At 47.2% G+C, this 144,179-nt stretch overlaps 3 protein-coding genes across 9 annotated transcripts in view; 1 reads left to right on the forward strand and 2 right to left on the reverse strand.

Annotated features, from left to right (window-relative positions):
• The first annotated feature begins 9,553 nt into the window (after positions 1-9,553).
• LOC123757712 (protein giant-lens) lies at positions 9,554-76,570 on the forward strand. Its single transcript, XM_069327271.1, has 4 exons — positions 9,554-9,924; positions 68,325-68,498; positions 69,290-69,496; positions 69,821-76,570. The coding sequence occupies exons 1-4, from the start codon at positions 9,712-9,714 to the stop codon at positions 70,019-70,021; spliced, it is 795 nt and encodes a 264-aa protein (XP_069183372.1). The 5' UTR covers positions 9,554-9,711; the 3' UTR covers positions 70,022-76,570.
• A 10,933-nt stretch (positions 76,571-87,503) lies between these two features.
• LOC138366409 (zinc finger protein 99-like) lies at positions 87,504-88,778 on the reverse strand. Its single transcript, XM_069327453.1, has one exon. The coding sequence runs from the start codon at positions 88,776-88,778 to the stop codon at positions 87,504-87,506; it is 1,275 nt and encodes a 424-aa protein (XP_069183554.1).
• Positions 88,779-94,873: 6,095 nt separating this feature from the next.
• shn (schnurri) overlaps positions 94,874-144,179 on the reverse strand; it is a 169,768-nt gene continuing 120,462 nt past the window's right edge. For 2 of the 7 annotated variants that reach the window (XM_045741106.2, XM_045741105.2), the window contains 5 exons: positions 139,722-139,911; positions 134,835-135,083; positions 128,703-128,883; positions 126,681-126,820; positions 94,874-111,402 (listed from right to left, as the gene is read on the reverse strand). In XM_045741106.2, the coding sequence (XP_045597062.2) occupies positions 111,265-111,402; positions 126,681-126,820; positions 128,703-128,883; positions 134,835-135,083; positions 139,722-139,911 (898 nt within the window). In that variant the 3' untranslated portion in view covers positions 94,874-111,264. Of the gene's footprint in view, positions 111,403-116,330; positions 116,441-125,192; positions 125,388-126,680; positions 126,821-128,702; positions 128,884-134,834; positions 135,084-139,721; positions 139,912-141,154; positions 141,304-144,179 lie in introns of those variants that run through there. The other 5 variants (XR_011229121.1, XM_069327272.1, XR_011229122.1 and 2 more) reach the window with 5 other exon arrangements.

Below are 144,179 nucleotides of genomic sequence, written 5' to 3' on the forward strand. Positions count from 1 at the left end.
AAGGTGTGAACCAAGCCAGGGAGGTGTGGACCAAGCCAGAGAGGTGTGAACCAAGCCAGGGAGGTGTGGACCAGGCCAGGAATGTGTGGACCAAGCCAGGGAGGTGTGGACCAAGCCAGGAAGGTGTGGACCAGGTTAGGAAGGTGTGGACCAAGCCAGGGAGGTGTGGACCAAGCCAGGGAGGTGTGGACCAGGCTAGGAAGGTGTGGACCAGGCTAGGAAGGTGTGGACCAAGCCAGGGAGGTGTGGACCAGGCCAGGGAGGTGTGGACGAGGCCAGGAAGGTGTGGACCAGGCCAGGGAGGTGTGGACCAGGCCAGGGAGGTGTGGACCAATCCAGAGAGGTGTGGACCAAGTCAGGGAGGTGTGGACCAAGCCAGGGAGGTGTGGACCAAGCCATGCAGGTGTGGACCAAGCCAGGGAGGTGTGGACCAAGTCAGGGAGATGTGGACCAAGCCAGGGAGGTGTGGACCAAGCCAGGGTGGTGTGGACCAAGCCATGCAGGTGTGGACCAAGCCAGGGAGGTGTGGACCAAGCCAGGGAGGTGTGGACCAGACCAGGGAGATGTGGACCAAGCCAGGGAGGTGTGGACCAAGCTAAGGAGGTGTGGACCAAGCCAGGGAGGTGTGGACCAAGACATGCAGGTGTGGACCAAGCCAGGGAGGTGTGGACCAAGCCAGGGAGGTGAGGACCAGGCCAGAGAGGTGTGGACCAAGCCAGGGAGGTGAGGACCAGGCCAGAGAGGTGTGGACCAAGCCAGGGAGGTGTGGACCAAGCCAGGGAGATGTGGACCAAGCCAGGGAGGTGTGGACCAAGCCAGGGAGGTGTGGACCAAGCCAGGGAGGTGTGGACCAGGCTAGAGAGGTATATATCATTGTGGATATAAGTGCCAGCAGATATACCACGGGAGATATAACACTTCATCATATTAACCCCAGAGTCTAACGAGGCTGTTGAGAGGGTGACAGAGGCCCGGGTCCTCGTAGTTAACTATGGCCGCCACCACCTCGGCCGGGGAGAGGAAAGTTACACTTTTGATAACTCTGATATTGTTTGTAATTACTCTGATCCTTTGATAATTACTTGTGATTGGTCACGGAGCAAGCCAATCAGTCTGGCGGAAACTGTTTGGCATACTGTAGGCTACTGTAGGCTACTGTAGGCTACTGTTGTACTGTTGTACTGTTGTACTGAGACAACAGTAACTGGCTCTGAAACTCGTCCCACACCTGTTCATGAAGACGAGGAGGGATTAATTGATATTTAATGGAAAATTATTAATAACATCAAGAGATGGTCGGCCGAGCGGACAGCACATTGGACTTGTGATCCTGTGGTCCCGGGTTCGATCCCGGGCGCCGGCGAGCACTGTTACCTAGCAGTAAAATAGGTACCTGGGTGTTAGTCAGCTGTCACGGGCTGCTTCCTGGGGGTGGAGGCCTGGTCGAGGACCGGGCCGCGGGGACACTAAAGCCCCGAAATCATCTCAAGATAACGTGAAGATGGTGGAGGGCCTTAATATACTCGCTCCCTATTATGGCAACTAGGGGCGCCATTGATACGGAATTTGATTAGCAAGTTTATTAAATAATACAATCCCTCTGGACATGTTTCCTATTAGGCAATGGAACTGGCAACATTCGAGGTGTTTTGAAACACGGACAGACACTGTGTATGGTAACGATGTGATCCAGGATCACTGCTTGTTATATCTGCCTCGCTGAACAACCCACACACTCGGCGCCCAGGAACCCAATACACATTGCAGTCAGTCCTCCTAATGTGCCCCAACGTCAAGAAACTGTCGTACTAAAGTGCCCTTAGCCTAACCTACCAGAGGACCCAGAACAGAAAACGGGACAGTGTATCAATTTCGCGCCCAGTTACCATTTTCTAACACGACGATTTTTGGCGTTAGGTGGAGTGTAAGTCAAAATACGAGGCTGTATTAGGAGGGCGGGTTGCACTCTACCTCTATACTGCCAGCGGCACCCAGCCCTCAGCTGCCCCCAGAGGCCCCCCTGACCCTGACACAGGGGTCATAGGCCTAAATGGCGACCAGAGCCTGGCCACACACACCCTTGGGGCAGCCTCTCTCTAGGCCTCTACAATTTGAGGCATGGACTGATAGGCTGTTTTCTAACGAGGGGAGATAATCTTGGACGCTGGTTCGAAGAGTTCTGCCATAAGGCGTCTTGTTCGAGGCCTGGCTGAGCGAGGCGAGGCCATTACCGTGGCTGGTGTCCCGTGGGTAACGACCAAGGCTCAGCCAATTGCTTCCGACCCAGCAGTAGGGGGAACATGCTATCCCAGCGGAGCCTATTGTGCAGTCTCACTCTTACAGTCGTATTGGACCACACGCTCACTCAACACTTGGAGAGGGTTCGTAACCCCAAGCCTCCCCCAGCGAGCACCACAAGCCTCCCCCAGCAAGCACCCCAAGCCTCCCCCAGCGAGCACCCCAAGCCTCCCCCAGCGAGCACCCCAAGCCTCCCCCAGCGAGCACCCCAAGCCTTCCCCAGCGACCACCCCAAGCCACCCCCAGCGAGCACCCCAAGACTCCCCCAGCGAGCACCCCAAGCCTCCCCCAGCGAGCACCCCAAGCCTCCCCCAGCGAGCACCCCAAGCCACCCCCAGCGAGCACCCCAAGCCTCCCCCAGCGAGCACCACAAGCCACCCCCAGCGAGCACCCCAAGCCACCCCCAGCGAGCACCCCAAGCCTCCCCCAGCGAGCATCACAAGCCTCCCCCAGCAAACACCCCAAGCCTCCCCCAGCAAACACCCCAAGCCACCCCCAGCGAGCACCACAAGCCTCCCCCAGCGAGCACACCAAGCCTCCCCCAGCGAGCACCACAAACCATCCCCAGCGAGCACCCCAAGCCTCCCCCAGCGAGCACCCCAAGCCTCCCCCAGCGAGCACCCCAAGCCACCCCCAGCGTGCACCCCAAGCCTCCCCCAGCGAGCACCCAAGCCACCCCCAGCGAGCACCACAAGCCTCCCCCAGCGAGCACCCCAAGCCTCCCCCAGCGAGCATCACAAGCCACCCCCAGCGAGCACCAAGCCTCCCCCAGCGAGCACCCCAAGCCTCCCCTAGCGAGCACCCCAAGCCTCCCCCAGCGAGCACCCCAAGCCACCCCCAGCGTGCACCCCAAGCCACCCCCAGCGAGCACCCCAAGCCTCCCCCAGCGAGCACCACAAGCCTCCCCCAGCGAGCACCCCAAGCCTCCCCCAGCGAGCACCCCAAGCCTCCCCCAGCGAGCACCCCAAGCCTCCCCTAGCGAGCACCCCAAGCCACCCCAAGCCACCCCCAGCGAGCACCCCAAGCCTCCCCCAGCGAGCACCACAAGCCTCCCTCAGCGAGCACCCCAAGCCTCCCCCAGCGAGCACCACAAGCCTCCCCCAGCGAGCACCCCAAGCCTCCCCCAGCGAGCACCCCAAGCCACCCCCAGCGAGCACCCCTAGCCTCCCCCAGCGAGCACCCCAAGCCTCCCCCAGCGAGCACCACAAGCCTCCCCCAGCGAGCACCCCAACCCACCCCCAGCGAGCACCCCAAGCCTCCCCCAGCGAGCACACCAAGCCTCCCCCAGCGAGCACCCCAAGCCTCCCCCAGCGAGCACCACAAGCCTCCCCCAGCAAATACCCCAAGCCTCCCCCAGCAAACACCCCAAGCCACCCCCAGCGAGCACCACAAGCCTCCCCCAGCGAGCACCCCAAGCCTCCCCCAGCGAGCACCACAAGCCATCCCCAGCGAGCACCCCAAGCCTCCCCCAGCGAGCACCCCAAGCCTCCCCCAGCGAGCACCCCAAGCCACCCCCAGCGTGCACCCCAAGCCTCCCCCAGCGAGCACCCCAAGCCACCCCCAGCGTGCACCCCAAGCCTCCCCCAGCGAGCACCCCAAGCCACCCCCAGCGAGCACCACAAGCCTCCCCCAGCGAACACCCCAAGCCTCCCCCAGCGAGCACCCCAAGCCACCCCCAGCGAGCACCCCAAGCCTCCCCCAGCGAGCACCCCAAGCCACCCCCAGCGTGCACCCCAAGCCTCCCACAGCGAGCACCCCAAGCCACCCCCAGCGAGCACCCCAAGCCACCCCCAGCGTGCACCCCAAGCCACCCCCAGCGTGCACCCCAAGCCCCCCCAGCGAGCACCCCAAGCCACCCCCAGCGAGCACATCAAGCCTCCCCCCGCGAGCACCCCAAGCCACCCACAGCGAGCACCCTAAGCCACCCCCAGCGAGCACCCCAAGCCTTCCCCAGCGTGCACCACAAGCCACCCCCAGCGAGCACCCCAAGCCTCCCCCAGCAAACACCCCAAGCCTCCCCCAGCGAGCACCCCAAGACTCCCCCAGCGAGCACCCCAAGCCTCCCCCAGCAAACACCCCAAGCCTCCCCCAGCGAACACCTCAAGCCTCCCCCAGGGAGCACCACAAGCCTCCCCCAGCAAACACCCCAAGCCTCCCCCAGCGAGCACCCCAAGCCTCCCCCAGCGAGCACCCCAAGCCTCCCCCAGCGAGCACCACAAGCCTCCCCCAGCAAACACCCCAAGCCTCCCCCAGCGAGCACCCCAAACCACTCCCAGCAAACACCCCAAGCTTCCCCCAGCGAACACCTCAAGCCTCCCCAAGGGAGCACCACAAGCCTCCCCCAGCAAACACCCCAAGCCTCCCCCAGCGAGCACCCCAAGCCTCCCCCAGCGAACACCCCAAGCCTCCCCCAGCGAGCACCACAAGCCTCCCCCAGCGAGCACCCCAAGCCTCCCCCAGCGAGCACCCCAAGCCTCCCCCAGCGAACACCCCAAGCCTCCCCCAGCGAGCACCACAAGCCTCCCCCAGCGAGCATTCCAACCCTCCTCCAGCGAGCACCACAAGCCTCCCCCAGCGAGCACCCAAACCCTCCTCCAGCGAGCACCACAAGCCTCCCCCAGCGAGCACCCCAACCCTCCCCCAGCGAGCACCCCAACCCTTCCCCAGCGAGCACCCCAAGCCTCCCCCAGCGAGCACCCCAACCCTCCTCCAGCGAGCACCATAAGCCTGCCCCAGCGAGCACCCCAACCCTCCTCCAGCAATCGCCACAAACCTCCCCCAGCGAGCACCCCAACCCTCCCCCAACGAGCACCTCAACCCTCCCCCAGCGAGCACCCCAACCCTCCTCCAGCGAGCACCACAAGCCTCCCCCAGCGAGCACCCCAACCCTCCCCCAGCGAGGACCACAAGCCCCCCCCCCAGCGAGCACCCCAACCCTCCCCCAGCGAGCACCCCAACCCTCCCCCAGCGAGCACCCTAAGACTCCCCCAGCGAGCACCCCAAGTCACCCCCCAGCGAGCACCACAACCCTCCCCCAGCGAGCACCCCAACCCTCTCCCAGCGAGCACCCTAAGACTCCCCCAGCGAGCACCCAAGCCTCCCCCAGCGAGCACCCCAAGCCTCCCCAGCGAGCACCCCAACCCTCCCCCAGCGAGCACCACAAGCCTCCCCCAGCGAGCACCCAAGCCTCCCCCAGCGAGCACCCCAACCCTCCCCCAGCGAGCACCACAAGCGTCCCCCAGCGAGCACCCCAAGTCACCCCCCAGCGAGCACCACAACCCTCCCCCAGCGAGCACCCCAACCCTCCCCCAGCGAGCACCCTAAGACTCCCCCAGCGAGCACCCAAGCCTCCCCCAGCGAGCACCCCAAGCCTCCCCAGCGAGCACCCCAACCCTCCCCCAGCGAGCACCACAAGCCTCCCCCAGCGAGCACCCAAGCCTCCCCCAGCGAGCACCCCAAGCCTCCCCCAGCGAGCACCCCAACCCTCCCCCAGCGAGCACCACAAGCCTCCCCCAGCGAGCACCCCAAGCCACCCCCAGCGAGCACCACAAGCCACCCCCAGCGAGCACCACAAGCCACCCCCAGCGAGCACCACAAGCCACCCCCAGCGAGCACCACAAGCCACCCCCAGCGAGCACCCCAAGCCACCCCCAGCGAGCACCACAAGCCACCCCCAGCGAGCACCACAAGCCTCCCCCAGCGAGCACCCCAAGCCACCCCCAGCGAGCACCACAAGCCACCCCCAGCGAGCACCACAAGCCTCCCCCAGCGAGCACCACAAGCCACCCCCAGCGAGCACCACAAGCCACCCCCAGCGAGCACCCCAAGCCACCCCCAGCGAGCACCACAAGCCACCCCCAGCGAGCACCCCAAGCCACCCCCAGCGAGCACCACAAGCCTCCCCCAGCGAGCACCCCAAGCCACCCCCAGCGAGCACCACAAGCCTCCCCCAGCGAGCACCACAAGCCACCCCCAGCGAGCACCCCAAGCCACCCCCAGCGAGCACCACAAGCCTCCCCCAGCGAGCACCCCAAGCCACCCCCAGCGAGCACCACAAGCCTCCCCCAGCGAGCACCCCAAGCCACCCCCAGCGAGCACCACAAGCCTCCCCCAGCGAGCACCCCAAGCCACCCCCAGCGAGCACCACAAGCCTCCCCCAGCGAGCACCACAAGCCTCCCCCAGCGAGCACCCCAAGCTACCCCCAGCGAGCACCACAAGCCTCCCCCAGCGAGCACCACAAGCCACCCCCAGCGAGCACCCCAAGCCACCCCCAGCGAGCACCACAAGCCTCCCCCAGCGAGCACCCCAAGCCACCCCCAGCGAGCACCACAAGCTTCCCCCAGCGAGCACCCCAAGCCACCCCCAGCGAGCACCACAAGCCTCCCCCAGCGAGCACCCCAAGCCACCCCCAGCGAGCACCACAAGCCTCCCCCAGCGAGCACCACAAGCCTCCCCCAGCGAGCACCCCAAGCCACCCCCAGCGAGCACCACAAGCCACCCCCAGCGAGCACCACAAGCCTCCCCCAGCGAGCACCACAAGCCACCCCCAGCGAGCACCCCAAGCCACCCCCAGCGAGCACCACAAGCCACCCCCAGCGAGCACCACAAGCCACCCCCAGCGAGCACCCCAAGCCACCCCCAGCGAGCACCACAAGCCTCCCCCAGCGAGCACCACAAGCCACCCCCAGCGAGCACCACAAGCCACCCCCAGCGAGCACCACAAGCCTCCCCCAGCGAGCACCACAAGCCACCCCCAGCGAGCACCCCAGGGAGGGAGGTTCCCAGTGAAGAGGACCAATATATTTTGTCAATTAGACCCGGCCACAAGACCCCAGACATCTTACATGTAAAGCCCCATCACCACTTTGACTGTTACAGCAGGTGTGGGCCAAGCCAGGGAGGTGTGGGTCAAGCCAGGGAGGTGTGGGCCAAGCCAGGGAGGTGTGGGCCAAGCCAGGGAGGTGTGGGCCAAGCCAGGGAGGTGTGGGCCAAGCTAGGGAGGTGTGGGCCAAGCCAGGGAGGTGTGGGCCAAGCTAGGGAGGTGTGGGCCAAGCCAGGGAGGTGTGGGCCAAGCCAGGGAAGTGTGGGCCAAGCCAGGGAGGTGTGGACGAAGCCAGGGAAATGTGGGCCAAGCCAGGGAGGTGTGGGCCAAGCCACGGAGGTGTGGACCAAGCCAGGGAGGTGTGGACCAAGCCAGGGAAGTGTGGGCCAAGCCAGGGAGGTGTGGGTCAAGCCATGGAGGTGTGGGCCAAGCCAGGGAGGTGTGGGGTCAAGCCATGGAGGTGTGGGCCAAGCCAAGGAGGTGTGGGCCAAGCCAGGGAGGTGTGGGCCAAGCCAAAGAGGTGTGGGCCAAGCCAGAGAGGTGTGGGCCAAGCCAGAGAGGTGTAGGCCAAGCCAGGGAGGTGTGGGCCAAGCCAGTGAGGTGTGGGTCAAGCCAGGGAGGTGTGGGCCAAGCCAGGGAGGTGTGGGCAAAGCCAGGGAGGTGTGGGCCAAGCCATGGAGGTGTGGGCCAAGCCAGGGAGGTGTGAGCTAAGCCAGGGAGGTGTGGGCTAAGCCAGGGAAGTGTGGGCCAAGCCAGGGAGGTGTGGGTCAAGCCAGGGAGGTGTGGGCCAAGCCAAGGAGCGTTGACCAAGCCAAGGACGAGTGGACCAAGCCAAGGAGGGATTGACCAAGCCAAGGAGGGGTGGACCAAGCCAAGGAGGGGTGGACCAAGCCAAGGAGGGGTGGACCAAGCCAAGGAGGGGTGGACCAAGCCATGGAGGGGTGGACCAAACGAAGGAGGGGTGGACCAAGCCAAGGAGGGGTGGACCAAGCCAAGGCTGGGTGGACCAAGCCAAGGAGGGGTGGACCAAGCCAAGGAGGGGGTGGACCAAGCCAAGGAGGGGTGGACCAAGCCAAGGCTGGGTGGACCAAGCCAAGGAGGGGTGGACCAAGCCAAGGCTGGGTGGACCAAGCCAAGGAGGGGTGGACCAAGCCAAGGAGGGGGTGGACCAAGCCAAGGAGGGGTCGACCAAGGAGTGCCAGAGAGGCAAGACGCCAGAGTCTCCTGGTCCAACTACGGCACTTGAAGGTCAGAGCGGCACCAGGAGGCGCCTGGACAGGGGTTAGGAGGCGTGGGCGGCCTGTGTGGGCGTGTGGGCGGCCTGTGTGGGCGTGTGGGCGGGCCCTCGGGGCGTGTTGCTATAGATGCTCGCCCGTCATTGGCTGAATCAGGCTTTGTGCTGGAAGTCGCCGCCTCTGATTGGTCCATAGGGATGCAGAGGTCTGATTGGTTACATTTTCTGACAGGGGGGCAGAGAGGGGGGTTGAAGGGGTGGGGGGCAGTTAAAAGGGGTAGGGTAGGGGCGGGGGCAGTTGAAGGGGTTGGGGTGGGGGGAACAAGTCTTCAACATGCAGGGAGCTCGCCACAACAACCTGGAAAAACATTGACCGTGTTACATATACTACAACAGAAAATAGTGCAACACATATGGGCAGCGCCGTCACAGCCGAAAGGTCCCGGGTTCGACTCCTGCAGAAGGATTGAGATGTTTGGGCACACGTTCTCCCCCCCCCTCCCCCCACTTTGTCACCTCCCCCCCCCCCCTCGACCCTCCCCCCCCATTTCCTCGCGACTAGCAATTGTTTCGTCTGGCCAAAAACGTCAATAACTCAACTGTTTTCCTTAACCACAAACGTAAATAATGCGACTGTTTTGCCTCACCAGAACCGTGCGAACCCGAATCATCCCACCGACCTGTCGAGAGTGAACCTTATAGAGAAGGTCAGTGTCGCGGCGCTTCACTGTGTTCTAACACGTCGTATATGTTATGTAGGGGTCACGGGGGGGGGGGGAGAATTGCTACGTTATCTCGTCCGTGTAGATGGAGAGTTCTCTCTTATAGATAGATGGAATCGAATTCTATACATCATTAAGATACCCAATGGGTGAACGGGCAAGTGGGTATTTCTAGCAATGCGATTTTTTATGTTTGTGTCTTGTCCAAACCGTCGCATTTTGTTACGGAGTGGCAAATCGCGAGATGTGTGGGTTAGCGGCGTGTGTGTGTGTGTGTGTGAGGCGTCACGCCGCAGGTGAAGGTAAACAGTAGTGGTGAGTGGTGTGCGCATGCGCCGTCGCCAGGGTCCGCCTCACGTTCATTGAGAAACTCGAAGTGAAGGAAATAGGCTCCGCCCCCTTCCATTGAGACCCCGCGCAGCCGAGGGTATAAGAGGCAGCGACCCAGCCGCGAGAGCTTAGTAGTACCTGAGTAATCAGAGAGAGAGGTGCGAAGTGGGTTGCGTCTCGTCGCCAAGCTTTGCCAGACTTTTAACATTTCCTTCCACACTACCTCGAAGATATCCACAATACGAGACATTTCTACGAGTGACGGAGCAACAGACGCAGCTACTACCTCAGCCTCCCTCAAACGATGTCCAACCAGCGTACTTGGGACGTGTTACTGCGGTTGTGGACTGTGGCGCTCCTGGGAGCGGAGTACGCTCATTCATCCAGAGTACCTCCACCCAACCCCCTGGAACCTCTCCTGGCGCACGCCCGCGACCTCCTCGCGCACGCCCGCGACCTCCACCCACCCGCCCGCGACCTCCACCCACCCGCCTACCGGGTCTTCTACCAGACCGGGGTGAGTATTCTCCTGCAGCCTCTGTTGCATCACAGGTGTTTAGTGCAGGTGTTCTGGGTCACCTCCAGCCGCTGGTGTGTTTATGTCTCCTCTGTGTTTACTCTCTGTGTACACTCTGTGTTCACTGTGTTCACTCTCTGTGTACACTCTCTGTGTTCACTCTCTGTGTACACTCTCTGTAAACTCTGTGTACACTGTGTACACTCTCTGTGTACACGCTTAGAGCTACCCCTTATCCTAACCTACCAGAGGACGCAAAACAGAAAACGGGACAGCAAGTCAATTTCGCGACCTGCTTCCATTTTCTAGTACGACGATTTTTTGGCAGTATATACAGTATACGTCAAAACGCGCGTTAAGGTGGGGGTATACACGTCAAGGTCGAGGTATACACGTCAAGGTGGAGGTATACACGTCAAGGTGGAGGTATACACGTCAAGGTGGAGGTATACACGTCAAGGTGGGGGTATACACGTCAAGGTGGAGGGTATACACGTCAAGGTGGGGGTATACACGTCAAGGTGGAGGTATACACGTCAAGGTGGGGGTATACACGTCAAGGTGGAGGTATACACGTCAAGGTGGAGGTATACACGTCAAGGTGGAGGTATACACGTCAAGGTGGAGGTATACACGTCAAGGTGGAGGTATACACGTCAAGGTGGGGGTATACACGTCAAGATGGGGGTATACACGTCAAAGTGGAGGGTATACACGTCAAGGTGGAGGGTATACACGTCAAGGTGGAGGGTATACACGTCAAGGTGGGGGTATACACGTCAAGGTGGAGGTATACACGTCAAGGTGGAGGGTATACACGTCAAGGTGGGGGTATACACGTCAAGGTGGGGTATACACGTCAAAGTGGAGGGTATACACGTCAAGGTGGAGGGTATACACGTCAAGGTGGAGGGTATACACGTCAAGGTGGGGGTATACACGTCAAGGTGGAGGTATACACGTCAAGGTGGAGGTATACACGTCAAGGTGGGGGTATACACATCAAGGTGGGAGTATACACGTCAAGGTGGAGGTATACACGTCAAGGTGGGGGTATACACGTCAAGGTGGAGGTATACACGTCAAGGTGGGGGTATACATGTCAAGGTGGGGGTATACACGTCAAGGTGGAGGTATACACGTCAAGGTGGGGGTATACACGTCAAGGTGGAGGAATACACATCAAGGTGGGGTATACACGTCAAGGTGGGGGTATACACGTCAGGGTGGAGGTATACACATCAAGGTGGAGGTATACACGTCAAGGTGGAGGTAAACACATCAAGGTGGGGGTATACACGTCAAGGTGAAGGTATACTCGTCAAGGTGGAGGTATACACATCAAGGTGGAGGTATACACGTGAAGGTGAGGGTATACACATCAAGGTGGAGGTATACACGTCAAGGTGGAGGTATACACATCAAGGTGAAGATATACTCGTCAAGGTGGGGGTATACACGTCAAGGTGGGGGTATACACGTCAAGGTGGAGGTAAACACATCAAGGTGGGGGTATACACGTCAAGGTGAAGGTATACTCGTCAAGGTGGAGGTATACACATCAAGGTGGAGGTATACACATCAAGGTGGAGGTATACTCGTCAAGGTGAAGGTATACTCGTCAAGGTGGGGGTATACACGTCAAGGTGGGGGTATACACGTCAAGGTGAGGCATACACGTCAAGGTTGGGGTATACACGTCAAGGTGGAGGTATACACGTCAAGGTGGGGGTATACACATCAAGGTGGAGGTAAACACATCAAGGTGGGGTATACACATCAAGGTGGGGGTATACACGTCAAGGTGGAGGTATACACGTCAAGGTGGAGGTATACACGTCAAGGTGGGGTATACACGTCAAGGTGGGGGTATACACGTCAAGGTGGGGGTATACACGTCAAGGTGGGGGTATACACGTCAAGGTGGAGGTATACACATCAAGGGGGTATACACATCAAGGTGGAGGTATACACATCAAGGTGGGGGTATACACGTCAAGGTGGGGTATACACGTCAAGGTGGATGTATACACGTCAAGGTGGAGGTATACACGTCAAGGTGTGGGTATACACGTCAAGATGGAAGGTATACACGTCAAAGTGGGGGAATACACGTCAAGGTGGAGGTATGCACATCAAGGTGGAGGTATACACGTCAAAGTGGAGGTATGCACATCAAGGTGGGGGTATACACGTCAATGTGGAGGTATACACATCAAGGTGGGGGTATGCACGTCAAGGTGGAGGTATGCACATCAAGGTGGAGGGTATACACGTCAATGTGGAGGTATACACATCAAGGTGGAGGGTATACACATCAAGGTGGGGGTATACACGTCAAGGTGGAGGGTATACACGTCAAGGTGGAGGTATACACATCAAGGTGGAGGTATACACGTCAAGGTGGAGGTATACACATCAAGGGGGTATATATATCTAGGTTGAGGTATACACGTCAAGGTGGGGGTATACACGTCAAGGTGGAGGTATACACGTCAAGGTGGGGAATACACGTCAAGGTGGAGGTATACACGTCATGGTGGAGGTATATACGTCAAGGTGGGGGTATACACGTCAAGGTGGAGGTTTAGACTTGAAGGTCGGGGTATACACATCAAGGTGGAGGTATACACGTCAAGGTGGAGGTATACACGTCAAGGGGGGTATACACGTCAAGGTGGAGGTATACACCTCAAGGTGGAGGTATACACGTCATGGTGGGGGTATACACATCAAGGTGGAGGTATACACGTCAAGGTGGGGGTATACACGTCAAGGTGGAGGTATACAGGTCAAGGTGGGAGTGTACACATCAAGGTAGGAGTATACACATAAGAAGAGCATCGGAAAGAAATTATGAGAACGATATTGCGATCAAAGCTTAAAAGCAACCTAAGTTACTACACAGCCATATAAGAAGAAAAATGTCGGTGAACGACCAAGTGACAAGACTAAGGAAAACAGAGGGACAAGAGGTCTGGGACTTAACAGCACTTAACAGAAAGTTACAAGACTAAGGAAAACAGAGGGGGCATATACTGAAAGTGACAAGGAAATCTGCGAGGCACTAAATGCCAGTTTCCATGGAGTATTCACAACCGAGCCTGAGCAGCTCCCATTGTTAGAAGAGATTGCCCTAGATGAAAGACTATCAGATATAGAGGTGACAGCAGAGAAGGTAATGAAACAGTTGACAACACTGGATTCAACTAAAGCGGTTGGAGCAGACAAAGTATCACCATGGATACTAAAAGAAGCAGCGCAGGCCCTCAGCGTGCCTCTGGCAATGATCTTTAATGAGTCACTTATGTCGGGAGAATTGCCCAGTTGCTGGAAGAAGGCAAATGTCGTACCGATTTTCAAGAAAGGTGATAGGGAGGAGGCACTTAACTATAGACCTGTATCACTGACAAGCATGCCCTGTAAAATACTGGAAAGAATAGTTAGGCTACGAGTGGTTGCATACATGGAGAACATTAGGTTTGTAAACAAACATCAACTTGGGTTCTGGAAAGGGAAATCTTGCCTAACAAACCTTTCGGAATTCTATGATAAAATAACAAGGATAAGACAGGACAGAGAAGATTAGGCAGACTGTATATTTCTGGACTGCCAAAAAGCCTTTGATACAGTACCGCACATGAGACTGCTATTCAAACTAGAGAGGCAGGCGGGGGTGGGGGGAAAGGCCCTAGCATGGGTAAGGAACTACCTAACAGGAAGGAGCTAGAGAGTTACGGTAAGGGGCAAAAAAGTCAGACAGGCGAACAGTAACGAGTGGAGTACCTCAAGGATCGGTGCTGGGACCAATTCTATTTCTAATATAGGTTAACGACATGTTTACAGGCGTAAAGTCCTACATGTCGATGTTCGCGGATGACGCAAAGTTGATGAGAAGAGTTGTGACAGATGAGAATTGCAGGATCCTCCAAGAGGACTTGAACAGGTTGCAGAGATGGTCAGAGAAATGGCTACTGGAGTTCATCACGAGCAAATGTAAAGTTATGGAAATGGGACTAAGAGATAGGAGACCAAAGGGACAGTACACAATGAAGCGGAACTGCCTACCTGTGACGACGCGAGAAAGAGACCTGGGGGTGGACGTAACACCTAATCTAACTCCTGAGGCTATCTTGAGGCTATCTTGAGAGGATTTCGGGGCTTAGCATCCCTGCGGCCCGGTCCTCGACCAGGTTTCCTTTTTGTTACACACCCCACAAGGGATCGAACCTGGAACCTCAGGACTACGAATCCGAAGCGCTGTCCACCCAGCTGTCAGGCACATATAAATAGGATAACGACAGCAGCGTACTCTACACTGGCAAAAGTTAGAACATCATTCAGAAACTTAAGTGAGGAGGCTTTTAGGGCGCTTTACACTGCCTACGTAAGGCCAGTCTTAGAGTATGCCGCCTCATCATGGAGTCCCCATCTGAAGAAACACATAAAAAAACTGGAAAAGGTTCAAAAGTTTGCAACGAAACTCGTCCCAGAGTTACAAGGGATGGGGTATGAAGAGTGCCAGAAGGAACTGAGCCTTACGACACTAGAAAAAAGAAGGGAGAAGGGGATATTATAGAAACATATAAAATACTCAGGGGGATTGACAGAGTGGACATAGATGAAATGTTCACGCGTAATAATAACAGAACGAGGGGACATGGGTGGAAACTGGAAACTCAAATGAGTCACAGAGATGTTTGGAAGTTTTCTTTTAGCGTGAGAGTAGTGGAAAAATGGAATGCACTTAAGGAGCAGGTTGTGGAAGCAAATACTATTCATACTTTTAAAACTAGATATGATAGGGAAATAGGACCATAGTCATTGCTGTAAACAACCGATGGCTAGAAAGGAAGGATCCAAGAGTCAATGCTCGATCCTGCAGACACAAATAGGTGCACACACACACACACACACACACACACACACACACACACACACACACACACACACACACACACACACACACACACACACACACACACACACACACACACACACACATAACAAGGTGTCACCAGTGCCAAGTGGCTGGCACTCTTTCCCCTGGACCCTCCTCCCCCCTTGCCTCCCTCCCTCACTCCTTCCATACCTTCTTCCTTACCTCAATCTTCATCCCCTAATTACCCTTACCTCACTCTGCACTTACCCCTTTACACCTATCACCCCCACCCTCTTTACCACTACTCCCTCTTACCTTCCCCTGACAGTGGTGGTGGGTAATGGACAGTGGTGGTGGGTAATGGACAGTGGTGGTGGGTAATGGACAGTGGTGGTGGGTAATGGATAGTGGGGGTGGGTAATGGACAGTGGTGGTGGGTAATGGATAGTGGTGGTGGGTAATGGATAGTGGTGGTGGGTAATGGATAGTGGTGGTGGGTAATGGACAGTGGTGGTGGGTAATGGACAGTGGTGGTGGGTAATGGGCAGTGGTGGTGGGTAATGGACAGTGGTGGTGGGTAATGGATAGTGGGGGTGGGTAATGGACAGTGGTGGTGGGTAATGGATAGTGGTGGTGGGTAATGGATAGTGGTGGTGGGTAATGGATAGTGGTGGTGGGTAATGGACAGTGGTGGTGGGTAATGGATAGTGGTGGTGGGTAATGGACAGTGGTGGTGGGTAATGGATAGTGGTGGTGGGTAATGGACAGTGGTGGTGGGTAATGGACAGTGGTGGTGGGTAATGGACAGTGGTGGTGGTGGGTAATGGACAGTGGTGGTGGGTAATGGACAGTGGTGGGGTGGGTAATGGACAGTGGTGGTGGGTAATGGATAGTGGTGGTGGGTAATGGACAGTGGTGGTGGGTAATGGACAGTGGTGGTGGGTAATGGACAGTGGTGGTGGGTAATGGACAGTGGTGGTGGGTAATGGACAGTGGTGGTGGGTAATGGGCAGTGGTGGTGGGTAATGGACAGTGGTGGTGGGTAATGGACAGTGGTGGTGGGTAATGGACAGTGGTGGTGGGTAATGGGCAGTGGTGGTGGGTAATGGACAGTGGTGGTGGGTAATGGATAGTGGGGGTGGGTAATGGACAGTGGTGGTGGGTAATGGATAGTGGTGGTGGGTAATGGATAGTGGTGGTGGGTAATGGATAGTGGTGGTGGGTAATGGACAGTGGTGGTGGGTAATGGATAGTGGTGGTGGGTAATGGACAGTGGTGGTGGGTAATGGATAGTGGTGGTGGGTAATGGACAGTGGTGGTGGGTAATGGACAGTGGTGGTGGGTAATGGACAGTGGTGGTGGGTAATGGACAGTGGTGGTGGTGGGTAATGGACAGTGGTGGTGGGTAATGGACAGTGGTGGGGTGGGTAATGGACAGTGGTGGTGGGTAATGGATAGTGGTGGTGGGTAATGGACAGTGGTGGTGGGTAATGGACAGTGGTGGTGGGTAATGGACAGTGGTGGTGGGTAATGGACAGTGGTGGTGGGTAATGGACAGTGGTGGTGGGTAATGGACAGTGGGGGTGGGTAATGGACAGTGGGGGTGGTGGGTAATGGACAGTGGTGGTGGGTAATGGACAGTGGGGGTGGTGGGTAATGGACAGTGGGGGTGGGTAATAGACAGTGGGGGTGGTGGGTAATGGACAGTGGTGGTGGGTAATGGACAGTGGGGGTGGTGGGTAATGGACAGTGGTGGTGGGTAATAGACAGTGGTGGTGGGTAATGGACAGTGGTGGTGGGTAATAGACAGTGGTGGTGGGTAATGGACAGTGGGGGTGGGTAATGGACAGTGGTGGTGGGTAATGGACAGTGGTGGTGGGTAATGGACAGTGGTGGTGGGTAATGGACAGTGGTGGTGGGTAATGGACAGTGGTGGTGGGTAATGGACAGTGGTGGTGGGTAATGGACAGTGGGGGTGGGTAATAGACAGTGGTGGTGGGTAATGGACAGTGGTGGTGGGTAATAGACAGTGGTGGTGGGTAATGGACAGTGGGGGTGGGTAATGGACAGTGGTGGTGGGTAATGGACAGTGGTGGTGGGTAATGGACAGTGGTGGTGGGTAATGGACAGTGGTGGTGGGTAATGGACAGTGGGGGTGGGTAATGGACAGTGGTGGTGGGTAATGGACAGTGGGGGTGGGTAATGGACAGTGGGGGTGGGTAATGGACAGTGGTGGTGGGTAATGGACAGTGGTGGTGGGTAATGGACAGTGGTGGTGGGTAATGGACAGTGGTGGTGGGTAATGGACAGTGGTGGTGGGTAATGGACAGTGGGGGTGGGTAATGGACAGTGGTGGTGGGTAATAGACAGTGGTGGTGGGTAATGGACAGTGGGGGTGGGTAATGGACAGTGGTGGTGGGTAATGGACAGTGGTGGTGGGTAATGGACAGTGGTGGTGGGTAATGGACAGTGGTGGTGGGTAATGGACAGTGGTGGTGGGTAATGGACAGTGGGGGTGGGTAATGGACAGTGGTGGTGGCGGGTAATGGACAGTGGTGGTGGGTAATGGACAGTGGTGGTGGGTAATGGACAGTGGTGGTGGCGGGTAATGGACAGTGGTGGTGGGTAATGGACAGTGGTGGTGGGTAATGGACAGTGGTGGTGGTGGGTAATGGACAGTGGTGGTGGGTAATGGACAGTGGTGGTGGTGGGTAATGGACAGTGGTTGTGGGTAATGGACAGTGGTGGTGGTGGGTAATGGACAGTGGTGGTGGTGGGTAATGGACAGTGGTGGTGGGTAATGGACAGTGGTAGTGGTGGGTAATGGACAGTGGTGGTGGGTAATGGACAGTGGTGGTGGTGGGTAATGGACAGTGGTGGTGGGTAATGGACAGTGGTGGTGGGTAATGGACAGTGGTGGTGGGTAATGGACAGTGGTGGTGGGTAATGGACAGTGGGGGTGGGTAATAGACACTGTACAGGTGTTATAGACACTGTACAGGTGTTGTAGACACGGTACAGGTGTTGTAGACACTGTACAGGTATTGTAGACACAGTACAGGTGTTATAGACACAGTACAGCTTTGTAGACACAGTACAGGTGTTATAGACACAGTACAGGTGTTGTAGACACTGTACAGGTGTTGTAGACACAGTACAGGTGTTATAGACACAGTACAGCTTTGTAGACACAGTACAGGTGTTATAGACACAGTACAGGTGTTATAGACACAGTACAGGTGTTGTAGACACTGTACAGGTGTTGTAGACACTGTACAGGTGTTGTAGACACTGTACAGGTGTTATAGACACTGTACAGGTGTTATAGACACAGTACAGGTGTTGTAGACACTGTACAGGTGTTGTAGACACAGTACAGGTGTTATAGACACAGTACAGGTGTTGTAGACACTGTACAGGTGTTGTAGACACTGTACAGGTGTTATAGACACTGTACAGGTGTTGTAGACACAGTACAGGTGTTGTAGACACAGTACAGGTGTTGTAGACACAGTACAGGTGTTATAGACACAGTACAGGTGTTGTAGACACTGTAAGGTGTTATAGACACTGTACAGATGTTATAGACACAGTACAGGTGTTGTAGACACTGTACAGGTGTTGTAGACACAGTACAGGTGTTATAGACACTGTACAGGTGTTATAGACACTGTACAGGTGTTGTAGACACTGTACAGGTGTTGTAGACACTGTACAGGTGTTATAGACACTGTACAGGTGTTGTAGACACTGTACAGGTGTTGTAGACACAGTACAGGTGTTATAGACACTGTACAGGTGTTATAGACACTGTACAGGTGTTGTAGACACTGTACAGGTGTTGTAGACACAGTACATGTGTTATAGACACAGTACAGGTGTTATAGACACAGTACAGGTGTTATAGACACAGTACAGGTGTTATAGACACAGTACAGGTGTTGTAGACACTGTACAGGTGTTATAGACACTGTACAGGTGTTATAGACACTGTACAGGTGTTGTAGACACAGTTCAGGTGTTATAGACACTGTACAGGTGTTGTAGACACTGTACAGGTGTTGTAGACACTGTACAGGTGTTATAGACACTGTACAGGTGTTGTAGACACTGTACAGGTGTTATAGACACTGTACAGGCGTTATAGACACTGTACAGGTGTTATAGACACTGTACAGGTGTTGTAGACACAGTTCAGGTGTTATAGACACTGTACAGGTGTTGTAGACACTGTACAGGTGTTATAGACACTGTACAGGTGTTGTAGACACTGTACAGGTGTTATAAACACTGTACAGGTGTTATAGACACAGTACAGGTGTTGTAGACACTGTACAGGTGTTGTAGACACTGTACAGGTGTTGTAGACACTGTACAGGTGTTATAGACACTGTACAGGTGTTGTAGACACTGTACAGGTGTTATAGACACTGTACAGGTGTTATAGACACAGTACAGGTGTTATAGACACAGTACAGGTGTTATAGACACAGTACAGGTATTGTAGACACTGTACAGGTGTTGTAGACACTGTACAAGTGTTATAGACACTGTACAGGTGTTATAGACACTGTACAGGTGTTATAGACACTGTACAGGTGTTGTAGACACTGTACAGGTGTTATAAACACTGTACAGGTGTTGTAGACACTGTACAGGTGTTATAGACACTGTACAGGTGTTGTAGACACAGTTCAGGTGTTATAGACACTGTACAGGTGTTGTAGACACTGTACAGGTGTTATAGACACAGTACAGGTGTTGTAGACACAGTTCAGGTGTTATAGACACTGTACAGGTGTTGTAGACACTGTACAGGTGTTATAGACACTGTACAGGTGTTGTAGACACTGTACAGGTGTTGTAGACACTGTACAGGTGTTATAGACACTGTACAGGTGTTATAGACACTGTACAGGTGTTATAGACACTGTACAGGTGTTGTAGACACTGTACAGGTGTTGTAGACACTGTACAGGTGTTGTAGACACTGTACAGGTGTTATAGACACAGTACAGGTGTTGTAGACACTGTACAGGTGTTATAGACACTGTACAGGTGTTGTAGACACTGTACAGGTGTTGTAGACACTGTACAGGTGTTGTAGACACTGTACAGGTGTTATAGACACTGTACAGGTGTTGTAGACACTGTACAGGTGTTATAAACACTGTACAGGTGTTATAGACACAGTACAGGTGTTGTAGACACTGTACAGGTGTTATAGACACAGTACAGGTGTTATAGACACAGTACAGGTGTTATAGACACAGTACAGGTGTTATAGACACAGTACAGGTGTTGTAGACACTGTACAGGTGTTATAGACACTGTACAGGTGTTATAGACACAGTACAGGTGTTATAGACACAGTACAGGTGTTATAGACACAGTACAGGTGTTATAGACACAGTACAGGTGTTATAGACACAGTACAGGTGTTATAGACACAGTACAGGTGTTATAGACACAGTACAGGTGTTATAGACACAGTACAGGTGTTGTAGACACAGTGCAGGTGTTGTAGACACAGTGCAGGTGTTGTAGACACAGTTGTCTAGCCAGGAACGTAAATAAAGCGACGGTTTCTCTCACCAGAAAGGGGACGCACCCAAACAACCCACCTCACCCACTCAGGCGTGGAGAACGTCAGTATATGGGTGGTTGAAGCGTTGGTAAAACGTCGCATTCTGAACGCTGTGGAGTGCGTTACAAATGTGACGCATTAAGGGAGGATACGCTGGGCCAGGCCAGGAAGGAGGAGGGAATTGCCTCCCCTTTACCCCCCTTCCCCACCTTCCCCTTCACCCCCTCCCCTTAACCTCCCCCTTCCCTCTCCCCCCCCTCCTCCAGGGACACCTGGCGGTGGCTCTGGCAATTAACCCGTTGAAACCTTCCGTGTTGCAACGGGTAGGGGGGTAGATGTGGGGGGGTAGGGGGTAGATGTGGGGAGGGTAGGGGGTAGATGTGGGGAGGGTAGCGGGTAGATGTGGGGAGGGTAGGGGGTAGATGTGGGGAGGGTAGGGGGGTAGATGTGGGGAGGGTAGGTGGGTAGATGTGGGGAGGGTAGCGGGTAGATGTGGGGGTATTAAGGTTGGGGTAGATGTCGGGGGAGGCAGGAGTAGATTAGGAGTTTGGAGAAGGAACTAGGTGACTGGAGGGATGGAGAGGAATGGGGAGAGGAGATGGGGCTGGGTGGGGGGCAGATGGGACCTAAGGGGGGGAGGAGGTAATGGGGAACCCATCCCCCTACACAGCTGGGGGGGGGCCAGTTTGGTATCACCTTAATTCCCTTGTCATGAATATTGTAACTCTATCCTTATGTCCCACAGTGGGGGGCACTCCCCCCCTCCCACAGTGTGTGTGGGGGGACACTCCCCCCTCCCACAGTGTGTGTGGGGGGACACTCCCCCCTCCCACAGTGTGTGTGGGGGGACACTCCCCCCTCCCACAGTGTGTGTGGGGGGACACTCCCCCCTCCCACAGTGTGTGTGGGGGGACACTCCCCCCTCCCACAGTGTGTGTGGGGGGACACTCCCCCCTCCCACAATGTGTGTGGGGGGACACTCCCCCCTCCCACAGTGTGTGTGGGGGGACACTCCCCCCTCCCACAGTGTGTGTGGGGGGACACTCCCCCCTCCCACAGTGTGTGTGGGGGGACACTCCCCCCTCCCACAGTGTGTGTGGGGGGACACTCCCCCCTCCCACAGTGTGTGTGGGGGGACACTCCCCCCTCCCACAGTGTGTGTGGGGGGACACTCCCCCCTCCCACAGTGTGTGTGGGGGGACACTCCCCCCTCCCACAGTGTGTGTGGGGGGACACTCCCCCCTCCCACAATGTGTGTGGGGGGACACTCCCCCCTCCCACAGTGTGTGTGGGGGGACTTCCACCTCCCACAGTGTTGGGGAGACCGCGGCTGCTCGCAGGCTGACGCATGAATCACAGCCTGGTTGATCAGGTATCCTTTGGAGGTGTTTATCAAGTTCTCTCTTGAACACTGTGAGGGGTCGGCCAGTTATGTCCCTTATGTGTAGTGGAAGCGTGTTGAACAGTCTCGGGCCTCTGATGTTGATAGTTCTCTCTTGAACACTGTGAGGGGTCGGCCAGTTATGCCCCTTATGTGTAGTTTAAGCGTGTTGAACAGTCTCGGGCCTCTGATGTTGATAGTTCTCTCTTGAACACTGTGAGGGGTCGGCCAGTTATGCCCCTTATGTGTAGTTTAAGCGTGTTGAACAGTCTCGGGCCTCTGATGTTGATAGTTCTCTCTTGAACACTGTGAGGGGTCGGCCAGTTATGCCCCTTATGTGTAGTTTAAGCGTGTTGAACAGTCTCGGGCCTCTGATGTTGATAGTTCTCTCTTGAATACTGTGAGGGGTCGGCCAGTTATGTCCCTTATCTGTAGTGGAAGCGTGTTGAACAGTCTCGGGCCTCTGATGTTGATAGTTCTCTCATGAACACTGTGAGGGGTCGGCCAGTTATGTCCCTTATGTGTAGTGGAAGCGTGTTGAACAGTCTCGAGCCTCTGATGTTGATAGTTCTCTCTCAGAGTACCTGTTGCAGCTCTGCTTATCAACGGGGGTATTCTGCACATCCTGCCATGCCTCCTGGTCTCATGTGGTGTTATTTCTGTTTGGAGGTTTGGGACCAGCCCCTCTAATATTTTCCACGCATAGATTATTATGTATCTCTCCCGCCTATGCTGAAGAGGATACAGATTTAGGCTCTTTAGTCGGTCCCAATAGTTTAGATGTTTTACTGAGTAGATTCTAGCAGTAAAGGATCTCTGCACGCTCTCCAGGTCAGCAATTTCTCCAGCTTTGAAAGGGGCTGTCATTGTGCAGCAGTACTCCACTCTAGAGAGCACTAGCGTCTTGAAAAGTATCATCATCGGTGTAGCATCTCTAGTGTGAAAAGTTCTTGTTATCCAACCTGTCATTTTTCTTGCAGTTGTGACGGCTACTTTATTGTGTTCTTTAAAGGTAAGGTCTTCCGACATGAGTACACCCAGGTCCTTTTCGTTTTATGTTATGATTTGACTGCGGTTTATACGTGGTTTCCGTTTTTATATTTTAATTTTTTCCGTAGCGCATGAGCTGGAACTTATCTTCGTTAAACACCATATTATTTTCTGTAGCCCATAAAAAGACCTGATTTACATCTGACTGGAGGTTCGCCGTGTCCTCTATGTTGCCAACTCTCATGAAGATCCTAGTGTCATCTGCCAAGGATGATACAGTGCTATAGGTTGTGTTCTTGTCTATGTCCGATATGAGGATGAGAAAAAGTACTGGAGCAAGCACAGTACCCTGGGGGACTGTACTGGAGCAAGCACAGTACCCTGGGGGACTGAACTGGAGCAAGCACAGTACCCTGGGGGACTGAGCTCTTCACGGTTGATGGACTGGATTTTATTTTGTTGACTATTACACATTGGGTTCTATTAGTCAGGAAATTGTAGATCCATCTGCCTATTTTTCCCGTAATTTTGTGTGCAATAACACCATGGTCACATTTGTTGAAAGCTTTTGCGAAATCTGTGTAAATTACACCTGCGTTTTGTTTGTCTTCCATAGCATCTAATGCCATATCATAGTGGTCCAGCAACTGCGACAGGCAAGAGCGCCCTGTTCTGACACCATGTTGTCCGGGGTTATAGAGATGCTGTGATTCCATGTATTTTGTGATCTTACTTCTTAGTACTCTCTCTAAGATTTTTATGATGTGTGATGTTAGTGCTATCGGTCTACCATGCCCGTATTAACCCACACCATGCCCATATTAACCGACACCATACACATGGGCCAGATTCACGAAGCAGTTACGCAAGTACTTCCGAACGTGTACATCTTTTTTCAATCTTTGGCGGCTTTGTTTACAATTATTATACAGTTAATGAGCTCCGAAGCACCAGGAGGCTGTTTATAACAATAACAACAGTTGATTGGCAAGTTTTCTTGCTTGTAAACTGTTTAATAAATGTAACCAAAGCCGCCAAAGATTGAGAAAAGATGTACACATTCGTAAGTTCCTACGTAACTGCTTGGTGAATCTGGCCCCATATCATTACCCTCTACCACTATCCACCACCATCTGTTCCACTGACCACCACCTGACCACACCTCGCCACACGGTCACCAGAGGGAGTAATTGAGCAGTTAAGAGCAGGTGTCAGGATACATTGTGAAGGGGTTGACAGCATGTACATTACCCGCTTGACTGGACAGTAGAGCACCGCTTGACCGGACAGTAGAGCACCGCTTGACCGGACAGTAGAGCACCGCTTGACCGGACAGTAGAGCACCGCTTGACCGGACAGTAGAGCACCGCTTGACCGGACAGTAGAGCACCGCTTGACCGGACAGTAGAGCACCGCTTGACCGGACAGTAGAGCACCGCTTGACTGGACAGTAGAGCACCGCTTGACTGGACAGTAGAGGTGCACCAGACACAGTTGCACCAAGCCACAGGTGCACCAAGCCACAGGTGCACCAAGCCACTGATGCACCAAGCCACAGGTGCACCAAGCCACTGGTGCACCAAGCCACAGGTGCACCAAGCCACAGGTGCACCAAGCCACAGGTGCACCAAGCCACAGGTGCACCAAGCCACAGGTGATACCTGATCATCTGGCCTGCTGTCTTGAGAGTCGGATTTCAGGTGATATACGTTTTCAGACTTCATGGATCCCCCCCTCCTTCGCGGTTTGGGGGGGGGGGTTAGGGGTGGGGTTGGGGGTTGGGGGTGTGGGGGGTGGTTTCTGAGGGCGCCAGGTGCGGTTATGACCGCACACCTGTAGGTTACAGGTGACTGCAGGTGTCAGCGGCATAATATTGCTTCTGGAGACTGTGGTGGGTATCGTATGCCTTACACCGCCGTCAGGAGAGCAAGGCTTACCCTACACCACCGTCAGGAGAGGTCAGGAGGGTAGGGCTTACCCTACACCGCCGTCAGGAGAGGTCAGAAGGGCAGGGATTACCCTACACCACCGTCAGGAGAGGTCAGGAGGGCAGAGCTTACCCTACACCTCCGTCAGGAGAGGTCAGAAGGGCAGGGATTACCCTACACCGACGTCAGGAGAGGTCAGAAGGGCAGGGATTACCCTACACCACCGTCAGGAGAGGTCAGGAGACCAGGGCTTACCCTACACCGCCGTCAGGAGAGGTCAGGAGACTAGGGCTTACCCTACAGCCCAACCAACCAGGTTTTCAATGAATCAACGGATATCATTCAGGAAAATCTGGCTCAGTAGGATCTGACGACGGGGGAGGGGGGGGGGGGTCCTACAAAGTCTTAACCTTCACATGCCCACTTGGGGACTGTCAGCCCCAAAGATCTCAGTATATAGGCAAGACAACAACGTCTCACAGCAACGTCTCACAACAACGCAATCAAAGTTGTGTGTTTGTGTTGACGCTGACATTAAACTAAGTTGATCTATACTAAGTTTATTTAGCTGTAATGTATGACACATGCATTACAGCTAAATCCAATAGAAACTTTTCTGAAGTTAGCATGTTCAATAGACCTTCATCAGATTTTCCTATCGCTTCCGAATCTTCTTTCATCTTTCACTGCATTTTCAAAAATGCTTCATCAATTTCAAATCCAAAGATTTGAAATTTAGAATTTCGCAACATAAATGCTCTGAAAGACATAGCCAATTGTCTTATGGTGTGTTTGTTCATTTGTCAGAAAGTTCTCACCAAATTGAATGGGAGATGACTTCTTCAGTAACGATTTGTAAAATTATTTTCAATGGGAACATTATTGAATCTGCTTTAATACAGATTACTCAGTCATGTAATATGAACATTAGCAGTGGTTTGTATAATTTAGATCCATTTTTGATTGACCAGTTAAAAGGTGCTCTCTCTCTCTCTCTCTCTCTCTCTCTCTCTCTCTCTCTCTCTCTCTCTCTCTCTCTCTCTCTCTCTCTCTCTCTCTCTCTCTCTCTCTCTCTCTCTCTCTCTCTCTCTCCCCCTCTCTCCCTCTCTCTCTCTCTCTCTCTCTCTCTCTCTCTCTCTCTCTCTCTCTCTCTCTCTCTCTCTCTCTCTCTCTCTCTCTCTCTCTCTCTCTCTCTCTCTCTTTATATATATATATATATATATATATAATGTGTACTCACCTATATGTACTCACCTATATGTGCTTGCAGGATCGAGCATTGACTCTTGGATCCCGCCTTTCTAGCTATCGGTTGTTTACAGCAATGACTCCTGTCCCATTTCCCTATCATACCTAGTTTTAAAAGTATGAATAGTATTTGCTTCCACAACCTGTTCCCCAAGTGCATTCCATTTTTCTACTACTCTCACGCTAAAAGAAAACTTCCTAACATCTCTGTGACTCATCTGAGTTTCCAGTTTCCACCCATGTCCCCTCGTTCTGTTATTATTACGTGTGAACATTTCATCTATTTCCACTTTGTCAATTCCTTTGTGTGCGTGTGTGTGTGTGTGTGTGTGTGTGTGCGTGCGTGTGTGTGTGTGCGTGTGTGTGTGTGTGTGTGTGTGTGTGTGTGTGTGTGTGTGTGTGTGTGTGTGTGTGTGTGTGTGTGTGTGTGTGTGTGTGTGTGTGTGTAATATATCCGTGGAATTCTACCTGCCAACAAACTACTTCCGCACCTGTCTTACAGGAGCTAGGCACTTGCGTGAGTGCCAGAGGTCCCGAGTGCCAAGTACGCTCAACATGCCCTGCACCCACTGCAGGAAATACCTGCCCCCTCTGGCCATCTGCCAACACATGAAAAATTTAACTGTTTTGCCTAAGTTGAAACGGAAAAAAAGCAATCACGTGTAGGTGATGGTGGTGGTGGGTGTATTGTGTGGGTGGTGGGTGTATTGTGTGGGTGGTGGGTGGTGGGTGTATTGTGTGGGTGGTGGGTGTATTGTGTGGGTGGTGGGTGTATTGTGTGGGTGGTGGGTGTATTGTGTGGGTGGTGGGTGTATTGTGTTGGTGGTGGGTGTATTGTGTGGGTGGTGGGTGTATTGTGTGGGTCGTGGGTGTATTGTGTGGGTGGTGGGTGTATTGTGTGGGTGGTGGGTGTATTGTGTGGGTGGTGGGTGTATTGTGTGGGTGGTGGGTGTATTGTGTGGGTGGTGGGTGTATTGTGTGGGTGGTGGGTGTATTGTGTGGGTGGTGGGTGTATTGTGTTGGTGGTGGGTGTATTGTGTGGTTGGTGGGTGTATTGTGTGGGTGGTGGGTGTATTGTGTGGGTGGTGGGTGTATTGTGTGGGTGGTGGGTGTATTGTGTGGGTGGTGGGTGGTGGGTGTATTGTGTGGGTGGTGGGTGTATTGTGTGGGTGGTGGGTGTATTGTGTGGGTGGTGGGTGTATTGTGTGGGTGGTGGGTGTATTGTGTGGGTGGTGGGTGGTGGGTGTATTGTGTGGGTGGTGGGTGTATTGTGTGGGTGGTGGGTGTATTGTGTGGGTGGTGGGTGTATTGTGTGGGTGGGTGGTGGGTGTATTGTGTGGGTGGGTGGTGGGTGTATTGTGTGGGTGGGTGGTGGGTGTATTGTGTGGGTGGGTGGTGGGTGTATTGTGTTGGTGGTGGGTGTATTGTGTGGGTGGTGGGTGTATTGTGTGGGTGGTGGGTGTATTGTGTGGGTGGTGGGTGTATTGTGTGGGTGGTGGGTGTATTGTGTGGGTGGTGGGTGTATTGTGTGGGTGGTGGGTGTATTGTGTGGGTGGTGGGTGTATTGTGTGGTTGAAAGTGTAGACGGTGGTGGTGTGACGAATTTTCTGTAAGGAGTCATGAATTTTAACAAAGAGACAAAGAGAGAGAGAGACACACACACACACACACACACACACACACACACACACACACACACACACACACACGCACGCACGCACGCACACACACACGCACGCACGCACGCACGCACACACACACACACACACACACACACACACACACACACACACACATACACACACACAGTGTGTGTATGTGTAGATATGACAGGGAATTAGATGATACAGTTACAGTTACTCCTGAACAGGTGTGGCCTGACCATAGTGGCAGGTGTATCCTGGCCCTCAGCTCCAGTACACCTAAAACACCCAATACGGGTGTCATATCTCTGTCATATCATACGGTAGATATGTTAGTGTAGATATGACAGAGCCCGATAGGCTCATGAATCTGTACACCTGTTGATTGACGGTTGAGAGGCGGGACCAAAGAGCCAGAGCTCAACCCCCGCAAACACAACTAGGTGAGTACAACTAGGTGAGTACACACACACATTCCCACCACTTATCAACACAACACCTAAACACTACCACCACCCTGAGTTGTTACTTAGTGATTAGGCTAAGATAGCCAATTCGGGGAACTGGGAGAGAAACAACGGGAATTAGATGATACAGTTACTCCTGAACAGGTGTGGCCTGACCATAGTGGCAGGTGTATCCTGGCCCTCAGCTCCAGTACACCTAAAACACCCAATACTCACTACACAGGGATACAGGGATACGTGCAGTAGTGACATGGACTGACTCGAGGAGAAATACCAGTCTGCCGTGAGCTGTTCTCTTGTTTCAGTGGTGTTCTCGCGTTTCAGTGGTGTTCTCGCGTTTCAGTGGTGTTCTCGCGTTTCAGTGGTGTTCTCGCGTTTCAGTGGTGTTCTCGCGTTTCAGTGGTGTTCTCGCGTTTCAGTGGTGTTCTCGCGTTTCAGTGGTGTTCTCGCGTTTCAGTGGTGTTCTCGCGTTTCAGTGGTGTTCTCGCGTTTCAGTGGTGTTCTCGCGTTTCAGTGGTGTTCTCGCGTTTCAGTGGTGTTCTCGCGTTTCAATATTTTAATAAATATTTCATCTCTGTGTTTGCTAAAGAGGAAGTTAACAATATGCCTTCAGCCGAACAAGTCTATGTGGGTGGGGATGAGGACAGGTTGACTAGTTTAGCAGTTACCAGGGAGGATGTTATTAAACAAATAGTAAAACTCAAATCAAACAAATCCCCAGGGCCGGAGGAAGTGTTTGCCAGGTTGGATAATGTGAAGAGGATCTTTGCGAGCAACTGTCTACTCTCTATATAAATAAAAATGGAAATGTTCCTTTGTTCATAATCGCTAATCTCCGAAAGTTCTTCACCGATTGCCTGGAAATGTTCACACAACGTTCCATTCGCATCCGAGCGGGTTTTTATATACCTACTATATAGATGTCACGTCTGTGTCTGGAAAAAACATGATTTTTTGAAAAACTGTTTTTCATGTGAGGGAAATCTTCGGAACCTCTTTACCGATTGCTTTGAAAATTTGACACAACGTTGTATTCGAATAGGCGCGTCTTTTTATATGTCTGCTACATAGATGCCACACCTGTGACAGGTAAAAACATGCTTTTTTTTAAACAGTGCCATCTGTTGCACGTAAGAGCAACACACACTATACTAAATATGTTACGATTCCATTTTAATGTTTTCGATTGCATTGATAAATTAAATTTTCATAGATTACGATTTATTTTCATTTCGATTTAATTATTTTGTGTGATATTGCGTTGGAATTGAGCTGTGCTGTTTACCATACTGTTCATTTCGTAAGTATAAGTTTAGATGCCACACCTGTGACAGGTAAAAACATTTTTTTTTTAAGAAACGTCGCCATCTGCTGCGCGTAAAAGCAACTCACGCTATCCTAAATATGTTACGATTCCATTTCAATGTTTCCGATTGCATTGACAAATTTAATTTTCATAGATTTCGATTTGATAGTGCTGTTAATAGTGGTAAGGATTGTGATGTTATGTACCTTGACTTTAGCAAAGCTTTTGATACAGTGCCACATGAAAGACTGATTAAATAGATAGAGTCTCATGGTATTGGGGATGCTATATTAAGTTGGATTAGGGCATGGCTATACCAAAGGAAATAGAGTTAGTATAAATGGGGTTAAGTCAGAGTGGGAAAATGTTGTAAGTGGAGTGCCTCAAGGCTCTGTTCTGGGATCTCTGTTGTTTATAATATATATAAATGATTTAGATTCAGGTTTGAGTAGCAACATTTGCAAATTTGATGATACCAAAATCGGGAGGGAAATAAACATGGAAAAAGACTCACTGTCACTTCAAGTCGATCTAGATAGGGTTTTGAAATGGTCAAAAGATTGGTAGATGCAGTTTAATACTGACAGATGTAAAGTTCTGAGGTTAGGTAATGATGATAGAGTTACAAGATACGAGCTAGATGGTGATGAGATTGCGAAGTCGGACTACGAAAGGGATCTGGGAGTTATGATTAGTAAGAATTTAAAGCCCAAAGATCAATGCATGAATGTTCCTAATAAGGCTAACAGGACACTGGGATTTATTAATCGAAGCATTACTAATAAGACACCTGGTGGTATTCGTCAGCAATATCTTGCTCTGGTTAGGCCCCATTTAGATTATGCAGTTCAGTTTTGGTCGACATACTATAGCATGGATATAAATTCACTGCAACGTGTCCAGCGTAGGATGACAAAGTTAATTCCTCAAATTAGAAACCTGTGATATGAAGAAAGATTGATAAAGCTTAAATTACAGTCTCTAGAAGGCGAAGAACTAGGGGTGACGTGATAGAGGTTTACAAGTGGATGAATGGACATAACAAAGGGGATATTAATAGGGTATTAAAAGTATCAAAACAAGACAGAACACTAAACATTGGATATATATTGGATAAGTTTAGATTTAGGAAAGACTTGGGTAAATACTGGTTCAGTAACAGGGTTGCTGATTTGTGGAACCAATTGCCGCGTAACATTGTGGAAGTGGGGTCCCTCGATTGTTTCAAGCGCGGGTTGGACATGTATATGAGTGGGATTGGGTGGTTATAAATACGAGCTGCCTCGTATGGGCCAATAGGCCTTCTGCAGTTGCCTTTGTTCTTATGTTCTTATGTTGATTGTGTGGGAGGTGGGTGGTGAGAAGTTGTGTGTGTGGGCAGTGGGTGGTGGTGTGGGCAGTGTTGGTGGGCAGTGTAGGCAGTGGGTGGTGGTGTGGGCAGTGGGTGGAGGTGTTGGTGGGCAGTGTGGGCAGTGGGTGGTGGTATGCGCAGTGTGGGCAGTGTAGGTAGTGGGTGGTGGTGTGGGCAGTGTGGGCAGTAGGTGGTGGTGTGGGCAGTGTGGGCAGTGGGTGGTGGTGTGGGCAGTGTGGGCAGTAGGTGGTGGTCTGGGCAGTGTGGGCAGTGGGTGGTGGTGTTGGTGGGCAGTGTGGACAGTGGGTGGTGGTGTGGGCAGTGGGTGGTGGTGTGGGCAGTGGGTGGTGGTGTGGGCAGTGGGTGGTGGTGTGGGCAGTGTGGGTGGTGGTGTGGACAGTGGGTGGTGGTGTGGGCAGTGGGTGGTGGTGTAGGCAGTGGGTGGTGGTGTGGGCAGTGTGGGCAGTGGGATGTGGTGTGGGCAGTGGGTGGTGGTGCGGGCAGTGTGGGCAGTGGGTGGTGGTGTGGGCAGTGTGGGCAGTGGGTGGTGGTGTGGGCAGTGGGTGGTGGTGTGGGCAGTGTGGGCAGTGGGTGGTGGTGTGGGCAGTGGGTGGTGGTGTGGGCAGTGTGGGCAGTGGGTGGTGGTGTGGGCAGTGTGGGCAGTGGGTGGTGGTGTTGGTGGGCAGTGTGGGCAGTGGGTGGTGGTGTTGGTGGGCAGTGTGAGCAGTGGGTGGTGGTGTGGGCAGTGTGGCCAGTGGGTGGTGGTGTTTGCAGTGTGAGCAGTGGGTGGTGGTGTGGGCAGTGTGAGCAGTGGGAGGTGGTGTGGGCAGTGTGGGCAGTGGGTGGTGGTGTGGGCAGTGTGAGCAGTGGGTGGTGGTGTGGGCAGTGTAGGCAGTAGGTGTTGGTGTGGGCAGTGTGGGCAGTGGGTGGTGGTGTGGGCAGTGTGGGCAGTGGGTGGTGGTGTGGGCAGTGTGAGCAGTGGGTGGTGGTGTGGGCAGTGTAGGCAGTGGGTGGTGGTGTGGGCAGTGTGGGCAGTGGGTGGTGGTGTGGGCAGTGTGGGCAGTGGGTGGTGGTGTGGGCAGTGTGGGGAGTGGGTGGTGGTGTGGGCAGTGTGGGCAGTGGGTGGTGGTGTGGGCAGTGTGGGCAGTGGGTGGTGGTGTGGGCAGTGTGGGGAGTGGGTGGTGGTGTGGGCAGTGTGGGCAGTGGGTGGTGGTGTGGGCAGTGTGGGCAGTGGTTGGTGGTGTGGGCAGTGTGGGCAGTGGGTGGTGGTGTGGGCAGTGTGGGCAGTGGGTGGTAGTGTGGGCAGGGGGTGGTGGTGTGGGCAGTGTGGGCAGTGGGTGGTGGTGTGGGCAATGTGAGCAGTGGGTGGTGGTGTGGGCAGTGGGTGATGGTGTGGGCAGTGTGGGCAGTGGGTGGTGGTGTGGGCAGTGTGGGCAGTGGGTGGTGGTGTGGGCAGTGTGGGCAGTGGGTGGTGATGATGGTGGGCAGTGTGGGCAGTGTGGGCAGTGGGTGGTGGTGTGGGCAGTGTGGGCAATGGGTGGTGGTGTGGGCAGTGTAGGCAGTGGGTGGTGGTGTGGGCAGTTTGGGCAGTGGGTTGTGGTGTGGGCAGTGTGGGCAGTGGGTGGTGGTGTGGGCAGTGTGGGCAGTGGGTGGTGGTGTGTGCAGTGTGGGCAGTGGGTGGTGGTGTGGGCAGTGTGGGCAGTGGGTGGTGGTGTGGGCAGTGTGGGCAGTGGGTGGTGGTGTGGGGAGTGTGGGCAGTGGGTGGTGGTGTGGGCAGTGTGGGAAGTGGGTGGTGGTGTGGGCAGTGTGAGCAGTGGGTGGTGGTGTGGGCAGTGTGAGCAGTGGGTGGTGGTGTGGGCAGTGTGGGCAGTGGGTGGTGGTGTGGGCAGTGTGGGATGTGGGTGGTGGTGCGGGCAGTGTGGGCAGTGGGTGGTGGTGTGGGCAGTGTGGGCAGTGGGTGGTGGTGTGGGCAGTGTAGGCAGTGGGTGGTGGTGTGGGCAGTGAGTGGTAGTGTGGGCAGTGTGGGCAGTGGGTGGTGGTGTGGGCAGTGTGGGCAGTGGGTGGTGGTGTAGGCAGTGTGGGCAGTGGGTGGTGGTGTGGGCAGTTTGGGCAGTGGGTGGTGGTGTGGGCAGTGTGGGCAGTGGGTGGTGGTGTGGGCAGTGTGGGCAGTGGGTGGTGGTGTAGGCAGTGTGGGCAGTGGGTGGTGGTGTGGGCAGTGTGGGCAGTGGGTGGTGGTGTGGGCAGTGTGGGCAGTGGGTGGTGGTGTGGGCAGTGTGGGCAGTGGGTGGTGGTGTGGGCAGTGTGGGCAGTGTGGGCAGTGGGTGGTGGTGTGGGCAGTGTGGGCAGTGGGTGGTGGTGTGGGCAGTGTGGGCAGTGGGTGGTGGTGTGGGCAGTGTGGGCAGTGGGTGGTGGTGTGGGCAGTGTGGGCAGTGTGGGCAGTGGGTGGTGGTGTGGGCAGTGTGGGCAGTGGGTGGTGGTGTGGGCAGTGTGGGAAGTGGGTGGTGGTGTGGGCAGTGTGGGCAGTGGGTGGTGGTGTGGGCAGTGTGGGCAGTGTGGGCAGTGGGTGGTGGTGTGGGCAGTGTGGGCAGTGTGGGCAGTGGGTGGTGGTGTGGGCAGTGTGGGCAGTGTGGGCAGTGGGTGGTGGTGTGGGCAGTGTGGGCAGTGGGTGGTGGTGTGGGCAGTGTGGGCAGTGTGGGAAGTGGGTGGTGGTGTGGGCAGTGTGGGCAGTGTGGGCAGTGGGTGGTGGTGTGGGCAGTGTGGGCAGTGTGGGCAGTGGGTGGTGGTGTGGGCAGTGTGGGCAGTGTGGGTGGTGGTGTGGCAGTGTGGGCAGTGGTGGTGGTGTGGGCAGTGTGGGCAGTGGTGGTGGTGTGGGCAGTGTGGGCAGTGTGGGCAGTGGGTGGTGGTGTGGCAGTGTGGGCAGTGTGGGCAGTGGGTGGTGGTGTGGCAGTGTGGGTGGTGGTGTGGGCAGTGTAGGCAGTGGGTGGTGGTGTGGGCATAGTGTGGGCAGTGGGTGGTGGTGTGGGCAGTGTTGGCAGTTGGTGGTGGGTGTGGGCAGTGTGGGCAGTGGGTGGTGGTGTGGCAGTGTGGGCAGTGTGGGCAGTGTGGGGCAGTGGGTGGTGGTGTGGGCAGTGTGGGCAGTGTGGGCAGTGTGGGCAGTGTGGGGCAGTGTGGGCAATGGGTGGTGGTGTGGGCAGTGTGGGCAGTGTGGGCAGTGTGGGCAGTGGGGTGGTGGTGTGGGCAGTGTGGGCAGTGTGGGCAGTGTGGGCAGTGGGTGGTGGTGTGGGCAGTGTGGGCAGTGTGGGCAGTGTGGGCAGTGGTTGGTGGTGTGGGCAGTGTGGGCAGTGTGGGCAGTGTGGGCAGTGTGGGCAGTGGGTGGTGGTGTGGGCAGTGTGGGCAGTGTGGGCAGTGTGGGCAGTGTGGGCAGTGTGGGCAGTGGGTGGTGGTGTGGGCAGTGTGGGCAGTGTGGGCAGTGTGGGCAGTGTGGGGAGTGGGTGGTGGTGTGGGCAGTGTGGGCAGTGTGGGCAGTGTGGGCAGTGTGGGTGGTGGTGTGGGCAGTGTGGGCAGTGTGGGCAGTGTGGGCAGTGGGTGGTGGTGTGGGAGCTGGATAAACGACTTTCTCAAGGACAACAAGGCCATTACCGCCTCCACTTTCAAAATAAATCGAGCACCACTATGTCTTGTTGTTGTTGTTGTTGTTGTTGTTGTTGTTGTTGTTGTTGTTGCTGTCTCACCACCACAACACTGTCACACTGTCACACCACCACCACACTGTCACACCACCACCACAACTCTGTCACACTGTCAAACCACCACCACACTGTCACACTGTCACACCACCACCACACTGTCACACCACCACCACAACTCTGTCACACTGTCAAACCACCACCACACTGTCACACTGTCACACCACCTCCACACTGTCACACCACTACCACACTGTCACACTCTCACACCACCACCACACTGTCACACTGTCACACCACCACCACACTGTCACACTGTCACACCACCACCACACTGTCACACTGTCACACCACTACCACACTGTCACACTGTCACACCACCACCACACTGTCACACCACCACCACACTGTCACACCACCACCACACTGTCACACCACCACCACAACACTGTCACACTGTCACACCACCACCACACTGTCACACCACCACCACCACACTGTCACACTGTCACACCACCACCACACTGTCACACCACCACCACACTGTCACACCACCACCACACTGTCACACTGTCACACCACTACCACACTGTCACACTGTCACACCACTACCACACTGTCACACCACCACCACACTGTCACACTGTCACACCACTACCACACTGTCACACTGTCACACCACTACCACACTGTCACACTGTCACACCACCACCACACTGTCACACCACCACCACACTGTCACACCACCACCACACTGTCACACTGTCATACCACCACCACACTGTCACACTGTCACACCACCACCACACTGTCACACCACCGTCACACTGTCACACCACACCACACTGTCTCACCACCACCACACTGTCACACCACACCACACTGTCTCACCACCACCACACTGTCACACCACCACCACAACACTGTCACACTGTCAAACCACCACCACACTGTCACACCACCACAACACTGTCACACTGTCAAACCACCACCACACTGTCACACCACCACCACAACTCTGTCACACTGTCAAACCACCACCACACTGTCACACTGTCACACCACCACCACACTGTCACACTGTCACACTGTCACACCACTACCACACTGTCACACTGTCACACTGTCACACCACCACCACACTGTCACACTGTTACACTGTCACACCACCACCACACTGTCACACTGTCACACCACTACCACACTGTCACACTGTCACACCACTACCACACTGTCACACTACCACCACACTGTCACACCACCACCACACTGTCACACCACCACCACACTGTCACACTGTCATACCACCACCACACTGTCACACTGTCACACCACCACCACACTGTCACACCACCGTCACACTGTCACACCACACCACACTGTCTCACCACCACCACACTGTCACACTGTCACACCACACCACACTGTCTCACCACCACCACACTGTCACACCACCACCACAACACTGTCACACTGTCAAACCACCACCACACTGTCACACTGTCACACCACCTCCACACTGTCACACCACCACCACACTGTCACACTGTCACACCACCACCACACTGTCTCACCACCACCACACTGTCTCACCACCACCACACTGTCACACTGTCACACTGTCATACCACTACCACACTGTCACACTGTCACACCACTACCACACTGTCACACCACTACCACACTGTCACACCACCACCACACTGTCACACTGTCACACCACCACCACACTGTCACACCACCACCACACTGTCACACTGTCATACCACCACCACACTGTCACACCACCACCACACTGTCACACCACCACCACACTGTCATACCACCACCACACTGTCACACTGTCATACCACAACCACACTGTCACACCACCACCACACTGTCATACCACCACCACACTGTCACACTGTCATACCACCACCACACTGTCATACCACAACCGCACTGTCACACCACTACCACACTGTCACACCACCACCACACTGTCACACCAATACCACACTGTCACACCACTACCACACTGTCACACCACCACCACACTGTCACACCACTACCACACTGTCATACCACCACCACACTGTCACACCACTACCACACTGTCACACTGTCATACCACAACCACACTGTCACACCACCACCACAGTCACACTGTCACATCACCACCACACTGTCACACCACCACCACACTGTCATACCACTACCACACTGTCACACCACCACCACACTGTCACACCACCACCACACTGTCATACCACCACCACACTGTCACACCACCACAACACTGTCATACCACCACCACACTGTCACACCACCACCACACTGTCATACCACCACCACACTGCCATACCACCACCACACTGTCACACCACCACCACACTGTCATACCACTACCACACTGTCACACCACCACCACACTGTCACACCACCACCACACTGCCATAACACTACCACGCTGTCATACCACTACCACACTGTCATACCACTACCACACTGTCATACCACCACCACACTGTCACACCACCACCACACTGTCATACCACCACCACACTGTCATACCACCACCACACTGTCACACCACCACTACACTGTCATACCACCACCACACTGTCATACCACTACCACACTGTCATACCACCACCACACTGTCATACCACCACCACACTGTCATACCACCACTACACTGTCATACCACCACCACACTGTCACACCACCACCACACTGTCATACCACCACCACACTGTCATACCACCACCTCACTGTCACACCACCACTACACTGTCATACCACCACCACACTGTCATACCACCACCACACTGTCACACTGTAATACCACCACAACACTGTCATACCACCACCACACTGTCATACCACTGCCACACTGTCACACTGTCACACGACTACCACACTGTCATACCACCACAACACTGTCATCCGACCACCACACTGTCATACCACTACCACACTGTCACACTGTCATACAACTACCACACTGTCACACTGTCATACCACCACCACACTGTCACACTGTCATACCACCACCACACTGTCACACTGTCATACCACCACCACACTGTCACATTGTCATACCACTACCACACTGTCATACCACTACCACACTGTCACACTGTCATCCCACCACCACACTGTCACACTGTCATACCACTACCACACTGTCATACCACTACCACACTGTCACACTGTCACACTGTCACACCACTACCACACTGTCACACTGTCATACCACTACCACACTGTCATACCACCACCACACTGTCACACTGTCACACCACTACCACACTGTCACACTCTCACACTGTCATACCACTACCACACTGTCACACTGTCATACCACTACCACACTGTCACACCACTACCACACTGTCACACTCTCACACTGTCATACCACTACCACACTGTCACACTGTCATACCACTACCACACTGTCACACTGTCATACCACTACCACACTGTCACACTGTCATACCACTACCACACTGTCACACTGTCATACCACTACCACACTGTCACACTGTCATACCACTACCACACTGTCACACTGTCATACCACTACCACACTACCACACTGTCACACCACCATCACACTGTCACACCACCACCACACTGTCACACCACCACTACACTGTCACACTGTCATACCACCACCACACTGTCACACCACCACCACACTGTCACACTGTCACACCACCACCACACTGTCACACTTTCATACCACCACCACACTGTCACACCACTACCACACTGTCACACTGTCATACCACCACCACACTGTCACACTGTCACACTGTCATACCACCACCACACTGTCACACTGTCATACCACCACCACACTGTCACACTGTCATACCACAACCACACTGTCACACCACTACCACACTGTCACACCACTACCACACTGTCACACCACTGTCACACTGTCATACCACCACCACACTGTCACACCACCACCACACTGTCACACCACCACCACACTGTCACACTGTCATACCACCACCACACTGTCACACCACCACCACACTGTCACACCACCACCACACTGTCACACTGTCATATCACCACCACACTGTCACACCACCCACACTGTCACACTGTCACACCACCACACTGCCACACTGTCACACCACCACCACACTGTCATATCACCACCACACTGTCACACTGTCACACTGTCACACCACCACACTGTCACACTGTCACACCACCACCACACTGTCACACTGTCATATCACCACCACACTGTCACACCACCACCACACTGTCACACTGTCACACCACCACCACACTGTCACACTGTCACACTGTCACACCACCACACCACCACACTGTCACTCCACCACCACACTGTCACACTGTCATATCACCACCACACTGTCACACTGTCACACCACCACCACACTGTCACACTGTCACACCACCACACTGTCACTCCACCACCACACTGTCACACTGTCATATCACCACCACACTGTCACACTGTCACTCCACCACCACACTGTCACACTGTCACACCACCACCACACTGTCACATTGTCACACCACCACCACACTGTCACACTGTCACTCCACCACCACACTGTCACACTGTCATATCACCACCACACTGTCACACTGTCACTCCACCACCACACTGTCACACCACCACCACACTGTCACATTGTCACACCACCACCACACTGTCACACTGTCATACCACCACCACACTGTCACACTGTCACTCCACCACCACACTGTCACACTGTCATATCACCACCACACTGTCACACTGTCACTCCACCACCACACTGTCACACTGTCACACCACCACCACACTGTCACATTGTCACACCACCACCACACTGTCACACTGTCACTCCACCACCACACTGTCACACTGTCATATCACCACCACACTGTCACACTGTCACTCCACCACCACACTGTCACACCACCACCACACTGTCACATTGTCACACCACCACCACACTGTCACACTGTCATACCACCACCACACTGTCACACTGTCACACCACCACCACACTGTCATACCACTACCACACTGTCACACCACCACATCACTGTCACACCACCACCACACTGTCATACCACCACCACACTGTCACACCACCACAACACTGTCACACCACCACCACACTGTCATACCACTACCACACTGTCACACCACCACATCACTGTCACACCACCACCACACTGTCATACCACCACCACACTGTCACACCACCACAACACTGTCACACCACCACCACACTGTCACACCACCACTACACTGTCATACCACCACCACACTGTCACACCACCACCACACTGTCATACCACCACCACACTGTCACACCACCACTACACTGTCATACCACCACCACACTGTCATACCACCACCACACTGTCATACCACCACCACACTGTCACACTGTCATACCACTGCCACACTGTCACACTGACATACCACCACAACACTGTCACACTGTCACACCACCACCACACTGTCACACCACCACCACACTGTCATACCACTACCACACTGTCATACCACCACTGCCATACCACTACCACACTGTCATACCACTGCCACACTGTCATACCACTACCACACTGACATACCACCACCACACTGTCATACCACTACCACACTGCCATACATGCCGATGTTTGAAGACGATGTATATTTAATGAGGAGGATTGAGACAGATGAAGCTTGCAAGATTCTCCAGGATGACTTGAACAAGTTGCAGAACTGATCCGAGTAATGGATGCTAGAGTTCAACACTGACAAGTGCAAGGTGATGGAAATGGGACCAGGAGAGAGAAAGGCCAGTACAGGAGGAAGGGAAACTACCTTCCTATAACGCCTAGAAACACCTCTAGAGTACATGACACCCAAACCTTGCTCCAGAGGGTCATGTCTGGCCCGAAACGCTTTGCGTAATTAGTGGGTTCATTAGTATGTGTAACTACCGACCCTACACTTGTACATTACTCACATGTTCCTTGTACACACACAGTGTTCTGAATAAACATTGAATTGAATATAAATAGAATAACGTCAGCCCCATGCGCTGGTAAAAGTTAGAACATCTTTCACAAACATGAATAAGGACACAGGGGTACAGGGTACAGGGTGCAGGGTGCAGGGTACACGATACAGGGGTACAGGGTACACGGTACAGGGTACAGGGTACACGATACAGGGGTACAGGGTACACGGTACAGGGTACAGGGTACACGATACAGGGGTACAGGGTACAGGGTGCAGGGTACACGGTACAGGGGTACACGGAACAGGGGTACACGGTACAGGGTACACGGTACACGGTACAGGGTATAAGGAGGCTTTTAGATCACTGTATACCTGTGTGAGGCCAGTCTTAGAGTACGCCGCACCATCCTGGACCCCCATCTAAAAAAAACACACAAGGAAGCTTGAAAAGGTGCAGAAGTTTGCAACGAGACTCGTCCCAGAGCTGCGAGGGATGAGGTACGAAGAGAGACTGAAGGAACTAAACCTGACGACACTGGAAATAAGGAGACAGAGGAGAGAGACATGATACAGACGTATAAAATACGTAATCAATGCACAAAATATTTACCACTGGAACCAGAGGACACGGATGGAAGCGTGAGTCCCAGGTATGCCACAGAGATGTTGTGGAATCTTCTAGCTCTGGCGGCTAGAAGAGCTGGGTCCAAGAGCTAAAGCTCGATCCTGCAGGTACAACTAGGTGAGTACACACACACACACACACACAATATGTGTGTGTGTGAATGTGTGAATCTGTACACCAGTTGATTGACAGATGAGAGGCGGGACCACAGAGCCAGAGCTCAACCCCCGCAAACACAACGTAAGTACACTCTCTCAGAGCGTTATACGACAAAGAGTAGCGGGAAGACGGGACACCGCGAGCGTGGCTCTCATCCTGTAACTACACCAAGGTAATTACACCCGCAGGCCCAGCATCAACACCAAGCCATTCACTCCCGTGTTCATTCATTCCGTGAGAGGGAGGTGCACCCCTCCAGGCGGGGGGGGGGGAGGAGGGGAAGGAGAGGGGAGGAGGGGGGAAGGGGTGGGGGAGGAGGGGGGAAGGGGTGGGGGAGGAGGGGAAGGAGAGGGGAGGAGGGGGGAAGGGGATGGGGGGGGGTGAGAGCAGAGGCGTAGTAGAGGCAGTCATGCGTGTTTTTCTTAAGATACTTTCTTCATCCCTAAGCAGATTCCTAAGCAGGCTTCCAGTACTCTTGTCCGCAGACCTTCCAACAGTCCCACCAAACAGTCCAACAGTCCCACCAAACAGTCCAACAGTCCCGCCGAACAGTCCAACAGTCCCACCAAACAGTCCAACAGTCCACCAAACAGACCAACAGTCCCACCAAACAGATCAACAGTCCACCAAACAGTCCAACAGTCCACCAAACAGTCCAACAGTCCCACCAAACAGTCCAACAGTCCCACCAAACAGTTCAACAGTCCCACCAAACAGATCAACAGTCCACCAAACAGTCCAACAGTCCACCAAACAGTCCAACAGTCCCACCAAACAGTCCAACAGTCCCACCAAACAGTTCAACAGTCCCACCAAACAGATCAACAGTCCACCAAACAGTCCAACAGTCCACCAAACAGTCCAACAGTCCCACCAAACAGTCCAACAGTCCCGCCAAACAGTTCAACAGTCCCACCAAACAGTCCAACAGTCCCACCAAACAGTCCAACAGTCCCACCAAACAGATCAACAGTTCCACCAAACAGTCCAACAGTCCCACCAAACAGTTCAACAGTCCCACCAAACAGTCCAACAGTCCCACCAAACAGTCCAACATTCCACCAGACCAACAGTCCACCAAACAGTCCAACAGTCCAATAAACAGACCAACAGTCCCACCAAACAGTCCAACAGTCCCACCAAACAGATCAACAGTCCCACCAAACAGTCCAACAGTCCCACCAAATAGTCCAACAGTCCACCAAACAGTCCAACAGTCCACCAAACAGTCCAACAGTCCACCAAACAGTCCACCAAACAGTCCAACAGTCCACCAAACAGTGCAACAGTCCACCGAACAGTCCAACAGTCCCACCAAACAGTCCAACAGTCCACCAAACAGATCAACAGTCCCACTAAACAGTCCAACAGTCCACCAAACAGTCCAACAGTCCTACAGTCCACCAAACAGACCAACAGTCCCACAAAACAGACCAACAGTCCACCAAACAGTCCAACAGTCCACCAAACAGTCCAACAGTCCAACAGTCCACCAAACAGACCAACAGTCCCACCAAACAGTCCAACAGTCCACCAAACAGTCCAACAGTCCACCAAACAGTCCAACAGTCCACCAAAGAGTCCAACAGTCCACCAAACAGTCCAACAGTCCACCAAACAGACCAACAGTCCCACCAAACAGTCCAACAGTCCACCAAACAGTCCAACAGTCCACCAAACAGTCCAACAGTCCACCAAAGAGTCCAACAGTCCACCAAACAGTCCAACAGTCCACCAAACAGACCAACAGTCCCACCAAACAGTCCAACAGTCCACCAAACAGACCAACAGTCCCACAAAACAGACCAACAGTCCAACAAACAGTCCACCAAACAGACCAACAGTCCCAGCAAACAGAACAACAGTCCCACCAAACAGTCCTACAGTCCACCAAACGGACCAACAGTCCACCAAACAGTCCAACAGTCCACCAAACAGTCCAACAGTCCACTAAACAGTCCAACAGTCCACAAAACAGTCCAACAGTCCAGCAAACAGTCCAACAGTCCAGCAAACAGTCCTCCAAACAGTCCTCCAAACAGTCCACCAAACAGTTCAACAGTTCACCAAACAGTCCAACAGTCCACCAAACAGTCCACCAAACAGTCCAACAGTCCACCAAACAGTTCAACAGTCCACCAAACAGTCCAACAGTCCACCAAACAGTCCAACAGTCCACCAAACAGTCCTCCAAACAGTCCAACAGTCCACCAAACAGTCCAACAGTCCACCAAACAGTCCTCCAAACAGTCCAACAGTCCACCAAACAGTCCAACAGTCCACCAAACAGTCCTCCAAACAGTCCAACAGTCCACCAAACAGTCCAACAGTCCACCAAACAGTCCAACAGTCCACCAAACAGACCATCAGTCCACCAAACAGTCCAACAGTCCACCAAACAGTCCAACAGACCAACAGTCCACCAAACAGTCCAACAGTCCACCAAACAGTGCAACAGTCCACCAAAAAGTCCAACAGTCCACCAAACAGTCCAACAGTCCACCAAACAGTTCTTCAAACAGTCCAACAGTCCACCAAACAGACCAACAGTCAACCAAACAGTCCACCAAACAGTCCTCCAAACTGTCCAACAGTCCACCAAACAGACCAACAGTCCACCAAACAGTCCAACAGTCCACCAAACAGTCCAACAGTCCACCAAACAGTTCAACAGTCCACCAAACAGTCCAACAGTTCACCAAACAGTCCAACATTCCGCTAAACAGTCCAACAGTCCACTAAACAGACCAACAGTTCACCAAACAGTCCAACAGTCCACCAAACAGTCCAACAGTCCACCAAACAGTCCAACAGTCCACCAAACAGTCCAACAGTCCCACCAAACCGTCCAACAGTCCCACCAAACAGTCTAACACTCCACCAAACAGTCCAACAGTCCACCAAAGAGTCCAACAGTCCACCAACAGTCCAACATTCCACCAAACAGTCTAACAGTCCCACCAAACAGTCCAATAGTCCACCAAACAGTCCAACAGTCCACCAAACAGTCCAACAGTCCCACCAAACAGTTTAACAGTCCCACCAAACAGACCAACAGTCCACCAAACAGTCCAACAGTCCACCAAACAGTCCAACAGTCCACCAAACAGTCCAACAGTCTACTAAACAGTCCACCAAATAGTCCAACAGTCCACCAAACAGTCCAACAGTCCACCAAACAGTCAAACAGTCCACCAAACAGTCGAACAGTCCACCAAACAGTCCACCAAACAGTCCAACAGTCCACCAAACAGACCAACAGTCCCACCAAACAGACCAAGAGTCCCATCAAACAGTCCAACAGTCCACCAAACAGTCCAACAGTCCCACCAAACAGTCCAATAGTCCACCAAACAGTCCAACAGTCCACCAAACAGTCCAACAGTCCCACCAAACAGTTTAACAGTCCCACCAAACAGACCAACAGTCCACCAAACAGTCCAACAGTCCACCAAACAATCCAACAGTCCACCAAACAGTCCAACAGTCTACTAAACAGTCCACCAAATAGTCCAACAGTCCACCAAACAGTCCAACAGTCCACCAAACAGTCAAACAGTCCACCAAACAGTCGAACAGTCCACCAAACAGTCCAACAGTCCACCAAACAGACCAACAGTCCCAAACAGACCAAGAGTCCCATCAAACAGTCCAACAGTCCACCAAACAGACCAACAGTCCACCAAACAGTCCAACAGTCCACCAAACAGTCCAACAGTCCACCAAACAGTCCAACAGTCCGCTAAACAGTCCAACAGTCCACCAAACAGTTTATTAGTCCCAAACAGTCCAACAGTCCACCAAACAGTCCAACAATCCACCAAACAGACCAACAGTCCACCAAACAGTCCAACAGTCCCACCAAACAGTCCAACAGTCCACCAAACAGTCCAACAGTCCACCAAACAGTCAAACAGTCCGCTAAACAGTCCAACAGTCCACCAAACAGTCTAACAGTCCCACCAATCAGTCCAACAGTCCACCAAACAGACCAACAGTCCACCAAACTGTCTAACAGTTCACCAAACACTCCAACAGTCCCACCAAACAGTCCAACAGTCCACCAAACAGACCAACAGTCCAACAGTCCACCAAACAGTCCAACAGTCCCACCAAACAGACCAACAGTCACACCAAACAGACCAACAGTCCACCAAACAGTCCAGCAGTCCACCAAACAGTCCAACAGTCCACCAAACAGACCAACAGTCCACCAAACAGACCAACAGTCCACCAAACAGTCCAACAGTCCACCAAACAGTCCAACAGTCCACCAAACAGTCCAACAGTCCACCAAACAGTCCAACAGTCCACCAAACAGACCAACAGTCCACCAAACAGTCCAACAGTCCACCAAACAGACCAACAGTCCACCAAACAGACCAACAGTCCACCAAACAGTCCAACAGTCCACCAAACAGTCCAACAGTCCACCAAACAGACCAACAGTCCATCAAACAGTCCAACAGTCCACCAAACAGTCCAACAGTCCACCAAACAGACCAACAGTCCACCAAACAGACCAACAACAGACAACAGAGAATACAACCACTCGAGAGCGCTTGTATAACCAAAACAACAGTTTATTATATAATAATACAAGCTGTATTTGACTCTGCGCTTCGGGGCGATAAGGACGCAAGTGCCGTCAGCAAAACCTTCCCTTGCGCCCTTCTTCCTCTCATATATTTTATTCCATTCATTTGGCGGGAAGAGGAAGGACTTTGAGCCTTGTGTGGCGGGGTGGTAAGGGCGGGCGGCAGCCTGGCGGGCGGTTACGTCCCTCTCGCTCTCTCACACGGGTCCTTCAAGGTAAAGGAAGGTAAGATGACATTGTTGGCATACCTGGGCCCGCACGCCCGCCCGCACGCACGCCCGCACCTCCACCCCGTACGGGGGGGGGGGGGGGGAGAAAGTCCACTCTGTTCCCACTCTTTATGCCTGCACTCTCTCCCTCTCCCTCTCTCTCTCTCTCTCTCTCTCCCTCTTTCAACTTCTCTCACTCTCTCCCTTGTTCTTGCCCTCGTTACTCCCGCTTCCCCTTTCTTTCCCTTCTCTCCGTCCCTCCCCCCCTCCCTCATTCCGTTACCCCCCATCTCCCCCCCCCCTCTCCCCTCGACCCTCCCCCCCCCTCCCCTCGACCCTCCCCCCCTCCCCCCTCCCACCGTGGGAAAAAACGCAGTTGAGACGGAGTCTCCCCCCCCCTCCGCCCCCCACCCATTCATTCATTCATGGAGCGTGACCCCGCCCCCCCCCCTCCGCCCCCGCCCCCCCTCTGGTTTGACCTTCACCTTCAACTTCCAGCTTGGCCCCCCCCCACCCCACCCCACCCCCCCCCGGGAGTGTGGGGGGGTGGGGGAGGAATAGGGCTCCCTAGGAGACGTTGGGTGGGGGGGGGAGAGATGGAGGAGGGGGGGGGTAGGAGAAGCGGATGTTGGGGACGGAGGTGGGGGGACGGAGAGGGGGGGGGAGAATGGGTCGGGGGGAAAGGTGTAGTGGGGGAGTGAAGGGATGTGCCGGTGGTGGGGGACAATGGACGGGCTGAACTAGTTGTGGGGGGGAGGGGGGGAGGGAAGGGGGGGGGACATTCACAACATTCTGACAGGGTCAAGAAGCTGGGATATGAGGACAAGGAGCTGGGATATGAGGACAAGGAGCTGGGATATGAGGACAAGGAGCTGGGATATGAGGACAAGGAGCTGGGATATGAGAAAAAGGAGCTGGGGTATGAGGACAAGGAGCTGGGGTATGAGGACAAGGAGCTGGGATATGAGGACAAGGAGCTGGGGTATGAGGACAAGGAGCTGGGATATGAGGACAAGGAGCTGGGATATGAGGACAAGGAGCTGGGATATGAGGACAAGGAGCTGGGATATGAGGACAAGGAGCTGGGGTATGAGGACAAGGAGCTGGGATATGAGGACAAGGAGCTGGGATATGAGGACAAGGAGCTGGGATATGAGGACAAGGAGCTGGGATATGAGGTCAAGGAGCTGGGATATGAGGACAAGGAGCTGGGATATGAGGACAAGGAGCTGGGGTATGAGGACAAGGAGCTGGGATATGAGGACAAGGAGCTGGGATATGAGGACAAGGAGCTGGGATATGAGGACAAGGAGCTGGGATATGAGGACAAGGAGCTGGGATATGAGGACATGGAGCTGGGATATGAGGACAAGGAGCTGGGATATGAGGACATGGAGTTGGGATATGAGGACAAGGAGCTGGGATATGAGGACAAGGAGCTGGGATATGAGGACAAGGAGCTGGGATATGAGGACAAGGAGCTGGGATATGAGGACAAGGAGCTGGGGTATGAGGAAAAGAAGCTGGGATATGAGGACAAGGAGCTGGGATATGAGGACAAGGAACTGGGATATGAGGTCAAGGAGCTGGGGTATGAGGACAAGGAGCTGGGATATGAGGACAAGGAGCTGGGATATGAGGACAAGGAGCTGGGGTATGAGGACAAGGAGCTGGGATATGAGGACAAGAAGCTGGGGTATGAGGACAAGGAGCTGGGGGTATGAGGACAAGGAGCTGGGATATGAGGACAAGGAGCTGGGGTATGAGGACAAGGAGCTGGGGTATGAGGACAAGGAGCTGGGGTATAAGGACAAGGAGCTGGGGTATGAGGACTAGGAGCTGGGGTATGAGGACAAGGAGCTGGAATATGAGGACAAGGAGCTGGGATATGAGGACAAGGAGCTGGGATATGAGGACAAGGAACTGGGATATGTGGACATGGAGCTGGGATATGAGGACAAGGAGCTGGGATATGAGGACAAGGAGCTGGGATATGAGGACAAGGAGCTGGGATATGAGGACAAGGAGCTGGGATATGAGGACATGGAGCTGGGATATGAGGACAAGGAGCTGGGATATGAGGACATGGAGCTGGGATATGAGGACAAGGAGCTGGGATATGAGGACAAGGAGCTGGGATATGAAGACAAGAAGCTGGGATATGAGGACAAGGAGCTGGGATGTGAGTACAAGGAGCTGGGATATGAGGACATGGAGCTGGGATATGAGGACAAGGAGCTGGGATATGAGGACAAGGAGCTGGGATATGAGGACATGGAGCTGGGATATGAGGACAAGGAGCTGGGATATGAGGACAAGGAGCTGGGATATGAGGACAAGGAGCTGGGATATGAGGACATGGAGTTGGGATATGAGGACAAGGAGCTGGGATATGAGGACAAGGAGCTGGGATATGAGGACAAGGAGCTAGGATATGAGGACAAGGAGCTGGGATATGAGGACAAGGAGCTGGGATATGAGGACAAGGAGCTGGGTTATGAGGACAAGGAGCTGGGGTATGAGGACAAGGAGCTGGGATATGAGGACAAGGAGCTGGGGTTTGAGGACAAGGAGCTGGGGTATGAGGACAAGGAGCTGGGGTATGAGGACAAGGAGCTGGGATATGAGGACAAGGAGCTGGGATATGAGGACAAGGAGCTGGGATATGAGGACAAGGAGCTGGGATATGAGGACAAGGAGCTGGGATATGAGGACAAGGAGCTGGGATATGAGGACAAGGAGCTGGGATATGAGGACAAGGAGCTGGGATATGAGGACAAGGAGCTGGGATATGAGGACATGGAGCTGGGATATGAGGACATGGAGCTGGGATATGAGAACAAGGAGCTGAGATATGAGGACAAGGAGCTGGGGTATGACGACAAGGAGATGGGATATGAGGACAAGGAGCTGGGATATGAGGACAAGGAGCTGGGATATGAGGACAAGGAGCTGGGATATGTGAACAACGTACTGAGATATGGGGCCAAGGTGCTAGGATATGAGGAAAAGGTGCTGTTATGTGAAGATTAGGTGCTGGGATATGACAAGATGCTGGGATATGAGGACAGGCTGAAGGAATGGCGCCCGACTTGGAAAATCAGGAATTGAACACGGACCCTGTAAGAAGTAGGAAAGACACAGCCATTTCCCAACTATGTCCTATCTGTCTCATTCGTGAATATTTGGCAATGTTTTTGAATATCAAATTCCATTTTACGATTATAAGTTTTCTCTCCATTATTTCAATAATTTGTGATTGTAGATCTATCACGCTGTTACTGTTGCTCAGTGGACTTGTGTGTAACCTCATCAGTAGTCGTGGACATAATGTTTATACATTATTGTATAGCGATGTTCATTAGTTTTGTCTCTAATATCTCAATATTTTGGGGCTGTTGTTCCAGTACTTACTTTTACACATCAGTTGAATTTTTATTTTATTTTTTGTTTAAAAGTTCATTAGTAAATTTTGCCCAAGTCATGCCCACCCTTCATATTGTGGGAGGCGGAGGTGTAGGGTTCATCTAGCTTTGTAGTCCACATCCAAGTGCTTCCAGCGTACAGCTTTGTTGTACGAGTGTTCTATTAGGTGGGTGTGCTGCTTTTTGTGAGGGTGTAGGTGTATGTGTGTGTGTGTGTGTACTCACCTATTTGTGCTTGCGGGGGTTGAGCTTTGGCTCTTTGGTCCCGCCTCTCAACTGTCAATCAACTGGTGTACAGATTCCTGAGCCTACTGGGCTCTATCATATCTACATTTGAAACTGTGTATGGAGTCAGCCTCCACCACATCACTTCCTAGTGCATTCCATCCGTTAACTACTCTGACACTGAAAAAGTTCCTTCTAACGTCTCTGTGGCTCATGTGGGTACTCAGTTTCCACCTGTGTCCCCTTGTTCGCGTCCCACCAGTGTTGAATAGTTTATCCTTGTTTACCTTGTCCTTGTACTCACCTAATTGTACTCACCTAATTGTGCTTGCGGGGGTTGAGCTTTGGCTCTTTGGTCCCGCCTCTCAACTGTCAATCAACTGGTGTACAGATTCCTGAGCCTACTGGGCTCTATCATATCTACATTTGAAACTGTGTATGGAGTCAGCGTCCACCACATCACTTCCTAGTGCATTCCATTTATTAACTACTCTCTAGTTACTCTACTTGTGTGTGTGTGTGTGTGTGTGTGTGTGTGTGTGTGTGTGTGTGGGTGTGTGTGTGTGTACTCACCTAGTTGTGTTTGCGGGGGTTGAGCTCTGGCTCTTTGGTCCCGCCTTTCAACCGTCAATCAACAGGTGTACAGATTCCTGAGCCTATTGGGCTCTATCATATCTACACTTGAAACTGTGTATGGAGTCAGCCTCCACCACATCACCACCTAATGCATTCCATTTGTCAACCACTCTGACACTAAAAAAGTTCTTTCTAATATCTTTGTGGCTCATTTGGGAGCTCAGTTTCCACCTGTGTCCCCTAGTGCGTGTGCCCCTTGTGTTAAATAGCCTGTCTTTATCTACCCTATCAATTCTCTTGAGAATCTTGAATGTGGTGATCATATCCCCCCTAACTCTTCTGTCTTCTAGCGAAGTGAGGTTTAATTCCCGTAGTCTCTCCTCGTAGCTCATACCTCTCAGCTCGGGTACTAGTCTGGTGGCAAACATTTGAACCTTTTCCAGTTTAGTCTTATCCTTGACTAGATATGGACTCCATGCTGGAGCTGCATACTCCAGGATTGGCCTCACATATGTGGTATACAAAGTTCTGAATGATTCTTTACACAAGTTTCTGAATGCCGTTCGTATGTTGGCCAGCCTGGCATATGCCGCTGATGTTATCCTCTTGATATGGGCTGCAGGAGACAGGTCTGGCGTGATACCAACCCCCAAGTCTTTTTCTTCTCTGACTCCTGAAGAATTTCCTCTCCCAGATGATACCTTGTATTTGGCCTCCTGCTCCCTACACCTATCTTCATTACATTACATTTGGTTGGGTTAAACTCTAACAACCATTTGTTCGACCATTCCTTCAGTTTGTCTAGGTCTTCTTGAAGCCTCAAACAGTCCTCTTCTGTCTTAATCCTTCTCATAATTTTGGCATCGTCCGCAAACATTGAGAGAAATGAATCTATACCTTCCGGGAGATCATTTACATATATCAGAAACAAGATAGGACCGAGTACAGAGGCCTGTGAGACACCACTGATGACTTCACGCCAATCGGAGGACTCACCCCTCACCGTAACTCTCTGTTTCCTATTGCTTAGGTACTCCCTTATCCACTGGAGCACCTTACCAGCTACACCTGCCTGTCTCTCCAGCTTATGTACCAACCTCTTATGCGATACTGTGTTAAAGGCTTTCCGACAGTCCAAGAAAATGCAGTCCGCCCAACCCTCTCTTTCTTGCTTAATCTGTGTCACCTGGTCGTAGAATTCTATTAAGCCAGTCAGGCAAGATTTACCCTCCCTGAACCCATGTTGGTGATTTGTCACGAAGTCCCTTCTCTCCAGATGTGCTACCAGTTTTTTTCTCACGATCTTCTCCATCACCTTGCATGGTATACAAGTTAAAGACACTGGCCTGTAGTTCAGTGCCTCTTGCCTGTCGCCCTTTTTGTATATTGGGACCACATTCGCCGTCTTCCATATTTCTGGTAGGTCTCCCGTCTCTAGTGACCTACTATACACTATGGAGAGTGGCAAGCAAAGTGCCTCTGAACACTCTTTCAGTACCCATGGTGAGATCCCGTCTGGACCAACAGCCTTTCTAACATCCAGATCCAGCAGGTGTCTCTTGACCTCCTCTCTCGTAATTTCGAACTCCTCCAAGGCCGCCTGGTTTACCTCCCTTTCTCCTAGCACAGTCACCTCACCTTGTTCTATTGTGAAGACCTCTTGGAACCTCTTGTTGAGTTCATCACACACCTCTTTGTCATTCTCTGTATACCTGTCCTCGCCTGTTCTAAGTTTCACTACCTGTTCTTTCACTGTTGTTTTCCTTCTGATGTGACTGTGGAGTAGCTTTGGTTCGGTCTTGGCTTTGTTTGCTATATCATTTTCATAACTTTTCTCTGCTTCTCTTCTCACCCTGACGTACTCATTCCTGGTTCTCTGGTATCTCTCTCTGCTTTCTGGTGTTCTGTTATTCCGGAAGTTCCTCCACGCCCTTTTGTTCAGTTTCTTTGCTTCCATACATGCCCTATTATACCATGGATTCTTCTGTTGCTTCTCGGATTTTTCCTTTTGGGCCGGAATGTATCTGCTTACTGCCTCCTGACACTTTTGGGCGACATAGTCCATCATATCTTGTACAGACTTAGCTCTGAGGTCTGTGTCCCAAGGTATTTCCCTTGGGAAGCTTCTCATCTCCTCATAATTTCCCTTTCGGTATGCCAGCCTTTTGTTTCCTAGTTCTTTTTCGGGGGAGATAAGTCCTAGCTCTACCAGGTACTCAAAGCTCAGTACACTGTGATCACTCACTCCCAAGGGTTCTTCCATCTTGACTTCCCTTATATCCCATTCATTTAGGCTAAATATCGGATCAAGCATTGCTGGTTCATCTTCTCCTCTCATTCTTGTTGGATCCTTGATGTGCTGGCTTAGAAAGTTTCTTGTTGCCACGTCCAGCAGCTTAGCTCTCCATGTTTCTGGTCCTCCATGCGGGTCTCTGTTCCCCCAATCTATCTTCCCATGGTTGAAGTCTCCCATGATTAGTAGTCCAGATCCATTCCTGCTAGCAACAGAAGCTGCTCTCTCTATTATGTTAATGGTGGCCATATTGTTTCTATCATATTCCTGTCTGGGTCTTGTGTCATTTGGTGGTGGATTATATATGACTACGACTATAATTTTTCGCCCTCCAGTTGTTATTGTTCCTATTATGTAGCCACTGAAACCTTCACATCCCTGAACAACCAACTCCTCAAAATCCCAGCCTTGTCTTACCAGCAGAGCTACACCACCACCACCTCTTCCTTCTCTCTCTTTCCTCATAACATAATAGTCCTGTGTGAACACTGCATTTGTTATTGTTTTCGTTAGCTTTGTTTCTGTGAGAGCTATTATGTCTGGGTTTTCCTCTAGTACCCATTCTCCTAGTTCATTTGCTTTATTTGTAATGTCATCCATGTTAGTGTACATTGCCTTGAGGCTCACTTTCTTCTGTCCCATCTCAAATCTCCTCCTTGGTGAGTGTTCTGCTGGTGGAGGAAGCTGTGCCATGGGTGTGAGGTGTGAGGATTTGTGAGGTGGATACCAAGGTTGCAGAGGATACTGGGATGAGGGGTGGGGGGTCAAGTGAAGGGGGGAGGGACAGGGAGGGTATGTGTGTGTCTGTGTGTGTGTGTGTGTGTGTGTGTGTGTGTGTGTGTGTGTGTGTGTGTGTGTGTGTGTTTGTGTTTGTGTGTGTGTGTGTGTGTGTGTGTGTGTGTGTGTGCGTGCGTGCGTGCGTATGTGTGTGTGTGTGTGTGTGTGTGTGTGTGTGTGTGTGTGTGTGTGTGTGTGTGTGTGTTTGTGTGTTTGTGTGTGTGTGTGTGTGTGTGTGTGTGTGTGTGTGTGTGTGTGTGTGTGTGTGTGTGTGTGTGTGTGTGTGTGTGTGTGCGTGCGTGCGTATGTGTGTCTGTGTGTGTGTACTCACCTAATTGTACTCACCTAATTGTGCTTGCGGGGGTTGAGCTCTGGCTCTTTGGTCCCGCCTCTCAACCGTCAATCAACTGGTGTACAGAGTGTGTGTGTGTGTGTGTGTGTGTGTGTGTGTGTGTGTGTGTGTGTGTGTGTGTGTGTGTGTGTGTGTGTGTGTGTGTGTGTGTACTCACCTAGTTGTGTCTGCAGGATCGAGCATTGACTCTTGGATCCCGCCTTTCAAGCATCGGTTGTTTACAGCAATGACTATGGTCCTATTTCCTCTATCATACCTGGTTTTAAAATTATGAATAGAGTTTGCTTCCACAACCTGTTCCTTAAGTGCATTCCATTTCCCCACTACTCTCACGCTAAAAGAAAACTTCCTAACATCCCTGTGACTCATCTGAGTTTCCAGCTTCCATCCATGTCCTCTCGTTCTGTTACTATTCCGTATGAACATTTCGTCTTTGTCCACTCTGTCAATCCCCCTGAGTATTTTATACGTTCCTATCATGTCCCCCTCTCCCTTCTTCTTTCTAGTGTCGTAAGGCACAGTTCCCTCAGGCGCTCCTCATACCCCATCCCTCGTAATTCTGGGACGAGTCTCGTTGCAAACCTCTGAACATTTTCCAGTTTCCTTATATAGTTCTTCAGATGGGGACTCCATGATGAGGCGGCATACTCTAAGACTGGCCTCACGTAGGCAGTGTAAAGCGCCCTAAATGCCTCCTTATTTAGGTTTCTGAATGATGTTCTAACTTTCGCCAGTGTAGAGTACGCTGCTGTCGTTATCCAATTTATATGTGCCTCAGGAGATAGATTAGGTGTTACGTCCACACCCAGGTCTCTTTCGCGCGTTGTCACGGGTAGGCTGTTCCCCTTCATTGTGTACTGTCCCTTTGGTCTCCTATCTCTTAGTCCCATTTCCATAACTTTACATTTGCTCGTGTTGAACTTCAGTAGCCATTTCTCTGACCATCTCTGCAAGCTGTTCAGGTCTTCTTGGAGGATCCTGCAATCCTCATCTGTCACTACTCTTCTCATCAACTTTGCGTCATCCGCAAATATCGACATGTAGGACTCTACTCCTGTAAACATGTCGTTAACATATATTAGAAATAGAATTGGTCCCAGCACCGATCCTTGAGGTACTCCACTCGTTACTGTTCGCCAGTCGACTTCTCTCCTCTTACCGTAACTCTTTGGCTCCTTCCTGTTAGGTAGTTCCTTATCTATGCTGGGACCTTTCCTCCCACCCCCGCCTGCCTCTCGAGTTTGAACAGCAGTCTCATGTGCGAAACTGTATCAAAGGTTTTTTGGAAGTCCAGAAATATGCAGTCCGCCCAATCTTCTCTGTCCTGTCTTATCCTTGTTATTTTATCATAGAATTCCAAAAGGTTTGTTAGGCACGATTTCCCTTTCCAGAACCCAAGTTGATGTTTGTTTACAAACCTAACGTTCTCCGTGTATGCAACCAGTCGTAGCCTAATTATTCTTTCCAGTATTTTACAGGGGATGCTTGTCAGTGATACAGGTCTATAGTTAAGTGCCTCCTCCCTATCGCCTTTCTTGATCAGGTACGACATTTGCCTCCTTCCAGCAACTGGGCAATTCTCTCGACATAAGTGACTCATTAAAGATCATTGTCAGAGGCACGCTGAGGGCCTGCGCTGCCTCTTTTAGTATCCACGGTGATACTTTGTCTGGTCCAACCACTTTAGATGAATCCAGTGTTGTCAACTGTTTCATTACCTCCTCTGCTGTCACCTCTATATCTGATAGTCTTTCATCTAGGGTAATCTCTTCCAACAATGGGAGCTGCTCAGGCTCGGTAGTGAACACTCCATGGAAACTGGCATTCAGTGCCTCGCAGATTTCCTTGTCACTTTCAGTATATGCCCCCTCTGTTTTCCTTAGTCTTGTCACTTGGTCGTTCACCGACATTTTTCTTCTTATATGGCTGTGTAGTAACTTAGGTTGCTTTTTCGCTTTGATCGCAATATCGTTCTCATAGTCCCTTTCCGATGTTCGTCTTATGTTAATGTAATCGTTCCTAGCTTTGTTGCATCTGATCCTGTTGTCCTCTGTCCTTTGTCTTCTGTACTTCCTCCACTCCCGCCTGCTGGCCATTTTTGCTTCCTGACACTGTCTATTAAACCATGGGTTATTATATTCCCTCTTATTTTTTCCCTTTACTGTTGGTATAAATCTCTCTTCGGCCTCCTGTGTGTGTGTGTACTCACCTAGTTGTGCTTGTGGGGGTTGATCTTTAGCACTTTGGTCCCGCCTCTCAACTGTCAATCAACAGGTGTACAGGTTCCTGAGCCTACTGGGCTCTACATTTGAAACTGTGTATGGAGTCAGCCTCCACCACATCACTGCCTAATGCATTCCATTTGTCAACCACACACACACACATTTGTGTGTGTGTGTGTGTGTGTGTGTGTGTGTGTGTGTGTGTGTGTGTGTGTGTGTGTGTGTGTGTGTGTGTGTGTGTGTGTGTGTGTGTAGATCACAGTAGTGAAGGTGTGTGTGGGTGTAGACCACAGTAGTGAAGGTGTGTGTGGGTGTAGACCACAGTAGTGAAGGTGTGTGTGTGGGTGTAGACCACAGTAGTGAAGGTGTGTGTGGGTGTAGACCACAGTAGTGAAGGTGTGTGTGGGTGTAGACCACAGTAGTGAAGGTGTGTGTGGGTGTAGACCACAGTAGTGAAGGTGTGAGTGTGTGGGTGTAGACCACAGTAGTGAAGGTGTGGGTGTGTGGGTGTAGACCACAGTAGTGAAGGTGTGTGTGGGTGTAGACCACAGTAATGAAGGTGTGTGTGGGTGTAGACCACAGTAGTGAAGGTGTGGGTGGGTGTAGACCACAGTAGTGAAGGTGTGGGTGGGTGTAGACCACAGTAGTGAAGGTGTGTGTGGGTGTAGACCACAGTAGTGAAGGTGTGGGTGGGTGTAGACCACAGTAGTGAAGGTGTGGGTGGGTGTAGACCACAGTAGTGAAGGTGTGTGTGGGTGTGTAGACCACAGTAGTGAAGGTGTGTGTGTGTGTGTAGACCACAGTAGTGAAGGTGTGTGTGGGTGTAGACCACAGTAGTGAAGGTGTGGGTGTGTGTAGAGTAAAAACAATACAAAGGGGTGTTGAGGAGGGTGGAGGTGAGGGTCGTGGGGTGGGGGGTCGTGGGGTGGGGGGTCGTAGGGGTCACGAACCATCACCTCCTCGTCACCAAATGAGAGGAAATCAGTCGTCTGAATGGGAATATAAGGCTACGCTGGGAGGCCTGGGGCTCTCCATATCCTTATCCTACACCCGAGCCTATCCTTCACCCAAGCCTATCCTTCACCCAAGCCTATCCTTCACCCAAGCCTATCCTTCACCCAAGCCTATCCTTCACCTAAGCCTATCCTTCACCCAAGCCTATCCTTCACCCAAGCCTATCCTTCACCTAAGCCTATCCTTCACCCAAGCCTATCCTTCACCCAAGCCTATCCTTCACCTAAGCCTATCCTTCACCTAAGCCTATCCTTCACCCAAGCCTATCCTTCACCTAAGCCTATCCTTCACCTAAGCCTATCCTTCACCCAAGCCTATCCTTCACCTAAGCCTATCCTTCACCCAAGCCTATCCTTCACCCAAGCCTATCCTTCACCTAAGCCTATCCTTCACCTAAGCCTATCCTTCACCCAAGCCTATCCTACACCCGAGCCTATCCTTCACCTAAGCCTATCCTTCACCCAAGCCTATCCTTCACCCAAGCCTATCCTTCACCCAAGCCTATCCTTCACCTAAGCCTATCCTTCACCCAAGCCTATCCTTCACCCAAGCCTATCCTTCACCCAAGCCGATCCTTCACCCATGCCTATCCATCACCCATCTTACCCGTCCACCCATCCATGCCCTCCATCCGTCCTTATCCTACACCATCCAGTAAGTACACTGCGGTCCTGAACTACAGTATGTACATGTACATACATGTATGTATGCAGAGAAGATTCCCTTAACTGGTGTGTGGGTGTAACAGAGTAGATTCTCAGTGTATATATATATATATATATATATATATATATATATATATATATATATATATATATATATATATATATATATATATATATATATATATATATATGTCGTACCTAGTAGCCAGAACGCACTTCTCAGCCTGCTATGCAAGGCCAAATTTGCCTGATAAGCCAAGTTTTCATGAATTAATTGTTTTTCGTCTACCTAACCTACCTAACCTAACCTAACGTAACTTTTTCGGCTACCTAACCTAACCTAACCTATAAAGATAGGTTAGGTTGGGTTAGGTAGGGTTGGTTAGGTTCGGTCATATATCTACGATAATTTTAACTCCAATAAAAAAAAATTGACCTCATACATAATGAAATGGGTAGCTTTATCATTTCATGAGAAAAAATTAGAGAAAATATATTAATTCAGGAAAACTTGGCTTATTAGGCAAATCGGGCCTTGCATAGTAGGCCAAAAAGTGCGTTGTGGCTACTAGGTACGACATATATATATATATATATATATATATATATATATATATATATATATATATATATATATATATATATATATATATATATATATATATATATATTAGTATATTTTGGTAGCAGTCTTTCCTGTAGACATATATTATTAAATATGACCGAAAAAGTAAGATTAATAATTCTAACACGAATTTTCTCAATCTTTCGTACATTTCTTTTCACTGTAGGAGGTAAATCAAAAATCAATTCTCCAAAATTCATTTTTATTTCTAGTCTGACGCGACACGAGCGCGTTTCGTAAAACTTATTACATTTTCAAAGACTTTAGTTTACAAATACACAACTGAATAGAACTTACGCATCTCCGATTTTGTTTTTATATCTACATTTGAGAGAGGTGGATGGGGTGCGGTGGCATTAATAGGGTATTAATTTCATCAACACAAGACAGAACAAGAGGTGGCATTAATAGGGTATTAATTTCATCAACACAAGACAGAACACGAAACAATGGGTATTGAATAGAAGTGATTGTAGAAAGCCTATTGGTTCATATTTCTTGATGCTTCTATATTGGAGCGGAGTCTTGAGGTGGGTAGAATATAGTTGTGCATTAATTGGCTGTTGATTGCTGGTGTTGACTTCTTGATGTGTAGTGCCTCGCAAACGTCAAGCCGCCTGCTATCGCTGTATCTATCGATGATTTCTGTGTTGTTTACTAGGATTTCTAAATTTTAATTAGGATTTCTAGGATTTTAAGAAATCCTAGTAAACAACACAGAAATCATCGATAGATACAGCTATAGCAGGCGGCTTGACGTTTGCGAGGCACTACACATCAAGAAGTCATCTTATATATATATATATATATATATATATATATATATATATATATATATATATATATATATATATATATATATATATATATATATATAAATATAGGCTATATATATATATATATAGCCTATTTCCCATGCACATGGGTATCCAAGCCTGATGCGACTAGGCTATATATATATATATATAGCCTATTTCCCATGCACATGGGTATCCAAGTCTGATGCGATGTAAGTGTACTTCTGTTCCTCTACTGTTCCTTTTCACCAACATAAGTGGTTCGTAGTTGGTTGAATTCTTGTACCAACCCGCAGATCCTGATGTTGCAACTGCTGTGTTGTGGTCACTGTACATCTTTTGCATTGCTCTGTTTCTAATGACTTTCTTAATCTGTCATAGACTCTGTGGTATGTAAATGTCTACATTTCTTCGCTTAGTTGCAAGTTTTGCAGCTTCGTCTGCAATGTCATTTCCTATTATTCCCACATGACTTGGCACCCAGTTGATAAGTACCCGACGGCCTTGTCGTTTGAGTGTTTGTATTAATGATATGACATTTGTGATCAGATGTATGTTATCACATATGTGTTCTTGTTGCAATGTTTCAATGGCGGTTCTTGAATCTGTATGTATGATAACATGTTGTCGGTGTTCAGCAAGAGCATGTTCCAAAGCCTTTTGAATGGCTAGCATCTCTGTTTGTAAAGTCGAACACTCATTTGAGAGTCTCCAAATATTTAGAGTTTCCTGCTTTAACTACAGCTCCGGTTTCTTGTCCCTGCTGGTCTACTGATCCATCTGTGAAGTATGTGAAGCTGTCAAATGCCCAGTTTGCTTCTATATTTGCATCTGTGCAATATTACGTAGCAGGTGCCCGAAACGCTGTGCGTACTAGTGGCTTTACAAGAATGTAAATACTGTACTATCCAATGTATTCTCACAAACCCATTGTACCTTCTTGTATATAAATAAATAAATAAATAAATAAATAAAAGGTGAGGATTAGTCTGTAGTGAATGGGTACCTGGTTGTTAAACGATTTGGCGGGTCGTATTCCAAGGAAAAAAAATCGATTAAAGATTTGCCCCAAACGCTATGCCTGCTAGTGGCTATACAAGAATGTAACAATTCTTTTATATATATAAATAAAAAAATATAAAAAACTCATGTAAGAATTCACTGGAGCAACATTAGTTTAGTTTACCGTCAAACCTCTAGTTTTCTATTTTCAATTTTTTGTTTGGCCAGGGCTAACTTAGCTGTTTGAGCAAATAAAGTTTCCTGTCACCTAGATAAGATATTTATTCAGGTAAAGGTACGTACAGTGAAGATGAGTTACAAACAGAATGTTGGAGTAATAATGGTGCCCATGGGGTCTGTTACAACCTTCCAGGAACAGGATTGACATTACAGTTCAGAGTTTTAAATATATAGAGTACACATGAGAGGATGTGCAGGGACTTAATATCTAACATATTCAGAGATTTAAGGTCACAACCGCATGGTCCCAGGTTCGATTCCCATTCAGGGCGAGATGTTTGAGCACGTTTCCTTACACCTGATGCAGCTCTTCACCTAGAAGTACATTTGTGCCTGAGAGCTAGGCAACTGTTGTGGATTACATCCTGTAAAAAAACTAGTAGTTGGCCTAGGGGGGGGGGCTACATTACACCTGATGCATCTGTTCACCTAGTTCACTTAGTACTAAAAGAATAGCTTAGACATTTTCATTTGTACATAAAGTAATTGATGAATATGCACGGGTAGACGGCGCTTTGAACAGACAGACAGATAGACATTCTCTCTTATATTATATCTATATCTATAATAGATCTCGCCCATACCGTAGTTACTGTTAGGCAAGTACTTCCCCCACCACCACCACCACCACCCCTGATCCACCATATGATCAGAAAATCCAGGAGCTCCTGAACACACAGCCACTAAACATCAGACTGCAGCACCAAGCCATCAGGGTGTGGAACACCATCGAAATGTTGGAGGACCCAATGTTAGAAAGATTACTCCAAGATGAGACGCCCCGCTCCCACAGCTGGTGGCCCAAGATGAGACGCCCCGCTCCCACAGCTGGTGGCCCAAGATGAGACGCCCCGCTCCCACAGCTGGTGGCCCAAGATGAGACGCCCCGCTCCCACAGCTGGTGGCCCAAGATGAGACGCCCCACTCTCACAGCTGGTGGCCCAAGATGAGACGCCCCACTCCCACAGTTGGTGGCCCAAGATGAGACGCCCCGTTCCCACAGTTGGTGGCCCAAGATGAGACGCCCCGCTCCCACAGCTGGTGGCCCAAGATGAGACGCCCCACTCTCACAGCTGGTGGCCCAAGATGAGACGCCCCACTCCCACAGTTGGTGGCCCAAGATGAGACGCCCCGTTCCCACAGCTGGTGGCCCAAGATGAGACGCCCCACTCTCACAGCTAGTGGCCCAAGATGAGATGCCCCACTCTCACAGCTGGTGGCCCAAGATGAGACGCTTCACTCTCACAGCTGGTGGCCCAAGATGAGACGCCCCACTCCCACAGCTGGTGGCCCAAGATGAGACGCCCCACTCCCACAGCTGGTGGCCCAAGATTAGACGCCCCACTCCCACAGCTGGTGGCCCAAAATGAGACGCCCCACTCCCACAGCTGGTGACCCAAAATGAGACGCCCCACTCCCACAGCTGATGGCTCAAGATGAGACGCCCCGCTCCCACAGCTGGTGGCCCAAGATGAGACGCCCCACTCCCACAGCTGGTGGCCCAAGATGAGACGCCCCGCTCCCACAGCTGGTGGCCCAAGATGAGACGCCCCACTCCCACAGCTGGTGGCCCAAGATGAGACGCCCCACTCCCACAGATGGTGGCCCAAGATGAGACGCCCCACTCCCACAGCTGGTGGCCCAAGAGTCCCGATTTACTAGATGAAAACCCCGCCCTACAGTACATAATTCCCAGATGAAATACTGACCAGAAATCCTTCCCCCAATAATTGGAAAAAATTGAGTATGTATGTATGTATGTATATATATATATATATATATATATATATATATATATATATATATATATATATATATATATATATATATATATGTGCAAACAAGCCTGAATGGTCCCCAGGACTATATGCAACTGAAAACTCACACCCCAGAAGTGACTCGAACCCATACTGCCAGGAGCAACGCAACTGGTATGTACAGGACGTCCGTCTGCTTTCATAACATCGTGTCAGCAAGGCGGACAGCCCGCCTGCTTTCATAACATCGTGTCAGCAAGGCGGACAGCCCGCCTGCTTTCATAACATCGTGTCAGCAAGGCGGACAGCCCGCCTGCTTTCATAACATCGTGTCAGCAAGGCGGACAGCCCGCCTGCTTTCATAACATCGTGTCAGCAAGGCGGACAGCCCGCCTGCTTTCATAACATCGTGTCAGCAAGGCGGACAGCCCGCCTGCTTTCATAACATCGTGTCAGCAAGGCGGACAGCCCGCCTGCTTTCATAACATCGTGTCAGCAAGGCGGACAGCCCGCCTGCTTTCATATCTCTCATTGTATTTCACACTTCAAAACTTCCCTTCACCTATGGCTCTCCAACTTCTTTACTCCTCACAAAAACAAAACAAAAAAGAGTTAGGAGAGAAGCTACATGAGACAATGTACTCAGATTTAGGAGGCAAGGGAGGAACTGAACAAAAAATAATAATGCGATATGTAAAAGAACCAAAGACAAGATTTCAGAAGGTCTAATTCACAGTCAAACCCACACGGAGACTTTTTACGAGATGAAAGGCTAGAAGAATCACTGGATGGCATCTTAGTTACTGTAGAAGAGATAATTGCAAACCACTGGAGCAGCTACATCTCACAGAGCTCCCGTCCTCCTGTTTAGATAGTACTTTATGTGACTATGTGCACTACGTACAAATATTGACGTTCTAAGCAATTAGATAGTAGAACTTTGTTTTACTCACTTTAGCAAACTTAAATATTCCAAGGCCTAGTATAGCATATACATATATACTATATTAGGCCTCAGATTAGACCCCATGTCTTGAAACCAGGGCAAGACCCCCCCCCCCCATGCTCTGGTTTAAAGTAGAATTGACTCCTATTCCGACAACCAACGACACCATCAACATCTGAAATAGGGGTATGAGTTCCATAGAGTTTTCAATATATTTTTATCTCTTGTATAGCTTCCTTAGATTGGTATGATCGAATCAGAGTCTGCTCTGTTTCGCTGTCGTGTCTGCTTAAACATTTACGTGAATTTATCCTTTTGTAGAGTCGTCTGGGTCGTCTTTTGGACTCAAGATCAATAGAACAGAAATAGAAATATATATATTTGTCTTCAAGTCGTCAAATTGTGCTTCAGTGAACCAATGAATAACCCTGAAATGTTATCCTAATGTACCTAGTAATCCTTGTTCATTATCGTGTATTGTTATTATTGTGTATTAATCTAGTCTCTGTTTATTGAGTCAAAATATCTTACAGTGCACCAGTAAACATTTTTTGTCAATTATACAGCAAATTATCTACTTAAAATTATCTGTTAGTTAAGGACTTGCCCAAACCGCTATAAGTGTGCTAGTGGCCTTACAAGAATATAAAATCAATATCATTTCTATGTTCTCTCTTTACCTCCAATGTACCTTCTTGTATATAAATAAATATTATATATATATATACATAATATTCTGTGTGTGTGACCACAGCACCCCCTCCCCTCACCCGAACTAACCCATTAAACCCCCACCTCTCACGTTCCTACCCCCCCAACACCCACCTTACACCCACCCCCGCCACAAACCCCCCCCCCCCCCCCATCACCCGTCTTCCTGTCCCCAACCCGGATATTGACCCCAAATTCTTCAATTCACCTTCACATTAATTTTATTGTTATTATTATTAAAAACACGGCCTTGTGGCCATTGTGTCTGGGGTGAGTTGCTGTCAAGACCTGCTGCAGGGCTGTGGTCCACTGTTGTGGGTGCTGCAGGGTTGTGGTCCACTGTTGTGGGTGCTGCAGGGCTGTGGTCCACTGTTGTGGGTGCTGCAGGGTTGTGGTCCACTGTTGTGGGTGCTGCAGGGCTGTGGTCCACTGTTGTGGGTGCTGCAGGGTTGTGGTCCACTGCTGTGGGTGCTGCAGGGCTGTGGTCCACTGTTGTGGGTGCTGCAGGGCTGTGGTCCACTGCTGTGGGTGCTGCAGGGCTGTGGTCCACTGTTGTGGGTGCTGCAGGGCTGTGGTCCACTGCTGTGGGTGCTGCAGGGCTGTGGTCCACTGTTGTGGGTGCTGCAGGGCTGTGGTCCACTGCTGTGGGTGCTGCAGGGCTGTGGTCCACTGTTGTGGGTGCTGCAGGGTTGTGGTCCACTGCTGTGGGTGCTGCAGGGCTGTGGTCCACTGTTGTGGGTGCTGCAGGGCTGTGGTCCACTGCTGTGGGTGCTGCAGGGCTGTGGTCCACTGTTGTGGGTGCTGCAGGGCTGTGGTCCACTGTTGTGGGTGCTGCAGGGCTGTGGTCCACTGTTGTGGGTGCTGCAGGGTTGTGGTCCACTGCTGTGGGTGCTGCAGGGCTGTGGTCCACTGTTGTGGGTGCTGCAGGGTTGTGGTCCACTGCTGTGGGTGCTGCAGGGCTGTGGTCCACTGTTGTGGGTGCTGCAGGGCTGTGGTCCACTGCTGTGGGTGCTGCAGGGCTGTGGTCCACTGTTGTGGGTGCTGCAGGGCTGTGGTCCACTGTTGTGGGTGCTGCAGGGCTGTGGTCCACTGTTGTGGGTGCTGCAGGGCTGTGGTCCACTGCTGTGGGTGCTGCAGGGCTGTGGTCCACTGTTGTGGGTGCTGCAGGGCTGTGGTCCACTGCTGTGGGTGCTGCAGGGCTGTGGTCCACTGTTGTGGGTGCTGCAGGGCTGTGGTCCACTGTTGTGGGTGCTGCAGGGCTGTGGTCCACTGTTGTGGGTGCCGCAGAGTTGTGGTTCACTGTTGTGGGTGCTGCAGGGCTGTGGTCCACTGTTGTGGGTGCTGCAGGGCTGTGGTCCACTGTTGTGGGTGCCGCAGAGTTGTGGTCCACTGTTGTGGGTGCTGCAGGGCTGCGGTCCACTGTTGTGGGTGCTGCAGGGCTGTGGTCCACTGTTGTGGGTGCTGCAGGGCTGTGGTCCACTGTTGTGGGTGCTGCAGGGCTGTGGTCCACTGTTGTGGGTGCTGCAGGGCTGTGGTCCACTGCTGTGGGTGCCGCAGGGCTGTGGTCCACTGTTGTGGGTGCTGCAGGGTTGTGGTCCACTGTTGTGGGTGCTGCAGGGCTGTGGTCCACTGTTGTGGGTGCTGCAGGGCTGTGGTCCACTGCTGTGGGTGCTGCAGGGTTGTGGTCCACTGTTGTGGGTGCTGCAGGGCTGTGGTCCACTGCTGTGGGTGCTGCAGGGCTGTGGTCCACTGTTGTGGGTGCTGCAGGGCTGTGGTCCACTGCTGTGGGTGCTGCAGGGTTGTGGTCCACTGTTGTGGGTGCTGCAGGGCTGTGGTCCACTGCTGTGGGTGCTGCAGGGCTGTGGTCCACTGCTGTGGGTGCCGCAGGGCTGTGGTCCACTGTTGTGGGTGCTGCAGGGCTGTGGTCCACTGTTGTGGGTGCCGCAGGGCTGTGGTCCACTGTTGTGGGTGCTGCAGGGTTGTGGTCCACTGTTGTGGGTGCTGCAGGGCTGTGGTCCACTGCTGTGGGTGCTGCAGGGCTGTGGTCCACTGTTGTGGGTGCTGCAGGGTTGTGGTCCACTGTTGTGGGTGCCGCAGGGCTGTGGTCCACTGTTGTGGGTGCTGCAGGGTTGTGGTCCACTGTTGTGGGTGCTGCAGGGCTGTGGTCCACTGCTGTGGGTGCCGCAGGGCTGTGGTCCACTGTTGTGGGTGCTGCAGGGTTGTGGTCCACTGTTGTGGGTGCCGCAGGGCTGTGGTCCACTGTTGTGGGTGCTGCAGGGCTGTGGTCCACTGTTGTGGGTGCCGCAGGGCTGTGGTCCACTGTTGTGGGTGCCGCAGGGTTGTGGTCCACTGTTGTGGGTGCCGCAGGGCTGTGGTCCACTGTTGTGGGTGCCGCAGGGCTGTGGTCCACTGTTGTGGGTGCTGCAGGGCTGTGGTCCACTGTTGTGGGTGCTGCAGGGTTGTGGTCCACTGTTGTGGGTGCTGCAGGGCTGTGGTCCACTGTTGTGGGTGCTGCAGGGTTGTGGTCCACTGTTGTGGGTGCTGCAGGGTTGTGGTCCACTGTTGTGGGTGCTGCAGGGCTGTGGTCCACTGTTGTGGGTGCTGCAGGGTTGTGGTCCACTGTTGTGGGTGCTGCAGGGTTGTGGTCCACTGTTGTGGGTGCTGCAGGGTTGTGGTCCACTGTTGTGGGTGCTGCAGGGCTGTGGTCCACTGTTGTGGGTGCTGCAGGGTTGTGGTCCACTGTTGTGGGTGCTGCAGGGCTGTGGTCCACTGTTGTGGGTGCTGCAGGGTTGTGGTCCACTGTTGTGGGTGCTGCAGGGTTGTGGTCCACTGCTGTGGGTGCTGCAGGGTTGTGGTCCACTGTTGTGGGTGCTGCAGGGCTGTGGTCCACTGTTGTGGGTGCTGCAGGGTTGTGGTCCACTGTTGTGGGTGCTGCAGGGCTGTGGTCCACTGTTGTGGGTGCTGCAGGGTTGTGGTCCACTGTTGTGGGTGCTGCAGGGTTGTGGTCCACTGTTGTGGGTGCTGCAGGGCTGTGGTCCACTGTTGTGGGTGCTGCAGGGTTGTGGTCCACTGTTGTGGGTGCTGCAGGGTTGTGGTCCACTACTGTGGGTGCTGCAGGGTTGTGGTCCACTGTTGTGGGTGCTGCAGGGTTGTGGTCCACTGTTGTGGGTGCTGCAGGGCTGTGGTCCACTGTTGTGGGTGCTGCAGGGTTGTGGTCCACTACTGTGGGTGCTGCAGGGTTGTGGTCCACTGTTGTGGGTGCTGCAGGGTTGTGGTCCACTGTTGTGGGTGCTGCAGGGTTGTGGTCCACTGTTGTGGGTGCTGCAGGGTTGTGGTCCACTGTTGTGGGTGCTGCAGGGTTGTGGTCCACTGTTGTGGGTGCTGCAGAGCTGTGGTCCACTACTGTGTGTGCCGCAGGGCTGTGGTCCACTACTGTGGGTGCTGCAGGGTTGTGGTCCACTGTTGTGGGTGCTGCAGGGTTGTGGTCCACTACTGTGTGTGCCGCAGGGCTGTGGTCCACTACTGTGGGTGCTGCAGAGCTGTGGTCCACTGTTGTGGGTGCTGCAGGGTTGTGGTCCACTGTTGTGGGTGCTACATGGTTGTGGTCCACTACTGTGGGTGCTGCAGGGCTGTGGTTCACTGTTGTGGGTGCTGCAGGGCTGTGGTCCACTGTTGTGGGTGCTGCAGGGTTGTGGTCCACTACTGTGGGTGCTGCAGGGTTGTGGTCCACTGTTGTGGGTGCTGCAGAGCTGTGGTCCACTGTTGTGGGTGCTACATGGTTGTGGTCCACTACTGTGGGTGCTGCAGGGCTGTGGTTCACTGTTGTGGGTGCTGCAGGGCTGTGGTCCACTGTTGTGGGTGCTACATGGTTGTGGTCCATTACTGTGGGTGCTGCAGGGCTGTGGTTCACTGTTGTGGGTGCTGCAGGGCTGTGGTCCACTGTTGTGGGTGCTACATGGTTGTGGTCCATTACTGTGGGTGCTGCAGGGCTATGGTTCACTGTTGTGGGTGCTGCAGGGCTGTGGTCCACTGTTGTGGGTGCTACATGGTTGTGGTCCATTACTGTGGGTGCTGCAGGGCAGTGGTTCACTGTTGTGGGTGCTGCAGGGCTGTGGTTCACTGTTGTGGGTGCTGCAGGGCTGTCGTCCACTGTTGTGGGTGCTACATGGTTGTGGTCCACTACTGTGGGTGCTGCAGGGCTGTGGTTCACTGTTGTGGGTGCTGCAGGGCTGTGGTCCACTGTTGTGGGTGCTACATGGTTGTGGTCCATTACTGTGGGTGCTGCAGGGCAGTGGTTCACTGTTGTGGGTGCTGCAGGGCTGTGGTTCACTGTTGTGGGTGCTGCAGGGCTGTGGTCCACTGTTGTGGGTGCTACATGGTTGTGGTTCACTGTTGTGGGTGCCGCAGGGCTGGGGGGGGGGGAGAGAGAGAGAGAGAGAGAGAGAGAGAGAGAGAGAGAGAGAGAGAGAGAGAGAGAGAGAGAGAGAGAGAGAGAGAGAGAGAGAGAGAGAGACAGAGACAGAGACAGGGACAGAGAGACAGAGAGAGAGACAGAGAGACAGAGAGACAGAGAGGGAGAGAGAGAGAGAGAGAGGGAGAGAGAGAGAGAGAGAGAGAGAGAGAGAGAGAGAGAGAGAGAGAGAGAGAGAGAGAGAGAGAGAGAGAGAGAGAGAGAGAGAGAGGCCATAAAGGTAGCTCCACTAAGCCAGTGTCGTCCTCCAGCAGGAGTCTGAGGAGGACCTGCCGGAGTGCTCGCCCTGGACCGTCTGCAACAAGGTCGACATCTACGACTCCCCGAGGGTGGAGCGACAGTGCCGCTGCCCTCGAGGTCCACCTTGTAGTGCCGCCCTCGACCCGTCTGATGGCCACACCGTCACTGACAAGACCAGGCACTTCAAGGTCAGCTTCCCTCGTTAGTGCTCGTTAGGTGTCGGTGGTTGGCAGCACTGACTTCACCATCACCAGTGTGTGTCACCATCACCAGTGTGTCACCATCACCAGTGTGTGTCACCATCACCAGTGTCACCATCACCAGTGTGTGTCACCATCACCAGTGTATGTCACCATCACCAGTGTGTCACTATCACCAGTGTGTCACCATCACCAGTGTGTGTCACCATCACCAGTGTGTGTCACCATCACCAGTGTGTGTCACCATCACCAGTGTGTGTCACCATCACCAGTGTGTGTCACCATCACCAGTGTGTGTCACCATCACCAGTTTATGTCACCATCACCAGTATATGTCACCATCACCAGTGTGTCACCATCACCAGTATATGTCACCATCACCAGTGTATGTCACCATCACCAGTATATGTCACCATCACCAGTGTGTCACCATCACCAGTGTATGTCACCATCACCAGTGTATGTCACCATCACCAGTATATGTCACCATCACCAGTGTATGTCACCATCACCAGTATATGTCACCATCACCAGTGTGTCACCATCACCAGTATATGTCACCATCACCAGTTTATGTCACCATCACCAGTATATGTCACCATCACCAGTGTGTCACCATCACCAGTATATGTCACCATCACCAGTTTATGTCACCATCACCAGTATATGTCACCATCACCAGTGCACACCACCATCACTCATATAAAACACCTAAAACAGTCAAACTGTCCGCACCAACACCTGTTCATCCGGAACCAAACACCTGGCGTCTTCCACAGGTGTGTGAGCCCACCAAGAAACTGGCCAAGTGTCGTTACTTCCGTGACGTTACCTGGACCTTCACCACCTTTCCTGACAACGCGACGCAGCAGATCATACACTGCGTATGTCCCAAGAACTCGGTAGCGTATATCATCAAGAGGCAGGCGTACCAGACTGGCCAGGGCGTTGGGTTTCACTACAGCTTCGCCTGCTCTCCCCAGAGTGTAAGTTCTCTTATTCCTTCTCTGTCAACTATACGAATATGGATTCTAGTAGTATTCAAATAATGATTATATTCAAATATACTTTGGTGTCATTTAGTTGAAATGTCTGGAAGTTGTGCCAGATGGGGAACTTAAGTGACCCTTTGAACATAATAGTAAGTCTGTCAATATATCTGCGATGTTGAAGGCTTTCATATGCCGACCAGTCCATCCGGAACTTGTCTTTATGCAAGATTTTGCAACTCCTTCACATGAATTTAAAGTAATAAACCCCTATGTGTTGTCATTGTTAAACATCTAGTCTGAATCTTCTTTTTTTCACAGCGGCTGCGATGTGAGCGGAAAGAGCCATGTCGTCTCTTCACCGTGAAGAAGCGACCCCAGTTCGAAGAAGTGAACACCAACACGTTGTGTCAGTGTCCCCACGCCCACCACTGCCCCCTGCACCACTTGGATCCCGGTGTCATCCCAGGCAAGACCTACACAGAGGACGCCATACGCACCTACAGTGGCTATTGCATGTGATCTGGCAGTAAACTCCACCGGCTTCGTGAGACTTCTCTGAGCTGGTGTTGCATGTAGCCAGACACAACGCTGCTGCCAGTGTGGCAGTTAGAGCACCAGTGTGTGCTAGCGTTGTTTGACCGCCTCTGGCTACAAGTAGCCCAGAGTGCCATTAGTCTTCAGCTCCTGAAGCCATTGTAGTCTCAAGCCTCTGGATTCCCCCAGCTACAAAAGGTGTTCTTTATTACATTGAAGAGCGCGGGTTGAGGAGAGCCTCCAGCGGGGCCTCCTATACCTCCGCTCCTGTACCTGACATGCTACGTTTGCCTGCCCTCTTGCGTCCCTCTGTCCCTAGCTCGCGGCGTTATATCCAGCAAACACACATACCGTTATGTATATGTTGTAGCGACGTGATAACGTTACTACAAAAATATGGTTATATCGGTGAAATGCTACTGTGCCTCAGTTCTGACTCTTCAGCTAACAGAAAAAAAAGTTTTTGTTTCCTTCAGATTCTCCAGAAAACACACAATGTTAACACACGTTTCTGAAACGTGTCAAAAAAGTTGTAGCAACTTATACTCCAACGTTGTAGCAACATATGCACCAACGTTGTGGCAACATATGCACCAACGTTGTGGCATCATATACTCCAACGTTGTAGCAACATATGCACCAACGTTGTGGCAACATATGCACCAACGTTGTGGCATCATATACTCCAACGTTGTAGCAACATATGCACCAACGTTGTGGCAACATATGCACCAACGTTGTGGCATCATATACTCCAACGTTGTAGCAACATATGCACCAACGTTGTGGCAACATATACTCCAACGTTGTGGCAACATATGCACCAACGTTGTGGCAACATATACTCCAACGTTGTGGCAACATATACTCCAACGTTGTGGCAACATATACTCCAACGTTGTGGCAACATATACTCCAACGTTGTAGCAATATATAATCCACCGTTGGGGCAACATATGCTCCAACGTTGTAGCAACATACGCTCCACTGTTGTAGCAACATATGATCCAACATTACAGCAATATACACTCCAACGTTGTAGCAACATATACTTGAACATTGTAGCAACATAAACTCCAACGTTGTTGCAACATAGGCTCCAACATTGTAGCAACATATAATCGACTGTTGTAGCAACATATAATCGACTGTTGTAGCAACATATAATCGACTGTTGTAGCAACATATAATCGACTGTTGTAGCAACATATGCTCCAAAGTTGTTGCAAAAATATACTCCAACGTTGCAGCAACATATACTCCAACGTTGTAGCAACATATACTCCAACGTTGTAGCAACATATACTCCAACGTTGTAGTGAGATTATGTTTGTTAAGATCTAAACAAAGTGGCAGCTTGGAATAAGAGATTCTGACTCCCAAAGTTTGTTCTCAAAACACATTTGGGTCACATAGAGTGCTCTTGAATTTATATTTTTTCCAATATTTAGCAGCTATGGATAATTTTAAATGTACCGCCATATTTCCAGTACACATTTGGTTAGCGACTGCCTCAGGATCTTGTTGAACCCATTCTTCAACCATTTGCGTGTCTCCTTAAAACACCTTTACATCTTTCCACAATTGTCATGTCTTATTCTGTATTTACTAAACCCTTTATGAGCTTGGAAACCTCACACCGTAAGGCTGTTATTGTTATAAACAACTTCGTAGTGCTTCGACAGCGCATGCAGTATATACATGTATACAAAGCCGTCGTGATTGAGGAATGATGTACGGGTTTTCCAAATGGAGACTCCTCATCCTGGTCTCTATATAATCCAACGCAACATATAATGTTGGATTGAATCCTCCGGGGCCAGAATTCACAGAGCATTAACGTATCCACTTACAACCTCTCTATCTCTCGTAACCAGTGATGGAATTTTGTGGGAACCAGAAATACCCTGATTTTTGGAACTAGGTATATGCTGGTGCTAGGAACTGGGTATACGCTGGTGCTAGGAACAAGGTATATGCTGGTGCTAGGAACTGGGTATACGCTGGTGCTAGGAACTGGGTATACGCTGGTGCTAGGAACAACGTATATGCTGGTGCTAGGAACTAGGTATTATGCTGGTGCTAGGAACAACGTATATGCTGGTGCTAGGAACTAGGTATTATGCTGGTGCTAGGAACTGGGTATATGCTGGTGCTAGGAACTGGGTATATGCTGGTGCTAGGAACTGGGTATACGCTGGTGCTAGGAACAACGTATATGCTGGTGCTAGGAACTAGGTATTATGCTGGTGCTAGGAACAACGTATATGCTGGTGCTAGGAACTAGGTATTATGCTGGTGCTAGGAACTGGGTATATGCTGGTGCTAGGAACTGGGTATATGCTGGTGCTAGGAACTAGGTATATGCTGGTGCTAGGAACTAGGTATATGCTGGTGCTAGGAACTGGGTATATATGTTGGTGCTAGGAACTGGGTATACGCTGGTGCTAGGAACTGGGTATACGCTGGTGCTAGGAACTAGGTATATGCTGGTGCTAGGAACTGGGTATATGCTGGTGCTAGGAACTAGGTATACGCTGGTGCTAGGAACTAGGTATATGCTGGTGCTAGGAACTAGGTATACGCTGGTGCTAGGAACTAGGTATATGCTGGTGCTAGGAACTAGGTATATGCTGGTGCTAGGAACTAAGTATACGCTGGTGCTAGGAACTGGGTATATGCTGGTGCTAGGAACTACGTATACGCTGGTGCTAGGAACTAGGTATATGCTGGTGCTAGGAACTGGGTATACGCTGGTGCTAGGAACTAGGTATATGCTGGTGCTAGGAACTGGGTATACGCTGGTGCTAGGAACTAGGTATATGCTGGTGCTAGGAACTGGGTATATGCTGGTGCTAGGAACTAGGTATATGCTGGTGCTAGGAACTAGGTATACGCTGGTGCTAGGAACTAGGTATATGCTGGTGCTAGGAACTAGGTATATGCTGGTGCTAGGAACTAGGTATACGCTGGTGCTAGGAACTAGGTATATGCTGGTGCTAGGAACTAGGTATATGCTGGTGCTAGGAACTGGGTATACGCTAGTGCTAGGAACTAAGTATATGCTGGTGCTAGGAACTAAGTATATGCTGGTGCTAGGAACTGGGTATATGCTGGTGCTAGGAACTAAGTATATGCTGGTGCTAGGAACTGGGTATATGTTGGTGCTAGGAACTAGGTATACACTGGTGCTAGGAACTAGGTATATGCTGGTGCTAGGAACTGGGTATACGCTAGTGCTAGGAACTAAGTATATGCTGGTGCTAGGAACTGGGTATATGTTGGTGCTAGGAACTAGGTATACACTGGTGCTAGGAACTTGATATATGCTGGTGCTAGAAACTACGTATACACTAGTGCTAGGAATCCGGAACCCTAAATGATCCCATTAGTACAGAAATAATCCCCCCTTTCTCCACGCAATTTCTATCACTAGGTTTACCACAATCATGGCACAGTTTAGGAGCCTTGAACAGTATGGGGTGATCCCTAACCCAGGATAATTATTAGTCAGGCTGGTTGATGTAGCGATAGCCTCGCTTCTTGTGGGGTCAGCGTTCGATCTACGATGATCCAAGTGGACGGGGGATCGTTCCTGCCCTCTATCCTCATATCTCAACTCCTTGTCCTCTTATCCCAGTTCCTTGTCCTCATATCCCAGCTCCTTGTCCTCATATACCAGCTCCCTGTCTTCATATCCCAGCTCCTTGTCATCATATCCCAGCTCATTGTCCTCATATCCTAGCTCCCTGCCCTCATATCCCAGTTCCTTGTCCTCATATCCCAGCTCCTTGTCCTCATATCCCAGCCCCCTTTCCTCATATCAAAGCTCCTTGTCCTCATATCCCAACTCCTTGTCCTCATATCCCAGCTCCTTGTCCTCATACCCCAGCTCCTTGTCCTCATACCCCAGCTCCTTGTCCTCATACCCCAGCTCCTTGTCCTCACATCCTTCCCAAGTACTATATATAGTAGATTAATGCTTTCTCATAATTACCTTGCTTAACCTCGTAGAGCTTCAGAGGTCTTAAACTGTTTAGTAAGTACAGAATGTACGCCATGAAATAAGAGGTTCTGATCTCGTAAGTCAACACGTAAGTGCTCTCACCTGACTTATTCACTACACTAAGAATCAGCACTTGAATCTGTATTTGTAATTGTCTTGATTCACGAGGCTATAATGAGTGGTCTTTTGACCTCTCGTCGTAGTCCTCTTCAAAGATTACATTTTCCAAACGTGATGATACAAAATCTTTGACTCTTCTTTAGCTCTTTAAGAGCGATTCTGAGTTCTTTATCCAATCAGGATTCATCAAGCATCATGTCCAATTACGAAACCTGTACATCTTTCCTCAACCACGGCGGCTTTGATTGTATTTACTAAACAGTTTACGACCTCGGAAGTACTACGAGGTTGTCTATAACAATGATAACCATACGTTGCGACCTTCCTGACATTGTAAACTGCTTACTAGACCCAAACTAAGTTGCCATGATTGAGATGATGATGTACAGGTTTCGTAAATGGCCACGTGATGAATCACGTCACCTGATGAATTCTGGCCCAGACTTAAGATTAGGATATCCAGTGATAGTTGGAGAGCTAGTTAATGCGTGTCAATGTGTAGGTCTTACGATAACGATTAAACATAACGCATATATATATATATTTTTAGTTAAACATTGATATGCTAGTCAAATTATGTAACGAGGGGGAACCAGTTGCGTTGTTTTTGGCTGCTGTGTCCCCCTTTATTTACAGGAAAAGCAGGCCTGGTGTCCGTTCAACTCTTGTACCACAACACCTGTATCAAAACACCTGTGTCCCAACACCTGTACCACAACCCCTGTTTCACAACACTTGTACCACAACACCTGTACCACAACACTTGTACCACAATACCTGTACCCCAACACCTGTACCACAACTCCTATCACGACAATATGATAGTTTCCGCCGTAATCCGATATGAAGAATTTCATAAAAAACGGATGAAATACCTGATAACTGACAGACTTTAAAGTTCCTTAACTCTCGAATCATCTGTATACTCTTCAGTGCAGAAGAACACCAATGAACAAGTTACAGACAGTAAGTGAACACCTGTGAACATCTGCTGAGAGCAAGTGTATGTGACATCAGGTGGTACCCAGATACCACCTGTAGAAAGGTCGGGTGTCAGAGAGTCGCCAGATACCACCTGCAGATGGTTTGGATGCGTCAGGTGGTATCCGATACCCAGTGGGCACAATATCAAAAGTGGTGTCGAACCAACACCACTTTTGGTGTTCGACGCTTCCGTCCACAGAGCCCTAGTAGCCACTGGGCAGAGGGTCTGGATGGAACCTTAAAAGTCGTTGTGAGACGCAACAGACTTTTCTTCGTCAGATAAAGGTCTAGGTAAGGGGGGGTCCCCAGACACCAAGCTGCCCATCTCTTAGCTCATTCAGTTACAACTTGCAGCGGGCAAAATATAAGTAACGTTAACTCAACCTAAGATCAACATAGAATCAACGTTAAATCGGTGTTAAGTCAGCATAGGCTCAACATTAAATCGGTGTTAAATCAACATAGGCTCAACATTAAATCATCACAGGATCACTGTTAAGTCAACAGAGAATCAATGTTAACACGATCTGTGTTAAATCAATGTAGCATCACCGTAAAATCAACTTCGGATCAATGTTAACTCAATGTAGGATCAAAGTTAAAAGATTCCTAGAATCAATGTTAAATCAGCATATGATAAACATTATGAATGTCGATTCAGTGTTACATATGGCCCCGGGGGTAAGGTATTCATGGCCATGGTGTAAAATACTGGCTTATGACAGCCTAGGCTGCGGACAACACGCCCTATATTGATCTGTGATCTGATGTACATATACCCTTCATTTCCTCTATTAGATTATTTCCTTTGATTTACTAAGACATTTGCCTTTCTAGTGACATAATGGTTATCTTGCATTAAGTTCTGGCGACTCGTGGCTGGTCCAGAAAACATCTAGTGCCACTTTCACCCAAGAGAAGCCTAATCTAGGAAATTGGAAAGAGAATTCTAGTTTAGTAATGTCTTGTCATGGGACAGTTGGTATGGGGAGCAGCCATTGGCTTCTCGGTTATGTTACATTCCAGTTGCTTACTGCGTATAGGAGTTTCTTGACAAGTATCTCTGTACCATGGACAGCGTGCGTGCGTGCGTGGGTGTGCGCGCGCGTACACGCGTTCACCAGGATTGAGCCTCTGCTCTTGAGCCCCTCCTTTCGACCATCATTAGTTCAGTGCAGTGACTTTGTTTTCTCACTCGTTATCTATTATTTACATTTAAAACTGTATCTAATTTATATGTGTGTGTGTGTGTGTGTGTTATATGTGTATGTGCATGGGTCCCCCCCCCCCAATCCCTCGCCACCCCCTCCAGTCTCCCTCAGACACCTGTGACCTTTCTCACCTTATTTAATTATGTATATTTTTGTATATAGGAGATATATGATATTTCTGTTTTGTTAAAATAAAAGCAAGATTCCAGCAGCTATATATATATTTAATTTAACCCCACTCATAATCCTCCAATACACCAGAAGACACAGAGATGACCTTCCTAAAAAGGCCACCCACAACAGTTGCCTAATTCCCGGGGTTAACTATTTCTTGTTAGGTCAACAGAGGCACCAGGTGAAAGAAAACATGCACAATCACTTGTTTCCTGTCCGGGGATTGAACCCCGGTTCCTTGGTTGTACGCCGAGGACGCAGGCCACAGTGCTACAAGATACAGTACAACACAGCCTGAAGTAATTATCAAAAGAAGGCACCAAACCAGAAAGGCTATGTAGCACCATCAAATGTGGGAAATAATCAGAGGGCGCTAAACATCACCAAAGATGCCAATACGAGAAAAGAAACGCATAAGGGGAACGATATCAAAAGCATCCAATTCACCAAGAATTCTATCTAGGGACAAGCGACCGCGGGGGACGGTCGGAAAACAAGACACGCTCATCCTGGAAGTCAGGACATTCAACAAGGATATGCACGACTGTAAGAGGGACAATGCAATTTGGACAATAAGGAGCAGAGCAGCGCTCCATTAAGTGACTGAGTTAAGCGAGTATGGCCAATACGCAACCTCACCAGAGCTGTTTCCCATCGCCGGTTATGGTGGTAGGAGGACGGTCATGAGGACACACAACTCTTAAGAGTACGCAGCTTATTACCAGTAACAGAAGACCAACAATCCCACCAACAGGTAAGGATGGAGGAATGAATAACTGGAGTAAAAGTCGGAATAAGGAATAGCTTTCCGAGAGATGGGACAATCACGGACAGCTTCCCTAGCGGCAGCATCTGCACGATCAGTTAAAGAGACACCAATATGGCTAGGAACCCAGCAAAACTCAACAGACTTAAACTTACTGTGAACAAGAAACAGCCAATGCTGGATCTCGACAACTACTGGATAAACCGGATTAAAGGACCCGAGAGCCATGAGGGCACTACGAGAGTCAACAACAACCACAAAGGAAGACTGACAACGAGAAAACAGGAGACGAAGAGCAGAGAGAATAGCATAAAGCTCCGCTGTAAAGATGCTAGTCTCCGGAGGTAAGCGACACATATAAGTACGATCAGGAAAAACAACAGAGTAGCCAACACCGTCCGCAGACTTAGACCCATCGGTGAAGACAGAAACGGAACGGGAGTGAGAAGAAAGGTGCTCAAGAAAAAGGCTTTTTAGAACCGAAGGAGGGGTAAAAGCTTTAGTGACACGGGTCAAGGACGTACAAAACTGCGGAAGGGGGACTCTAAAAGGGGGCAAAGAAGGAACAACACGAGGAGAAACATTAGAAACACGAACAGAAAGAGAATCCTGTAAGCGAGATAACCGGACAGAAAGAGGCAGGTGGTGAAGAGGAACAGGAACCGCAGGAGGGGTAAAAGTTAAAGCACGACAGAGGCGAGAGGAAGGATGTTGCAAGGACCGCGCAAGATAGCGAAGACAGTAGCGATCACGGCGGTCCTGGAGAGACAGGAAGCCAGTGTTAACATACAAGCTAAGGACGGGAGTCAAATGAAAGGCACCAGAACTGAGGCGCAGCCCAGTATGGTGCAAAGCATCAAGACGGCGAAGAGCAGAAGGAGAAGCAGAAGAGTAAGCAGGGCAACCATAATCGAGCTTAGACAGGACAAGAGAGGAATGCAAAGCAAGGAGTGCGCGCCTATCCGCTCCCCAAGAAGTATGGGACAATACTCGAAGGAGGGTAAGGGCCTTACAGCACTCAACACGGAAGTAAGAGATATGGAGAGACCAAGACAAACGAGTGTCAAGGAATAACCCCAAAAGCTTCGCAGAATCTTTGTACTCAAGGGGATGACCATAAAGTGACAAAGAGGGACGAAGAACGACCCATTTCCAAGTAAAAGACATGGCACAAGTCTTAGAAGTAGAGAACTTTAAGCCATGATCGGTGGCCCAAGACGACACAGCATCAATCGCAAGTTGAAGCCGGCACTGAAAGAGAGGCGAATCATCACCCTGACAGCAAAGGGTAAGATCATCGACATAGAGAGCGGAGAAGACACCTGAAGGAAGAGAGGAAAGAAGAAGCTGCGGAGAAAGAGAGGGAGATGACCACGAAGGCCAAAAGAATGAAGCTGGGATAGAATATGATATCGCCAAGTGGTGTCGGAAGCCTTTTCCAGGTCAAAAAGGACGGCAACAACGGAGGTCCTCGCAGCAAAAGCAGTACGAATATAGACCTCCAAGTTCACCAGGACATCTGTCGTGCTGCGGCACTTGCGGAAAGCAAATTGAGAAGGGGAGAGGAGGTGATGGTGTTCCAGGAACCACATCAGATGAACGTTAACCATACGTTCAAAGAGTTTGCAGACACAACTTGTGAGGGCAATAGGGCGAAAGTCCTTAGGGGAAGTTCCCAGAGACCCTGGTTTGCGAACAGGGAGGACAACGGCATCGAGCCAGTCCTCAGGGACTGACGACGACTCCCAGATCCGATTATACAGACTCAGTAAATACTGAGACGTGCACAGAGGGAGATGGTGAAGCATCTCATAATGAATACCATCGGAGCCCGACGCCGTAGAACCGCAGAGGGCCAGGGCAGAACAAAGTTCAGAGAGAGAGAAGGGATCGTTATAGGAAAGTCGAAGACGAGTGCAGAAATCTAAAGGACGAGACTCAAGGACAGGTTTATGAAGAAGGAAAGATTGGGGAAGATGAAGACCAGAGCTAACAGAAGAAAAGTGAGAACCCAGTTTGGTAGCGACCTGCAACGGGTCCGCCACAAGAGTACCACGAAGGTGAAGGACCGGGGAAACATCGGGAACGAACTTACCCGCAATCTTGCGGATACGCTTCCAGATCAGTGGCAGGGGAGTTTCGGACGTAATTGTGGAGACATAAGAAGTCCAACATTCACGTTTAGCTGTACGGATGGTCCTATGGGCCACCGCACTCGCTTTCCGAAAGAAAAGAAAAGAATCGGTCGTCTGCCGACGGCGGTGCCTTTTCCAGGCTGCACGCTTACAGCGGACAGCCCGAGCACAGTCCGCATTCCACCAGGGAGAGGAAGAGGCAGAAGGGAGAGGTCAGAGAGAGCAGCACTGAGGGTAAATAGGTTCCAGTCCGCTGTAGCAAACCGCCACCTAGGAAAAGAGAGGGAAGGGCGAAACGAGAAAAAGGAACCAAGGATAGGGAAATGATCACTGCCATGGAGGTCATCAAGAACCTGCCACGTGAAATCTAAGTAAAGAGAAAAAGAGCAGAGAGAAAGATCAAGACAGGAAAGGGTGCGAGTCCGAGAGTCCAAATGTGTGGGAACCGACCTGTGAGATTTATATTTATTTAATTTACATGAATTTATATAGAATTTATATTTACGTTAATTTGTATACTTCGATAGCAATTTGTGTGATGATAAGTGGACTGTATTTCTGCAATAATCTCAATCTCACAAATCGATCCTCTACACATTAGGGGGGTTTATATTGAATTTATATATATGCAGCCAATCAAACTACAGTATTAGACTACATACATTGAAGAGGTTCCTTATCTTATTTGTACAGCAGGCCTTAGTCCACCAGGTATAACTAGGATGTAGACACCAAATTATCCTCTTTGAGGTAGCTTCCATCACCCAGTAACTGGTACACAAAGCATGCTTCCTCGTCTTGACCTGTCAAAAGGGCGCTAGCTATGAAGCCAGAATCCTAATATATGACAGCTATATCAGAGAAAACACTGTACAAGGAACCATAAAGACCTAGGCTTAATTACCTTTAGTATGAGGCGATCTCGTGATCTAACCGGCTCACCCTATCTAATGACATTAATGGCCACAAATGATAGATAAATGGGTTTCGGCAGAACACTTAACTTGTATTTGTTGACAGCGTGTTGATGATGGTACACCTTTGATTTCCATAACACTTCGTCCAAGTAAAATTAACAGGAGCCGAATTGCTCCCATGCCTCTGGTCTAAGTACAATAACAATGGCTGACCACTCCTTACTACTGACGCTACTGGCCGACATTGTCCAGATATGATAGGAGCCAAATTTGCTCCACGCGTCTCGGAGGTGACAACAACAATGGCTGACCACCCCTCCTCACTCACTCTACTGGCCTACATTGTCCAGATGACAGTAAGTGATAGAAGGGTCACATTTACTCTATTTTAATTCTGATAATTAAGTTAATTTATATGAGATGTTTTTATGATGGTAAAGTTCAAAGACTAATGTATTTAAGAATAATTCCCACCATAATACGTGGTGAATTTATAATAGTATGTGGTAATGATATCCCGTTTTCTATAGACGGGAATTCCACTACAAGTTACATTTTCTATGGGTAACTTGTTTATACAACACAGCAATATTATCTGTCTGTATGATATTATTAAATGGTGTCGGATTTTCCGACAAAATGAGTGGGCTCACCAGAATTCAGAAGAGACAGGGAAGATGATAGGAGAAACGGCTCAAGAAGGCGACCCCGGGTATTCGTCAGAACATCACCCCAAAGAGAATGACAACAATTGAAGTCACCCAGCAGGAGCACAGGCTCCGGCAAGGAGTCCAAGAGGTGTTTCAAATCAGGAAGAGAAAGCGGGACACTCGGGGGGGAGATAAATGGAACAAACTGTGTACCATTTCCCCACAAAGATACGAGCAGCAGAACAATGGAGAAGCAAAAGAAAAAGTAAAGGAACAAAGTTAACATCAGCGGGAATCAAGAGAGCAGAAGAATTAGGAGCCCCAGCAACGGCTGGGGGGGGGAGGGGAGAGAAAGGAATAGCCACGAAAACGACCAGGACGAGCACCAAGCATCGGCTCCTAGAGACAGACACAAAGGGGCGAAAACCGCGAAATCATTAGTTAGAGTTCGAGGAAATTGGCGTAATAACCTCGAACGTTCCATTGAAGAATAGACAACGACGAGAAGGGAAAGGACAACAGAGAACAAGGAAGAAACAAAGGCGAAAGAGCAACACAGCACGTTAAAGAATATCAGGGTCGGGATCAGGGTCAGCAAAGTCAGGGTTAGGGGGCATGGGAAAACTGAGCAAAGACGGAGGGAAGGAAGCGGGAGAACAGACCAGAGGTGGGTGGGTGGGCGGGCGGGGTCCGGAGGAGGAAGAGGAGACAACGGAGAGGAGCAGTCAAGGACAGCAGCAGGAAGAGGGGGAGTAGAAAGAGGGGAGCTCACCTCAGCAAGAGCAGCAACCGAAAGGGAAGCAGGGGCCAAAGAAACCTCCATAGCAGGAACAGGGGGCGCAATCAATGAAATGGGAGGGGAAGGAGCAACAGACCCAGAAGTAGGGGCTGAGGAAGAAAGCGAAGCCTTCTTACCTGCCGGGGAGGAGGAAGGAGAGGAGCCAGGCTTACGCTTCTGACTTAAAAAGAGACCGGTGTCCCAGCAACTACGTACCGGGCAATAGATTCCAGTGTCTCAACAGGAGAAGCTGAACGAGAGCACACACGACGGCCGTTAGGAGAGCGATGGACATCAGCCCGCACCGACAGGTGGCGGGGAGAGTCAATAGATGGAGGAGAAGGATGGGAAGGAGGATTGAAGGGAGACGAGGAAGAAGACACAGCAGACATGACAGACCAGGTAGAAAGAAGGGGAACCCCAGACAGAGGACCAGGAGGGGGACCCTTCGGGACAGAACTCAAAAGGAACAGAGGAGGGGGCAGTGGGTGTATCAGGGTCCAAGGCCCGGAAACGGTTGTGAGTCTGAGGAAGGTGGGAAGGACGAGGAGAGGAAGAGCACAACACGCAAGCATAAGAGACGTTAGCATAAGGCGGGAGCCGGCGAACCTGGCGCCTCGCCTCAGGAAAAGATAAACGCTTCCGGTGCTTCAAGTAGAGGACTGCTGCCTCAAGCTTGTAATGGATACATGCATGGGAGAAGGTAGGATGGGCCTCACCACAGTTGAGGCAGCGAGCCTGGGGACAAGTGCACTCCGACTTAGAGTGACCTTCACCCCCACACAAAGGACAGAGAGAGACAGTCCCAGAGCAGTGGAGGGCACCATGCCCAAACCTCCAGCACTTGTTACAGAGCCTAGGAGAAGGAATGTACTCCTGGACAGAGCACCTGGCACCAGCAAGAATGACAGAAGGGGGAAGGGTCCTACCATCAAAGGTAATCTTCAAAACCCGAAGGGGTTGACGGCGACGACCACGAGGGGGACGAGTAAAGTGTCCACCTGGAGGACAGAATGGCCCAGGGCATCGAGGATATGCCGAATATCATCGTGGCAATCCTGCAGATTCTGAGCACCGGTCGCAACATGAGACGGGAGGAGAACAGTGCCAACACTGGCATTCAACTGAGCGTTCTTTGAGACCCGAGCAGGGGTCTCGCCAAGGCAGGATAAGGCAGCCAAGCGGGAAGCTGCATCCTGAGAAGGAGCAGCAACGACACGTGTACGGAGACAAGTGGGGTTGAAGGTAACAGAGGCATCCACGGAATCAACAAGATGTCGATGGAGGGAGAAATCGTCAGGCGGCGCAGAATCAAAAGGGAGATGAAATTATTTGGCCCATGAAGCGGGACCAAACAAGGCTTGATAGGCATCAGAACGGGAAGGAATCGAGCGAGTGCGACCATGTCGAGGACAGCGTTGAGAACCCCCAGAGAGAGGGGTTAAAAGGTGCAGTAGATACAACTAGAAATGGAGCCGTGCCAGAGGACGAGGAAGTCACCACTGGGGGCTCGGGGCTCGACCCAACCACAGAGGAGGGAGGGGAGCCGAGGGGAGTAGTCAGAGAGGCCAAAGGAGGAGCAAGGTCAGGGCCCAATGCAGCAGAGGCTACAGAGTCCGGTCTTCCAACACGGACCGACTCAGGGGCATGGTCGCCCACCCCACGAGCCTGAGAAGGTAAAGGAGGAACAGAATACAACATAGGTATAAAAAAGAAACATTCATTCATGAATGTGCCCCCACGCCCACCATGGAGCCACAATTAGAGGCAGGACACCCAACAAGAAGCTATCGCCGATCATGCCGAGGCCTCCTAGGAGTGCGTCGTGAGTATACGCCCCACAAACGCCACCTTAAGAACCGTCAGTCCGTCGAGATCGGGTTCAGTGACAAAAGGTGGATTGACAATAAAAGGTTCCCCTTGCTCTCGACGTTGGGTACTACAGTTCTACGGGTGCAAGAGTATGCCTCCTCAAGCACCCGGGCATCAAAATAGAAGAAGTCCAAAGGAATAACCAAAAGAAGCAAAAGGTCGGCAGGAAACGACAAGCAAATAGGAGAAGAAGGGGGAGAAAAACGAAACAGAAGAAAAAGGAAAAGTTATTCAGCACAATTTGAGAGGACAGCAGCCGGAGCACAAAGCTACAAAAGGATAGAGGACTGTCCCAAGGAGTATCACACACTGGCAGCCACCCACTAAGCCCCCCTCACGGCATCAACGAGCTGACTAGGGAGGGGGGCCGCCTGCGATAAGCTGCCACTGGAGGTGGGTAGTTTATTGTGCACCCCTGCATCCCCAGGCCTGGGAAGGGGGCATCGGAATGTGGACATATGAACCCATCCCCCTCCTCTGTTAATAATAATACTAAGAATAATAAATATAATAAAAATAATGGAAAAACTTGCTATAATACCATATGGCTTGAATGAAGGTGAAGGAAAGACCTAATAAATGTATAAGTGTAATAAAAACATATTTCCGGATGTAACCTTCATTCTTTCTCAATGTGTTGTATACTGTACAATGATCTGATTATATATTGTTCTGTTGTGAACATTGTATACTATGACTTAGGATATACATCCCCACAACAGTTAACTAACTCCCTGGTACCTACTTACTGCTAGGTCAACAGCAGGTGGTGAGGTGCAATGGAGAGAGCAAAGTATACAATATTTCAAGTACAGGTTTAAGAACCAAGATTTATTTAGGATTTAGCCATTTCCTATAAAGTTGCAATAATACCTGTATCATATTGCACTTTATCATCATCATTATTTACAGAAATTAACATAAAAATGTAGTATTTTAATATACAAAACAAAAGTAAATATATACACATGTTAATTATGATGTAGGATCACTATTAAGAACTTAATTATAAACCACAATATGTTCTATATCATCAGAAATTTGGAAACATACCATATATATTCAAATATTTGTAATTAAAGTAAAAAAAATTGACAAAAACATTGACAAAGTAAAGCATTTAAGTATTAAATATTAAAGTATTTAACATTGACAAAATCTTCTATATTTTGTTTGGTAATAAATTCTCAAATCAAACTCAAATCAAATTAAATGTTAATTCAGGTAAGAGTACATACATAGAATATTAATTACAAACATAATGTTGGATTTACCATCTACTAGTAAAGAGACAGAGCTAGTACATACAATACCTAAAGCCACTAGTACGTGGCTTTAGCCAAGCCACTACCACTAGAAATTAATCTAAGAAGTAACAATATCCAAATTATTAACAAAGTAGATGGTAAATTCCTTGGAGTTCTCATCAATAACAAGCTTAATTTCCAGGGCCACATTTAACATGTAGCAAAAAAAGTTTCTAAAACTATTGGCATTCTTTCTAAGATCAGATATTATGTACCTCGCCCTGCCTTTGTAATGCTCTATTACTCTTATCTATCCTTATCTCAATTATGGTATCTGTGCTTGGGGTTCTCTACCCAAAATCATCTACATCCTCTAATTACCCAACACAATTCTGCTATTAGAACAATAACAAACTCTGGGCCCAGGCAGCACTTGGACCCCCCTACTTAAATCTTTGAATATGTTAGATATTAAGTCACTGCACATCCTCTCAAGTGTACTCTGTATACTTATAAATACTCTGAACTGTAATGCCAATCCTGGACTTAAAACGCTTCATAGAATGCTGTAACAGACCCATGAGCACCAAACAAGAAACAAATACCTATTTAATATTCCAACAGTGCATCTTAACCAAACTAGAAATGCTCTGCAAATCAAGGGCCCCAGAATGCGTAATGACCTTCCCAATCATGTCAAAGGCTGTACCTCTCTTAACCAGTTTAAGAGAAAAACTAAGTTCTGCCTGTTCTCCATGTTAACCTACCTTACCTCCTAAATGTCAACCTATGTCTTGCTATTTGCAAATATTATTGGTTACTGACCAACTTGTTTAATTGCTAATATCTACCATGTATAAACTTAAAAGAAAATGTTAATCTTCTGTTTATTTAGTTAAAATTCCTTCTGCTGTTCTGTTGCATTTTCTGCTGTTCTAGCCATCTTGCAATTATTACCATTCTCTTTTTTCTGTTTTTAATTCAATTTATGCTTTTGATCTCAATTAGTATTAAGTTTCAGTCATTATGTTTGTAACTCATTTTCACTGTATGTACCTTTACCTGAATAAGTATCTTATCATATAGGCTACTCTAATACCAGGTAATATAGGCCTATAATCATACCTACCAATTAAACAATACTTAAACTTTTATATAAACATTTAAAATCACTAATTTAAAAGCAGATATCATTTTATATTAATAACTTGTCAGATTCAGACCTTTGTAAACAAATGCCTGAAATAAATAAATACTAGCAGTAATTAAGCCTTAAATGAAATACTCCACATAATAAAAAATTCTATAATAAATAAAAAATTAATTTATAAGAGTCAGACTCTTAAAAATGAAAAGTTCTGGTTAATAAAATGGTGGATTCAGGATAATACACCTGTTAGAATCGGGCTAATAAAATTGCCAGATTCTTACAAATATAATTGCTAGGTTCAAGGTACTATAATTACGACAAACAAATCCACAAGGGCCGTGACGAGGATTCGAACCTACGTCCGGGAGCATCCCAAACGTTGCCTTAATCGACTGAGCTACGACATGGTAAAGAGTTGAAACCGAAGTTCTACTGAACTTACTGGATCCTGCAGCCTCTCCGAGGCACAAACCAGGGTTTTACACAACTCCCTCATGCACTCGAGCTATGTCAATAGGCCGTTCTCCCTCTTCGCCCTTACTTCATCCTCGTCACAGCCCTTGTGGATTTGTTCATTTGATGCATCACGCTATTGTGATTTCTGTGTGTAATGAAGTAAGGGCGAAGGGCTGTTTTCCTTAACAAAACTTATATGACAATATTCTCTCAAAATGGTTGTTTTTCCAAATTTCGATCATAAACTTGTAAATAAACTTTTATGATTACACGAACTCTGAAATATTTTCATAAAACTGAACTATCAAAAATTTTGAATTTCTCCTATAAAAACTCTTAACAAACTTCTAAGATCTCGGAAATTATTTTTCTCATAAGAATTCTTTAATTCAAAATCAGTGACTGGCCAAATTTTACCTGGAACCACTGAAGCACCAGCGACAACTGGAAAATTTAATTGGAACCGCTGAAGCGCCAGCGACAAGTGGCCCCAAAAGTTCTTAGTTGTCGCTAGCACTTCATCCCACTAACATGTGGGATGCTGCACTAACATGTGACGCTTCATATTTCTAATTTCTGCTTCTCATAGGCAGAGTTACATACGCCTCCCAGTGCCCGCAGCAGGCGATACAGGGAGCCGGTCGGCCGAGCGGACAGCACGTGGGACTTGTGATCCTGTGGTCCTGGGTTCGATCCCAGGCGCCGGCGAGAAACAATGGGCAGAGTTTCTTTCACCCTATGCCCCTGTTACCTAGCAGTAAAATAGGTACCTGGGTGTTAGTCAGCTGTCACGGGCTGCTTCCTGGGGGTGGAGGCCTGGTTGAGGACCGGGCCACGAGGACACTAAAGCCCCAAAATCATCTCAAGATAACTCAAGAAGAAGAAGAAGCCGACTGAATACCTTCCCCACACTCTGGACACTCATGAGGTTCGTGACCTGAATGCACTAACATGTGATGTATTATATCTCTACTTCTAAATTTTTTGCCACACTCAGAACATTAAAAAGGTTTTTCATCCATATGCACCATCCTGTGTCTCTTCATATTTCCAAGCTGACTAAATCTCTTTCCACACTCTGGACACTGATGAGGTTTGAGACCTGAATGCACTAATATGTGCTTCTTCACACTACTAAGATGACGGAATCTCTTCCCACACTCTGGACACTCATGAGTTTTATGACTTGAATGCACTAGCATGTGTTTTATTATATCTCCACGTCTTCTAAATTTTTTCCCACACTCAGCACATTCAAAAAGTTTTTCATCTGTATGCACTATCCAGTGTTTCTTCATATCTCCAATATGTCTAAATCTCTTCCCACACTCTGGACACTCATGAGGTTTTTCATCCATATGCAACATCCTGTGTCTCTTCATATTTCCAAGCTGACTAAATCTCTTTCCACACTCTGGACACTGATGAGGTTTGAGACCTGAATGCACTAATATGTGCTTCTTCACACTACTAAGATGACGGAATCTCTTCCCACACTCTGGACACTCATGAGGTTTTTCATCCATATGCAACATCCTGTGTCTCTTCATATTTCCAAGCTGACTAAATCTCTTTCCACACTCTGGACACTGATGAGGTTTGAGACCTGAATGCACTAATATGTGATTCTTCACACTACTAAGATGACGGAATCTCTTCCCACACTCTGGACACTCATGAGGTTTATGACCTGAATGCACTAACATGTGTTTTATTATATATCCACGTCTTCTAAATTTTTTCCCACACTCCGCACACTCAAAAGGTTTTTCATCCATATGCAACATTCTGTGTTTCTTCATATTTCCAAGCTCACTAAATCTCTTCCCACACTCTGGACACTCATGAGGTTTGTGACCTAAATGCACTAGCATGTGTTGTATTATATCTCTACGTCTTATAAATTTTTTCCCACACTCCGCACACTCAAAAGGTTTTTCATCCATATGCAACATTCTGTGTTTCTTCATATTTCCAAGCTCACTAAATCTCTTCCCACACTCTGGACACTCATGAGGTTTGTGACCTAAATGCACTAACATGTGACGCTTCACACATCCAAGCCTACTGAATCTCTTCCCACACTCTGGACACTCATGAGGTTCGTCACCTGAATGCACTAACATGTGACGCTTCACACTACTAAGATGACGGAATCTCTTCCCACACTCTGGACACTCATGAGGTTCGTCACCTGAATGCACTAACATGTGTTGCTTCACATGTCCAAGGCTACTGAATACCTTCCCACACTCTGGACACTGATGAGTCTTCATCTTAAGGTTACAGTCTCCGTGGTGTAGTGGTAAGACACTCGCCTGGCGTTCTGCGAGCGCTTTGTCATGGGTTCGTATCCTGGCCGGGGAGGATTTACTGGGCGCAAATCCTTAACTGTAGCCTCTGTTTAACTCAACAGTAAAATGTGTACTTGATTGTAACAACGATTCTTCGCGGCGGGGATCGTATTCCAGGGACCTGCCCGAAACGCTACGCGTACTAGTGGCTCTACAAGAATGTAACAACTCTTGTATATATCTCAAAAAAAAAAAAAAAAAAGTCTTTATGACAGCTGCAGGTTATGTGAAGGTTTTCTCCTCTGGCTGACTGCACGAGTGGTGATGGTTGACCGTCAATGTTGACGGTTATGCAAGACTTGAGTGTTGCTTGAGTTACACTTGATGTGTGCACTTGGCGGTCAATGGTGGTGCTTCTTCTTTATGAGAGGTGCAGTTTATGTCAAGGTTTTATGCTTCCGTCTGGACACTTACCAGCTCCTCTTGACAAAATGGCGCCCAAATCCCGACGCTCTTAAAAGCGTTCCGATATTTTTTCTAGTTCCATATCTTATTTTTCCTACTTCTTTTTTTTTTTTTTGCTTATAACTGGATTTCTTTCCTTATCAGCATTAATTTTCCTCCTCTTTTCCAATGAAAGAATGTACTTGAAACTCTTTCTTTATACATAATACCATACGATTATATACTTTTAGAAGGAATCAGATATTTCCTGATGAATGGGATACAAGCATTATCGTACACACACACTCAATGGAATATCGTACGTATCGTACTCCACTTCATGGGATCCCTAGGGGGATACAAGACACTCCGTACATTGACAACATCGCACACTAATATTTTTACCACTTCGGACACCAGCTTTCGACGTTTCGCATATGTGTACGTGTTCCATATTAAAACGACAATATAATGCTATTAACAATTAAAATCTTATACTTAACAGGCATATAGTTATTAAATGAAATTTAGTGATGTAATACACATAATCCGGAGTTGGTAAGGACGCCGCCCGCCAGCGTAAACACAACACACCCCGAATGCCCACAAACACGATACAACACACAAAACACAACACTTCTGTCAGTTTTTGGATAAACTCCTTTTATATTTATTATGTGAGAGTTATACTTGTATAAAATGATAACTATTATAGGTAAGCGCCTAACATTTAATATTAATCAATAAAAAAGAAGTCAGAAGCCACACGCCTGTCTGTACATGTCTTTTGTGTAAAAGTATTTTGGGCGCTCATGTACTTGTACGCTAGCTGGCGTTCACAACTGTTCTCGCCTACAAGCATTAGAATTAAACAAACGAATTTATTTTTTCATTTATATACAAGAAGAGAAGGCTACCCTTGAGTCTGTAATATTCATCTGATCACTGGTCTCCCATTTGGTCCTCATTGCTTTATCTTACTGTTATTGAATGTCAATAACCTGTAACGTACGATTATGTTACGTTGCGTATTATGCAATTTCAATTTCTTCTATTTCTTTCTTTATTATGCACCCCATACCCATCCCGTGGACGGTGGTGTAAAGGATTACAGAGGCACATAATCTGCAGTCTCCGTGGTGTAGTGGTAAGACACTCGCCTGGCGTTCCGCGAGCGCCAGGGAACGCGAACCCGTCATGGGTTCGTATCTCGTATCACCGAGATACGAACCCATGACCCAATGTCATGGGTTCGTATCCTGGCCGGGGAGGGTTTACTGGGCGCAATTCCTTAACTGTAGCCTCTGTTTAACGCAACAGTAAAATGTGTACTTGGATGAAAAAACGATTCTTCGCGGCAGGGGATCGTATTCCAGGGACCATAGGATTAAGGACTTGCCCGAAACGCTACGCGTACTAGTGGCTCTACAAGAATGTAACAACTCTTGTATATATCTCAAAAAAAAAAAAAATAAATAATCGGTTTAGGAACTGAACCCTCTAGTTCGTTTAGCTAAGCAAATAACAATGTTTGACGCTAGTTACAAAATTATTAATGTTGTATACACATGTATACACACTCATACATATATATATATATATATATATATATATATATATATATATATATATATATATATATATATATATATATATATATATATATATTAGTATATTTTGGTAGCAGTCTTTCCTGTAGACATATATTATTAAATATGACCGAAAAAGTAAGATTAATAATTCTAACACGAATTTTCTCAATCTTTCGTACATTACGCTTCACTGTTGGAGGTAAATCAAAAATCACTTCTCCAAAATTCATTTTTATTTCTAGTCTGACGCGACACGGGCGCGTTTCGTAAAACTTATTACATTTTCAAAGACTTCACAAATACACAACTGATTAGAACTTACGTATCTCTGATTTTATATCTACATTTGAGTGAGGTGGGAGGGGTGATGTGGCATTAACACAAGACAGAACAAGAGGGGATATTAATAGGGTATTAAAAGTATCAACACAAGACAGAACAGAAACAATGGGTATTGAATAGAAGTGTTTGTAGAAAGCCTATTGGTCCATATTTCTTGATGCTTCTATATTGGAGCGGAGTCTTGAGGTGGGTAGAATATAGTTGTGCAATAATTGGCTGTTGATTGCTGGTGTTGACTTCTTGATGTGTAGTGCCTCGCAAACGCCTCGCAAACGTAGTGCGAGGCACTACGTCACGTAGTGCCGGTAAACAATGAAGATAGAAGTCACGTAGTGACTTCTTGATGTGTAGTGCCTCGCAAACGTTTGCGAGGCACTACACATCAAGAAGTCAACACCAGCAATCAACAGCCAATTATTGCACAACTATATTCTACCCACCTCAAGACTCCGCTCCAATATAGAAGCATCAAGAAATATGGACCAATAGGCTTTCTACAAACACTTCTATTCAATACCCATTGTTTCTGTTCTGTCTTGTGTTGATACTTTTAATACCCTATTAATATCCCCTCTTGTTCTGTCTTGTGTTAATGCCACATCACCCCTCCCACCTTACTCAAATGTAGATATAAAATCAGAGATACGTAAGTTCTAATCAGTTGTGTATTTGTGAAGTCTTTGAAAATGTAATAAGTTTTACGAAACGCGCCCGTGTCGCGTCAGACTAGAAATAAAAATGAATTTTGGAGAAGTGATTTTTGATTTACCTCCAACAGTGAAGCGTAATGTACGAAAGATTGAGAAAATTCGTGTTAGAATTATTAATCTTACTTTTTCGGTCATATTTAATAATATATATATATATATATATATTATTAAATATGACCGAAAAAGTAAGATTAATAATTCTAACACGAATTTTCTCAATCTTTCGTACATTTCTTTTCACTGTTGGAGGTAAATCAAAAATCAATTCTCCAAAATTCATTTTTATTTCTAGTCTGACGCGACACGAGCGCGTTTCGTAAAACTTTCAAAGACATTTAGTTCACAAGTTTAGTTTACATTTTCAAAGACTTTAGTTCACAAATACACAACTGAATAGAACTTACGCATCTCCGATTTTATATCTACATTTGAGTGAGGTGGAAGGGGTGATGTGGCATTAACACAAGACAGAACAAGATGTGGCATTAATAGGGTATTAATTTCATCAACACAAGACAGAACAAGAAGTGGTATTAATAGGGTATTAATTTCATCAACACAAGACAGAACACGAAACAATGGATATTGAATAGAAGTGTTTGTAGAAAGCCTATTGGTCCATATTTCTTGATGCTTCTATATTGGAGCGGAGTCTTGAGGTGGGTAGAATATAGTTGTGCAATAATTGGCTGTTGATTGCTGGTGTTGACTTCTTGATGTGTAGTGCCTCGCAAACGTCAAGCCGCCTGCTATCGCTGTATCTATCGATGATTTCTGTGTTGTTTACTAGGATTTCTCTGGCGATGGTTTGGTTGTGGGAAGAGATTATATGTTCCTTAATGGAGCCCTGTTGCTTATGCATCGTTAAACGCCTAGAAAGAGATGTTGTTGTCTTGCCTATATACTGGGTTTTTTGGAGCTTACAGTCCCCAAGAGGGCATTTGAAGGCATAGACGACGTTAGTCTCTTTTAAAGCGTTCTGTTTTGTGTCTGGAGAGTTTCTCATGAGTAGGCTGGCCGTTTTTCTGGTTTTATAGTAAATCGTCAGTTGTATCCTCTGATTTTTGTCTGTAGGGATAACGTTTCTATTAACAATATCTTTCAGGACCCTTTCCTCCGTTTTATGAGCTGTGGAAAAGAAGGAGGCATTTGAGCAGAGTTCCGTGCTGCGTTTTCACTTACGAGATGGAAAAGGATGGGAAGCTGCCCTTTCTAGATGTAACAGTCATGGAAAAGGGCGGAGGTTTCCACACTGCAGTCTACACTAAGGAAACAAACATAGGAATGTGCCTAAATGCCAACAGCGACTGCCCAGACAGGTACAAGAGGAGTGTTGTTAACGCATATGTCGACCGTGCTCTCAGCCACAGCTCAGAATGGAAGCAAGTCGACGAAGAACTCTGTAGGGCAAGGCAGGTCCTAGTCAATAACGGCTTCTCCAATGGTTTCGTCGAAGACATCATAAGAAGGAAAGTGAAAAGTCATGCAACCTCTGAAGAGACAACTAACACAACACCTATACCCCCTATTAGACTATTTTACAGGAACTTCTTTTCCACAGCTCATAAAACGGAGGAAAGGGTCCTGAAAGATATTGCCGCCGCGGGTAACACTTCGGCCACTTCCCACACTGTTTTGGGTGGGCTACGACATTGAATCTATATTTATATGCATATGTCCGTGTAGAGAATTTTATTGCGATTCCAATGATACCACAATTAGCGATGTAGGACAACTGTAGGCTTCGCAACCATTAAGAGTGTGGAAACATTTTGTTGCTGTTTGGCGCTCTCGGCTAGTGATCTGAATAGTTTTTTATTTGGTGTTGATAATCCTTATGCTTTGGCGGCATTTTATAGATATGTTCTTATAGACAATTTTATTGCGAACACAGTGATACCAAATTTAAATACATGCGCCTTCAATTATTGTCAGGACAGTCAAAAGAGTGTACTTTTTCGGTCTTACCACGTAGGCGCGCGAAGTGCCGAAAGCATCTAGGGTATGATTTTTTTTTAACGCAGAGAGCGCGAAAGTATTAATTAAGTTTTTCATGCCCAAAACGCTTTGGGTAATAGTGGCTTTAGGTATTGTATGTACTAGCCCTATCTATAAATCCAACATTCTTTGTAAAATCTCTTGTATGTATATACCTTACCTAAATAAACATTTTGTTTTATTTTTATTTTATTTTATTTTATATATTGGATAAGTCGCTCCACAATTTTGTCGCTTGGACCGTCGACTTCCTATGGCGTCACCTGCTACACATTTACTTCTAATTTCGATATGAAATTACATTATTTCAGAGTAAAAAGAGGTTTGATCGTGTTCTATGTGCATCACCAACATTACAGTAAGTAAATATACAATATTTCTTCATTACTTATGTAGCGAGTAGATTATCCCAATAATATACTCGCTCCAAATATAGTGTTAATATTCCTGTCAACCTTTGGAGATGAATGAGGTGAGGCGAATGAGGTGATGAATGAGGTAATGCTAGGAGGATTTGGGTAGATTTGGGTAATTCTACGGACCCTCCCAGTTTGATGTCGTTTTACTTTCATTGATATTTCTTGAATATCTAGGATTTGTTCTACTATTCTGCCCTACAAATGGTGCTAAAAGTTTTCCAGGCTTGATGCCTTCTTTTGATAATTACTTATACAGCAGCCAAATGTTTTGATCATGTGTTTTTTCATATTAATTCTCAGCTCTGTTGTGATAATTCTATCAGTATTAATGTCATGCTTTGTTGCTTGAACAGAAACTATAGCTATATAAGTTTTACATTCTTATCTTGATACTGTACTGTATCAATACAATTACTATGAATTATTGTGGATCAGTAATATCTTCAAAAAGATGGGGGTCAAATTAAAAGCAGCAATTCAATGTATCATTGTTTTGACACAAAACAAATATATTTACAATATCTCCATCACAGAATTTACTCTATAACCATTAGGAACTCAAAAGCTCTTGCTCAATTTTTTTCCTTTTATTTTTTATATATAAAAAAAGCATTAAATGTAATAAAACACCCTTTCCTGGTGGGGTCCTCAGTAGGTCCCAAGGCTGAGAGCTGGTCCAACAAAGCCTTTTGGGGGATGTGTCAGGCCTCTGATATCCACTCTTCTACTGGGAACCAAGACCTTAATCTGACTCTCTGAGGCAAAGTGATCTTGGGAATGACAGTTCAACCCAAAAATAGAAATCTCACTAGAAAGTTTAAGCACAAGTTGACCGTCAAGCACAACAATGAGGAAATCAACGAACATTAGACCTGGGCATGGTGGACCAAATATTTAGAAGCCAGACCAGAAACCCCAGCTGGAAATTTGCAACAGGGACAGAAACTTGGAACTCGGAAGCAAGTTTCAAAGGGTCTATCTGAAAAATGACCCAGGACCTTCCCAAACAAACCGCTAGAAGCCACAAAGGTTTGCCCTTATAAATAGGGAGAGAGGGTCAGAAATGTAGCCTGCAACTCCCTCAGGGACCAAAATATAGGAGAAGGAAAGTGGGCATTGGCCACAGAGACCACCAACATCTTTCCCCTCTCCCCAGGTCAACCCCCTTGGGAAACTACAAAACCCAGGAGTTCCCAGGACAAAGGTAGCCCCTGAAGTTGCCATCAACAACCCCACAGGAAACAGCTCCAGCTGCCACCACCTTAATGATTGCCAAAACCCATGAGTGCATGAGCTGAAGCCTCCATCACCCGAGAAAAATCATAAGAACCCAGAGAAAAAGCCGAACTTTGGTCAGAATAAGTGGTGGGGAGGGAAGGGGGCCATAGAGAGCAATGAAAAGCAAGACTGAGGATTCCCTCAGCATCTGAGACTACTACACTCAAAAAGCAAGGCAGACACAAGTGAATCTTAGCTTACGCTGTTGCTTGAGGCCTGAAAAATAGGCCACCAAGAAAGCATGGTCAAAGCCACTGCCACAAAGACATAGGATGCAGGCCTTTTATAGTACTGATAAGAGTAGAGGTCAGAAGCAGCCCACCAGGGCAGAAGGAAGATTGCTCTACATCACTAGGTGAAAAAATGCCTGCAACTGTAAAGTTGCAGAATCAAGTATGGAAAAAGAGATAAGCTAGAACAATTTGACTGAGAATGTAATATAAAATAACACAGAAACCAGCCACTTCGATAGCATGCATCCAAGCAAGCATCCAAGCATGAGGGAAACATCTTGGCTGAAAAAAAAAAACATCATAAAGTGCCTTGTGGGTGAAAGCATAGGCAACAAAGAACAAGATGACCCAAAATGTACCCTTGGCAAAAGTGCAAAGCCCTAATGCACACTCTTGGAGCAGAGCAAAATGCAATTGCAACACAAGCATCCAGCTAATTAGTTGGGCCAGGAAAATATAAGATCACCACCAAGGAAGGAACACCACAGTCGCAGTGAAAAAGAAAGCTAGGAAATGTGAAATGTGGGTGACACAGTTATGCAGAAAGGAAATGACGATAAATTCCCAGTGGAACTAATTTTCCAGTCATATAGAATACCACTTAACTTACAAGTGAAGATGAGAATGGAGCCAAGCAGAGGTTCCATGCCCCCCAGTTCTGTCACAAGGCGAACGAGTGAAGGAACAGGCTGGTTGGAGTCTCGTATGACCTGGGCTGCCACCTGGAACCAGTTGGGTACATTATGACCAGGGCATTTATCCTGCAGCAATGAACATTTGCCTCATTACCTCTTGAGTACCGAATCTTCAAGTACTGTAGTTGCTTGTTTTGTTGTACTTATGTTTTTTGGTGAAGTTTTTCTAGGTTTTGGATTGATTTCTGATCCCAAAGTTCCCCTTGCCTTGTTGAGAGCCAGATGCTGGTCCTGGCTCCTGTTAGACAAGAGTGGGTCTTAGAGGTGTGGTACAACTTCCCTAATACTGTATTTGATTGGACCCCATGCTTAGCTTGGGAAGATATTGAGGGGTCCTTCCAGAAAATCCAATGGAACTACCAAGAACAATTTGTTTAATTTAAAATACAGTACATTTTAACACAAATCTATAAGCAGATTGTTGCTTCCTAAATGGTCATCATAAGTTTATAAACTAAAAATTTATAATTCATCAATTATTATTCTCACAATATAATGGAATCTCACACCATCATGTTAAAATACTTATTCCCATTTCCTTGGAAAATATTTGGATGCTTACTTGTGCATCATACATCAGAAGCACAGGAAACCATTTTCATCTCTTAACACCATGTAACTAAATTAATAATTTAGGTATTGTTTTACATCTTCCTCTTTAGATTTTTCCATTCAAGAAGCTACTGATATAGCTTGTACTATTGGATCAAACCATCTTATTTAAAACAAACCCAAAGCAACAAAAATATATCAGTAAATTTACTTGTAAAGTAGTGCATTTTTCTGCAAAAACCAACATTTTCTGTTATTGAAGCACTAGTCAACAACAAAACTGCATATTTTAATTAGCCACAAGAATTGTTTCCATTAACCCAATTGAGATACTGTACAGCAAATAATATATAACCTAAATTAGACAGACCATATGTGGTTCATCAACTGAGTTTAGCCATCATACTCTCTGACTTTTGTAAAGAAATGCAATCAACTCGTACAATGAAATCACAATTACGTGATGTAAAGATGAGAAAATAGAGGCCATACAATGGAATCGAACATGCAATCTTTAACTCCTCAGGCACATGCACTACAGTACTGACAAAGCCCATCATGGCTCAGTTGGTAGTGCTTGAGTTGTTCAGGTGTGTGAGTTTGATCCCATCGAGTGTCCTCAACATTTTTATCAACTCTGCAGTAAGTTTTTTGTATTCTCATGTCATTCTCAATTTGTGTATGTGCTTCCTTGAATACAAAAGGTAAACATATTTCATTAAAATAGTCACAAGGCAGGTGCCAAATGATCATTTACCATTAAAGAGAGTGTAATACTGAGCAGTTTAGTATTCATTATTTACATAAAAGTTTTGGACAACCAAGTGATTACAGAGCTGTAAGAAGCACCTCAGTAACTAATTATAAATTTATACTGTATTTGTGCATTTAATTCTTGCTTAAAGAAAATACAATAAACTCTCATTTATCCAAGTCCAGAGTATAAAGTGTTCCTGGTGAAAATAGATGAAATCTGATATGGTTATGGTTTCTTGTCTTTTGATCATACACATTAGACATCAGCATAAATGAAGATATCCTGATAATATCTGTTCGTGGTACCAATACAGTTAAATTTGTGTTCTATTTTGTATAACTCATTTGTTCTATTTTGGTATGAAAATATACACAGATGTGTGTTATTTACTCTAAAGAAATGAATCGAAAATGATAAAAAGCGAGCCCATTCCAAGATCATCTTGATAAATGGGAGATGACTATAATTACTGCATGTATTTTTATTAACCGTCTGTTTTTGAGAATTACTTTTCAAACAAGAAAATGGACAGCACTAAAAATGGTCTCTTCAGGGCATGAACTTAGGAAATGGTAGTAAATGCTGCACATCACAAAGATGATGGTCATCCATAAGACCTGACTGGGGGAACACCAGCTAACTATAGCTGTGGTGTAAGAGCCAGGGAACCCTCTCTCTTCCACTTTGATACCTCAAGTCATAACCAGGAGTGTCAAAAGTCAAATGGTAAAAATCCACAAACAGATCACTGTAATCATTACCTCGGATCATCAGAGATTTGAACTCTGGCCTCACAAAATACAAGACTGTTGTCCTACCAACCTGGCCATGGATGCTCACAGCAAGCATGCATCCTCACAATGCACTTCATATACGCCACTAATAAAGTGAATTCACTTTTCAATCAAAATCTCTGAAATTTTCGGTATAACAATTATGGTGTGTTGACATATAAGATTTTTTTTGTATAAAAATTCCCTCACTAGCATTACATGTATCTAGTGACTTGAGTATGTCTCCTAGTTATGTCTTGATCTTGCCACATAATATATACACAGAACAAACAAAAAACCTGAAGCCAAAAATCAAGCAGCAATTGGTCGGGTTCCAAAAGGGTCACCAGCCTAACCAACAATAAACAATAGGTATGAAAATGCTGAAAATATGAATTATTCTACATATACAACGCAGAGAGTAAGTCACAATAATACGGCTGAAAATTAGACACCCATCCCCTACACAAGAGAAAGGGAAGTAACAGTGTTTCAAGTTTTACACACTACTTAATAAGGGTCAGGACACACCGAAACATCATCACATTCCTTTATTTTCATATGTTTGGGTTGGAAGTCTACATATACAACCTCTAGTTGAATCACACTTAATTGATCCCCAATCAAAATGAATTTACCTCACTGAAGAAACACATCCTTCAAAATGTAATGAGCAACTGAGTGATACGTATACATTAATGCCTTCAATGATCTGTTACCGACTGAATCAGAATCTTAATTATTAAAGGCAACACCTTTTACTACATGGCATCACATTTATGTAATTCTTTTCCAAGAAAACTTAAAATGGCCAACTGACTGCAGAAAATTCAAATGTAACGTCCCACGTAATTGTGACTTAACTACATAACATTCTGTTGATGCCATTCAAGAACAATATTTATGTACAATATTTATAACACCTGTTATGAAAAACGTGTCAAAATGAAGCTGGCATATACACTTTTATTTGTAAGAGCAAGATTGGTATAAGAAAACGTGATGGATTAGTTTTTACATGTAGATTTGTAGCTTCACTAATCTGGGTCCTGGTCTTTTAAAGCTTCCTTTGTGTCATGAGATGGAAGTGCAAAGCTATATAATTCCATATTATGATTACAATAAACACTTTTTAACGTAATTAAAATACACTGATGATTATAGCCAGGTAGCAAAGGCACCAGAGTCAGTTAAGTGAAGCCAAACCATTATTAAATACCTTCATTATTAACAACAGTGCAAAAATATACCCTACCGAGGTGTAAATTTAATGTCAAAAAGTTCAGTTAACTGAACAAGCTCTTTATCAAAAACTTTCGGATTAAGTAAGATAGATCTGACATTGAGGGCATGAGAGCACAAAAGTACACACACAAAAATAGACCACCAAACAATACACTGTACACGATCTGGGTCAATGACATTACCAGTGTTGGCTAATATCAAGCAAATATGATGCAACTTGATGATCAACTACATACCAAATTTAGGGCAAAATGTTGGTATAAAATACTTGTACAAGTGTAAGTTGGAGTAGGTATCATCACTACACTCAACTTATAAATCATTTTAACAAAAGTAATCAGGCAACTAATGAAAAAGTGTTAACTTTTGTTTTCATTAATGCCCGAAACCAAATGTAAAGTCTTTCATTAATTCTACAACTGATATAATACTTTCAAGAATTTCAGTACTGGGCAGGATTTAATTCATTAACAAAAATTATATGTATATATGTACTGGGTTTCTACAGCAGAATTGTTAGTTTCACAATGTACATCTGGATATTTGTAGATTCCTTCATCAGAATTTCCCTCGTACAAAATACTGTATTTTCCGGCATATAACACACTTCCCAGTAGGCACAGTGTCCAAGAGTGGCATTGTTTTTGCCAGTGTCCATTAGTGAAATTGTTATTGTGTCGAACTGGCATTGCTCTTGGATATTGTTCCAACTGGGTCTTATTTTACAAGGATATCTTGTGTAAAAAAATGCTGTTTTATCATAAATTTATTGAAAGTGATTTTAAAGCACAGCTTCCCTATTACCATGTTCTTTCGTGTAAGCTACAATAATGAGCTTAAACGCATTCATGTGTGTATGTGCTTATATACAAATACATGTAAGGGGGCCTGACGGCTGAGTGGACAGTGCTCGGGATTCATAGTCCTAGGGTTCGGGAATCGATCCCCGGCGAAGGCGGAAACAAATGGGCAGTTTCTTTCACCCTGCTGCCCCTGTTCACTTAGCAGTAACTAAGTACAGTACCTGGTAGTTAGACAGCTGCTACAGGCTGCTTCCTGGGTGTGGGTGTGTGTGTGTGTGTAATTACCTAAGTGTAGTTACAGGATGAGAGCTACGCTCGTGGTGTTCTGTCTACCCAGCACTCTTTGTTATATAACACTTTAAAACTACTGACGGTTTTGACCTCCACCACCTTCTCACCTAACTTATTCCGTCTACCACTCTGTTTGCGAAAGTGAATTTTCTTAAATTTCTTCTGCAACTTTGTTTAGTTAGTTTAATCTATGACCTCTTGTTCTTGAAGTTCCAGGTCTCGGGAAATCTTCCCTATCAATTTTATCAATTCCTGTTACTATTTTGTATGTAGTGATCATATCACCTCTTTTTCTTCTGTCTTCTAGTTTTGGCATATTTAATGCTTCTAACCTCTCCTCGTAGCTCTTGCCCTTCAGTTCTGGGAGCCACTAAGTAGCATGTCTTTGCACCTTTTCCAGTTTGTTGATGTGCTTCTTAAGATATGGGCACCACACAACCGCTGTATATTCTAGCTTTGGCCTAACAAAAGTCGTGAACAATTTCTTTAGTATTTCGCCATCCATGTATTTAAAAGCAATTTTGAAGTTAAAAAGCATAGCATAGGCTCCTCGCACAACATTCTTTATGTGGTCCTCAGATGATGGTTTACTATCTAGAACCACCCCTAGATCTCTTTCTTTATCAGAATTCTTTAGAGATTTCTCATATAATTTATAGGTTGTGTGGGGTTTATTCTCCTATTCCACATTCCATAACATGGCATTTATTCGTGCGTGCGTGTGTGTGCGTGTGCGTGCGTGCGTGCGTGCGTGCGTGTGCGTGCGTGTGTGTGTACTCACCTAGTTGTGTTTGCGGGGGTTGAGCTCTGGCTCTTTGGTCCCGCCTCTCAACCGTCAATCAACAGGTGTACAGATTCCTGAGCCTATCGGGCTCTGTCATATCTACACTTGAAACTGTGTATGTGTGTGTGTGTGTGTGTGTGTGTGTGTGTGTGAAAAAATAGTTGATTGACAGTTGAAAGGCGGGCCCAAGGAGCCAGAGCTCAACCCCTGCAAGCACAACTAGATAAATACAACTAGGTGAATACATGCATGTGTATGCGCTAATACAAACAGCTTCTAACAAAGCATCCTATCTGCTGGCAAATATGGTATTTTACTTGGGTTTTATGTTAGGAAAAAAATGGCAAGTCATTGTTTGACTTGCCATTTACTAATATTAAAGCCGCCAACATTCCTTCTATATTCTATACTTTGGGCCTGGTTAGAGACCAAGCCGTGGGGATGTTTATCCTCAGAGTCATCAACAGGTAGTGGGTACACTGCAGCTATATTCAGATATACCTTGGCTATACTTTCAAACACTGAAGCTATATTCACACAAGCTATACTTAGGTACACTTCAGTTACTCAGGTACACCACTAGCATATGACTGGTACACTCTAGTATACCAGTACAGCACAGCTATATTCACACACACCTTAGCTATATTCAGATACACCTTAACTATACTTTTAACACACCCTGGATATTCTTTAGTACACCACAGCTATTTCTGAGCAATGTCTTGTTCAGTATTCTTTTATTTCATCACATAATCCACTCTTTATATTAATTTCTTAATGACAGGTTACCTCATATGCTTTTAACCAATCATATCCTTAGTATTATGTAATATTGTCCAGTTGTCCCTAGAATTCTGTAATACGGACTACAATATTTTCCATAACACTCACTAATATGCCTTTTCTCTAGCATTCATTTATGAGAGAGTTTCAGTCCACATTAAGTAATAATTAGCTAAAGAAAGCATGAAGCCAGGAAAGATTATTCAGCACTGTGTATTGCGGGATATTCAAAGGTCCACAAGATGAGCAACGTCGAAGCTATCAGCATCACGATGGATCTTATAGAGGGACAAGTGACTTGGATTCATATTAACCCTTAAAATATTTTGAGTCCCAGAAATGCCAAGAAATATGTTTTGCAAGATTTTTCTAAAATTTAGCCATTTTTGTTCTACTTGAAATTGTAAAGTTGCGCAATATTTTAATAAACTTGATTGACTTCCATTTATTGTTTAAATATATAGTACTTTATATTACTTTACATTCTTTATTTTTGTAATCTCTGCAACTTTCTCATTAATAATCTAATTTACTTTGCAGTTCTATTATAAATGTATTAACACAAACATTATTCACTCTTTCACCATCAAATAATGGTGAAAGAGTGAAAGTTTTCACCATCATCATAGTACCAAACAAAAGTTCAGAGGTATGCCACCAGACTAGTTCCCAAGCTGAGAGGTACAAGCTGTGAGGAAAGACTACTGGAATTAAACCTCAACACACTGGAAGACAGAAGAGTTAGAGGAGACATGATTACTACCTACAAAGTTCTTATAGGAATTGACAGGATAGATAAATATACTATTTAGCATGAGTGGTACATGAATAAAAGGGCAATAGGTGGAAAGTTAGTACCCAAATGAGCCACTGGGACATTAGAAAAAAAAATTCAGTGTAAGAGTACTGTACTTAAATAGAATGCATTAGAAAATGATGTGGTGGAGGCAGACTCCATACATAATTTCAAATGTAGATATGATAGTCCTATAGGCTCAGGATTTTGCACAACAATTGATTAGCAGTTGAGAGGCGGACCAAAGAGCCAAAGTTCAACCCTCGTAAGCACACAACTAGGCGAGTACCATCTTTGCATCTTTGTTCTACGCTACCTGATACAATTATCGAAAGAAGACACTAACTTTAGAAGAATATCTAGCACTGTGTGGGAAACAGAACCGTTAAAAAGCCATCGATATCATTCAAAATGTCAATATGAGAGCAAAAGGACACAAGGCGAGTGATATCCTATGCATTGAATTTACCAAGGATTTTATGAAGGGATAAGTCATTGAAACATTGGGAAAGCAAGATCTCTGATTCATCCAGAAAATGTGGACATTCTATGAGGAGCTAAACCTGTTGTGTATCTCAAGAAAATATAATTTGCTGTTCATTAAGGCATGTCAATATGCAGATGTCTGCATATAAACGACTAGATCCAAAAACAACTGAGTTAAACCGGTCAAAGAGGAAAACCTACAGCAGTCTGGCTCAACAGAATGAGGATAACACACTGTACATCATTCTGGAAAATACAAATGATATCCCTACATAATATTTTGGAAAAATCCAGTTTTAAATATGATGAAATGTCTATTTAGTGCAGTGCCTTGGTAGCTTTCCTAGAGAAATCCCTCCCAGAAATAAACATTTTAGAAATCAAAATTGAAAACCTGAGGAAGACACCTGTGAGGCATAAAGCTACAGGGTGAATTTATAGTAAAAATACTTTGATGCGTTCAAAATAATTGGGATACAGGAAAATAGAAAAAGAGGTAGTAATAGATCAATTTATATCGCAAATATGCAGTATAAAGAAAGCAATAGAACCAGAGAAGATATTACTCTGATCATTTGAAACTAAAAATTTGTGCCAAAACCCTAATTTCAGCGTCAAATAATTTATAATCTGAACAGTCATTAAAGGCTTTACAGTATTTATTAGCATTTCTTAATGATTAATTTATCGAGTGCTTTTAATTAATTATTGATTAATTATTATTCTTTAGTGTATATAATTCTGTCTTTTTATTTTGAATATAGTTTAGATTGAAGTTTTTGATTTTTAGTTTTATTTAATAAGTACTGTATACAAATATAAGTTTAAATTGTTCTTGTAAGAATCTGATTGGTGAACTGCAATGTTTGGATTTTAAGAATGTTTTTGACATTTCATCATAAGACTAAGTAATATATTGAAAAATATTGTATTATGGCATATTAGTGAGATGAGTCAGATATTCTCTTCTGAAAGTAAATTGAGAGAAATTGTCAGTATTAATAAAGTCACTAGTGTGGTCAAACGAGGATCAATACTGGGCCTAATTTAAATTTTGATTAATATAAATCACTTGCTTTATAGAGATGTATGAAAATCTACATATAGCATATATCTATACGCTATAGAAAATGAGATATGCAAAATCCATATCCCCATTTTCCATATATGCAAAAATTTTATGCAAAGTAATAAATAAGCATTGTGAATACTGCGGAACAATAATATTCTTTAATAGAGACTGTGGTCAGTGGACGTCTATTCTTTAATTTACAGACGTTTCTAAATAGCCTTCTGGGCATAGTGCTTTCTATACAATCAACAAATATAAAGAACTGAGCCAAGAGATTATGATGGAATTCATTATAGACAAAAACCATGCAATGGAAATATCAGACAAGAAATAATCCCAATGAGAATTAGTTTTTCAAAGAAATCTTTGGAAATATGGCTTAAAGGTAAGCAACTTAAGCAAAATTTTAGATTTGGCTTTAAATACCAACAATTATTAAAGAACTTGTAAGAAATGATTAAACATATGTTGTACATTAACTGGAACATCCAGGGGTGGCATGGTGTCTGTATCTAAGGAAATACACATTCAAAACATTAAAAGTTCAAACACAGGCATCTTGTAGTACAGTTGGATTCATTCTTGGCTCATAATCGGGTATCCTGGGTTCGATTCCTAGGCAGGACAGAAGTAGTTGAGTATGTTTCCTTTCACCTAATGCCTCTGTTCATCTAGCAGTACATAAGTACCTGGGAGTTAGACAATTGTTGTGGGGTTACATCCTGAGGTGGATCAGTATTTCGACCTTGAAGGGACCTCTATTGAGGCCTGAATTATATATACACAGGCTTCCTGTCCCTGATAATGCCAATTATTATTATTCAACACAGAAATCACAATGATGTGAAATATCAATAAGGAAATCTCTTGGAGCAGTGCGGGGATTTGAACCAGCGTCCTAGTGAGTACCAGCTGCGCACCTTAACCCACTAGGACACAAAAGCACAAAAAATATTTGACCCGAGAGACTACCGAGCCCACTAAAAGTGAGCCTGGAGGCCCCTGCTGGTGCCACAACCAGGTTTTACGAATAACCTGCCGGCACTCCGGTGTAGGTAATGGAGTATACCACCAATGTTGGTGGAGAACTCCATTACCAGCACTTGGTTGCATGCGGCCTTTTCGTAAAACCTGGTAGTAGCACCAGCAGGGGCCTCCAGACTCACTTTTAGTGGGTTCGGTAGAGTCCCAGGATGAATAGCTTTCGTCCTTTCATGGACGAGTGAAAGGTGCGCATCTGGTATTCCCCAGAATGTTGGTTCATATCCCTGCACTGCTCTAACTAATTTCCTCATTTATTATTATTATTATTAACACTTTCGCTCGGGGATGACGCAGCATTGCGTCATCCGTTTACTGGCGGTAATGCCGGGGATGACGCAGCATTGCGTCATCCACTTTAAAAATTCGCCAAAACTCAGGTTTTTATCCGAATTTTTTGGGACTGGTTTTAAAATGTGCGCCGATGTCTTCCCATTTTCTTTGTTGAGCCTCGTGGCCCTCAGGCGGCTCGGCACACGCCGTGGGCCTATTGTCTTTGCTCCACTGTTGTGACCAATGTCGCCTCCCCTCGCATCTCAAACGTGTGAACATTTCAGCTATTTCCCGTGGCTATATTTCTTACTGCGGCTTTAGAAACTATCTACGCTTACTCCACGATGGATAGTAATCATGAACAAGGCCCTTCCAGGAAGAAAATTGCGAAAGAAAGGCTTGAAAAGGGAGGGAATTGGGAGTGTAGCAGGAAGACCCTTTGAGCACTCACTCACGGCTAACGCGTGGCCCGTCTTCAACTCGTCGGCGGTTGGAGTGTGACCAGGTTTTTTTTTTTTATATGCTAATGGTCCTCTAGAGAATTTTATTACGAACCCATTGAGGCCAAAATGAAAGACCTAGGACAAACATTGAGGTGACCAGAGTGAAAATAGTGAAAACATTTTATCCCGTTTGCGCGCTCCCGGGTAACTCGTTCGCACTTTCTCTGTTTGCTGCGGGTAATTAGCCGGGCTTTTGGAGTTTATATGCATTTAGTGCTGTAGAGAATTTTATTGCGAACACAATGATACCAAATTTAATCTCGTAGAAGGAGAATTGAGGTGACAAAGTTGGAGAGTATACACTTTTTGGAATTATCGCGCGCTTCCGTGACACGCTGGGGCCCATATCGCCCTGTCGAGGGGTGGCGTGCGGGGTGAGCGAAAGTGTTAAAATGTGTCCCAGAACACACAAGCAGGAGCCAAGAAGAAAGAATATCTAGCAGCCAAAGCATGCTTGAGTAATGTTAAATTAACATCCAATTCAATGTTACATTCCCAAGGGGGGGGGGGGAGATAAAGGTTTTGAATAAGCCTACACTGAAAAATATAACAAAATTATAGAATATGATAATCATATACCCCAATACAAGTTTGTAAAAAGGATATGAGAAAACAAATGAAGAGTTTTTCAGACATTCCAATTTTCACACTACAGTATCTCAAACATCCATAATTTGAAAACGTACTATTATTGGATATCATCAATGTACAGTATTATCAAACGAGTTCATGTTCTGCATTTGAAACCCAGTTAATATTTCCATATGTTAATAATAAATATTAAATATTTTTACTAAAAAAAAAAAAAATACATCCTAGCCCATTATCCATAAATAAAGGTAACTACTGTATATAATTTGTGTATTTACTAATTTACAAACATCAACAATTTGCTTAATACTAGTTCTATGAGGCTCTGAGCCTGTAATTAATTCCACAGAATATAACATAAACCCCATTAATATTGCTGTAAAAACCCAGTGTCAATTATGATTTAGAAAGATATAAATTACTCGGACACTATTTTAATATTTTCAGAGCGAGAGCAAGACCTGCAGACGTGCATACATCTACAATGGTAGACTTTAGAAATGCAGGTAAAACTTAGAAAGATAATAGAATATATGCAAGTACTGTACTGTACTCTATCCCGAGCCAGTTGATCTTATACAATGAGGTCGAAAACACAACCACTACTTGTGACATTTCGTCAATTTCCAAACATTCTTTTTAACCCTGAAGTGTACATATTTTTAAGAGAACTAAATTGAGACGTGTTGACTACAAATAATTTATAAATCCAGTGAGAAACAGATTGCAGACAGCAATTGAAGCAGTACAAGTGTTAATTGAAGATAGTGACTGTAGCAGTGTAAGAGTTAATTGTAGATAGTGATTGGAGCAGTGTAAGTGTTAATTGTAGATAATGATTGGAGCAGTGTAAGTGTTAATTGTAGATAATGATTGGAGCAGTGTAAGGGTTAAATGTAAATAGTGATTGGAGCAGTGTAAGGGTTAAATGTAGATAGTGATTGGAGCAGTGTAAGGGTTAATTGTAGATAGTGATTGGAGCAGTGTAAGTGTTAATTGTAGATAATGATTGGAGCAGTGTAAGTGTTAATTGTAGATAATGATTGGAGCAGTGTAAGGGTTAAATGTAGATAGTGATTGGAGCAGTGTAAGGGTTAATTGAGATAGTGATTGGAGCAGTGTAAGGGTTAATCTTTATCAACAAAGTTGCAACAAATTCTTACACTTCTAAGTTTTCCTGCATTTCATTGATCCCTTGCAAGTGTCATTATGAGCACTACATGCCCCTGAGATAGCAATACAAAAGATTGTCGACTGGTTGATTTGTGCTCAAGTTCAGTTGTGCTGAATTCTTAATCACTGCTCCAATTCTTCTTTGTCAATAGTGTCACATCTGATCCTTGTAAACATGGACAATGACAAAGTGATAACTGAGTCTTTTCAATGTCACTTTTGCCATTTTTTGCTGAAAACAAAATGCTAGGAGTCTCTACTACAATGAAGTCATGTTAGGAAGTGACTATCTGGAGTAGAATTCGTCAAAGATTTACGTATCCACTAATGAAGCCTGAACACCTTAGGTCAATCATGGTGGTAGGTTTGTATTTATTAAACAGTTTATGAGCTTGGAAGCACTACGAGGTTGTCTATAACAATGATAACATTGGGTCAAGAATGAATAACCTTGCAGCATTTTGAAGTGCATAAATTGTTTCATGAATACAACCTAAGCCATGATGATTGAAGGAAAGATATAAAAGTTCTGTAAGTGGACATACAAATGCTTGATGAATTCCGGTCTGTACTTCAGGCTGTGTAAGCAACCCGCCCTCTTACTAATTACGTCACTTTTCGCTTGTATGCGCACTAAGGCTAAAAATCGCCTTACTAGAAAATGAAAGCGACTAACAAAAGTGACGCACTGTCCCGTTTTCTGTTTTGGGTTCTCTGGCTTAGTATGTTAGGTTAGGAAAGGACACTTTAAATTAAGTTTTCATGACATTTTGAAACCTTAGGAAAACTTGCTGCTCTCCTAACCTACCAGAGGGCCCAAAACTTGCTGCTTTGGGTTCATTTCATTTGGAAAATTAATATTTTTTTTTTAAATTCTAATAGCGCGATTTTTGACCGTAATGCATACGAGCGAAAAGCGACGTAATTTGTAAGAGGACGAGCTGTTGTAAGATAGTCACAATTCTTCATCTGTACTTCTATGCGTTACCAAAATTATACAATAACTGTGACTTTTGGACACAAGTTGATGTCACACATCAGCATAAATAAAAAATATTATAATCTTACCACATATAAGAAATCCATATGCATTTCTCAGTACAAAGATAGAAATCCATATGCATTTGCCTGTACAATGATAGAAATCCATATGCATTTCCCTGTACAATGATAGAAACTCATATGTATTTCCTAGTATAGTGATTGAAACCTATATGTGCTTCTCAGTACAGTTATTAAAACCTATACCCAGTGAGCATTGTTGGTTGAAAGCGACTGACTTTACTTACTGTTTAGTATGTAATGTCGGTAGCTTTTAACCAATGATGCCCAAAGGGTATGTGTTTCCATGTACAATGATAGAAACCCATAAGCATTTCCCAGTACAATGATAGAAACATATATGTATTTCTCGCTACACTGCTAGAAATACAGACCCACATGGAGACATAAGAACTCGGCAAGTCTATTGGCAGTTACAGTTGCTTACCAACAGAAATGTGATGGGAATTAATGTTATAGCTATCTACAGTTAACAATTGCCCATGCTATAATAGCAAGGCAGGCGACTGTCTATAAACTATAAAATAAAAAACATTTCCATCCCCCTTCAAATAAAAAAAGGTGACTGATATTGGCACAGTGTCTATACAAATCCTTCAATACAAACATGTACAATAAAAATACATTCAATATTTTCAACCCCTCACAAATTAGTAGCTGCATGAGCTCTAAGGACTGGAAGTACAATTAAAACCCACAACACCATATATAGAGCCATAGAAGCATGGCTATACTCTTGAGAAATGTGTCACACACTTGAGCATTGCCGAACTTGCCAGATTTACATCTGTCCACCACCTCTCATTACGAAGTGACTTTAATATCAGTTCTGAAATCTCCTTCACAGAGCATTCAGTCCATGGCTATCTAGCCATAAGAAACAATATCACATGCCTAGCTTCAAGTTTTTGTTAAACTGCCGTAGGCTTTTAAACGAACATGCACATCTAGTCGGATATAACCAGATAAAACTAACAACTTTCACAGACTGTACATACTGTAAACATAAACCATAACTGCTTCATCTGTCATGTAGTCCATTTGTAACTGGACTTTTGAGCTATTTTATACTTCAAAACATTCTGTCCGTTACATAACAAACCATATTACATAATTTTCAGTCATTTCAAAATGATAGTAGTTCTGTTATAGGTGTGTATTTTGAAGCACTGGATTTCAAATCTGCTTTTTAAAACCCAAGGCAATATATGTTATCACCAAACCGATTAGTTATATACACGAGTGTACAGGTTTCATGAGGCCTCCAACACCCAGTTTATGCTCAAAACTGGTGATTATGTGCAACCTTATATTTTCACAAGTATTAGGACAATGCTGATGTTTACCAGTTCCTCACTCATGTTCAAGACATTAAAACAATGAATACATTAATAACGTATAATATTCATAAATATTATCACATATCTTTCTCTTGAAATGATTTAATGGATTTCAACATATAATCCCCAATTTTACCTACTTTTACATAAGTGGTGTAGTAGATCATATTGGCTTTGGAGGCCCATAAAGTTTTAACTTTGGTGTTTAAGAGTCATGGACTTGTCATTTGTGAAATTTCAACATTGCTTCTAGTATTACAGGTATTAGACGAAGAGTAGCACCTAGTGACACAAATATGGATGTGAAGTCTTCAGGCTTCAGGGCTGATAAATGTACTACTGTTTCATCACTCTTGATCATCTCATTTTCTTCAATATTCTTGAGAGATGCTTCTTGTAGAGTTGTAAGCTAGAGTCGAGACGGGCAGGTCACGAGGACTTGAGACCCATCATGCCTGCGGGTGGCAGGTGGTGTTGGCTGTGGGTCATCAGCTGACTAGGGCTTGGAAATGTGGCCTCACACAGTCCGCATGTGTATGGCTGCAATACTGGCTGGGTTAGCTGTTGCTGAAATATCCAGTTATAAATCAGTTGGTAATAATATAATAAATACCAGTATACACAAATTATGGTGCACCATAAGCTACAGTTTATTTAAAATGAGATACAATTATCATTTATAGATTAGATAATTAAAACAAGTGAAAAGAACAACTCTAAAGGCAATAGCAATATCATCTACTGTGTGTCTGATGTCATGTTCCTCTGGAGACAGAGCCGGATTAACCAATAAGCAAAATAAGTACATGCTTATTTTGCTTAGGGCATCAAGGGAAAGGGGACACCACAGAAAACTTCTATTGCTGGATTTACCATGGACCATATGGTGCAAAACCAACTGGTGCAGCTGAACCAATTTCCACAAAAAAACAGGGTTGAACCAACCCCCCCTACCCGGGAGGGGGAAGGGGGAGCCCCAGACCCATCCGCCGGCGACTCAACCTACAGTTCTTAGATTGGATGTCAAAAAGCATGAAAAAAACACCGCCGACCGGAGGGAGGGAGGAAGGAATGCCAGGGAGCCTCCGGGACTCACCCAGAAAATGGCATTTCATTACATTCAACGCTGGTTTTCTGGGGGGAGCCCCGTCGGCTCCCCAGAGCTAACTACTTAAAGATAAGGAAAAAACAGGGACTTACCCGGGAGGCGGTTCGTCCTCGCTCCTCAACGCGAAGTCGAGACAACTGACTGCAACCGCCGACCCAAGGCAATGCAGGCCCTACCTGACCCTGGAACATTTACCAGGTAGTGAGCAGCCAGGACCCTGTTTGACCACCAAAAACCCCGCACCCGAATGTCAACCCAAGACATGTTGCCAAAGACGGCAGCGAAAGCTGCAAACTTACGAACGTCGTGGGGACAGGGGTAAACTGCAGGCTGGCTAGACTTAATAACCCTGCGAACAACCTGAGAGACCCGAGCCCAGAAACAGGGAAGAAGGGAAACCGGGTCAACCCAAAACGCATCCCCGGGCGCCAAAGCCATGGCACGCAAATAACGGCGGAGAGCCACAACTGGACACAACACATGATGCACCCCCGGCCTGACCAACCAAGTATCAACAACCCAAGGCCCCTCCGAAATGCAGCCGTTTCATTCTACGCCAGAAAAGGAGGAAATGGTTGCAACCGAACAAAACGCCCACAAGGACTGAAGGAGCAGAAACCCCTGTGCCGGAGGAGAGCATGAAGCTCCCCTACCCGACCCCCAGAAGCCAAAGCCAACAGGAAAAGAGCTTTAGAAAAACAATCCCGAACGGAAGGGGTCCCACAACAAATCGAGGAGAAGAGAGAAACGAGAGCACCCGGTCCAAGGACCAGGACGGCTCAGGAGGCGCATGAGCAGGCTGGAGTTGAAACATTACCTGAGACAGCTTGCGGAACGGGGCAGAAGTAATATCAACACTGAAAGCAAGCTTAAACGGCTCCACCAGCGCCGCATGATACGAGGTGACAGTATTGGGCATAAGATGACTGTCCTGGAACAACCAGGAGAGAAAGGACAGAACAACCCTATCAGACCGAAGAACACCTACGCATTGATAGGAAGAACCGGAAGGACCCCCAGCAAACTTCATATTGCCGCCGAGATAAGCACGCAGGTGGGAGACCAATAACGACGCCACCTGCGCACCATACAAGTGATGATAAACCCGAGTCAAAAACTCCAAATGCAAAGACTCGAGGAGAAGACTGAACCAGCCTCGTACCGGGCTGGACCGATTCACTGAAAGAGGCGGAGCCGCGGGAAGACCCTCGGGTTCAGATACCGAGCAAGCAGCCCTTGAAACCAAGGATGGGCCGGCCACCACGGAGCCAGAAGGACAACTCTTCCCAGGTAAGTCTCCAAGCGAGCCAGGACCTGGAGCAACAGCTGAACTGGGAGAAAGAGGTAAAGGTAACCCCACCTTGCCCAGTCCTGCCTGAAGGCGTCGACCTCAACGGCCTCGCAGTCGGGAAAGGGCGCCACGTATATCGGGAGACGCCTCGACCACGCCGACACGAAGAGATCCACGTCCGGAGTCCCGAATGTCTGGCACAGCCAACTGAAGGAGTCGGCGTCGACCGTCCATTCCATGGAAAGGGGAAGGAAATGAGACAGATCATCTGCCAGGATGTTGGACACCCCCAGACATGAACTGCCAGAGAGCCAAACCCCCGAGAACTCAGCAGATGAGTCTCTCGAAGCGACAAGCCCCAAAGAGCCAAGGACCGCATCGAACCCCCTCAGTTCAGGCAATGAACCACCGGGGAGCAGTCCTAATCGAGCCTGATCGTTGATCCGCGAGCGACTCGAACCCTCCGGAGCGACATCCACACCACCGCGAACTCCCGGACCGTGCTGTGAGCCCGACGGAAGGATGGACCCCACCACCCACGGCCAGCCTGGTGAGCACTGATCACAAAACCCCAGCCAAGAGACGACGCGTCCGTGTACACACTGAGCGAGAGCTCGGACAGGCGCCAAGGCACTGAACCTCGAAAAGCCCGAAGAGGAAGCCGGCGATGCAGCAACCAACGCAAAGCCCCCAGAGGCCGAACCCACCGATCACGAGAGAGGCGGAAGGGCCGTCCCCAAAGGAACCAGAATAGCCGACGAAGCCACACCCGACCCAGCGGGTAGACCATCATGGCAAAGTTCAGGCTCCCGCACAAACTCTCGAGCAACCGCCGCGTGACCCCGGAAACCCTCAGAAACAGGCGAAGGCAGGACCACAGGAGAAGCAGAGCCCCCGGAGGCAGAGACAAGGAAGCGGTGCGAGCGTCCCAAACCAGACCCAGCCAATACCGAACCTGAGAGGGCACCAGATGGGACTTCCTCCAGTTCACCAAGAACCCGAGCGCAGTCCAGTGGTTAAATGCTGCAGGCACACACAGATCATTGCTAGCATAATACTTCTAATGTACAGTATTTAATGTCTAAATATTAGCAAATGAACAAATATTTTATATGAAACAAATGTTACCAAGTAGACAATTAACCCCTAAACTGTACAGCTGTTTAAAAGCTACATCAGTGTGTGCATGACTAAAAATACAATAGTTAACAAATCAAATGGGAAAAATCGTATGAGGCAATTCGAGTAGTGTAAAGTTTAAATTAACAAGATTGGAGCAGTATAAGGTTTAACAAGATTGGAGTACTGTAAGGGTTAATTACTCGGCACATAAAGAGACAAGAGAAACAGATGAACATACGCCAAAAAAAATGACCTGATGCACAAAAAGGTGGAGAATGGAGAGACCATGCTGTGGCTACATACCAAGAAACACAGATACATAAAATATATACAGTAATATGATATGCTCGGGAAGCAGAACAACATTAAAAAAATTAAAAAATATTTGTGTAAAAGAGGTGTGGAGGAAGAATATGGAAGGTAGATGTTACAAGTAGGGTGGAAGAAGGAAAGGTAACCATCAGGAGATAGTGCCAAATCATTACAACTATAACACTTTGAAGGGATCAGGAAAGAATTTGGGATGGGATGGGGGGGGATGGAATAGTACCTAACCACTTGGATACCTGGTTGATACATGGTTGATGGGGTTCTGGGAGTTCTTCTACTCCCCAAGCCCGGCCCAATGCCAGGTTGACTTGTGAGAGTTTAGTCCACTAGGCTGTTGCCTGGAGCGGCCCGCAGGCCCACATACCCACCACAGCCCGGTTGGTCCGGCACTCCTTGGAGGAAACAATCTAGTTTCCTCTTGAATATGTCCATTGTTGTTCCAGCAATATTTCTTACGCTAGCTGGGAGGGTGTTAAACAACCGCGGACCTCTGATGTTTATACAGTGTTCTCTGATTGTGCCTATGGTACCTCTGCTCTTCACTGGTTCCATTCTGCATTTTCTTCCATATCATTCACTCCAGTACATTGTTATTTTACTGTGTAGATTTGGGACCTGGCCCTCCAGTATTCTCCATGTGTATATTATTTGGTATCTCTCTCGTCTCCTCTCTAGGGAGTACATTTGGAGGGCTTTGAGATGATCCCAATAATTTAGGTGCTTTATCTATTCTATGCGTGCCATATATGCTCTCTGTATTCCCTCTATTTCAGCAATTTCTCCTGCTCTGAAGGGGGAAGTGAGTATTGAGCAATACTCAAGACGGGACAACACAAGTGATTTGAAGAGTACAACCATTGTACTCTTGGTTGTACAATGGTTGTACAACCATTGTACAACCAATGTATAACCTGGTTGGTCAAGGATTGAATGCCAACCTGCATGAAGTGATACAATCGCTCTTTAAGCGTCTGCTACAAGCTGGATGGAAGAAGACTGGGATAAATGCTACAAGCAGCATGGAGGATAACTACATTAGATACTACAAGCAGAGTAGAAGACTATGTAAGAAAGATGCTACAAGCGGAGTGGAAGACGACTACTGAAGACAGATGCTACAGATTGGAAGAAATATATACAAAATAGATGTTACAATCATCGTGGAAGAAGACTACGCAAGATAGATGCTACAAGCGGTGTGAAGACTACGCAAGATAGATGCTACAAGCGGTGTGAAGACTACGCAAGATAGATGCTACAAGCGGTGTGAAGACTACGCAAGATAGATGCTACAAGCGGTGTGAAGACTACGCAAGATAGATGCTACAAGCGGTGTGAAGACTACGCAAGATAGATGCTACAAGCGGTGTGAAGACTACGCAAGATAGATGCTACAAGCGGTGTGAAGACTACGCAAGATAGATGCTACAAGCGGTGTGAAGACTACGCAAGATAGATGCTACAAGCGGTGTGAAGACTACGCAAGATAGATGCTACAAGCGGTGTGAAGACTACGCAAGATAGATGCTACAAGCGGTGTGAAGACTACGCAAGATAGATGCTACAAGCGTGGAATCAACAATTATACAAAAGGTGAGGGTTTGTTTGCTGCAGATAAATAAGTAAGAGTTATCAGCTACATACCGGTAAGTCACAGACACCTTATGTACGTTGTACAGGTGACCACCAAGGTGCTCTAGATCAAGGAACTTCTCATGACATAGGTGACAAGCCAGGAGGCCAGCAGTTGCACCCTGGTGGAATGGATGGGATCCTAAGGGTTCACACAAATGACAGAGAAAGCTTCCCACCACACACACACACACACAAAAGAAAACAAAATTCGAGTAATCAAACAGAATTTAGTATTGTTTGAACTGTCACAAAGTAATATTAAGTGTAACTTATTTGTATTTGTTTTGTCTTCACTGATGATAAAGGGTGACTAATTTATCAAGCAACGGTACAATCCAGATGGCTAGAAAAATAGGTGTTAAGTTGACGAGATACTCATTTCTGAGCGGTGTCTCGGTAACTCTCCGAGCCTGGGCCTAAGTATTGCAACGACACCACAATCCAGTCACGCTCCATCAACCTGGTCACCGTGGTAACATGAGGAGCAGGTTGAAGGAGCCACTTAACATTGCCTTGTCACCTCATTTGTGGATGGCAGACAGGACATAAATTTCAATTTACCACCAAAGAAATTAATAACTCTGACACCAAATAGCAAAATTAAACTCGACCATTCCACCAATAAATAACTGGAAAACACAAGGTATGCCAGTTAAATATCAGCAAACTAATCAATGCTTATTTACTTGCTACTTCAACCACCAACACCACTACTGTGTTAGAGGAGTTGGCTATCATCAGTTGAATCAGAGATCACTCTCATAAGCATAGAAAGTCAAGAATATAAGGGAATGAACAAGGAGGTCACTCACAGAAGAGTATTTAAATAATCTTAACACCCTATTTCAGAGCATGGTCCTCCAGGTTGCTCAACAAACAACTTGCTCGTAATGACCAAAAAACCAGCGTTGAATGTAATGAAACGCCATTTTCAGGGTGAGCCCCAGCGGCTCCCCGGAGCTTATCGAGCTAATGTATGTTATATTAGACTGGGACACTAGCTAAGGAGTTCAGACCTACCAGGGACCAGCACCAGAATCTGGCCCCTTCAGAGAGGTTTCAGGGAGCAATGGCACTGGAAAACCCACTTGTGGTTGGGGTTTTCCTTATCTGCCATCGACTGGGGTCAGGCACCCAAAAAGGTAGGCATGACAAAACAAACCCCACATGGTAAAAAACTAAAACAAAAAACCGAACAGAGAGGTAGAAACTACCTACAATCCCCAGGAAACAAGCAAACAAGCAAACATCACACTTTACTGCCGCGCTGATCGTCCGCACAGCCCTCCCCACCCCGAGAGGGGGAGGAGGGAGCCCCGGACCTACCGCGCCGGCTGCCAAGCTTCAGTTCGGAAGCTAAGCTTCAACCAACGCAAAAAAAAACGGCGACTGGTGGGAGGGAGGGTTGCCAGGGAGCCTCCGGGGCTCACCCAGAAAATGGCATTTCATTACATTCAACGCTGGTTTTCTGTGTGGAACCCCTACGGCTCCCTGGAGCTTCATACCCAAAGAGAAGGAAAAGAAAGGGCTAACCCGGGAGGCGGCCGCCACAAACTCCGCAACGCGAAGCCGAGACAACAGGATGTAACCTGCGACCCAAGGCAACAAGAACGCACAGGAGCAGACGCGCATAAAGAATGGGCGGCCAAGAACCTGTGCGACCCTCAATTCCCTGCACCCGAAATGAGCCCTAGACGTCACCAACACAGCAGCAAAAGCTGCAAACGTCCGAACAGCACGGGCGCAAAGACAGACCGCAGGCTGGAAGACTGAAAAACTCTGCGGACAACCTGGGAGACCCGAGCCCTGAAACAGGGAACGAGGGGAACCAGATCAAACCAAAGCGCATCCCCAGACACGATGTGCAGGTAACGGAAAAAAGCGCAACCGGACAACACAGGTCGCACCCCCGGCCAAACCAATCAAGCATCAATAACCCAAGAACCCCTCCGGAAACCAGCCGTCTCGACCGTCGCCAGGACGGAGAAAGGCTGCACACATACAAATCTACCATCAGTACCAAAGAGCAGAAACCTGAACCGAAGGGGCTACCGCAAACTGAGGAGAAGATAAGAAGGCACCCTGATCAAGGACCAGGATGGCGCAGGCGACGCATGAGCAGGCCGGAGGTGAAACAAAACACGAGAAAGCATACGAAACAGGGCAGATGTGACGTTCACCCCGAACGCAAGCCGGAGCAGCTCCGCCAGCACCGCACAAAACGAGGCAACAGTAAGAAACACCAGGAACGTCATACTGTCGCCAAGACGAAGCTCGCAGGTGGGACACCGTCAACAAGGCCACCTGAACACCACAGAGATGGTGATACCCGCGTCAAAATACGAGACGCAAAGAGCTAGGAGAAGGCCGAACCAGTCATGTACAGGACCGATCCAACCTGCCGAAAGAGGCGGAGCCGCGGAAAAAACGCCCTGGGTTCGGACACCTATCAAGCAGCGTCTGAAAAGAAAGCTGGGCCGGCCACCAAGGAACCATAAGGACTGCTCTCGTGGGAACTGGCTGCAACCGAGCCAGAACCCGAAACAACAGCTGGACCGGGAGAAGAGGAACAGGTACCCAATCAAGCTGGTTGATCAGTCCAGCAACCAGGAGGCCTGGTCGACAACCGGGCCGCGGGAACGCTAAGCCCCGGAAGCACCTCAAGGAAACCTCAAGGTAACCCCCACCTTGACCAGTCCTGCCGAAAAGCATCCAACGTGAACGCCTCGCAGGTGGGTAAGGGCACCACATAAAATGGGTGACGCCTAGACCACGCCGACTCGAAGACGTCCATGGCCAGGAGTCCATACGTCCCGCAGAGCCAACGAAACGAGTCGGCGATGACTGGCCAATCCACAAACAGAGGAATGAACCGAGACAGCTGTCCGCCAGGACGCAGGACACACCCCGGACATGAACCTCAAGGTTAGCCAAACCCCGAGAATCCAGCAAACGAGCCACTCTAAGGAACCAACCCCAAAGGTCAACACCTAAGAGAAACCCTGTGGTTCCGGCAAGAACTGCCAGAGAACAGTCTGAATGGAGCTGAATGGTAGAGCACCGAGTGACCCAAACCCTCCGAAGCGCAAACCAGACAGCCACGCACTCCCGAACCATGCTGTGAGCCCGACGGATGGACAGACTCCACCATCCCCGGCCGACCTGGTGAGCACTGGTCACAAAGCCCCAGCCGAGAGATGACCCGTCCGTGAACACATCGAGCGAAGGCTCGGGGAGGTGCCAAGGCACGGAACCCCGAAAACCCCAAAGAGGAAGCTGGTGACACAGCACCAACACAAGATCCCCAGAGGAATGAACCCAATGATTGCAAGAGGCGGAATGGGAGTCTCCGAAGGAACCAAACAGACGCCAAAGCCAAACCCGACCCTCCGGGCAGACCAGCACGTCGAAGTTCAGACTCCCGGACAACCGCTCGAGCAACCCGGTACCCCCTCATGAACAGCCGGAGGCGGGACCACAGCCGCAGTAACACTTCTGGAGGGTAAGACAAGGAGTGGCCAAATAGCCCTAAACAAGGCCCAGGTCCGAACCCGGGACGGAAACAGATGGAAAGGCCTCCAGATCACCAGGAAACCAAACCTGGCGATCTGGAAAGAACCACACCCCTGGCGAGCAGACAAGCGGACCAACTGGGAGCCCACACCAGCCAGTCGTCGAGGTAGGCCAGACACCGAATCTCAAGCACTCAGACAGGGCACCAAGATCCGGTAAAGATACAAAAATACATCAAGTGTCAATAATTGACCTGGAGGTCCAGGGCCACCATCCAGGCACCCGGCCCCAACAGAAGCCGAACAGGAGACAACAGTCCTCCGAGGAGGGCATAGAAAACCAGGGCGCAGACTGAAGAAGTGCAGAAGAACCGCAGGTTCGAAAAGCCCATGTCTGCAAAGAGCAGACGGGAACCCCAGAAGGATGGGGCGGATCGACCACGCCCAACGCACTCACCAAGATGACATGACGAAGCGCAGGGGAAGAAGCCCACCCTGCCAGCTCTGAACCTCCCAAAGGGGAAGAAGCCGCCCACCGCTGCCACCAGAGGCCGGAAGACAACCAAAAGCGCCCACCAACAGCGGGACCATACGAGAGTCAATAAAGCAAGCTGCTCCCCCAGCGCCCCGTCAACAGAGAAGGGAACAGAACCCCTTCCGAAAGAAAAAGTACACATACACATATATACATATCATGTATACACACATACACATACATATACACATACACACAAGGTATGTTACACACACGTGCGTATGCACATATACATGTGCACACACATGTGGTGAATGTGAGCTGGAGGAGGCAGAAGTCACACTGCAGCAAGCTCCTGGAAATATCGAATTACCTAAGTATTGGGAACAGGTTGAGGGCTACAGTGGTGTCCCAGGTTACATAAAGGTTCAGGGAAGTGTAAAAGCAAATAAAATACAATAAACAAGTAAAAGTGAGTGAAAATAGTTGAGTGGAAAAGTTTGTTTTGGTTCTAGAACAAAAACAAAGATGGCCGCCACCTCCCCCACCACCACTGGGAATGTAGACACACCAACAGATGATGGTTTCAAAGGATTCTCACCACAAGATATAAGGAAAGGAGGTGTTCTTGGCAGGTTAAAGATAATTGAGGATATGCAAAAGAAGTATGAAGAAAAAGTGCTTAAATTGGAAGAGGACAATGGAGCTCTTAGGAGTGAGCTTTGCACTCTAAAAGGGAGTATTCTTCAGCAAGGTAAGATTATTGCTGCATTAACAGACAAGGTAACAAATCAGGAGGAGCAAATCAAGGAACTAGTGAAAGAAAATGAGGCATGGAAAGTGAAGTGTGGTGACTTTGAAGAAATCAACAAGAAAATAGACTCATATGGTGAACAACTCCAAGCAAGCCTAAGGGCTAACATAGAGTTAGGTAAGGATCTCCAACTGGAAACTTCACTGACAACTCACATAGAGGAAGTGAATAAAGAACTAGAAAAGTATAAAGAAGAAATAAAAGCGACATATGCTGAAGTTGTAAAAGAGAAAGAGACTATCAAAGAAGTGTGTTCGGAGGTCAAAACCAGAAATGACCAACAAGAAGCAGAAATTAGGCAAGCAATTAGGAAAGAACTGGTTACCAACAGTAAACTAGTACAAAACACTGCAGATAGAACTAAGTCCATAATCATTTTTGGATGTTTAGAGAAGGAAATTTCATCTAGGGTGGACCGAGCAGCAGAAGAGATGAAAATCATAGAGAAAATAGTAGGTTTAGGAGAAGGCTCAAAGGAAAATGTCAGTGATTTTAGAAGAATAGGAAAATATGAGAAAGACAAGAACCGCCCTTTAAGGGTGATGTTTAATGGAGTGAAAAACATGATGGAAGTGCTAAGAAATGCCAGGAAATTGCAGAGTGATGAGGTTGGCAAACTTTGGTCAATAAGACAAGACCTCTCCAAGGAAGACAGAGAAAAGCTGAAAATGAACCTAATTGAGGCAAAATGTCTAAATGGAGAGAGAAATGAAGAAGACAGAAATTCATTTTTCTACAAAGTGACAGGGACTGGAAAGCTTGTGAAATGGTACATAAAAACAAAGCAACAAGATCAGTAGTGGAAGGGGGAGTAAAGAGCAAAGTAAAACGGAACATGTTCCTGAAAATTGTATATACCAACATAGATGGAGTGAGGTCAAAAACTTTGGAGTTTCAAGATATAATCCAGCTTAGGGTCCCAGATATTGTCGCATTAACAGAGACGAAACTTGAAGGAAATATAATAAATGAAGTCATATTCCCAAGAGGCTATTCAGTTTGGAGACGTGACAGGAAAACTAGGAAGGGAGGAGGAGTGGCCGTACTGGTGAAAAAACACCTGAAGGTAAGAGAGTTAATATTTGAAAACCCTCGAGATATTGACATAATGGCATTGCAGATCTGGAATCAGGATAAGCTGATAATTGTAAATGCCTACAGCCCACCAGCAAGCAACACATGGACAAAGGAAGAACTGGATGACAAACGAGAGGGCCTCATAATGGTTATGAGAGATATTATTGTACAAGCAGATAAAGATAAATCACGACTGTTGATACTGGGGGACTTCAACTTTAAAGCAATAAACTGGGAGGCCTATGAAGCAAGAACGGAGGACTTTTGGACATGCAGATTTGTGAACCTCATTCTGGAGACATTCTTGTATCAACACATAAAGCAGGCCACAAGAATGAGGGAAGGAGATGTACCGTCAGTACTGGATCTAGTATTCACCAGGAAAGAAGAAGAGATATTTGACATCCAGTACCTTCCTCCCTTGGGAAAGAGTGATCACGTCCTGTTAGACATTGATTATGCTTTAAGATATCATCTAGAAGAAAATGGGGGACATTGAAACAGTTGATAAAGTCGATTTAAGGAGAGGTCACTATGGGGAACTTCAAAAAATTTTTAATGAGTGTAATTGGACAGAATTGTTGCTAGGCAGGGAAGTAAATGAAATGTATGCCAAATTTTTTAAAATATACGAGGAAGGCACACAAACATTCATACCAAAACAGAGAGGCAGGGCCAGAAAACAGGATTGGTTCAACAGAAATTGTGAGAGGGCCAGAGACCAAAAGACACAAAAATGGAATCAGTATAGGAAGAGGCCAAACCCCCCAAACATACCAGCGATACAAAGATGCGAGAAACAACTATACGGCAGTAAGGAGAGAGGCAGAAAGAAATTTTGAAAAAGGGATATCGGATAAATGTAAAACAGAACCGGGCCTATTCTACAAATTCATAAACAACAAATTGCAGGTAAAGGATAATATCCAGAGGTTGAAAATGGGAAACAGATTCACGGAAAATGAAAAGGAAATGTGTGAAACATTAAATGAAAAGTTCCAAAGTGATATGGTGGAGGCTGACTCCATACACAGTTTCAAATGTAGATATGATAGAACCCAGTAGGCTCAGGAATCTGTACACCAGTTGATTGACAGCTGAGAGGCAGGACCAAAGAGCTAAAGCAGGAACGAAATACCAAAAGAACAAGAGGACATGGGTGAAGCTGGAAACTCAGACGAGTCATAGAGATGTTAGAAAGTTTTATTTTTAGCATGAGAGTAGTGGGGAAATGTAATGAACTAAAGGAGCACATTGTGGAAGCAAACACAATTCATAGTTTTAAAACTAGGTATGATAGATAAGAAAGACAGGAATGCAGACGAGGAGTCATTGACTTGAGAATGGTCCAGGACGGACCGAAACGTCGCCATCCCTTCACTTTTTAGTGTGTGGTTTGGTCAACAAAGACAGGAATTATTGCTTTAAACAACCGAGGGCTAGAAAGATGGGATCCAAGAGTCAGTGCTTGATCCTGCAGGCACAAATAGGTGAGTGAGTACACACACACACACACACACTTATATTTAATTATATTTAATTATATGGGTGGTGAAATACTAAAGAAAGTATTCAGGACTTTTATGAGACCAAAATTAGAATATGCAGCAGTTGTATGGTGCCCAAATCTCAAGAAGCACATAAATAAACTGTAAAAGGTGCAGCAGCATGCTACAAAATGGCTTCTCCAACTGAAAAAGAAGAGTTACGAGGAGAGACTAGAGGTGTTAAACATGCCAAAACTAGAAGATTGAAAAAAAAAGAGTGATATGATCACCACTTACAAAATACTATCAGTAATCGATCAAATTGACAAAGAGGAATTCCTGAAACCAGCAACTTCACAAACAAGATTCAAGGTAAGGAAACAAAGGTACTGAAAAATATTAGAAAATTTCTTTTGCAAATAGTTCCAAAGTGTTTGTACAAAATGAGGATTTAAGAGAGCTGGACCCAATGCCAATTTCAAAGCACACCATAGAATACACATAGAATATAGAATACACCATAGAATACTCAAGACAAAGTGGAAAAATTACCCAAGGGGCTAGGAAGAAATAAAGCAGTTAGACCTGATGGAGTTTCACCTTGGGTGCTGCGAGAATGTGCAACTGAGCTGAGTATTCCACTCCAATTAATATTTCAGATATCCTTGTGCACAGGAATCTTAGCAGATATATGGAAAAGGCAAACATAGTTCCAATCTATAAAAATGGTAGTTGAAAGGAACCTCTAAATTAACCTCTAAACACTAGAAACAATAGTTAAAGCCAAATGGGTTGAACACCTGGAGAGTAATGACATAATAACAGACAAATAGTATGGTTTTCGAACAGGAAGATCATGTGTAACAAATCTACTTAGTTTTTATGATAGAGCCACAGAAATATTACAGGAAGGAGTTGGTTGGGTTGACTGTGTCTATCTGGATTTAAAAAAGGCTTTTGACAGAGTCCCACACAAGAAGTTGTTTTGGAAACTTTAGAAGAAAAAGTGGTGATATGATCACCACTTACAAAATAATAACAGGAATCAACCAAATTGACAGAGGAATTCCTGAAACCAGCAATTTCAGGAACAAGAGGACACAGATTCAAGCTAAGGATAAAAAAGTGCCAAAAAAATATTAGAAAGTTTCCTTTTGCAAACAGTGGTAGACGGTAGGAATAAGTTAAGTGAGAAAGTGGTGGAGGCCAAAACTGTCGATAGTTTCAATAGCATTACTGTATATGACAAGAGTACTGGGAAGACGGGACACGACAAGCATAGCTTTCATCCTGTAACTACATAGGTAATTACACACACACACACACAGTTACTCTTATACCTTGTACAGGTGATCGACAAGAAGAATGCAATGAGCAGAGGAAGTTGTCGAAGCCACTTCCATTCACAATTTGAAAAAATTTTTATCTTGAACATCAAGAGATGAAATTAGCATGCCGAATATAAAAGGCTTGGAGCCTGGCCATAATGAGCTAGATATCACTCACCTATAGTCACTATAGGTAAGCAACACTCCCCCTTCTTCTCTCTCTCACATTCACACAACGATGACGACGTCACAGGCAGCTGATGGATTAACTCATCATTATCTAGGTGGTAGTGTGGGAAAAGAGGTTCACAAGTGGTATCCCAGATGTCATAAACATACTGAATTCAATTACAGAAGGTGGAATGATGATTATCTGAAAAATGACATACAAAGTTGGGAAAATTTATAGCAAGATCAATCACACAGAAGCAGATGAGAATCAAAACAAACCAAAATGGCCAATGCCATCGGTACTGAACTGTCAACAAGAGACACATTTCAAGAGGTTCACTGTGGAAGAAACAAGACATGGAAGTTTCTTATGAGCAGGTTAGTGAAAGTCAAGGATCTGTTAAAACTTCATGAAGGAAATTTTGTTTCATAAGACAAAAATTTAAGATCTTAAAAAGTATAATGAATTTTTGACAAGCAAGCATTTTGCAGAAGGATCTGCAAGTTGCCAGCTTGACAGATAAGGTAAGGATGCAGGAAGGACAAATAAAGAAAATAGTAAAAAGAAAATGACATAGAAAATGAAGGATGACAAATTTGAAGAAATAAACAAGAAGATAGGTTTGGACAGGAAATAAGAGAAACTATACAGGCCGCCCAAAACATAGAGTTAGGCGAGGAATTTCTAAGGTAAAATTCATAGACAACTCAAATGGAATTAGTTACTAGAGGCATGAGAAAAGTATAAAGAGGAAATGAAAGAAACATATACGCAAGTTGTGAAAGATAAAAAAAAAAAAAACTAAGTATGTAAGGAAATTAAATTCAGAAATGAGCATTCAGGAGACAATTAGGAAAGAACTGATTACCAGCAGTAAATTAGTACAAACCACTCTGGATAGAAGTCCAAAATAATTTTTGGATGTCTAGAAAAAGAGAGACAGCATCTAGGGTGGCAGCAGAAAATGGAAAAATCATTGTGAAAATAGTAGGTTTAGGAGAAGGCATGTCAACAAAGGAAGATGTCAGTGAGTTACAGAGGATAGGCAAATATGCAAAAGGTAAGACTGGGGCGATTTCTCCATGAATTCTCATGAATTCTGATGGCATTGCAAGATTTTTTTCACTTCACCACACTCAAAGTAAGCCACTTTTTCTTCATTATTTTCCCATGATTGGGGGATGCATTTTTACAATATCAGTAGGAATTTTTTTCTTCTTCCATGTGAACCAGAGGAGTGTCTCCTATAAACTGAGTTGCAGCTCATGGGTTAGGCAACAAATTCTTACAAAGAAATAGAACGTGAAAGTATTCCACTGCATCAATTTTGAGAAAATATTGAAGCTGTACAATGGGATCAAACCCGAACCCAGCTTCAATATTCTTCTCAATTATGTTTCACAACAAACAGCAAAGTGAAGGATAATAATCCTGATGTACATTAAGAGTAAATCACACTGCATAATTTCCCATGAATTTACCCAGGATACTCACAGAGCCAATCTCAATAGGTGAGGATATTGCACGAGTGTGTGACGCGTGCAGCTCCCCGTGACCAGCCCCAAGCATAGCTCCCGTGAAGCCCAGGCCTCCTGCTTCCCCAGGCACCGGTATGTCTTCGTCTTCATCACCCTCTGTCACAAGAGTTGTGTAAATAGCAACATTACAGAAAAAATACAAATTGTGCTATTTTTTGCTCATTAAATGATTAATCACACTTTCTATGCTCTATGAGCTAAAGTGTTTGTAAACTAAATGTTTAACTAAAATCAGAAAACAGTATTACCCCTTCAGACAACAATTGGGTTCTCTCTGCAAAATGTGCAACAAAATTTCAACTTATATTCAAGCCTTAATTGTATACCTACAAAATATTTCATATTACAATATTATGCTTTTCTAAATTCTTTATTAAAAATTACATAAAAGTCTTTATCTTCTGTAAAAATGTAAACAAAATGCTGAGGGATTAAGACACGTATCCTCCTCAGTGGCCTACATCAGAGATATCTCTTGGTCACAAGCCAGTCAAGCAGAACTTTAACGGCAAACTCTCACAGATAAAAGTCTCAAACTTTGTACAGTACTTATTTCTAAGTGCAAGTGCACTTAGTGCACGAGTTTTTACCAAGTGCACGAATGTCAAATCTTCACCCATTATCTACAACACTGCGTTCTTTACCTGTCCTTCTTTTACCACTCAGAATAAAATCTTTTGGAAAAACTCAAAACATTTAAATGTCTACAAGAAAAATGGAACATATATATTTAAATAACTATAAGAAAGTTGGAACATCTTTAAATGTCTTCAACAAAACTGGAACATCTTTAAATGACTGCAAGAAAATTGGAATATTCAGTCTCTATCAGAAAACATATGCAAGAGTTCTCAGGCAGCATGACAATAAATACAAATTAAGAGAAAAAGACTCAGAGAAAGCAATCAAGGCACAATGTGAAAGAAAAGCATAAGGCAAGCCATCAAGCTATGCATAGCTAGTTGTGATACATTGAGTAAAACGTGAATAAAAGTGGACTTACGAAGTGTTGGAATTTAACCCTTTGAACCCTGGCCCCGAGTCAGGCTTGACTTGTGATAACTTGGTCCAACAGGCTGTTGCTTGGAGCAGCTACAGGCCCACATATCCACTACAGCCTGGTTGGTCTGGCACTTCTTGCAAGAACCTGTCCAAGTGCCTCTTGGATACATCCACCTTCATTCCCACAATATTTCTAATGCTTGCTGGGAGGGTGTTGAACAGCCATGGACCCATGATGTTCAGACAGTGTTCTCTGATTGTGCCTATGGCATCTACTACTCACTAGTTCTATTCTGTATTTCCTTCCGTGCCTTTCGCTACAGTATGTTATTATTTTACTGTGCAGATTTAGGACCCGGCCCTCTAGTATCTTCCATGTACCTGTACAGCCATTTCTATTTCTATGGTCAAACTTTATGCGCAGGTACATATCGTACAGAACATGGTCCCAGTGGGATGTACAGCTGACCGTTGTATGTCCCAGGTCGCTGGATGGATGTGACCAGTTGCCAGTTCCTTGACTTATAACATTGACTTATTATCTGTCTGTATTACCATAAGGAATTTTCTGCTCAATTTCCGGTTTGCAATGATATTAACTTACTCTATTATTAATTCCTAGATTCACATTCCCATATTACAATATAGTGCAATACAATTACAGTTTGTGTACACAATGCAAGAATGTGTAAGGCATTCCCAAGTGAACATGTTATTGTACAGCATGTAAGAGTGAGTATGGCATTCCTAAGGGGATCTGTTGTTGTACAGCACACAAAAATATGTTGTAAGACATTTCTAAAATGAACTGTAAACAGGGGACACAGAAGTAGAGAAAAAATCATACAAGACAAATGCTGGTACCTTGCCACTCTTATAGTCCACATTTCATGACCAATTACACCTCACTAATTAAAAAAAAAATCCACCCTCTGTGCATTGCATTAATACAATTTAAATGCAGACTAAAGTTTACCTGTATCATCATCGTTACCACAACCAGCAAGGGCGTCATCTTGCTCATCTTGTAATGGATAGTCATCAGAATTTGTTGACGAGTTGCTAACCGTACGTTCACGGTGATGATGCCTTTCCTGCTGATTTTGCCAGGCTGCAAATTTGCTTGGATCCTTTTTATACAAGCGTGATGCCATGGCCTGCAGTACAAAAATCAAATTATAATTTATAAAATAAAGTACACAAAGATAAACAGGTGTAAGTAAATACCAGTGTGTTAATTTGCTAGGACCATACGTGAAAATATGTACAGTATCTTTAATATCATCACAACAATCACAACCATGTTTCCTGCCTTTATAGGGCTGTGAAGAATCAGCCCAAAAGAAATACAAGAGCAAACAGAATTAGACAAATATTGATATGAAAAGATACTCCATCCATTCGTTGCTTCTTTCTACACTACATACTAACTCATCATGCAGAAACAGCACCATCACACTCCATCAATACATCAACCTACAGCAGCAGCCCACCACTTCAAACAACCAGGTGTGAAGTTCTTCTCATAAGTTTAACGTAAAAATTGTCAAGTATTCCTTTAATAAAATGATTCCATGTAGCCTTAATCCCTACCATTTCTTATGTGCTGTTCATAATCAATGCCCACTTCCTCGTGCCCTAACTAAGCATTTACCTTCTGGCCTTCCTCTCTTCCTCCTGCTTGCACATTCAAGCAAATACACTCAACATCGATATTGTCATTCCATTTACTCAGTATGACCAGAGCATATCAGTAACCACCTCAGTCAAATACTTTAGAGTTACTGTTCTAACTTCTGCATGCCACATCTTATTATTTTAAATCATTTTCACTCCTACCAACATCCTCCTAATGCCACATATGATTCTCAGATTGTTCAATCAGTCCGTTCTCATAATTTGACAAAATTAAAGTATAAAACTGGGTTTACCTAACCAGAAACAAATAAACCTGGGTAATATCACCTAATCTATAGAAACCAATCCTCATTAATAAGAAGAAACATCGATATTGTAGTGCTTTTAGTTTCGATGAATTACCACTCCTTTGTGCAGCCTGTTAGCTGCCTCGTTTCCTATTTAGCTTCCGCTCTTCCTATCCTATTCTCCCTAACCAAGGTTTTCATTATACTAGCACTTTCCCTTCCTGACAAATTCTTAATCTCAATCTCTCCTTGCATCAGTAAAGGTATTTAAACTCATCAGCCACTTCCAGGACTTCTCCATATTCCATTATTTCACACACTGCTATTGCATTCTCTATCACTATTACTTTACTCCTGTCCACATTTGATTGTAGCATTTTCTCTTGCATACATCAACAAATCTTTCAACTAATCTATATATATCCCTATCATTATCTGTTGTAATGACTGCAGCATCTGTATTCATCAGATTTGATAAACTCAATTTACTAAAATCACTAAATAGATATTATTCTAAATAAATAATATGGCTTATTAAAGCATAGATAATATTAAAAATGCTGCCTATCACAACATTCTCAAAATTAATGCCATCTTATGGCCTAAAAAATAGTAATAATATACAACAAAAAGTATCACATCAAGGAATGAATAATCCTAAACACATCCTGTTACTTCACATTTGAATAAATAGGGGTACTAAGTATATGAACCTTCCTTTCTTGATGGCTGCTAGGTCTCTTGCTAGGCCAGCACCAGGGCCACAAGTTATCGAGCATTTATACACTTACAAAGCCTCTACATCTTTCCTAACCCTTGGGCTCTGCAGCCATTAATACCTGACAAACCCCAGGTACGCAAGAATTTTTCTTTGTTTTTTCCTTCTAATATTGTTAAAATGTGTTCCCTGATCACGGAAGAAAAAACCAGCGTTGAATGTAATGAAACGCCGTTTTCTGGGTGAGCCCCGGAGGCTCCCTGGAGTTTATCGGGCTAATGTATGTTATACATGTATTAGACAGGGACATTAGCTATGGAGTTAAGACCTACCAGGGACCAGCGCCAGAACCTGGCCCCTTCAGAGAGGTTTCAGGGAGCAATGGCCCTGGAAAAACCCCTTGTGGTTGGGGTTTTCCTTATCTGCCATCAACCAGGGTTGACACCCAGAAAGGTAGGCATAACAAAACAAACCCCACATGGTAAGAAACTAAAACAAAAAACTGAACAGAGAGGTAGAAACTCCCTACAATCCCAAGGAAACAAGCAAACATCATAATTTACTGCCGCACCGATCGTCCGCGCAGTCCTCCCCGCCCCGAGAGGGGGAGGGGGTCCCCGGACCTCACCATGCCGACTGCCTAGCACCAGTTCGGAAACTAAGCTTCAACCAACGCGAAAAAACTGCCGACCAGTGGGAGGGAGGGTTGCCAGGGAGCCTCCGGGGCTCACCCAGAAAATGGCGTTTCATTACATTCAACGCTGGTTTTCTGTGGGGAGCCCCTATGGCTCCCTGGAGCTTCATACCCAAAGAGAAGGAAAAGAAAGGGCTGATCCGGGAGGCGGCCACCACAAACTTCGCAACTCAAAGTCGAGACAACAGGCAGCAACCTGCAACCCAAAGTAACACAAGAACGCACAGAAGCAGACACGCTTACAAATGAATGGGCGGCCAGGAACCTGTACGACCCCCATATCGTTGCGCCCGAATTGAGTCCAAGATGTCACCAAACATGGCAGCGAAAAGTGCAAACATCTGAACGGCATGGGCGCAATGATAGACCGCAGGCTGGTAGACTAAAGGAAAACTGCGGACAACCTGGGAGACCTGAGCCCTGAAACAGGGAACGAGGGGAACTGGATCAACCCAAAGAGCATCCCCAGCCATGGCACACAGGTAACGGCAAAGAACCGCAACCTGACAACACATGTTGCACCCCCAGCCAAACCAACCAAGCATCAATAACCCAAGGTCCCCTCCAGAAAGCAGCTGTCTCGACCGTCGCCAGAAGGATGGAGCAAGGCTGCAAGCATATGAACCTACCACCAGTACCAAAAGAACAGAAACCTCTGCGCCGGAGGAGAGCCGGAAGCTCCCCAACCCGACCCACAGAGGCCAATGCCAACAAAGTATGGCCTTTGAAAATCGATCTTCAACCGAAAGGGCTACCACAAACTGAGGAGAGAAAGGATAAAAGGGCACCCTAATCAAGGACCAGGATGGCCCAGGATGGGACCGGAGGTGAAACAATACGAGAAGCGTACAAAACGGGGCGGATGTGACGTCCAATGATGATTTGTATATAAGGTACATTGGGTTTGTGGGAGGACATGACATTGATGTTTTTTACATTCTTGCAAAGCTAAACCTAGCTTGCAACGCGGATGCTGCCAGTACTCTGAACAGTAATAACATCAGGAGAGTACTGGAGAACAAGCAGAGAACACAACTCGCAAGACTCTGGGTCAAGGTGTCAGTGACCCAACAGGCAGCATGACGGAGGTAAAAGTGGCGACCGTCACCCTGAGACAAGGGCACAGCAACCAATGAACCCACACAAGACGGGATGGAACCCAGAAGACTCATTCAATGGTCTATCAAGCCCCGACAGGGTTTTCCAGGCCCCGTAGGCTGACTGCTACAAGAAGCCCGGGCAAGGTGTTGCTAACCAGTTAAACACCCAAGCTAACAAGGGGATGCAACACTGAAAACCTCTGCGACGTGTACAATCACGGGGGCTTAGCAGAGGGCCACCAAACACTACCAGTGGAACTATAGCTACACTAGGCAGACCCCCCCCCCTCCCACCAGGCAAATTAAAAGAAAAACAAAAGAAAAACCCCGCAAAAGCACACCGTCCCCAGAGGCAACAGGAACCACTCGCTGTGTAGGTGGCAGGCCGTGCAACACCTTGATGCCCTACCCAGCACAATACCAGTCCCTACCCAGGGCCAAACAAGGGCCCCAAGCCCCAGCTGGCCCCAAGGGCGAGGCAAATGCCGAGCAGCAAGAACCTCTACGGGAATGGTTCCTGAACACCCCAGGGAAGATAACCCTGTCACGCAGGGGCAGTACTCACAGGGCGCTTAGGGAAGGAAGCCCCTAAGCACATGCAGCCCCGGTACTGATGAGGAACGCCTGGCCACCGCACAACACAACACATGGCAGTGAACGCCATGAAAGGCAAACACCGCCTAGGAAACTAAGGCCAGAGAAGCGTCTGTCCCGGTTGACATTAGCTTACGAACTGGAGCTAGGCAGCCGGCGCGGTGAGGTCCGGGGGTGAGGTCCGGGGGTCCGGGGGTCCGGGGGTCCGGGGGTCCGGGGGTCCGGGGGTCCGGTGAGCCCTCCCCCTCCCCTTCTCGGGGTGGGGAGCGCTGCGCGGACGATCAGTGTGGCAGTAAATTGTAATGTTTGCTTGTTTCCTTGGGATTGTAGGGAGTTTCTACCTCTATGTTCAGTTTTTTGTTTTAGTTTCTTACCATGTGGGGGTTTGTTTTGTTATGCCTACCTTTCTGGGTGCCTAACCCCGGTCGATGGCAGATACAGAAAAACCCCCAACCACAAGGGAGTTTTCCAGGGCCATTGCTCCCTGAAACCTCTCTGAAGGGGCCAGGTTCTGGCACTGGTACCCGGTAGGTCTTAACTCCATAGCTAATTTCCCGGTCTAATATAATATACCTTAGCCCGATAAGCCCCAGGTAGCCGTAGGGGCTCCCTACAGAAAACAATTGTGACAAATACTTTGGCCATGATAGGGCAAGGAAGTTTGGCAAGATATAGGTGTTGACAATACACACCGGGGCCAGACCACTTCAGCCAAGCCGTGTAGTGGGAATTGCCAAAAAGATATTCTTATTTAATTATTTTCAGTATCTCTGATTGGTTTTTTATCTTTTATTTTTTTTAGTAATATTATTATGCAAGTGTGTAATGATAAATTTATATAACTATACCCTATCACTATTCTATCACTATACTGTACTCAAAAAATCAGCGTTGAATGTAATGAAATGCCATTTTCTGGGCGAGCCCCAGAGGCTTCCAGGACCTATCAGGTTAATATGCAAATCATTAGACAGGGGCATTAGTCTATGGAGTTGAGCCTACCAGGGACCATGAGCCGCCAGAACCTGGGTCCCCTCAGAGAGATGCAGGGAACAATGGCCCTAGAAAACCCCCGTTGTTGGGGGTTTTCTTTATCTGCCATCAACCAGGGTTAGGCACCCAGAAAGATAGGCATAACAAAACAGATCCCACATAGTAAGAAAATTGCAACCCGAAAACCAGAGAGGCAGAACTCCCTCCAATCCCAAGGAAACAAGTAAACGTCACACTCCATTGCGGCATCACTCGTCCATGCAGCCTTCTTCCCTGGAGGGGGGAGCCCCAGACCTCTTGCACCGATGACCCAGCCACTCCAGTTCGGAGGCTATCAACCATGCGAAAACCTCCGACTGGAGGGTGGGAGGGAGGACTGCCATGGAGTCTCCGGGGGGGTCACCCAGAAAATGGCAATTCAATTTCTGTTCTGTGGGAAGCCCCTTTGGCTCCCTGGAGCTACATAACCAAAAATAAGGAAAAGAGAGACTTACCCAGGAGGCGGCTGCCACACACTCCTCAATGCGAAGTCGAGACAACAGGCTGCAATCTGTGACCCAAAGCAACAGAAGAATGCCCTGGCCCAGGAGCGTTAACCAAATATCGGGCTGCCAGGACCCTGTTCGACCTCTAAAATTCCCGCACCCGAATATCACCCCAAGACATGTTGCCAAACACGGTAGCCAATGCAGCAAACTTCCTAATGTCATGGACAATAGGATAGACAGCAGGCTGGCTAGACTTAATAACCCTGCGGACAACCTGGGGGACCAGAGCCCTGGAACAGGGAACGAGGGAAACAGGATCAACCCAAAGCGCATCCCCAGCCACAGAAGCGAGTGCTGAATAACACTGCGCACTAACTCAACCACATACAAGAAATTACTGAGAACGAAGGGAGCTACAGCCTAAATAAATTATAAAAATGAGGTACATTACACTCAACTAAGACATCTGGATTTGACTTTTTCAATTTAAAAAGTAAGATTGTAATTTCTGAATATTTTTCCTTCATAAATTCTCCTTAGATGGCAAAGTCATAGGCCATCTGATAGTGATTCTACAAAGTCTTCACTCTACTGACCTGTAAGCTTTCCAAGGAATTATCGCAATCTGTTGTATCGATCTCATTCAGATTAGCGCCGGACCGTTCAATTTCAGCATAAGTTCCGAAGGGAAGTTTTCCAAGGCACTCCAACTTCATTATATGCATCTTTGAACGAAGATGTTTTGCTAGATGACCATGAATTCGGAAAGCAATTTTGCAGTCGTGGCACTTATAGGGCCGTGGGTTATTTGTACTTGGAGTTCCAAAAGTCATATTCATGTTCACCTGGAATAATTAAAAAAAAAATTGAGTTATGTAGTTTGTATATAGTTTGTTAAACTGTGTGTATATACACACAGCTTAACAAACTGTGTTGTTTATTTATATTTAATATAGTTAAATTAGTTAAATTTATTTTTATTTGGTTAAACACACACAATTTACACTGCTCATACTAGGGCCTCAAGACTGGCCTCAAACAGCCTTTGTACATCTCTAAAACAGTCTTCACACATGTCCCAAACAGCCCTTACACGTGATGACCAAACCAAACATCAGAAAATAAAGAAACGATGACGTTTCGGTCTGTCCTGGACCATTATCAAGTCTGGTAATAGAAGAGAGGAAGGGACAGGTTAAATAAATAAGGTAACAAAGTGAGATATGAAGTGAAGAGCTGGTAAAAGAAATAGGTAATAATAAGAGGAAGGTAAGAATACTCTTCATCATATTTTTAGAACAGGATGAGAGGCATTCATCTCATTCACAGAATAGGATGAGGGTTAGAATAAGAGGAAGGTAAGAATACGAGGAAAGATAAGAATAAGAAACAGTAAGAATAAGAGATAGGGGCAAAGCTTAAGTCAGATCACATCTGTTAAGAAGGTTATAGCATTTAAGTATAGCATTTAAGAAAGGGAAGATTCAACAGCAACAATGTATCGGAGCCAATTCGACAAGACAGCATCTGTGAAGAGTTGCAACAGGAAAGATTATTTTAGAAGACGACCAATCAATAGGATGATTAGAATCCCTAACATGACAGAAGAGAGCATTGTTTGTGTCTGCAGACTTAACACTTCTTTTGTGTTCCTTAAGTCTGTCATTCAGTGTATGATCAGTTTCACCACAGTAATGGCAAGGACAAGACAAATAGGAAATAGAGTCAGCCCTTACACATCTCCCAAAGAGCCCTCACACACATCTGGCAAAGAACCCTCACACACACACACCTGACAAAGAGCCCTCACACACACACCAGACAAAGAGCCCCTTACACACCAGACAAAGAGCCCCTCACACATCTGCCAAAGAACCCTTGCTCAAGACAAGGCTCTCGCAGAGCTCACTCTGATATAACCCAATACATGGCAATACAACATTAAAGCATTAGAGAAATCTGAAAGTTATGGCACATTAAGACAAATAAGCACTATATTTTTTAAGCGTATTATACTAAACTAATATATTAGTAGAGTATAATACTAACAATATTATACTAATTTTGCTAGGTATATATAAATCCTTTAAAATAAATATCTACAATAGATATATAGCTTCTCCAGTAATATCCAGATATTATAAACAAACATTTCCCTTATATTATTTCCCTTATATTATTTCCCTTATATTATAAGGGAAAACAAAGCATATTTCCTTTGCAGAGAATAAGTCACACTAACATGGCTGACAATTAGATATCCAACCCACACCTAGGAAAATTAAGGAAGTGACAACATTTCGATCCATCCCGGACCACTGCCAAGTCTCACCACTTGATGATGATCCCAGACAGATAGAAGCATGGACAGCCTGGCGGACCAGGCTCTCACAAGTCCAGCCTGGCCTCAGGCCGGGCTTGGGGAGTAGAAAACTCCCAGAATCCCACCAAGCAGGCATCATCATTACCGTTATTTTCAGATGTGTTGGTTGGATGTCATATTTCCATTCTTTGTACAGTATTGACATATCCAAATTTAATCCTTCACAGAACTAAATTATAATGCAACAGATACAGGTCTACTAGGCAGGACAAAAAGGGCTAAACCACGCTTCTTGAAGTTATCTTGAGATGATTTCGGGGCTTTTTAGTGTCCCCGCGGCCCGGTCCTCGACCAGGCCTCTTCCCCCAGGAAGCAGCCCGTGACAGCTGACTAACACCCAAGTACCTATTTTACTGCTAGGTAACAGGGGCATAGGGTGAAAGAAACTCTGCCCATTGTTTCTCACCGGCGCCTGGGATCGAACCCAGGACCACAGAATCACAAGTCTAGCGTGCTGTCCGCTCAGCCGACCGGCTTCCGTTATCACTTCCCCATAGTCACTGATAGGTAAGTACTCCTCACTGGTTTATTTGGCACCATTGCCCCTAGTGGTCACTCTTTATTAAAATTGGATACTCTTATTACAGATAAGTGCTTTGGCTTTCATTGGTACTTGGTCCAGCACTCGGGGTATGTTTACAAGCCTGTTGCAAACCATCTTCCATGTTCCTTGCTAACTTGTTTCAGTTTGATGACTAAACCACAAACCAGAAGATGAAGAAACGATGATGTTTTGGACTGTCCCAAACCATTATCAAGTTGATTGTGATGGAAGCAAGATGATTGATGAAGATTAAGCCACTAAAGAGGTGGCACGGGCATGAATCGCTAAAACAAAACTGAATTTTGTTTCAGTTTCTTCTTTCCTGACTCCATCCCTCATGCCCTGTGACCTGACAGAGTTGTGTTTTCTGAGATTTCCAAGGTCTCGCTGTGATCTTGGTTCAGAACCAGCATACACTAACATCAGCAGCATATGCCAGGTTGGCTAACATAAGAACGGCCTTTAGAAACTTGTGTAAGGAATCTTTCAGAACATTATATACCACATATGTCAGACCAATCCTGGAGTATGCAGCTCCAGCATGGAGTCCATATCTAGTCAAGCATAAGACCAAACTGGAAAAGGTTCAAAGGTTTGCCACCAGACTAGTACCCGAGCTGAGAGGTATGAGCTACGAGGAGAGACTACGGGAATTAAACCTCACTTCGTTGGAAGACAGAAGAGTTAGGGGGGGACATGATCACCACATTCAAGATTCTCAAGGGAATCGACAGGGTTGATAAAGACAGGCTCTTTAACACAAGGGGCACACGCACTAGGGGACACAGGTGGAAACTGAGTGCCCAAATGAGCCACAGAGATATTAGAAAGAACTTTTTTAGTGTCAGAGTGGTTGACAAATGGAATGCATTAGGAAGCGATGTGGTGGAGGCAGACTCCATACACAGTTTCAAGTGTAGATATGATAGAGCCCAATAGGCTCAGAAACCTGTACACCTGTTGATTGACGGTTGAGAGGCGGGACCAAAGAGCCAGAGCTCAACCCTCGCAAGCACAACTAGGTGAGTACAACTAGGTGAGTGCACTTAATACTGTATATAGTGTGTGTGTGTGTGTATGTATGTATGTATGTATGTATGTATGTATGTATGTATGTATGTATGTATGTATGTATGTATGTATGTATGTATGTATGTATGTATGTCAAGATCAAGATCTCAAGATAACCTCAAGATGTGTGTGTGTGTGTGTGTGTGTGTGAACTCGCCTAGTTGTGTTTGCGGGGGTTGAGCTCTGGCCCTTTGGTCCCGCCTCTCAACTGTCAATCAACTGATGTACAGATTCCTGAGCCTACTGGTATGGCACTTCCTGCCATACCTCCTGATTTCATGAAGTGTTATGCGAGCAGCTGCATCCAACTGCCTGGTTGACCAGACAACCAACGGGAAGCCGGGTCAGAGACTGGTCCGCAGGGACACTGATCCCCAAACCTCCACAAGGTAGGTAGCACCTTTTCAAAGATTTTTGTGTATGATGTTAGAGCTATTGGTGTATCATTTTTGCATCTGCTTTATTACCTCTTTTGTACAGTGGCATGAACTCTGTTGTTTTAACTGTGTTGGGATAACACCAGTATCTAGGCTCCATCTTCAAATGATATTTAGGGCCTATAATAGGTCATTTTATATTAGGCCAAAATTCTTGAAGAATATACAATTCCAAAAATATGGGCATGCTGTTTATACCAACATCAAAATTTAGTGGGGTTTAGGTGACATCTGATATATGGTCTGATGTTGGTACATTATCATATTCATGAAGAATTCATTTGGATTATCAATCTTTAGTGCATTCAGGAGTTCACATAGAAAAGAATTGTACTGTATCCTTAATAATTCACTAATTTCTTTGCTGCCATCTGTGAAAGTTCCCTCTCTCTCTTGCACAAGAGCCCAATACTAGATGTAGTTTTGTTCTAGATATTGCATAGGAGAAAAAAATTTGGGATTCCTCTCTTTAAAGGAATTAAATTCCCCTCTTAAAGGTAATTAAAAGGCATCAATGGCCTTATGCTTTCTTTGACTTTATACATGACTGCTGTAGTTTTGGCTCTATGTTTTTCTATTTCTCTACATAATCATAGGCTTCCTGTCCTCCACACTGGAAGATTGAAACCAAATACATATTTAAACTTTAAAAGGTAATGTGCTCTAAAGTCCCCAAGAACACTTACAATACAAAGTCACTCAAAAAAGTTGCAAGTCAGAATCGCAACAAACCTCCACTACCGTTGCCTCTGGCTTCCTTCTGGCCAAGCACATTTCACCAATTTAGAATGAAGAAAATGATGGACTTCCTAAAATAAATACAAATAATAAGAACAAAATTGGCCAACTCAATTACAAATTGGTAAGGCAGCAAAGGGGAATACTGCCTTACCAATTTGAGCAAAGTGCAGCCTTCACATCTCCATGTTGTTTTTCACTACTGTATCCCTTAATAAGTAAACCATACCTAACCTAATCTAAATTCTTTAAAATATCAGGAAAAATAATGTACTTTATCCTTTGTGCAAACCTTCATGGCCTCTCTTACCTTGTTAAAATGACTGACAGATCGTTTATGCTTTTGGAGATGCCCGTTGGTTCTGAATGAGACGGCACAGGACTCGCACCGGTAAGGCCTCTCCATGTAGTGGATGTTCATGTGTATGCTGAGCTGCGCCTGCCGATTGAATTCCTTGTGGCAAATGCTGCATTTACATTTTCCATCATCATTCCCTAGTCTGTTAGATCACCAAGGAATGTCAATAATTAATATGCATACTTTTGCAGGGAAAGTAAATAAACTACACAATCTACTGTTACCTTTCTCACTTATACCAGACATTTTTGTTGTATACCTTGAACACCTTGCATGGTAATTCATCAATCGATTCATACACCAGACTGCATGCAGCAGCATCTAACAACTTGGTTATCTTCTTGAGGTTATCTCGAGATGATTTCGGGGCTTAGCGTTCCCGCGGCCCGGTCCTCAACCAGGCCTTATTTTTTGTTACACACCCCCCAGGAAGCAGCCCATAGCAGCTGTCTAACTCCCAGGTACCTATTTACTGTTAGGTGAACAAGTGCATCAGGGTGAAAGAAACTCTGCCCATTTGTTTCTGTCTCCACCGGGAATCGATCCCAGAATCTCATAACTACGAATCCAAGGCACTGTCCACTCAGCTGTCAGGTCCCGATAGATCTGGTTGGCCAGATCCCAACCAGGAACACTGATCGTTGGAACCAACTCAAGATAATCTCGATGTAAGGTAACTATCATTTGTCAGTTTACTCAGGCTTCAGCATTCATTGTTACAGTGCTACACTGCTTGCATCTACATGCAATAATTTTCTATACCATGAGAAAATCTTTGAAGCAGGACGGAGGATCAAACCAGCTTCCTGGGTAACCCCCAGACCCATGGACCACGATATACTGTATTAAAAATTAATCAGCCTGGGATCTGCCTGAAATTGGTGAAAATACTAAAGAAACTGTTTATGACTTTTGTGAGACCAAATTAGAATAAGCAGCAGTTGTTTGGTGCCCAAATCTCAAGAAGAACATAAAGAAATTGGAAAAGGTGCAAAGGCATGCTACAAAATGGCTTCCGGAACTGAAAAACAAGAGTTACGAGGAGAGACTAGAGACGTTAAACGTGCCAAAACTACAAAATAGAAGAAAAAGTGGCGATATGATCACCACTTACATAATACTAACAGTAATCGACCAAATTGACAAAGAGGAATTTCTGAAACCAGCAACTTCACAAACAAGAGGACACAGATTCAAACTAAGGAAACAAAGGTGTAAAAAAATATTAGAAAGTTTCCTGTTGCAAACAGAGTGGTAGAAGCAGATTTCCAGAGTGGTTGAAGCAAGCTAAGTGAGAAGGTGGTCGAGGCCAAAACCGTCAGAATGAACTTCAGATCCACACAGCACTGGAACGTTTCGGCACTGGAAACAGACGGGAAACCTACCTGAGGGACAAGGTCATTTCAACCACACCCAAGCGAACCCACTCCAGGATGACCCGATGAAGTGAAGGGGAAGAAATTTGCTCCGCCAGCCCCGAATCCCTCAGAGGGGAGTGAGCAACCCAACGCCACCACAGAACTGAAGACACCACCTGAAATGCAAATAAATCATGGGACCAAGCGTGGGTAAACAGAGCCAGTCAACGCAACACCCTGTCAACAGCACGACCCACTAAAGGGCCAGCGACCCTTCCGAGAACTCGACTTGCGTGCAGAGCAAACACTGTGCCGACTAGACGAAGACGGCTCCGGAGCAAACACCAGCTCAGAAACTGGCACCAAAGGCCTACCTCGACCAGCAGATGCTGGAACCCTGGCACGACCCTTCCGGGAAGCAAGCAAACACGCATTCCGAACAATCAATACAGTATATCCGAAAGAGGGTGGCAACTAGCAGAAGCCAACTGAAGAAACTGAGACAACCGATTCCAAAAAAAGCAAAGGACAGAAGGGAGATAAGAACCTAAGAGCCAGGGCCCAAGCAGAATCCACAGAGAGGGGGAGGACAGCCTGCCGACACGAGAGGCGAGAGGTACAAAACAAGGACACTTCCTCCTGGAGGATAGGCGCAAATAGCTTAAGCAACGCTGCTGATCCCCCTGGCTGCCAAAGTCAACGTGGCAGACAACAACCTGGCAGACAACAACCCGGCAGCCAACTCCACATCCTCCACAAGCCAATCTGAGGACAGCTCGAGAAGGGAAAAGAAGCGAAGGACTGAAGCCAAATGCCCGCGTGCACGAAGATCTTCCACAGCCATAGCAGCCAAAAGGGATGGAACCTGGATGTGCAACTGGAGCACACCAACCTCACGAAAAAGCCCAGGGATGTACAAGCACGCATTAAGATGCTCATGTGTGCCCCCTAAGTACTCTTGCAACACCCTAGTGAGCTCCCGTCACTCAAGCGTGCAGGAAAGTTAGAACGTATGCTACATCCCCAACGAAAAGAAAAGGCAGTCTTCAAGCCAGGAAGATGCCAGCACCTTGTAACGTATCCAATACAGCAAAGAAAACCTGAACGCAAGAGAGACCAGGTCGAGCACCGAGGGGGAAGCCGGGTCGAGGAGGAGGTACGCACCTAGGGCCTCCTGAACCTCCGCTGGGGAAATTCGAGAAGTCGAAAACCCAAGGGAACCCTGAACCCTGAATCGTACCCTAAACAAATGTAATTTCGTTACGAAACAAAACGTACGGGTCAACGCGCGAGCTGCTTGACCCCCTAACCTCAGCTGTACCAGTATGGGTAAATTGGAGTACGAGTAGAGAACAATGGCAGAGGCAGTACGGAGAAGGAGGGGGGGAGCCGACCCCCATATCAAATTTGTACAAGGAAGGGGGGTAAGAAAACCCCGAACCTTGTAACAGCAGACCCCGCCCCGAAGGTACCAAAACCCAGGCAGGGTTGAAAGGGGCCCAAGCACCCCAGGCCACCTTTCCCCTAGCCCCGAAATCCACCCAATTAGGATCTGGGGCAGAGCCATCCTCACTGCCCTCCACCTTTGAAAAAAAGGCAGAGTCCAAGGGAAAAGCATTCAAGAAAGGGACCTGCTGGAAAAACCCAGGAGCCTCGGTGGGAGGAACCCGGCGGGAGAAACCCGGCTCAACTGACTCCATCCCCGCCTCGAATGAGGCAACCCCCAGAGCCGCCCGAGCCTCATCCCCAGCTAAACCCTGCCCCGACCTCGAAACCCTCAGACGTTTGGGAGTCTGATGCAGGAGGGGAAGAGAACTGTGAACCACACCAACAAGGGGAGGACAAAGAGGGGCGGACAGAACCAAGGTTGAAGCAATCAACGCCCCCAAGTCCGGGTCCCTATAACCAAAACGAGGCATCCCTGGGGCATTCGAGTGGGCAACTAACCATGCGCGTTTCAGCAACCTAAACCTAGCATGCAACGTGCGAGCCAATTAACCCCTAACCTCAGCTGTAGCAGTAAGCAGTATGGGTAAATAGGAGTACAAGTAGAGAACAGAGAACAAGTCTCACGAGACTCCGGGTCGAAGGCGTCATTGACTTAACAAGCAGCATGACTGAGACAGTACAGGTGATCATCACTCTGAGACAGAGGCAACGAGCAACCCAAGAACTCGCACAGGGCGAGATGGGACTCATAAGACTCATCCATCATGGTCAACTAAGCCCCGACAGGGTTTTCCAGGACCCGAAGGGAGTTGTTTCACTATGGGAAGCTTAGGTGCTGGACTGCCAAAACCGGTTGTATCCCCGTATATATCTGGGCAAATGGACCCCTATGAAGTGAGTCACCCCAGAGGCCCAGAGGCCCTACTGAACCTATCACCTAATATGGATTGTGGCAGCCTCCCAATGGGCAACAAAGCAAACTAAAGAATGAAAGAGAACTCCGAGGAAGCACCACAACCCAGTGGACCAAAAGAGCCATGGCCGCTGCGATTATTCAAGCTGGGCACCCCAGTGTGCCCCAACCAGCAAACAACCACTCCCTACCCAGGGCCAAACAAACGTACTGGGACCTAAGCTGACCCCAAGGACAAGAAAGCAACTAAGCAGTCACAATACCTACGGGAATGGGAACCCAAAGGACAAAGGGAAGTGAACTCTGAACCTCAAAGAGTGTACTCACATGGTGCCTAGGGAATGGGGCCCTAAGCACATGCAGCCCTTGGTACAAACTCCTGGCCACTGCCAGCACGCAGAAGAAACACCAGCAGAGTGACGCCAATCACGTATCCGAGGCCAGAGCAGGCGTCCACACAGTATAGCTTCAGCCGACAAGTTGAAGGTCAAGCTACTGGCTCGGTGGGCCAGGACCCTCTCCCCCTACCGGAGAGAGGGAGGGGGGTATCGATGCGATCGAGCGATGCACGGTGTGATGACGTATTGCTTGTTAGCTCGTTTTTCTTTGAGGGGTGGGGAGTTTCTAGCTTCTGTTTGGTCTTAGGTTGCAATATTTCTACCTGGAGAGGTCTGTTTTGAAGTACCTACC

This window comes from Procambarus clarkii, chromosome 19 (assembly GCF_040958095.1).
Source record: "Procambarus clarkii isolate CNS0578487 chromosome 19, FALCON_Pclarkii_2.0, whole genome shotgun sequence".
Lineage (NCBI taxonomy): Eukaryota > Metazoa > Arthropoda > Malacostraca > Decapoda > Cambaridae > Procambarus > Procambarus clarkii.

What these genes read in the sequence shown, in the direction of transcription:
- LOC123757712 (XM_069327271.1), top strand. Translation starts at nt 9,712, where the DNA reads ATGTCCAACCAGCGTACTTGGGACGTGTTACTGCGGTTGTGGACTGTG. An exon ending in ACAAGACCAGGCACTTCAAG is followed by an intron (nt 68,499 to 69,289) that starts GTCAGCTTCCCT and finishes CGTCTTCCACAG; the next exon opens with GTGTGTGAGCCCACCAAGAA. An exon ending in TCGCCTGCTCTCCCCAGAGT is followed by an intron (nt 69,497 to 69,820) that starts GTAAGTTCTCTT and finishes TTTTTTTCACAG; the next exon opens with CGGCTGCGATGTGAGCGGAA.
- LOC138366409 (XM_069327453.1), bottom strand. Translation starts at nt 88,778, where the DNA reads ATGAAGACTCATCAGTGTCCAGAGTGTGGGAAGGTATTCAGTAGCCTT.